Source organism: Globicephala melas, chromosome 1 (genome assembly GCF_963455315.2).
Source record: "Globicephala melas chromosome 1, mGloMel1.2, whole genome shotgun sequence".
Classification (NCBI taxonomy): Eukaryota; Metazoa; Chordata; class Mammalia; order Artiodactyla; family Delphinidae; genus Globicephala; species Globicephala melas.
This window is the reverse complement of record NC_083314.1, coordinates 17867591-17976012: the sequence shown is the minus strand read 5'-3', so window position 1 is coordinate 17976012 and position 108422 is coordinate 17867591. Positions and strand designations below refer to the sequence as shown.

The 108422-nt window shown below is 39.8% G+C and overlaps 1 protein-coding gene and 1 long non-coding RNA gene across 5 annotated transcripts; one reads left to right on the top strand and one right to left on the bottom strand.

The window, feature by feature from the left end:
• Positions 1-8292: 8292 nt before the first annotated feature.
• Positions 8293-44953, top strand: SLC30A10 (solute carrier family 30 member 10). Of its 2 annotated transcripts, none has more exons than XM_060298319.1 (4): positions 8293-8743; positions 29091-29168; positions 35209-35448; positions 43154-44953. In XM_060298319.1, the coding sequence occupies exons 1-4, from the start codon at positions 8293-8295 to the stop codon at positions 43651-43653; spliced, it is 1269 nt and encodes a 422-aa protein (XP_060154302.1). In that variant the 3' UTR covers positions 43654-44953. The 2 variants fall into 2 exon arrangements, with proteins under 2 accessions (XP_060154302.1, XP_030724461.1); XM_030868601.2 differs by lacking the exon at positions 8293-8743 and adding an exon at positions 27651-28412.
• On the bottom strand, positions 34028-90110 carry LOC132597256 (uncharacterized). Of its 3 annotated transcripts, XR_009563770.1 has the most exons (6): positions 89954-90110; positions 74046-74183; positions 52710-52840; positions 49101-49418; positions 34864-35110; positions 34028-34157 (listed from the first exon to the last, which is right to left on the bottom strand). It is a non-coding gene; the product is annotated as an uncharacterized lncRNA (long non-coding RNA). The 3 variants fall into 3 exon arrangements; XR_009563768.1 differs by lacking the exons at positions 34864-35110; positions 49101-49418 and adding an exon at positions 52148-52247 and having other exon boundaries at positions 34032-34157; XR_009563766.1 differs by lacking the exons at positions 34028-34157; positions 34864-35110; positions 49101-49418 and adding an exon at positions 52109-52247.
• Positions 90111-108422: the final 18312 nt, after the last annotated feature.

The window sequence follows — 108422 nt, the reverse complement described above, 5'->3', positions numbered from 1 at the left end:
CATTTCCACAGGCTTTTTTTTTTTTTCTGGTGTACAGTTTATTAAGATGTTTTTCTTCCCCTTAAAATCCCTTCGTGACTCACCATCAATCACTAACAGGATAAAATGTAAACGCTTTAGCCTATTCTGGTTCAGCCTGCCTTTCCAGTCTCCTTTTCAACCAATCCAGCAGAGTCCTTTGCAACCTAACCATTTGGGGTTTCCTAAAAACAACGTGCTATTTCTCACCTCTGGCCCTTTGCCTGAAATGCCTTTTATCCCTCATTTCTAGTCTACTTGGTATAGCTCCTTATTTCAGTGCCCTGCTCCAATATGCGTTCCCACTTGGTAGTGATAAATATACCAATAAAGGGCAAAGCTTCAAAAAGAGGACTTGAAATTCGCGCTGTGTTTTGAAGGGTGAGTAGAATTTTAATAAATAGAAGAGGAAGAACATTCCAGGCAGAAGGAACAACATATGCAAAGCCTTTCAAAGTATCTGCTGTGTATGAGAACACAGCAGAACTGTCCTTCAGTTGATGAGAAATTGTCAAATGAAAGATTAAGTACAGCATGATTTCAAGATCAGTGTTTTGAGCATGTATATTCATACGCCTAGCTTAAATATCTGGGCCACACTTTTGTCCTCAGAATCAGTATTTCTTATTGATCTATGGCAGTTCAGGATGCTTTATCTTGTTTTTCTGCCCTTAGTAGCTGTGTAACCTCCCTATTCAGTTGTAAAATGAAGACGAAGTCTAATATCTATTTCATAGTTACTCTACCTTATAAATTACTCAGAACAATACCTAGCACGTTATAATAGCTAGTGTTAGTTATGGCAGTGATGCAGGGTCACCTGGAAGTTGCTCCTTGTATATAGCTCTAGTTAACCGTTACTACCTTAGTGCCTGGCGGGGGTGGGGGGGGTGGTTTTTGTTTTTCTGCGAACTAACAAATGCTTTAAAGGACAAGGGTTTTTTTAGCCAGTCCCTGACAAAAGCCTGAAAAGTAGATCAAGACTCATAACCACATTTTGTTCTGTAGCCCCTGGCCATTATGGAGGTGGCCATCTCTGACGCAAAGATAAATCCCCAGGCTATTTTTTGAAGCTTCAGATAAGTAGAGCTGATCACAGAAAAGCTTGACCTTTGCTCCTTTAAGGGAATCCACTATTTAAAGGAACTCTACAGTAAGTGGTTATGCTAAGGAAGGAGTCCTTCACCCCAAATCTACATGTGATAAATTGTCTATTTTCTTAAATTGAGGTTCAGCTAAAATATCAGAACTCTTTGAGACACCTTAAGTGTGGTGGTGCTTTTCAAGAGGGTGTATAAACCTGACTCCAAACAATATCCTTTAAGAAATAATCACCATTTTTACTTGCAGACCACAACCACTAACTAGATACCAGACTGACAGCCACAAAATTAATTGTGTGCCTAGCGTTTGTGGTTTGCAAAAAGAAAACAGACAAGTCAAGGTGTATTTACTACTGGCTCTGCTCACGGGGATTTCTGGTATAGATCACATGTTAGCAATCTCTAGTTTATCCATGACAGTGTGTTTAAAATAGTTCCCTGGTGGTGCAGTGGTTAAGAATACGCCTGCCAATGCAGGGGACACGGGTTTGATCCCTGGTCCGGGAAGATTCCACATGCTGCGGAGCTACGGAGCCCACACGCTGCAACTACTGAAGCCCTCTAGCTCTAGGGCCCATGTGCCGCAACTACTGAGCCCACGAGCCACAACTACTGAGCCCACGTGCTGCAATTACTGAAGCCCGCGTGCCTAGAGCCCGTGCCCCACAACAAGAGAAGCCACCGCAATGAGTAGCCCGTGCACCGCAACAAAGAGTAGCTCCCGCTCCCCACGACTAGAGAAAGCCCGCGCGCAGCAACGAAGACCCAACACAGAGCAAAAAAAAAAAAAGTTCCTAATTATGCCAGTAAGTCACATGAAGCCTTTATGAGAATTGGACACTAACAGCAACTCATTTGGCTGCTACTGGAGAGGCTTTGTGTCTTCAGATCAACAGCAGTGGAACCCTCCGTAAGACAAGCAGAAACAAGACATTTGACTAGAAAGTGTGGATATATCACCCTACTTATATTTGATTTTAGTTATAAATATTGATATTAGTCATTTATCATATAACTATGGTGTTCAGTGGCTGTCTGGATCATCAAAAGTTTGGGGAGGCAACTACCCCTACCCTGTTATTTGCAAACATATCTTTGGCCCTTTGTCATTTTTACTACGTCTAGAAAATGCTAGCCATTTATTTCTTTAATAAATTGAGTGCTCACTCTGTACAACGTGCCAGAGCAGACAGTAGTGAGTTAAACCAAACATGCTTTTTCCCTTTCTTGGCTTTATCTCCTCAAAGTTGTTCTATTTTAGATGGAAAATCAGGCAATCAAGTGGACAGGGAGATGGAGCAATGGTAGGAGGCCGTTGCCTAGTGACACTGACACGTCATGAGGTGATCCTTGCCAATAGTAGCACACTGAGAACTACACTACACTTGAGATGTTAACAGCTGGAAAATTAAACTACCCTATTCTGCCACACCATCAGACTTATAACAAATACAAACACATTTCTATGGCTCAGTAGGTGATGTTAAGCCAGTAGCTTTGTTCAACTTCACTGGAAGATTTAAGAGCTTGGAACATCAATAGTACTGAAATGATGTAAACAGATCCTATTAAATAAGTCTCATGTAATAGGAGTATTTCAAATATATTTTAAGTATGTCACCAAAACCACATTTTGTGATTGAGAAATACCTGCTGAATGAGTGAGGAGCTTGGGGTTTAACAGGCTGTTGACAATGTTCACATCGGGGTTACTTTATATGTGCTAAACAGGTAATCGGATAATATTTCCCTCATTCATTCATTTTCTCCACTCTCCTGGACAATTATTTCATAACTTCTTTCTCCTGGGATTTTCCATACTTGCCTCTTCTGACTTTTGGTTGATCATCTTGATTTCTATTTCACTAAGAGAGAGAAAATATCAACAGAACCCCCAGAACCCTCCACCACATCTACCCCACTCATATGTCCATATATCCTCCTTCTCTGCTGTTTCAGACGAACCGTCTTCTTTTTTTAAAATTTATTTTATTGAAGTATATGATTTACAATGTTGTGTTAATTTCTGCTGTACAGCAAAGTGACTCAGTTATACTCTTTTTCTTTTCCATAATGGTTTATCCCAGGATATTGAATATAGTTCACTGTGCTGTACAGTAGGACCTTGTTGTTTATCCATCCTATATATAATAGTTTGCTAATCCCAAACTCCCAATACTTCCCTTCCCCCTCCCCCTTGGCAACCACAAGTCTGTTCTCTATGTCTGTGAGTCTGTTTCATAGATATGTTCATTTGTGTCTTATTTTAGATTCCACATATAAGTGATATCATATGGTATTTATCTTTCTCTTTCTGACTTAGTATGGTAATCTCTAGGTCCATCCATGTTGCTGCAAATGGCATTATTTCATTCTTTTTTAAGGTTGAGTAATATTCCATTGTATATATGTACCACATCTTCTTTATCCATTCATCTGTTGATGGACATGTAGGTTGTTTCCATGTCTTGGCTATTGTGGATAGTGCTGCTATGAACATAGAGGTACATGAATCTTTTTGAATTATGTTTTTGTCCCTCTGTAAGCCCAGGAGTGAGATTGCTGGATCATATGGTAGTTCTATTTTTAGTTTTTTAAGGACCCTCCACACTGTTCCCCATAGGGCTGCACCAACTTACAATCCCACCAACAGTGTAGGAGCGTTCCCTTTTCTCCACACCCACTCGAGCATTCGTTATTTGTAGATTTTTTAATGATGGCCATTCTGACCGGTGTGAGGTGATATCACATTGTAGGGTTTTGTTTGTTTGTTTCTTGTGGTACGCGGGCCTCTCACTGTTGTGGCCTCTCCCGTTGCGGAGCACAGGCTCCGGACGCGCAGGCTCAGTGGCCATGGCTCACGGGCCCAGCCGCTCCGCGGCATGCGGGATCTTCCTGGACCGGGGCACGAACCCGTGTCCCCTGCATCAGCAGGCGGACTCTCAACCACTGCGCCACCAGGGAAGCCCCTCACATTGTAGTTTTGATTTGCATTTCTCTAATGATTAGTGATGTTGAGCATTCTTTCATGTGTTTGTTGGCAATCGGTATATCTTCTTTGGAGAAATGTCTATTTAGGTCTTCTGCCCATTTTTGGATTGGGTTGTTTGTTTTTTTGATATTGAGCTGCCTGAGCTGCTTGTAAATTTTGGAGATTAATCCTTCCTCCTCCTCTTTGCAACACATTCTTTCTTGGCCTTCAGAATACTGTACTCTCCTATTTTCCCTTTCATCCCTCTGGTCCTTCCCTCTTATCTATTTGTATCTTCTTTTTCTATTTTCTCTCATTTCTTTGGTTATCTCAGGCAGTCTTATGGCTTTTAAATCTGTATATTGTCAACTCTCAAGATCATGTATTCCCAGCCTATCTATCTCCTCTGAACTCCAGACTCCCTTGTTTAACTCCCTACTTAGTGCTTCAACTTGGATGTCTAATAGATACACCAAACAACGTCATTTTCACCTCTTGCTCCAACTCTGTTCCTACAGCTGTCACCTTTGTTTTACCTTCATCTCAGTTGCAATGGCATTCTTCTAGGCCAAAACCCTTAGTGTCACCTTGACTGTTCTCTTCGTCTCATACCTCACATCCAATTGCTCAGCCAATGCTGTTGACTCTAACTTCAGATACATCCTGGGTATATTCAGGGCCCTGGGATTGCTTTAATGCTCTGCTGTTGCTGTGTTGAAACTTTGAATAAGGAAAAAAATTTAATTTTGATAAAATAACATGAAGTTTATCATCTTAATCATTTTTAAGCGTACACTTCAGTGTTGAGTATGTTTACACTGTTGGGCAACCCATCACCAGATCTTTTTCATCTTGTAAAACAAACTCAAAACCCTTTAAGGAACAACTCCCTCACGCCCTTCTCCACTCAGCCCCTGGCTACCATCATTCTACTTTCTGTTTCTATGAATCTGACTATGTTAAATAGCCCATATAATTGGTATCACACAACATGTCTTTTTGTGACTGCCTTATTTCACAGGGCATCATAATGTCCTCAGGGTTCTTCTACGTTGTAACGTGTGTCCAAGTTTCCTTCCTTTTTAAGATGGAATAATATTCCATTGTATGTATAGATCACATTTTGTTTATCCTTTCTTCTGTCAATGGATACTTGGGTTTATTCCGTCTCTTGGCTGTTGAGAATAGTGCTGCTGTGAACATGGGTGTACAAATATCCCTTTGAGACTCTGCTTTCAATTCTTTGGAATATATGCCCAGAAGTAGGATTACTGGATCATATGACACTTCTATTTTCAATTTTTTGAGGAATTGCCGTACCATCCATAGTGGCTGCGCCATTTAAAAACTCAGTCATTTTTGAACAAGGGATCCTGCACTGCCATTGTACTAGAACCATGAGTTATATAGCCGGTTCTGCCCGAATGTTCCCACTTCCTACCCGGTCTAAGTCACCCATATTTCCTTTAGATTATTGCCAACAGCCCCCTAACTGGTATCTCTGCCCCATGTAATCTCAACATGGGATCCAATTATTCTTTTAAAACATAAATTAGATCTTGTCATTCTTCTCCATAATCTCCCGTCTCAGGACCCCACATGATCTGCCCCCTCCCTCCATCACCTCCCTGACTTCATATTCTATTTCTCTCCCTCAGTCACTCCTCCTCAACCGTGCTGAACTCTTTGGGTGGTCCTTTAATTTCCTATGCCCATTGCTTCCTCTGCCTAGAAAGATCTCCTTCAGATGTCTTCATGGCCCAGTTTCTTACCTCCTTTACTCAAAGAACATCTCAGTAAATTCTTCCCTGACCACTTTATTTAAAATTACAACCTCACCCCTTTGCCAACACTCTATCCCTCTTCTGTGCTTCATTTGTCTCCATCATTTTTTATTACCAGCTGACATTCAATATGTTTTATGATCTATTTTGTTCATTATCTGTGTCTTCCCCCATTAGAATGTAAGCTTCATGACGTCAGGGATTTTTCTCTGTTTTGGTCACTGCTGTCTCCCCAGAGACTAGAACTGTGTCTGACATGTAGGAACTCAGTATTTGTTGCATGAATGGATGAACGAGATAGTCTTAGTGCAATAATTTTTACAACCTGGTTGTATTAGAAGTCTCACTGTTAGAATATCAACTGAATTGGAGATTATTTATGAAATGCTAAAGAAATTATTAAGGCTGCATCTAAAGTATCAGGTTTTAGTCTAAGTCAGTGTGTTAGTCTAAGTTCTCCAGATAAATAGAACCAATTGGATGTGTATATAAATATAGACTTATTAAAAGGAATTGGCTCACATGATTATGAAGGCTGAGAAGGTCCCAAGATCTACATGGTGAGCAGGAGACTCAGGAGAACCAATGGTGTAGTTCTAGCCCACAGGCTTGAGACATAGGAAGAGCTGATCTTTTGGTTTGAGCCTGAAGGTAAGAAAAAGCCAATGTCCCAGCTTGAAGGAGGACTCCTCCCTTACTTGCAGGAGGGTCAGCTAGTTTGTTTTGTTCAAGCCTTCAACTGATTGGAGGAGGCCCACTGACATTAAGGATGACAATCTGTTTTACTCAGTCTACTGACTCAAATGTTAATCTCATCCAAAAACACCCTCACAGACACACTCACAATAATGTTTGACCAGGTGTCTGGGCACCTGGAAGCTCAGTGAATTTAACATATAAAATTAACCGTCAGGGATTTTTCTGTAAACCTACATTGTTGGAAATGCCTCATAGGTTATCTGTGTGGTTTCCTTTACTCGTAGAACTACCTGTTAGATCTGTGGGAAAGAACTACAGGACAGAGCTGCCAAGTAAACTATGAAAAACCTAACAGTCAAACTTTTTATCTTAGGTATTGGCATATCCCAATGATCTGTACTGTTCTAGAGTGTGATGGCTTAGGAGTGAAGATGATTTGAACCTAATACATTTTTAGAGGGTGTCAAATTCAGAACCATGCAGATCCATCTTCTGACCCTAAACATGGTCCTAAAGTAAATCGCTTGAGGAAATTGGATCCCAAAGATTACAGGTGGGGAATTTTGAAGTGTGTCCATATTTCACTGGAGATCAAAGAAGCCTAACTAAAAGAATTGTGGGCTGACTTACATGATAACTTCTTTTTGAAAGGACTATTTTATCTTGAAGATTATGAGTTTGGAGGAACTAAGGTGATTGGCAGTGGAAAGAATCAGAACATGTGAAATTCCTTAAAAATTTGTTGACTTAAATAATTTTGTCTGTGTTACACATAATTAGAAAAACCTTTAAAAAATTAACCATCATAATCAGACTTCAAATTCAGAAAATATTGGGTATAGTAATTTCACTGTATTTCTTTAAAGGATTGACTGTAGGCAGTCTACTCAAAACAATAGAGGCTGCTACTGTTTTAGATATTCGGGAACTGGTAAACCTTTAAGGGTTACAAGTGACAGATGATAAGATTAAAAACAAAAAAATTTCCTTGCATCAGTTAAATCAAGTAATTAGAATTTGGCCTTCTTCCTGAAACTAACTGTGGTTATGTCTTTAGCTCCTCCAGTTTAAAGGTATTATAACTTTCCTGAACATGAGGAATGTTTTTCTTGTCTTATTTATAGAGAACGTTTGGAAGTAGGGTGCTTGTTTATTCCAGATCAGTGGGCAAGGCAGTAGAAAAAAAATCACCCTAGCTTCTCCTTTGTCTTTCACTTACTGTAGCTCTAATGTCTGGATTAGTGACCCTAGAATATTCCCTGTTCCATGCAGTAAACAGAATTCGAAACCATTTACACACCAGGTCAACAAGATACGATTGTTTATCTCAGATACCGGAGCACTTATTGCAAACATGGAGCGTGGGATCTGAGAAGGCCACAGCTACGTGTGAGTTTCTGCGTGATTCAGACACAGAGGGTCTTAACTTCTGTAACGATACACAAAAACAAACAAAAGAAAGCCCTCAAGTTCATATCTGGAAGTCAGTGTCATCGTTTCAGTATGTCCCCGCTCACGTGACATCTCTTGCTTAATTGCCCTTTAAACTGTTTTATGGCTTTATAGCAGCTCGTAAAAGATGATTTTCAAATATGACAGGCGCTGAAAGGCTGAAGGGGAGAGTTATCCAGGAACTGTAATCACTACATCTGTAGCTGCTCCCCTAAGAGCTAAGCCTTCCCAGGAAAGGGAGAGGGACAGTCCAGAGCAGAGCGCCATGGGGCGATACTCAGGGAGAAGCTTCCGTTTAATCCTCATGTGCGTTGTGAGCACCCTCCTTTTCGTGATGGAGCTGGTGACCTCCCACATAGGCAACTCCCTCTCGTTGGCCTCCGATGCTTTTGCCGTCCTTTCCCACTTGGTCTCCATGATCATTGGTCTTTTGGGCATAAGGGCCAGCAGTATAAAACAGCACCGGAAGAGCACGTTTGGCTTTCTTCGGGCAGATGTCGTGGGAGCATTTGGCAACTCCATTTTTGCTGTGGCCCTGATGTTCAGCATCCTGGTTGAAGCTGTCAAAAGGTATATTGATCCCCAGAAGACAGAGGCTCCACTGCTGGTTCTCAGTGCTGGAGTCATAGGGCTGCTGTTCAATGTTCTTAACTATGTCATCTTCTTGGACTGCTGTTACTGCGTGGCACCAGGGCCCCAGGGAGACGCTGAAACAGGTAAACGGCTCCTCAGATGTTGCAGTTTGGTCAGAGTCCTGGCAGGTGCTATCTTAGGGGGCCCCTGGGGGTGCTATGGAGAGAGGCCCCATTCATTTGATCGCCCTCTCGTCCCCCGGACTTTACTAAAGGTCTTTCTCCAAAGAGTCGCTTTCAGTCCAAAGTTCTTTATGAGCTGGGTGGCAGCTGGCCACATGGGGGTCTCTTTTAGTCACAGGGAGTGAGAAAATAGGCAGACAGGCAGACAGGGGGAAAGGCACTAAACTGCAGCCATAGAGGGAGCACTTTGAAAGCGGAGGTGCCGTTGAAAGCAGTCTGCTTTAATTAGTGACTCATTTTCGTTTACCCAGACATGACACGACTATGTTTGAATTTAAAAATAATATTTCAATGTCCCCTAAAAATATGTTCAAAAAATACTGGGGTACATAACCAGCTCACATGGAGCAAAGGAGCAAACAATTGGTTAGGCAGATCAACTCTTGGGAATATATTCAAGGAATGTGATGTAAAAGGGAGAGAAAAAAATAAAGAAGATTATCTAGTAAACTTAGCTCTTTTTTCTGAATGGAAATATTTGTATTTATTTATTGTAGACATCTGTCCTGTTTGAGAAAAAGGAAAGCTTATTTACATGTGAATCGTTAGGAGGGACTTAAGAGTGGGTACAAAACGGATTGGGTCATCCATTCAAAAGATTGAGTTAAATCTTGGAAGAGAACAATAAATCGAAAAAATATAAATCCAAAAGATAAAGTATCAGATGGAACCATGTTTCTTCAGTGCCACAAAAGGAATTTTAAAAATATATGTTAAAAGCTTCTTGCAGTGGGCTTCCCTGGTGGCACAGTGGTTGAGAGTCCGCCTGCCGATGCAGGGGACACGGGTTCGTGCCCCGGTCCGGGAGGATCCCACATGCCGCAGAGCAGCTGGGCCCGTGAGCCATGGCCGCTGAGCCTGCGCGTCCGGAGCCTGTGCCCCGCAGCGGGAGAGGCCACAACAGTGAGAGGCCCGTGTACCGCAAAAAAAAAAAAAAAAAAGCTTCTTGCAGAAGAGCAATTCCCAGTGCTTTTTAAGGAGTCGTATAGCATGAACAGACCAGGTCCAAATCATGGTTCTCCTACAGGGCAGCTGTCAAATTACTTCACCTGGCTGTTTACCCACCTGTAATGTGGACTCAGTAAGGACTCAATGGGAATCTAAGTGTTTAGCACTTAATAGGCACTTGGTATAGACTAGTTATTGTTTTTTTTAAAGAAACCACAATGCAAGGCTTTGAATTATGTGATCACCCAGTATCACTGAATTCTAATTGCTCATCTGGATTTTAAGAAATTTAAAGATTTTTCTTATTTGATGCTGAAAAGTTTTCTCTTACTAGTCAGGGCATCATATAACTCAGCCCAGGGACCTCAGAGTAAGAGTTTGCATCTTTTATTGTATTCCTGCTGTCTTTCCTGCCATTGTAAACTTTCTCAGCTGGGAGCAGTCCTTTATTCTATCTTGGTCTAAGTTTTCCTATTGGTAGAATGTATGTTATGAGAATCCCTACAGTATGTGTTAAGTATAAAAGGGGACAGACAAGAAACTAGAGTCTGTATCTTTATTTGATTTAATGAATCAGTTAGGACCTCATCTTTTGTAAAAGGCAATAATTAGTTAACTTGAGATTTTATGCCTTGTTTACATTAGTCATCATGCAAAAATTTCTCCTTGAGGTTCCAGATCATAAAATTCACATATTTGATACAAGAAAAAAATATTTACTGCTAAGTATAAGTTTAAGGCAAGGAAGCTGATCAAACCCATGGTTAGTATTGGCAATGGTAGTGTCGCCATTTCTAAACTTGTGTTTTTAGTTCTAATTTTGTCTTTACCCTAGACATATGATATTTACCTGCATATAGCAAAAGCAATTTAGGCAAAGAGTTTGACTCTTTGACCAATGCAAAAATTGGTAGACAGCCATAGTTCTTTTTTATATAAATTGAATTATTATCAGGTAGATCTTAGTTCAGCCCTTGTTTGGGAAGCAGTGCTTTCCAATGTTTCTGTCCATGCTCAGATAACAAGAGTCTTAAAGACAAATATTTCACTCTGACCACGTGGGTTTCTACTGTCTTAATTCCAGATTATCTATCTTCTCTTGAAGTGTTTGATGCTGTATAGTGTTCTACTTTAAATAATTGTAATGATAGGTACTATATACACATATAGATAATGCTTTAAGATTTATGTTCTATGTTTAAATTATTATTTTAGGTACTATACACACATATCGCTAATGCTTTAAGGTCCATGTTCTTATGTTAAAATCATTATTTTGGTAGCTTTTGTATTGCTGAATTCTTCTATTAGAAATTTTAGAGTATTTAAACCCTCCAAGTGATTTTAGGATAGCTGCTTAGCTTCCTAGCATTTATGTCTCGAGTTATGTATTTATCGCTTTCACTAAAATATACATTTTGATATCCTTCCCATCACCTAAATAAGCTTAAAGAGTAAATATTTGGCTTAGATACATCTCACTTATTGACATTAACCCAACTATCTCCTAGTGTAAGAAAAAATGTGATTAATCCATACATATTGCTTTAAACCAGAAGGTGTAAAATATGAAGAAAAAAAATGATTCTTGATTTCAAAAGATTCAACCCAAATTTAGGATAAAGATTTTCTATATATCTAAATTTTAGCTCAAAGCATTTTGAAGTACCTAAAAACTAAAGAACTGTGGTACCTCCTGATTTAGTGATCAGAATCAAGTAATCCATCACTTTTTTTGGTGGGATCTGTGGCCAAAGAGAATGTTTTACTTAGCAAGCCTTTAGTCTCTCCCGGTTCTATGGGTCTTTTACATGTTTTGCTTTGTCTGGTGTAGGAATTGACACGAGTTATATTTTATGTCTGAGATCACAGAAGAGTAGGAAATAAGACCACTAATTTATTTTAAATATTAGCAAAACAGACTGTATGTACTGTAAAGACTTTAAACCTCTGTAGGACTCATGGAGTGAGATACTTTGAAGAATCAGACAGAGGGAGGCAGAAATTTAAAAAATCACCTGGGAGAAAAGAATGTATGGAAGATTTAGTTGAGACAGGGAGTCTGGAAGCCTTAGATCAGTAGCTAGCCAGTGGGTGTCCATCTCCGACAGGAAAAGGCGATGGTGGAGCAGATTTGGCTAAAGTAAAAAGCAAAATGAAAAAAGTAAAAATTGCAAGCACAAAAGAAAAAAGAAACAAAATAGGTTTAAAGTCCAAAATTTGGATGGCTGTATGTGTGAGTGTATTCGGGGGAAGAGGAAGAGAGGTGAAAACAACATGTCGATTCAGATCCTAGGAAATACGGGGCACCCACTACCTTCTTTCTCTAGATTGAGGGGCGAAACTTGCTTTGTTTGCATTTTTCCTACTCCTTGTTTACTTTATTAAATTTACCTTGACTTTCACATTATCTTTTCTGTTTGCATTTTCTTTTTGATTATTTTTCAGGCTTGAGTTCTCTTTAAAATTTAATGGAAAGAACTCTCTTTGCCCTTGACTTGCATTTGAACAAATACTGTGCTGTACGTTGGCTTTTATTTTAAACCAAAGGTAATTTCGTGCAGCTCTGTCCTGGATAGGCTTGCCGTGTACAACAATTTAGATCTAAAATATCTGTTTGTATTTAAAAATTTTTTTTAACAAAATACCTTTCCTGTGTATTTATTTATGTTAATTTTGTTTGGTTTCCAAAATGTTTTCTTTCCCTCTCCCTCCCTGTCTTTCTCTTTCTCTCTCTCTTACCACCTTTGTGGCATTACATTTCCCCAGCCAACCTGCTAGAGGCAGTGCCAGCCCAGTAATCAGCAAAGTTTGTTGCTGGGGTGGCTTTTAACAGGCTTCTGATTAGCTGCTCTCACAAGCTTCTCGTTGACTCAGTGCTATAGCCTAATGGGAATATTTTACACGGACAGTCCTGTAGATACTGAAAGTAACTCGTTTTCCTTTTAGAGCAGATTTTATCTAGAGACAAGCAAAGTAGGAAGGGATCCGAGGGTTTAGGAGAGGCAAGGTTGGGGGTGGTGGTGGGGGAATTGGCTGCCTCTCTCCTGGCAGCAAGTCGCGGAGTAAGTCAGAGATCAGAAACTTCACAAGTGAAGGCGGCTTTTCAAACCAGAAAGGGGAAGAAGGCTTTCTAGATATTGGTTCCCTGAGTACTCTTTCTACTTCAGAGGCAGGATTGCAATGATTGGGCGTTTGCAATAATTATTAAACAGTTTTATGAAGCATGATGCTTAATTCCCAGAAGCTGTTACTTTCTCGTTCGTCCATATCTGACACTCACTGTTGTTTTCCAAGCGTTTTGAACAGTTCAGTTCCACAGGGGCACTCAGTGGTAAGTATACACACACACACCACAGATCACAGCATCTATTGCAGAGCAGGTGCTCTTATGTCTCTTTCTGTACGTTCATGCCAGCTTGCGTACCGCCTCACGTCTCTTGCTGCCCAGGGACCGGGTTCTGGGTCAGTTATAGGGAACGAGTAAGAAAGATTCAAGGAAGACTGAAAAATATGTGCCGTTTCATGGTTTTTTAAAAAAATAATAAGTAATTTTTTTTTTTTTTCTGGCTGCTTTGGGTCTTCATTGCTGCGTGCAGGATTTCTCTAGTTGCAGTGAGTGGGGGTTACTCTTTGTTGCGGTGCGCGGGCTTCTCACTGCGGTGGCTTTTCTTGTTGCAGAGCACGGGCTCTAGGCGCGTGGGCTTCAGTAGCTGTGGCTTGCGGGCTCTAGGCGCAGGGGCTTCAGTAGTTGTGGCACGCGGGCCCTAGAGCGCAGGCTCAGTAGTTGTGGCTCGTGGGCTCTAGGCACACGGGCTTCAGTAGTTGTGGCACGCGGGCTCTAGAGCGCAGGCTCAGTAGTTGTGGCTCACGGGCTTAGTTGCTCCACGGCATGTGGGATTTTCCTGGACCAGGGATCGAACCTGTGTCCCCTGCATTGGCAGGCGGATTCTTAACCACTGCACCACCAGGGAAGTCCCTGTTTCATGTTTGTGAAATAAATTCAACCGAAATTTAAAAAGGAAGATAAAGAAACCAGTTCCCTGTTCTCAGACATATTTTTCTAATATGCAGAGGCCACTCTGTCTGACACCTGAGTTAAATCTTAATGAAAACCAAGTCTTTCTTGACATCTGTGAGTTGTCAAGTGCTGTGAAAGTCTAGGGAGAATAATCACAGCAGCATATCACATACGTTTGGAGCATTATATGTTTTCTGAAATGATTAGCGAGAAAGAATACTTGCTATTTCTACATTTTCAGATAAGAAAACAGAAACAGAGTCAGGACCACAATCATGCAGCGAGTTAATGGTAGAGGACAAAGACTTAGAAGGTTTAATTATAAAACCTACTCTGCTTGACCAAAGAAAGAAAAAAAAAATCATGGACAGTGAAAACTTATTTGGAAATAATCACAAGATTGCATGTCAAAAAGTGCAAATTAATACATCACAAATTGATCCTAATTCCACTAGCTAAATGACCTCCAGAAAGTTACTTCAACTTATTAAACCTCAGTTTCTTGATCTGTAAAGTGGGGAATTATCTATCTCCTAAGGATGTTGTGAGGATGAAAGGATATAGCGTGTATAAACTGCTCAACATGACACTTGGTGGTGGTGGTTGGTAGTGAGTGTCCAAGGGCTGAAGGGACAAGGAAAAAGGAAATGTTAGTAAGATCCCTCTATGGACAGGTCCTTGCCTACTTCATATCCACGGACTGGCAGCTGACCTCATCCCGGGCCAACACACACAACGGTTTGCTGTTAGTCATACGTATGGTCCATACAGATCCATCGCCATTCCTGGAACACCTCACAAAACACATGTCTTCCTGATGACAGGTTAGTAGGATCTTTAGTGGGGTGAACCAGCTGGAGCAGGGACTGTAACTGGAAAATACAGGTTCTGGAACTTCTTCCCTCTTTCCCTGGGTCTGACCCTGCAGAAGACACTTAATCATTATGAGCCTCATCTCAGGTATCATTACACCTATTTTAAAGAATCTCCATGCTTTTCTTTTGATAAATAATAATACCTTCATGATGCATTATTTTTCTAAGGGCTCTCGTAAATGTTACATTCCTCATCTTCAGTGCTCAAGATAGCACTTTGTAGAAGGGCGTTACTTGTATTTTTCAACTGTTAAAGATTAGATATTTTAAACGGTTGTAATGGTATTAACATGTCAACATATCACTCATTAAAATAATGCAGATGTAGCTCGTATTTCCAAGTCACATATTTACCAGTTACGAATGGAGAAACCGAGACATGAAGTGTTTTATAGTTAACCCCAAACTGATGTTAGAACCGAGACTTTGCATTTCCACGCCTCTTTTCTGCCATAAGATGGTTTGCCTTTTAAACGTTCTCCTGCAGTTCTGCCTAGTTAGATATTCCTATTTTCCTTACTGAGAGGCTTAATTTTCCAGGAAAGTGGGGTAGAAGTAAGCTTATTATTTTTTTTTCTTTTGGTCAGATGCTTACAAGATATAAAGAATGTATTTGTTATTTTTTGCCTCCTCCTTGCTCTTTTGTGGAGACAGTAGTCATTGAGATTTATATAAAACATTTTGTATAACTCCCTCTGATGATTATGACATAGACTAGTTTTGTCATCATTTTTTATAAGAGGCGATGATATCTAGAGACTCCTCTTTCTTAGAAGAATGTCTTCCAACATCTGTGTCCTGCTATTTGTTGTCTACATCTGAGAAGGTGTCTTGAGAGAATTTTGAGGGAAGTGATTTTCGATGAACTGTATCTGTGGTCTTGTTCTTTATCTGCCTTGACAACACTAGAAATGTATCAGCCCAATAGACATTGGAGAAAAAAAAAAGATCCTTGACTCAGGCCAATGAGAACTAGAGGTTGGATCCTTATAGGAGAGCAGCCAGGAAGTCAGGTTGAAGGAGGAACTGCCTGGACAGACCACCTGTTTTCTGTCGAATTATTAACCTGAAGAAACCACCATGAGATTTTGCAGGAGAGAAAATAGGGGAGCTGGTAACCAGCTCTACAGCTCCTGACCAGAGTTGATTGATGACATTGTTGGGACTTTATGAGGCCAATAAGTAATGTCTATTCATGAGTCTAGAACTAACTGAGAACTAAGGGATCAAAGATAGTCAGATGGCGATAAAAATTGTAGCTCTGTTTTTGAAAAAGCTGAATTGGAGGATAGACCTTGGAAGTCCCACAATGCTTCCTAATATTATACTTATCTCAGCAGTAAACATACCCATCTTCTTTGGGCCCGAGCTCAACAACGGGGGGCACAGAGTTGGACCCAGGAGCAGAGAGAATGGACACTCCGAGGACAGGTAGTTCAAAGTGTAAAGCACGGGAGGGCTGAACCAAACTTCTATTCCTTTCACTAAGCCCACCAATGAGAGAAGACCTTCCCACCCCAGGAGTGACTTCTCACATGGAGGTTGGAGAGGGAATGCTAAGCCCACTAATGAGAGAAGACCTTCCCACCCCAGGAGTGACTTCTCACAAGGAGGTTGGAGAAAGAATGAGGGGGTCAGTAAGAGCCTACGTGGTGCTCCCCTCATGGAAACACAAGACCAGAGGAACGATCTCCTCCCAATACTCTCCAGCTTTATGTGTTCTTCCTTGTGACCAGTGTTAAGCAATTTTGATACCCATCCCCTCAACGGCTAAAATGGGTTAGAACAGAAAATATGTAAGTTAAATGAACTCTGAAGCCCCCAAAATGTTCATTATTGCTCATTAGAGATTACACAGTGACATGAAATGATAGCATCAAGATAGTCTAATAATTCAATGTCAGTAACATAAAAATGCCCCAAATTTAAATAACATGAATCCCCTGTTAATATCAAATTATAAGGGAAAAATTAAAATTCAAAATTAAATATATTTGACCTTATGACTATCTGAAGAAATCAAAGCCCCTGATTATTAACTTAAAGTCCAGATCAAAGGTAAATCAAAACAAAATCACAAAACACCAAATCTTCCTCAGTTTGGGAACTTCCTCTGAGTTCATTCTCAGGCCTGGGAGAGTCATGATCCCTTCAGTTGTGTTAATCTGGATTGTTTTCCACTGGAATAGATGTCATTCCTTCAGGACATCCAAGGTTGGATAAGTTCACCGCCTTTTAAAGATCTTCTCTTTGCCTTTGGTGTTCTTCAGTTTTGCTACAATATTTCCAAATGTGAATTTCTTTTTATTTATCCCCCCTGAGAATTGTCACGTTTCGCAAATCTAAGTATTTATAGCTTTTATAAATTCTGGAAGATTTTCAGATATGATCTTTTCTAGTTTTGCCTCTGCCCCATTTCTCCTTCTGCAACAGTAGTTAGATAATTTTAGATCTTCTTACTCTGTCCTCCATGTCTTGTAAACTGTTTTTCATATTTTCTACTTTTTGTTGTTCTGTGTTGCATTCTAGGTAGTTTAGGTAGTTCTTTAGACGTACCTGCACTTATTCAGAAATTGACATTGGTGCAATGTGTGTATATAGTTCTATGACATTTTACCACATGTGTAGATTTGTGTAACCACTCCCAAAATCAAGATGCAGAATGATTACATCACCACAAAGTTATCCCCCATGCTACCCTTTTATAATCATACCCATAATTCCATATCCTCACTCCCCATCTCTATGCCCTTGAAACCACTCTTTCCATCTTTATAATCTTCTAATATCAGGAATACTATATAAATGGAATCATACATATGTGACCTTTGAAATTGGCTTTTTCCTTTCAGTATAATGCCCTTAAGGTCCATCCCAGTTGTTCTGTGTATCAGTAGTTGGTTTCTTTTTACTGGTGACTATTCCAAGCTATGAAGGTAGTTGGGTGTATTTTTTTAGTCTCTCTGCCAATCTTATGCCTTTTAATTGGTATATTTAGACCATTTACATTTAAGGGGTGTGGAGCTCCCAAGCCCTCTCTGAGTACACCACCATCCCGGCATCCTGATGTGTTCAACGACCTGGAAGCTCCTATTCATTTTCCCACCTATTTTCTCTCTGTTGCTCAGATAGGGAACTTTCTGTTATTCTATCTTCAAGTTCACTGATTTTTTTCTCTATCTTCTCCATTCTGCTGTTGAGCCAATTCATGGAGGTTTCTTCGGTCATGCTGCGCAGCATGTGGGATTTTAGCTTCCTGACCAGGGATTGAACCCAGACCCTCGACAGTGAGAGCATGGAGTCCTAACCACTGGACTGCCAGGGACTTCCTCATTGAAATTTAAAATTTCAGTTATTGTATTTTTCAGTCTTAAAATTTCCATTTGATTCTTCTTTACATCTTCTATTTCTTTGCTGAGACTTTCTACTTTTTGATTTCTTTCAATTGTGTTTGCAATTGCTTGTGGAAGTATTTTTATAATGGCTACTTTAAAGTCCTCATCAGATAATTCTAACATCTGTGTCATCTCAGCACTGGTGACCTTTCTCACTTAAGTTGAGATTTCCCTGGTTTTCGGTATGATGAAAGATTTTCAAACGAATCCTGGACGTTTGGGGTATTACGAGACTGTGGATCTTATTTAAATTTTCTGTTTGAGCAGGCCTTCTCTGACATGGTGCTGGTGGGAGGAGGGGGGTGCTGCTTTGTTATTGTAAGATGGAAGTGGAAATTCAGGTTTCCCACTTGGAATTTGTTGACCCCCTGAGGAAGAGGGGTACTTCATCACTGCTGGGCAGGACTGGGAGTTCAGGCTCCCCACCAGGCCTTCACTGATAACACCCTGGCTAGGAGGAGTAGGTATGCCTTGTATTGAGTTTTCAGTTTCAACTAATATATTTTTCATTTATAGTGCCTTGATCTTTATTTATATTTTCTTTACCTTCCTTTATTCCTGTATATTAAATATACTCAGTTTATATTCTGTAGCTGATATTCTCAACATCTGCAACTTTTGAATGTCTGATTCTGCTGTTTATTATTTTCCCTGCCTCTCTCAAAGTGGTTTGCTTCTTCATGTTTTGTGTGTTTCATAATTTTGTATTGTAAACTCGTGATCAGTGGAACTTTCTTTGAGGGGATTCTTTGAGGAATAGATTGTAAGTATATTTTTCCACGGAAGATTTGCATTTCTTTTCATCGGGTCCCTGAAGCCATTACCAACTTGTGAGCACTTTAAGAATTCTTTGCTTGAGGACTATTATTATTATTATTATTGTGAGAATTTAGACTTCATTCCCACATGAAGGCCACAGTACCTTTCCAACTTCCCATAGGGGATGTTTTTCTCTCCACCCAAAACCAAGGCTGAAACATGCAAGTTTTCATGCTGTCTTCTTTGAGGTAGTGGGTTTTTGTTTATTTTATCATTTGCTTTGTTTTGATTCAAACTTTCACCAAAGGATTTACCTTTATGAGGGGAATCTCTGATCTCATCTTGCATGGATCTAACTTTTGTCTCTTATGCCATACCTGGTCACGTGGCTATTAAAATCCAAGGCTGGAGCTTTTGTCTTTATTGGACAGATATCCTTAAGTTGGATTCCGGCTTCAACTCACCTTTCTGGATTTGGGCTTTCACTTCATTTCTGGCCTCTGAGTATTTTCTTAATTTCCTGCCACACTTTTTGAAGCGTCCAAAAAGTTTGACAGAACCACATAATATTATCCCAGAGCTAAAGCAGTTAATAGAGGTAAATTTATGTTCCCAGAACTCAGCACTTAGTATGAGCCAGGCCCTCATTACTACTTACAGGGATCATAGCAGAGGCTCAGGGATGTCAGAGGAAAGGGTGAATGAGGGTGAAAGGGTGAAAGAAGATGGAGTCTTCTTGGTTTCTGCCTCTCTAAGATGTGGGTTGGTATGTGTCAGCAGACTTGGCTCTGCTGGCACAGACCTCACAACAGGAGGTTAATAATGATACCAAGATTTTTGTATCTGGTAAACCCACTGCATCCTTTTTCAGGGAGCGACATTTAAAATATTCCCTGTCTACTTGCAGAGTTTAGAAATTTGCAGCAATGACATCGTGGGCTCCAGATTTTACTTGTAGCACTTTTCCTTCCTAGTCAGTGTGTGTGTGTGTGTGTGTGTGTGTGTGTGTGTGTGTGTGTATGAGAGAGAGATAGAAGGAAGGAAGGAAGGAAGGAAGGGAGGGAAGGAGGAAGGGAGGAAGGGAGGGAGGAAGGGAGGGGGAAGGAGGGAGAGAGGGAGGGAGGAGGTGGGGGAGGGAGGGGGGATCGAGGGAGGGAAGGGAGGGAGGAAGAAAGGGAGGAAGGAAGGAGGGAGAGAGGGAGGGAGGAAGGAAGGGAGGAAGGAAGGAATGCAAGTAAGCCAACTCCTGAATTCCATTTCCATCTTGAGTGCCTACTTCCGCTCCGTCTACACTCACTCTCCTGTGAGTGGGCTCTTATTAATCCTGGGCCTCAGAGATTTGCTGCTGCCGTCTCCAGCTGCAGAGCTGCTCAGGCCTGTGACTCCTGCCTCCTGAGGAAGCCTCTCGCTCACTCGCATGTTTGTTTCAGCCTGAGGGTCAGTCTCCATGGATTTCTGAGCTGAAGCTGTTTTGAAATATTGGAAGCTCATCCTGTTGTTCGTGCTGCTGCTTTCCGACCTTCCAGAGATTGTCTGCCCACAGCCTTTGATTGCCTCAGGCTTTGCAGAGTGGATCTTCCTGCTGAATCTTCTGAAGCGTAGGAGGGGCTTCTCGTGCTTTTGTTCCTCTTGTGCTTTTCTCTCAGGAAGGCTAAGTTGAGTTGTTCATGGTTTCGTGGCTTAATAAGTTCTTAAAGTTGTTCTCTTTCCTTCTCTACCCCACATGAGGCTAGTGTTTTTGTTGGACATTTTTCCTTTTACTTGGTCCTTGTTTTCTGGGCCAGACATTTATTTTTCCAACATAGATTTTTTTCTTATCACAGTGAGGGAAATGAATTCAGTATTTATGGATTTGCCAAAAGCAACTGTTAACTGTTGTCCAAACAGATCTTGTCAACTCTCACCTCTCTGAGTTGGATCATCTCACTTGAAAAGCATTTTCCAGATAAACCGAAAGTCTAAGCCAGGCCTGGACTCACACTTCTATGTTCTTGCCTGATCCCCTGCAGTACGTCTCATCCTCCTTCTCCCTGACCTTGGTGTCCTAGCTCTGTCTGTTTTTGACCTGTCCAACAGAACACAGGCAAACCGCCACATCCACGATAACTGTTTTGCTTTGAAGGACATCTAATGACACCTTAAATATTCTATGCTAATCTTCCTGGCTTCTCCTCTCAGATAGCTCCAAATTGTGTAGCAGCTTTGGTATAGCTCTGTCGGTCTTTACATGGTGGTTCCCTGTTCTGGTTACTGTATAACAAACCACCACAAATAGTGGCATAAAAGAGTAAAACAACAATCGTCTGATGATACTCACGATTTTCTGGGCCAGAATTGGGAAGGGACATAGTGGGAACAGCTTGTCTGCTTCACGATGTCTGAGGCTTCGGCTGGGGAGATTCAAAGGCTGGGGGTAGCGAGGTGATGGTGAGAGGCTGCGTCATCATATGTCTGGCTCCTGGGCTGGGAGGTCTCAACGTCTAGGACTGCTGACTGGACCCCTACACATGCCCTTGCTGTGGGGCTTGGTTTCCTCACACAGTGTGGCCTCAGGACATCGTCCACGGTGGGTCAGGTTTCAAACATGAGTGTTCCATCAAACAAGGTAAACACCTCAATGCCTTTTCTGGCCCGACCTCAGATTGTATGGGTTACAGGCAAGTGACAAGACGGAAGGAGAATCAAGCCCTCAGACACGCTTCTGGATAGAAGCATCAAGGTCTCCCTGTGGAATAGGAGATATGGTTGTGGGCATCTTTGGAAAAAACAATCTGCACAGTCTGCCCTCCAGCTATAGTTCACGTCATTTCCACATACAAAATCATTCGCTGCTCCCCAAACCCCTACCGTCTCATCTCATAGGGCATCAGCTTCACGTTCAGGATCTTGTCATCTTATTCAGGGCCCAGGGCAAATGAGGCTTCTCAGGTGCAGCTCCTTAAGGCTTCTCCCCTCCATCCCCACCCTGAAGATCTATGAAATAAAGAAACAGAGAAAGGGCCTTTTTGTTTTTTTTTTTCCAATTTGTATTGTGTGTTTTATTCCCACAGGCAGCAGGGGGTGGGGTTGCCAAGCCGTGAGCCGGGCTGAGGAACCTTCCTCTGGCAGGGGTGCACGCCGGGTTCTTGGGTCTGCCCCACCAGGGGCTGGTTTTCAGGCAGACCATCATGGACACCGGGTGGAAGGCTCTGAGGGGCACAGGTGGCAGGCTCGGGTCGGGGGAGCACACTTGTGGAGCTGGAGGTAGCACGGCAGGTCCTTCTCTATCACCAGGGTCTCTTCCATGGGGCCGTATCGCTTCACCACACAGCCGTTCTTGTCAATGAGGAACTTGGTGAAGTTCCATTTGATGGCATTTCCCAGCATGCCCCTCCCCTTGGGCTGGACTTTCATCCACTTCCACAGTGGGTGGGCATCATCCCCATTCACACAGATCCCCAGCATATGACAATGGGGCAGATGTGGGACAATTGCTGTATTCCCCAGTTGCTTTTATTTCAGATGGTATCATAGCTTTAAGAGGATGCCTTTTTTGTTAAGACTATTGACTCTTTCTTTAAATTTTTTTAAAATTTATTTTATTGAAGTATAGTTGATTTACAGTATTGTGTTAGTTGCTACTGCAGCAAAGTGATTCAGTTATACATATATTTACATTCTTTTTCGTATTCTTTTCCATTATGGTTTATCGCAGGATATTGAATATAGTTCCCTGTGATATACAGTGGGACCTTGTTTATCCATCCTATATATAATAGTTTGCATCTGCTAATCCCCAACTCCCAGTCCATCCCTCCCCTCCACCCCTTGGCAACCCTAAGTCTGTTCTAAGAGGATGACTTTTAATAGGTCCCTGCATCTGGTTCCCTCTGGGAGTGGTGAGGTGCATTCCTAGATGCCAATCAGCCGTCTGAAATCTTGCTTCCTGTCTCTGAAAGATATCTTTGGTTCCAAGTTCCCAGTCTGATCTAATCTAATCCCCTCTTTAAGTAGATTTAGATAGATGTGCATCTCCTTTTCTTTTCTGCATTTGTCTAGCCTGAAGAAAACTCTCTTCCTGTGGTGCGATGTCCTTGTTTTTGAGAGCAAACTACTCTCTCTCTCACTTTCTTTGTACAGTAAGACTGAAGCACACAGTAAGAAAACAGTCTTCAAAACTCATGCTCTCAAAGGCCTATTAAAACATCTATAACAACAACCATTCTTCTGTAGGCAGGAAGCTGCTTTCATTTGCCAAGGTCAAAATCCTGCCTGGCTCACACTTACTGGAGACCTGAAACTTAACAGCGCCTGCCCTGGCCTCACCAGAAGCCTCAATCTCCATGTGTTAGTTTGGCCTCTAGATTCTCACCTTTATCCTTCTCAAGGCTCCTGCCGACTCACCAGTATGTTAGGGCTTTAGGTACTAATTAAGAATACCCCTTTCTTACTCTCCTAGGTTTGGAAGCAATTGATAGCTAAGAGACAGATGATAGTTGAACATAACACCAACTTTATTATAGATATGACATATTACAGGATATGGCTTAGATGTGTAGCAGCAAAGAGGTTTTTTGTTTGTTTTTTTTGGTTTCTTTTGCGGTACGCGGGCCTCTCACTGTTGTGGCCTCTCCCATTGTGGAGCACAGGCTCCGCACGCGCAGGCTCAGCGGCCATGGCTCACGGGCCCAGCCGCTCCGCGGCACGTGGGATCTTCCTGGACCGGCGCACGAACCCGCGTCCCCTGCATTGGCAGGCGGACTCTCAACCACTGCGCTACCAGGGAAGCCCAAGTTACTTAAAATCTTTGGGCTTTAGGTTCCTCACCTATAAAGTAGTACAGGCATGCCTCATTTTTTTTTTTTTTTTTGTGCTTTGGTTAATTGTGCTTGGTAGACAGATATTGTGTGTTTTACAAATCGATGGTTTGTGGCAACCCTGCATCGAGTAAGTCTATTGGGGCCATTTTTCCAATAGCATTTTCTCACTTCGTGTCTCTGTGTCACATTTTGAAAGTTCTCACAATATTTCCAATTTTTTCATTATTATTATATTTGTTTTGGTGATCTGTGATCAGTGATCTTTATGTTACTGCTATGACTCACTGAAGGCTCAGGTGATGGTTAGCATTTTTAGCAAGAAAGTATTTTTAATCAAGTTATGTACATTGCATTTTTAGACATAATGCTATTATTGTACACTTAATAGACCACAGTATAGTGTAAACATAGCTTTTAAATACACTGGGAAACCATAAATTCTGTGTGACTCACTTTATTGTGATATTCGCTTCATTGGCCGTCATTGGGGTCATCTGGAACCGAACCCACAGTATCTCTGAAGTCTTCCTGTACTTATTTTATGGGGCTGTTGTGAGGATGAAATGAGATAATGACTATAAAGTACTCAGCACAAGGGCTAGGCAAAGAGTCAGAGCTCAATAACCAAAAGCTCCCACTCCTAAGCAGATATCTGGAGAAAACCATAATTCAAAAAGATACATGCACCCCAATGTTCATTACAGCACTATTTACAATAGCCAAGACATGGAAGCAACCTAAATGTCCATCAACAGAGGAATGGATAAAGAAGATGTGGTACATATATACCATGGAATATTACTCAGCCATAAAGAAGAACGAAATAATGCCATTTGCAGCAACATGGATGGACCTAGAGATTGGCATACTGAGTGAAGTAAGTCAGACAGAGAAAGACAAATATCATATGATATTGCTTATATGTGGAATTTTAAAAAATGGTACAAATGAACTTTACAAAACAGAAATAGAGTTACAGATGTAGAAAACAAACATAGTTATCAGGGGGTTGAGGGGGAGGGAAAAACTGGGAGATTGGAATTGACATATACACACTACTATATATAAAATAGATAACTAATAAGGACCTACTGTATAGCAGAGGGAACTCTATTTAATACTCTTTAATGGCCTATATGGGAAAAGAATCTAAAGAAAAAAGAGTGGATATATGTATATATATAACTGATTCACTGGCTATATGCCTGAAACTAACACAACATTGTAAATCAACTATACTCCAATAAAAATTAAAAAAAAAAAAGCTACTGAAACCTCATAATTCACAGTAACTATAAGACGAAGTCTAAATTTTTGGCAATTAATTTAGATTATATATGTATAACCTATATATATGTAGATGTGTATGTATACATACACACACACAAACTATATATATGTATATTTACACACAACTATATATATATGTACACACAGCAACATGTATGTATATACATATACACACAACTATATATATCAGAACATTTTCCTTAAGTGCTTTTGGTTGACACTCTTAGTCTTTAGACTTCCTTGAAGTCAGGAACTAGGCCCTGGGCAGGGCACTACGCTTCCTCAGTCGCTGGCTTTCTAGTTCCACTGACTGCCCTCCCGGGGCAATGACATAATTCTTCTTATATGCCTTTGGTTAGGAGAATGACTGGGCAACAGACACAAGTGATATATTTCTGCCGTTCTCAGGTTTTTCTTGCAGTTGTGAATGACAGAGAAATGCAATCAGCGGGCACTGTGTTAACGCTGTCAAGTGATCTCCGAAAGGCCTTTCTCTCTTATTTTGACTGCTTGGCTTTCTGTCATAGGTTACACGTCTCAGGGGTTTCATAGTCTGCAGTACTTGGGCATAGCTTCTTCTTGTATTAGAGTGTGTCATCTGTGGCTCAATAGCAATTTTGTTACACGTGCTGTATTACTAATATTAATACTAATATTAATACTATCATGTGGCCCTTTGGACCACTTCGTTCTTCCCTTCTCTTGCCCACTCTCTTCTTCATCCCACACCTTCTTTTTCTTCCTGTCTGCTGCTTCTTTTTTTTTTTTAAATAAGCAGTTAACATTTATTGAGTGCTTACTATTATAATCTGTTACAATAGCACTGTTCTAATCACTTTACACCTATTAACCCCTTCAATCCTCACAACCTTATGAGAGGGCACTATGATTACCCTCATTTTACAGTAGTGACAACAGGCCCAGACAATTAAGGAACCTTGTGCAAGACCATTCAGCCTCAAAACTTTCATCAGCCTATATATCTTTACTGCTTTTTAGTTTTTGATCATTTTAATACTAATTTTTGAAGAAGACTTTAGTTATTGATTTATTTTTGAAATAACGGTGGTGTTTTTTTTTTTTATTTTTTAACTTTATTTTTGGCCGCGCCATGGGGCATGCGGAATCTTAGATCCCTGACCAGTGATCGAACCCGTGTCCCCTGCATTGGTAGCACGGAGTCTTAACCACTGGACCTCCAGGGAAGTCCCTAGAGAAGACTTTAAATGATCAATTTCCTCAAGTTCTCAGTGTAGGGGTATTTTCCTGGAGGTGGGAAGGGAATGCCTCACAGGGTCCCAGAATTTCGAGGCTCATCTTGTATAAGGTGGAACCCTCCGATCCAAGAAGTTTTTGCATCTTGTTAAGGACCCTTGGGGACCATTAAAAGACAAGATCATGCTTTACAAGGCTAAGGCAATGAATGGGACTAGAATTAGAATGTTCCCTGAATGGATTCTGTGGCTGTTTTGGAGTGAGACATTTTTATTCATCTCCAAGCCAAAAGCAGATGTGTTTTTTTAGGAATGGTTAAAGTTCAGGGGTTGGGAATGGGGGAGGGAGAAGAGAGATCATCAGACTTCACCCTCAGATCTTTTTCGGAATGAGACAAGAGTATAAAACCAAAACAAACCAATAAAGAAACCTGCAAGGTTCCTCCACCCCGCTCCCTGAACTGACCAAGAGCAAACACCCATCTTCAAGGACCACGATCCTTGGTTTTTCCCCGAGTCCTGGAGACAGTCCTTTTCTGGGTGACGTTTACTTGGAACACAGCCTGTTGTCAACAGAAAGGCTCTATTTGGAATAAGCCTTCACGTAGGTCAGTCACTGAACTCTATCAGGTCATGCTGGGAGGGACCCATGGGGGTGAGGAGAATATTCTCTCCAATGGAGAACGGAGACAAGTACACAGAGGAGGCCAGCCTTGTTTTTTTTGGTGGCCAAGGGACCTGCACCTATGACAGAGAAACTGCATTTCTGAGAGCTGGGAGGGAGTGCCAGGCTCACAGAAGTGTGATCTGAGCTCTCCCCCAGGGCTGCCTGCAGTTCACCTCTGGAAGGTGACCTTGTGAGCCAAGTTCCTAAAGGCGGACAGGGGTGATGCTGGGCCATGAGGGGGTGACAGAAGCGATAGTGTGCCCTTTATGAAGGCTGTGAGCAAGAAGAGAGGATAAAATAGCTACACCATGTGTGGTGTTGGAGTGGGAGTGCCAAGTGAGCAATCAGCTCCAACTTCGCAAAATGCAAGGCAGGAAGCACCCAGAAGGGCAGGGTGGGACGGGTCGGTGCTCCCAGCTTATTAGGGAATCTGTAATGAATCGGTGTCTGGGCACGTACGCGAAGGTGTTCACGTCCACCACTGCGAACACACCCCGCAGCAGTCAAGGTCCTTATCACTAAAAGCCAACAGTCACGGCACAGATGATTGGAGGGACTGGAGAAAAGGGGTCGTCGGGTGAATACCACTTGTGTTTAGGGGGTGTCTGTGACGGGTGCCATCCAGGCACGCCCCCTCTTTTCGGCAGCTTTCCTCTCTGCCCACTTCCGTCCTTAGAAGGACAGACACTGGCCCGTGGCCACGTATCAAGGGAGGCCGAGCCGCGAGGGAGGGGCAGGGGTCGGGGAGGCGGCGAAAGGTCCCTTAGATACGGCCGCCCGGCCCTTCCTTTAGACTCTGGTCGTGCGGGGACCGGGGCCGATCTGCCTCCGCCTCCGCCTTATAAGAAGCCCGGGTGCCGGCGGGCAGGGCGGCCCGGGAGGCGGGGACCAGGCCACGGCGGAGTCCAGGGCACCGCGCCCCCACCTGTGGCGGCGGGACGATCGGCCGGGCGGGGATGGGCCGCTACTCGGGCAAAACGTGCAGGCTGCTCTTCATGCTCGTGCTCACCATCGCCTTCTTCGTGGCCGAGCTGGTGTCGGGCTACCTGGGCAACTCCATCGCGCTGCTGTCCGACTCCTTCAACATGCTGTCGGACCTGATCTCGCTGTGCGTGGGGCTGAGCGCCGGCTACATCGCCCGGCGCCCCCGCGGGAGCCTGAGCGCCACCTACGGCTACGCCCGCGCCGAGGTGGTGGGCGCGCTCGGCAACGCCGTCTTCCTTACCGCGCTCTGCTTCACCATCTTCGTGGAGGCCGTGCTGCGCCTGGCCCGGCCCGAGCGCATCGATGACCCCGAGCTGGTGCTCATCGTGGGCGCCCTGGGGCTGGCCGTCAACGTGGTAGGGCTGCTCATCTTCCGGGACTGCGCCGCCTGGTTCGCCTGCTGCGGCCGCCGCCGCCGCCGCCGCCAACAGAAGCGGCAACAGCAACCGGCGGCCGGGGGCGGCCCTCGCGGCGTCTTCCCGGGTCCCCAAGGCGCTGAGGGCCGCTGGCACGCCGCCACCCTGCCAGCCCCCGGCCGCGACTCGGCCGTGACCCTCCGTGTGGCCTCGGTGGACAGGAAGGACGAGAAGGGGGCGACCGTGTTCTCCAACGTAGCAGGTGCCTTTCGGTTGCATCTTCTGGACAGCGTTGCCCTTCCCTCCCCCGCGCGCCCGGTCCCTTCTTCCTCGCCCCACGCCCTCTTTTTACCTGTCTGCTTTAAAAACAAAAAAACACAAAAACACAAAAACCACAACTATTTCCTCTGCCGGCCGGCTTTAAGTCTGTGCCGCTAACTGAACGTATTCCCCCGATTTCTTTTCTTTTTCCTCCTGGGTCCTCGGGCCCCCTTTGCTTCTTTTTCCCCTTCCCCTATTTTCTTTGTATAGGAGTATTGATTCTCTCGGAAATCAGTTATTATTATTGGGCAGCAGATAGCACTCCCCACCTCTCCCTCCTCCATTGGATACTATCTGCACTTTGTTTTTCTCCTTCCCCCTTTGCCCATCCGTCCATCCCCCTGGGAGTTATGGGTTTGGGGTTGGGGGTGGATTCCCACTGCCTCTTTTTTTGTTTGTTTGTTTGTTTGAACTTGAATGAAAGTGTGAAGGAAGTCCAAAGGTGAATCACAAGGCTGATTTAAAGGCCAAAATGTGCCACTCTGGGCTGTGTGTTTGGAGAGGTGGGGGGGCTGATGAGGTAGTGGGCTTTGAAAATAATGAAACGTTTTTCTGAGTCCATTGGTTCTTTTTGTTTGTAGAACTTATACACAACACAAGGTTTCTTCTTTGAATGCAGGTGATTCCCTGACTACACAGAATGAACCAGAAGAGACTATGAAAAAGGAGAAGAAGTCCGAAGCCCTGAATATCAGAGGTAGGATTGACCTGGGGTCAAGCTGAAATCCTTTTCAGTGTTACGCATGGACTGGGCTGGACTCTTCCTTTCTGTTTGCCTTTTCATAGGTGTGTTAGAAAGTAGGCAGGTTACATGCAGAGACTATTACCTAGATCTCTTGCCTAATCACGGCATCGATTCTGGGGGAGTCAGAGTTGCTAATGATTTATCCTTGCTCCACTTAGGCCCATGCTCACGCTGCCTGCTCCAGAGTCTCACAGATCCCTGGCATGCTACTGCTTGATTTTGCCCGCCCGTGGATATTGCTAACATAAAATGCAGCCTGTTTGAATTGGATATCATTTTGATAAAGGTTGGAAGAGAGTAGGTGGGACCTATCCAAGGTTACGCCCCAAGTGACCTTGCTGACTGACCCTCATTGCCTCACTTATTTTGGTCAGAAAACTGCTCCTGAGATGGTCTGTTGGTTCAGTTGAGTTTCCACCTCAAGGTCTAAAGAAGGGGTTCTGGGGAGACAGAGGAAGGCACATCACTTGCATCCCTCCTACCATGCGCTCAAGGTCACAAACCCAGGGCAAAGTTGAGCCCTGGGAGTTCAAAAGTGGGTTTCTCACCAGACACCAACATGGTACAGTACATCTCCCCTTTCCAACTTCTTGGGCACAGATTTTGCTTCAGAGCGATTCAAGAAAGCCCAATTCCCAACCTGATGGAGAATCTCAACAAAAGTTATGCAGCCCTTTACCTTTAGATGGTTTGAGGAAGCCTGAAGTGGGGCTTAGAGGTAAATAATACAAAGAAAAAAAATAATGCAGGAAATGCCTTCATTTCTGAGAATCTCACATCTGTTTTACAAAGTGATACCCAGAATGAATCTGGAGGGAAAATCAGAAAAGAACGACAGCAGCACATGAGCTCCTAAAAATTTCTAAATGAATTAGTTAAAAAAATTTAACTGCAACAGGGGAATTCCTAAAAAACATGGTGGTGAATCTTTTTGGAAAGAGGATCTGTGATGAAAACTCATAATCCTTTAGTTTATCCTTTTTTTTAGGTTCAGTTTAAATATAAATATATAGAATATATATGTTATTAATATATATTACATATATAATATATATTAATAACATATATATTCTATATATATATTTAATGGGTTTTTAAGATGGAGTTCACCATCATAGCACTTCACCTTTTCAAAGCACATTCTGTTTTTTTATTCTTTCTTTAATTGAGATAGTATTGGCATATAACACTAATTTCAGGTGTACAACATAATGATTCGATCTTTGTATGTATTGTGAAATGATCACCACAGTATAACTATAAATACATGAATAACAGTGTCTGGTTAACACCCATCATTATGCACAGTAACAATTTTTTTTTCTCATAATGAGAACTTTTAAGATCTACTCTCTTGGCAACTTTCAAATATATGGTACAGGATTTTTTTTTCTTATTTTATTTATTATTATTTTTAATACACATTTATTGGAGTATAATTGCTTCACAACACTGTGTTAGTTTCTGCTTTATAACAAAGTGAATCAGCTATACATACACATATATCCCCATATCTCCTCCCTTTTGCGTCTCCCTCCCACCCTCCCTATCCCACCCCTCTAGGTGGTCACAAAGCACCGAGCTGATCTCCCTGTGCTATGCGGCTGCTTCCCACCAGCTATCTGTTTTACATTTGGTAGTGTATATATGTCCATGCCACTCTCTCACTTCGTCCCAGCTTCCCCCTCCACACCCGGTGTCCTCAAGTCAATGCTCTATGTCTATGTCTTTATTCCTGCCCTGCCACTAGGTTCATCATTATAGTCACCCTGATGTCCATGGCATCTCCATGACTTATTTATCTTATAACTGGAAGTTTGTACCTTTTGACTCCATTCACCCATTTTGCCCACCCCTCCACCACCTCTGTCTACCACCAATCTGTTCTCTGTATCTGTGAGCCTTTTTTTTTAAAGATGCCTCATACAAATGAGCTTGTTGATTTTGCTGCTCAAGGAGACGTTTGTCCAGGTGCAAGTACTGCAGCAAAGGGTCCCAGGTCCCAGCCTGTCTCACCACCATTTAAGACATACATATAGTGGGGTGAGGAGGGCTTAGGCAGGCGGATCTGGTTTGAGTTCTGTCTCTGCCTTCCACTAGCTATGTGACCTTGGGCAAGTAACGTTCCCTCTTGGACCTTCAGTTTCCTTATCTACATAAGGGAGATAATAGCAGTGCTGACATCTCTGTGTTGTTGTGAGAGATACATGACTGATGGGAACAGCACAGAGGATTCACGTAATGAATTGCCTTCCCATTAGTTCTATGCACTTACTTCTCAGTGGGTTTTCAGACGTTGTTTCACGTCCTCTATTTTTTTTAAATTTCTACATTTTATTTTTATTATAAATTATATATGCCTAGTAAGTGACTCAAATTTCAGCTAGACATAGAAATAACAAATAAAACATCTTTTGACTAGCATGATAATAAGACATTATCCCTGAAAGCCTTTGAGATGGCAACATGCAACACAAATGTATTCAAGATAGTTGAGTCACTAACAAGTTTCAGAGCTCCAGATTAGGTCATATTAATTTCCAAGCGTTCTACTGACTCTGTTATTCTATGATCCTGACAGTTAATAGCAAAAAGCAAATCACGGCAGTATTTCAACAGTTTATCCTAACACACACACACACACACACACACACACACACACACACACACACCGGCTATGTTTTCGTTAGATGTTTATACACATTTTTTTCTAGTATCACGTCCTCTTCAGAACTGGCCTCTTCGAGAAGTGAGGCAGATGCTATTCTTATTCCCATTTCACCAGTGAGAATCTTGCCGCTCAGAGAGGTTGACTTTCACAAGATCCATGACTCACAGAGACTGTCAGGTCTGTGACTCTAAATGTAGTGCACCCGTCTCCCATGTTGCCTGACAAGCACATCCTCTTCTGCAGCCTCCTTTGAGTTCTCTGCTTGGAACACCTTTTCTCTGAGTTTCTCTGCCTGGGACTATTGCCTTTTGAAGCCTGTCTCCTCTTCAGAGTCTTGCCCATGTCTCGAGAAGCCTTTCTTGAGATTTCTCGTCACAGGGAATAATCCTCCCTCTGGAAGTTACTGACGCACTTATCCAGAGCCCTGCCAGTGGACTGAGGTCCCCAGAAGATCATGACCATCTTTGCACGGAAGGCCAGAAAACACACCGCAATATCTCAGGAATTTAGTGAAATGAAGCTGTAAGCAGTTTTTCAGACTGAAGGTCACGATAGTTTGGGTTGTAAAATCAATTTAGTAAAGTATGATCAGCATTTTGAAAACTAACTAGAATTGAATGAAATAGAATAGAAAATAGTAATAAGTCCCATGTCAGGATAGGTTTTGTTTTTTCGAGAAACATTTGTTTCAGTGTGTGTTTGTGCCTGGGCTAGGATGCAAAATAAGATTCTTACTGTGGATTATGTGAAAAATAAGTTTGAACACTCTTTTATATAATTCTTAGGGTCCGGTAGTGAGATTTCTCAGAAGGAGAACTTGAAACTGGAATGTAGGACTTTGATGGGGCAGGATGCCCAGTGGTTCTCTAGTCATACTATAGAGATTTATATCCCCACACGAACACTTTGTAGCTGTGTGCTCTTGGATAAGTTACTAAGCTACTCTGTGCCTCAGCTTCCTCATTTGTAGAGTGGAGAGAGTAACCACTTTAGAGAGTCCTTAAGAGGACTTAATGTGTAAATACATGCAACATACAACAATGTCTGGTGCATAGATGTTAGCTAGCATTACAGTTATTATAATTAAGTAAAAGGCAGAAGGCACTCTATGTCGTGGGAGTTATGACTGACCAACCAGAAAACTGTTTTTTTTCGAGTGCCTAGATTGTATGCCTCCAGTGCTAAAATACAAACAAAGGAAATGCAGGGGTGCGACCCTCACCTTCTTGTTACTTATAGTCTAATGGAGGAAACGCGGCTGACATCCATGAAAAAGAGCATAACAGATGGTCTCAGGCTGTGAAAATGATGTCGAGGGCATATAGGAAATGTTTGGTCTTCATATTTTTATGGTAGTATTTTGTACCGTCCTGGAGAAGGTTAGAGCTTTGATCTTCAGTTCCTCCTGGAGAAACAAGCTGTAGAGACCAACTCTTGGGAACATGTTGAGTTTCTCTTTTTGGCTGAGGACAAGAACTGGGGAGTAAGAAGCCCCCCTAGGGGGTGGGGTGGGAAGAAAGGGGGCACAGAATTTAAAAATGGGACTACTTAATGTATTTATTGAATCGGGACCCTATTACCATAAGTAAACACTCAGCCAGAAGGAGATGTGGGGATTCTTTTTATTCTTGTATTTTTTTGGTGGTGGGGGGAGGTTGCCACAAACTACATTTAGTGTGTTTACAAAATGCCATTCGACCTATGATGCTACTCAGAATCTTAGAAGTGCTGCCAGGAGGAAGTAGCCTCTTCTAAGTGAAACTATTCAGTTGCAGCCATGAGTGAGTTGTTAGTATTTTGGATGATTATTAATTCTACTGAGTGAATCTGGGATACATGGAGGGTTAATCCGTATACTTTCTTCTAGAGCAGCGCCTTGAAAACTTTTATGTGCATTTCAGTCACCTGGGGATCTTATTAAAATGCAGAATCGGGGCTTCCCTGGTGGTGCAGTGGTAGAGAGTCCGCCTGCCGATGCAGGGCACACGGGTTCGTGCCCCGGTCCAGGAAGATCCCACATGCCGCGGAGAGGCTGGGCCCGTGAGCCATGGCCGCTGAGCCTGCGCGTCCGGAGCCTGTGCTCTGCAGCGGGAGAGCCCACAACAGTGAGAGGCCCCCGTACGGCAAAAAAAAAAAAAAAAAAAAGCAGAATCGATTCAATAGATTGGAGGTGGAGCGTGAGATTCTGCCTTTCTCAGAAGCTTCTAGGTGATGTTGGTGCTTCTGGTCTGCAAACCATACTTTGGAAAGAAAGATTCTGATGTTGCTTTCTGTAAAGAAAAAACTTTGTGTTTATACTTTATAATCCTAACAAATCTCTGCTCCATTCACTAACTCCCAGTTCAGTCTGTGTCCAACAAACACCTGGACACTTAGACCTTCTTTAGAATTACATGCTTTCTGTATCATGACCGAAAACTTCCGAAGTGGAAGTTTTCGGTCATGATACAGAAAGGCATCCACAATTTTTGTTATTATCTGTAGAATTTAAATGTTATTTTATTGTTACAAAGGGCTCTTTATTTAGTGGGAATGTTTCTGGACACTGTGGAGGACCTCTTAAACCAAAGGCAGTTTAAGTGACCACAGGCTAAGTGAGACGTAGGTAAATGCATTTAGGGAAGGGGAAAATGGATCAAGGTAGAGGGAAGACAATAAATAAATATAAATATTATATTTATCTGTAACAAACCATAATGGAAAAGAATATGACAAAGAATATGTATACCTGAATCACTTTGCTGTACACCAGAAACTAACACAACGTTGTAAATCAACTATACTTCAATTAGGAAAAAAAAGTTTGGGAATTCCCTGGCGGTCCAGTGGATAAGACCCTGTGGTTTTACTGCCGTGGGCCTGGGTTCGATCCCTGGTTGGGGAACTAAGATCCCACAAACCACGTGACATGGCACCCAACCCCACCCCACCCCCGCAAAAATAAAGAAATGTTTGAAACAATTAAATCACAGACACCTGTCTGAAAGAAAAAGAAACCATTTGCATAGCGTCTGTTTCCAGCGTTGTGCCCTCTGATGGGTGGTAGGTGGCAGCAATGTGGCACCTTGAACTGGCACAGTCCCTCTTCCCGCAGGTGTCTGCAGCTCAGAATCTTCCTAGGCTGTTCCAGGTTCTCTGGGTCCTGGGACGGTGGCCTGAGGTTTTGTTTTCTGTGCAGCAGTGGCCGTTGTTTTTTGCTTTCAAATCCAGCCTGCTGTTCTAACTGAACAGAGAACAAATAGCAACAGGTATTCATAGACTTGGGAAGCCAAGTCAGTGAGTGTCACGTGGGCTTTATTGGTCTTTCTTTCTTCCCCGCAGGGGTACTTTTACATGTGATGGGAGATGCCCTGGGGTCGGTGGTTGTGGTGATTACGGCCATCATATTCTACGTGCTTCCCCTGAAGCATGAGGACCCATGTAACTGGCAGTGCTACATTGACCCCAGCCTGACTGTCATCATGGTCATCATTATTTTGTCATCTGCCTTCCCACTCATCAAGGAGACTGCTGCCATTCTGCTGCAGATGGTCCCCAAAGGCGTCAACATGGAAGAGCTGAGTAAGTCATGCAATTCTTATCTTGAACCACTGCCCAGTGACTGTTCTTCAGGCCAAAGGGCCAGCATTATTTCAGAGCAGGGTTTGATTTCTGTATCCTGAAATACTTTAATCACAACGCAATAGAGACATCCTCACATGTTTTGTAGATGACTGCTGCTACTAAGATGACTCACAGCTCCGAGAACCAAAGGTCCTTTTTAGCCCATCATTCTCTGACTCTACTGCAGATTTTTAAGAATGTGTTGCTTGGGCAATACCTATTCCTGGGCTATTTATTTACCTTCATGTCAGAGATTTATTCTAACTCAGATAAGGCCACTCTGTCCAGGACTTGATTTTTATTCCCCCTATTCTGAAAACATGAGTCATTCCTTCCTATTCTAGATCCTGCTTTTTAGTTAACTGATTCTTGTGGGCACACGAGTCACCGTGTGTCCTATAACACAGTAAAATGGACCATATTTAAATTCACTCATTCAGTAGTGGAATCTGTTTCTTTGCTTTGCTCAAATAGAAGGTCAAACTCTCACTTGAGTTTATGTGCATCTGAGGATAGAACATTTTTATAGACTTTATAGGATGTCTGAATGGGAACTCTCCAGATGTTGGTGAGAAACTGAATGTGCAACTTTAGTTCTAGTGTTTCTAAATGGAGATGAAGTTTTTATAGGAAAAAAAATTTTTCATGAATATTTGCTATTATTCTATCTATGATTACTTCATCAGTGAGCCAGTAAACATGAACTATAGCCCAGGCCCTCTATGCAGCTGAAAGTTGGAAGACCTTATTTCATGACAAATAGCTGAAATTAGATTTGATAGGTCTTAATATATTAAAAAGCCACGGATAGCCTTTCCCCCTACAGGCATGATTTACAGTGTGACTGTCCTGCATGCCTACTCTTTGCCCAGTGCTGCAGGCAGAGGACGACGGAGGTAAAAGAGGCTCCGAGGAGCAGATATACCGCATCATTTTCCTTCCAGGGGCTTGTTTGCCAATGGAAAAAACAAAAGAAGCATATACAAAGCAACTTGTGATATATATTGGCTTATATTGCCTTTTAACAAAATAATATAGATATATTGAAAAGCAGATATTAAAAAAATTAGAGTGTAATAACGATAGGAACACTCTTATGATACTTATTACATGCTAGGTAATATTGTCCAAATGCTCTACTTACATTAACTCATTTTAATCCTTAAAATAAACTTATGAGGTACTGTCATTATCATTCCTAATTTACAGATAGGGAAACCGAGGCACAGAGGGACTGGGTAAATTTTACAAGGTCATGCAGGTAGTAAATGATTAGCTGGGATTCAAACTCTAGCTGGCTACAGGTTGTTCATCATCGCTGTTCAATACCATCTTTCTAAATACATACTAATTTTAGAAAGTATGGAAAATATAGAAGAGCCTAAATAAGAAAACAGAAATCTCTCATAATCCTACCACCCAGAAATTACCACTCTTAATATTTTATGTCAGTCATTCAATAAAACAAGACTTAATCTATCTAAAAAAATCATTTTTGTGTGTGTATATATACAATGATGTTTCATTTTTTTAAAAAAAGAAAGATAAGCAAAATAAGAAGACAGAGAAACACGTAGCAGATGAAGGAGCAAAGTAAAAACCCACCAGGCCAAACAAATGAAGAGGAAATAGGCAGTCTACCTGAAAAAGAATTCAGAGTAAAGATAGTAAAGATATCCAAAATCTTGGAAATAGAATGAAAAAAATACAAGAAACATTTAACAAGAACCTAGAAGAACTAAAGAGAAAATAAACAATGGTGAGCAACACAATAAATAAAATTAAAAATTCTCTAAAAGGAATCAATAGCAGAATAACTGAGGCAGAAGAACGGATAAGTGACCTGGAAGATAAAATAGTGGAAATAACGACCACAGAGCAGAATAAAGAAAAAAGAATGAAAAGAATGAGGACAGTCTCAGAGACCTCTGGGACAACATTAAATGCACCAACATTTGAATTATAGGGGCCCCAGAAGAAGAAGAGAAAAAGAAAGGGACTGAGAAAATATTTGAAGAGATTATAGTTGAAAAATTCCCTAATATGGGAAAGGAAATATTCAGTCAAGTCCAGGAAGCGCAGAGAGTTCCATGAAGGAAAAATCCAAGGAGAAACACACCAAGACACATATCAAACTATCAAAAATTAAATACAAAGAAAAAATATTAAAAGCAGCAAGGGAGAAGCAACAAATAACACACAAGAGAATCCCCATAAGGTTAACAGCTGATCTTTCAGCAGAAACTCTGCAAGCCAGAAGGGAGTGGCAGAACATATTTAAAGTGATGGAAGGGAAAAACCTACAACTAAGATTACTCTACCCAGCAAGGATCTCATTCAAATTCAACAGAGAAATTAAAACCTTTACAGACAAGCAAAAGCTAAGAGAATTCAACACTACCAAACCAGCTTTACAACAAATTCTAAAGGAACTTCTCTAGACAGGAAACACAGGAGAAGGAAAACACCTACAATAACAAACCCCAAACAATTAAGAAAATGGTAATAAGGGGCTTCCCTGGTGGTGCAGTGGCTGATAGTCCACCTGCCGATGCAGGGGACACGGGTTCGTGCCCTGGCCCGGGAAGATACCACATGCCACGGAGTGGCTGGGCCCATGAGCCATGGCCGCTGGGCCTGCACGTCTGAAGCCTGTGCTCCGCAATGGGAGAGGCCACAGCAGTGAGAGGCCTGCATACCGCAAAAAAAGAAAGAAAGAAAGAAAGAAAATGGTAATAGGAACACACATATCGATAACTACCTTAAATGTAAATGGATTAAGTGCTCCAACCAAAAGACATACACTGACTGAATGGATACAAAAACAAGACCCATATATATACTGTCTACAAGAGACTCACTTCAGACCAAGGGACACACACAGACTGAAAGTGTGTGGATGGAAAAAGATATTCCATGCAAATGGAAATCAAAAGAAAGCTGGAGTAGCAGTTCTCATATCAGACAAAATAGACTTTAAAATAAATACTATTACAAGAGAAAAAGAAGGACACTACATAATGATCAAGGGATCAATCCAAGAAGAAGATATAACAATTGTGAATATTTATGCACCCAACATAGGAGTACTTCAATACATAAGGCAAATGCTAACAGCCATAAAAGGGGAAATTGACAGTAACACAATCATACTAGGCGACTTTAACACCCCATTTTCACCAATGGACAGATCATCCAAAATGAAAATAAATAAGGAAACACAAGCTTTAAATGACACATTATACAAGATGAACTTAATTGATATTTATAAGACACTCCATCCAAAAACAACAGAATACACTTTCTTCTCAAGTGCTCATGGAACATTCTCCAGGATAGATCATATCTTGGGTTACAAATGAAACCTTGGTAAACTTAAAAAAATGGAAATCGATCAAGTATCTTTTCCGACCACAACGCTATGAGACTAGATATCAATAACAGGAAAAAAACTGTAAAAAAAAACAAACACATGGAGGCTAAACAATACACTACTAAATAACAAAGAGATCACTGAAGAAATCAAAGAGGAAATCAACAAATGCCTAGAAACAAATGAGAATGAAAACATGACGACCCAAAACCTATAGGATGCAGCAAAAGCAGTTCTAACAGGGAAGTTTATAGCAATACAATCCTACCTCAAGAAAAAAGAAAAATCTCAAATAAACAATCTAACCTTACACCTAAAGCAATTAGAGAAAGAAGAACAAAAAAACTCCAAAGTTAGCAGAAGGAAAGAAATCATAAATATCAGATCAGAAATAAAGGAAAAACAAATGAAGGAAACAATAGCAAAGATCAATGAAACAAAATAAAAACTAAATAATAAAACCTTTTCCAGGTTCTTTGAGAAGATAAAGAAAACTGATAAACCATTACCCAGACTCAACAAGAAAAAAAGGGAGAAGACTCAAATCAACAGAATTAGAAATGAAAAAGGAGAAGTAACAACTGATGCTGCAGAAATACAAAGGATCATGAGAGATTACTAAAAGAAACTCTGTGCCAATAGAATGGACAACCTGGAAGAAATGGACAAATTCTTAGAAAAGCACAAACTTCCAAGACTGAACCAGGAAGAAATAGAAAATATAAACAGACCAGTCACAAGCACTGAACTTGAAACTGTTCTCAGTGATGAAAAAATGAAACTATTTCCACTAAGATCAGGAACAAGGCAAGGCTGCCCACCCTCACCACTATTATTCAACATAGTTTTGGAAGTTTTAGCCACAGCAATCAGAGAAGAAAAAGAAATAAAAGGAATCCAAATCAGAAGAGAAGAAGTAAAACTGTCACTGTTTGCAGGTGACATGATGCTATATAGAGAGAATCCTAAAGATGCTACCAAAAAACTACTAGAGCTAATCAATGAATTTGGTAAAGTAGCAGGATACAAAATTAATGCACAAAAGTAGTGTAGCATTCCTATACACTAATGATGAAAAATCTGAAAGAGAAATTAAGGACATACTCCCATTTACCATTGCAACAAAAAGAATATAATACCTAGATATAAACCTACCTAAGGAGACAAAAGACCTGTATGCAGAAAACTATAAGACACTGATGAAAGAAATTAAAGATGATACAAACAGATGGAGAGATATACTATGTTCTTGGATTGGAAGAATCAACATTGTGAAAATGGCTCTACTACCCAAAGCAATCTACAGAATCAATGCAATCTCTATCAAACTACCAATGGCATTTTTCACAGAACTAGAACAAAAAATTGCACAATTTCTATGGAAACACAAAAGACCCCGAACAGTCAAAGCAATCTTGAGAAAGACAAACAGAGCTGGAGGAATCAGGCTCCCTGACTTCAGACTATGCTACAAAGCTACAGTAAACAAGACAGTATGGTACTGGCACAAAAACAGAAATATAGATCAATGGAACAGGGTAGAAAGACCAGAGATAAGCCCATGTGCATATGGTCTCCTTATCTTTGGTAAAGGAGGCAAGAATATACAATGGAGAAAAGACAGTCTCTTCAATAAGTGGTGTTGGAAAAACTGGACAGCTACATGTTAAAGAATGAAATTAGAACACTCCCTAACACCATACACAAAAATAAATTCAAAATGGATTAAAGACCTTAATGTAAGACCAGACACCCTCAAACTCTTAGAGGAAAACATAGGCAGAACACTCTATGGCATAAATCACAGGAAGATCCTTTTTGACCCACCTCCTAGAGAAGTGGAAATAGAAACAAAAATAAACAAATGGGACCTAATGAAACTTAAAAGCTTTTGCACATCAAAGGAAACCATAAACGAGAGGAAAAGACAACCCTCAGATGGGAGAAAATCTTTGCAAATGGAGCAACTGACAAAGGACTAATCTCAAAAATATATAAGCAGCTCATGCAGCTCAATATCAAAAAAAAAACAAACCAATCCAACAATAGGCTGAAGACCTAAATAGACAATTCTCCAAAGAAGATATTCACGTTGCTAACAAACACATGAAAACATGCTCAACATCATTAATCATTAGAGAAATGCCTGGTGGCGCAGTGGTTGAGAGTCCGCCTGCCAATGCAGGGGACATGGGTTCGTGCCCCGGTCCAGGAAGATCCCACATGCCGCGGAGTGGCTAGGCCCATGAGCCATGGCTGCTGAGCCTGCGCGTATGGAGCCTATGCTCCACAACGGGAGAGGCCACAACAGTGAGAGGCCCGCGTACCGCAGGAAAAAAAAAAAAAAAAAGAAACTACAATGAGGTATCACCTCACACCAGTCAGAATGGCCATCATCAAAAAATCTGCAAACAATAAATGCTGGAGAGGGTGTGGAGAAAAGGGAACCCTCTTGCACTGTTGGTGGGAATGTAAATTGATACAGCCACTATGGAGAACAGTTTGGAGGTTCCTCAAAAAACTAAAAACCATATGACCCAGCAATCCCACTAGTGGGCATATACCCTGAGAAAACCATAATTCAAAAAGAGTCATGTTGGCTTCCCTGGTGGTGCAGTGGTTGAGAGCCCGCCTGCCGATGCAGGGGACACAGGTTTGTGCCCCGGTCCGGGAAGATCCCACATGCCACGGAGCAGCTAGGCCCATGAGCCATGGCCGCTGAGCCTGGGCGTCTGGAGCCTGTGCTCCGCAACGGGAGAGGCCACAACAGTGAGAGGCCCGCATACCACAAAAAAAAAAAAAAAAAAAGAGTCAGGTACCACAATGTTCATCGCAGCACTATTTACAATAGCCAGGACATGGAAGCAACCTAAGTGTCCATCGACAGATGAATGGATAAAGAAGATGTGGCACATATGTACAATGGAATATTACTCAGCCATAAAAAGAAACTAAATTGAGTTATTTGTAATGAGGTGGATGGACCTAGACTCTGTCATACAGAGTGAAGTAAGTCAGAAAGAATGAAACAAATACTATATGCTAACACGTATATATGGAATCTAAAAAAAAAAAAAATTTCTCAAGAACCTAGGGGCAGGACAGGAGTAAAGATGTAGATGTAGAGAATGGAGTTGAGGACACGGGGAGGGGGAAGGGTAAGCTGGGATGAAGTGAGAGAGTGGCATGGACACATATACGCTACCAAATGTAAAATAGATAGCTAGTGGGAAGCAGCCGCATAGCACAGGGAGATCAGCTCTATGCTTTGTGACTACCTAGAGGGGTGGGATAGGGAGAGTGGGAGGGAGGCTCAAGAGGGAGGGGATATGGGGATATATATACGTATAGCTGATTCCCTTTGTTATACAGCAGAAACTAACACAGCACTGTAAAGCAATTATACTCCAGTAAAGATGTTAAAAAAAAAAGAGGAAAGAATATCATACCACATATGCATTCTAGCTATTTGCTTTTTCACTTAAAAATACATTATATACACTTTCTTATATCCTTAAATATGCAACTTACTTTTTCACAGCTGTATCATATTCTATCACATAATTGATTTAACGATTTCCATTTTTTTTCATTAACACAAAAAGCATTGTCCAAACCAGTTTTGTACATAAATATTTGGTCATTTGTTTCAGTTAAATTCCTAGTGTTAGAATTGCTGGTTAAGGTTTTTGATCCACATTGCCAAATCCCCTTTAAAAAAGGCATCCTTCTTTATATTCCCACGCCAGTCCATCAGAGCGTCGAATGCCTTGTAAACTCAACCACCCTGGGCATTTTGTGGGGAGGATTGTTATGAAATTTATTTTCTTGAATTGCTTTTTTTTTTTTTTTTTTTTGTGGTACGCGGGCCTCTCACTGTTGTGGCCTCTTCTGTTGCGGAGCACAGGCTCCGGACACGCAGGCTCAGCGGCCATGGCTCACGGGCCAAGCCGCTCCGTGGCATGTGGGATCTTCCTGGACCGGGGCACAAACCCGTGTCCCCTGCATCAGCAGGCGGACTCTCAACCACTGCGCCACCAGGGAAGCCCCTTGAATTGCCTTTTATGGGCTAACAGTGTATGGTAGAGGAATTCAGAGAGGAAGAAGAAGATTATGGGAAAATGTATGGGAAGATGTAGCCATATACGGTACAGCTATTTTGCTTCCTGTTGTTCTTAGTAACTACATCATTCTGGTGAGAATGCTTAAGGGGACCCTATCCTCCCGTGGTGGTTCCATGTTTCAAATGGAACCTTCACCTTGGCTATTGTTTTCTCTCCCCTATTCTAGTGAGTAAACTCTCTGCTGTGCCCGGAATTAGCAGTGTCCATGAAGTTCACATCTGGGAACTTATAAGTGGGAAGATCATTGCCACTCTGCACATCAAGTATCAGCAGGATGGGGGAGATCAGGATGCCAGTATAAAAATTCGAGAAATCTTCCACAACACGGGAATCCACAATGTGACCATCCAGTTTGAGAAGGTGGACCTGAAGGGGCCCCTGGGGCAGAAGGACTTGCAGCTGCTCTGCAGCTCACCCTGCATCTCCAAGGGCTGCACCAAGCAGCTGTGCTGTCCCCCCGGGGCACTGCCTCTGGCCCATGTCAATGGCTGTGCCGAGCACAATGGCTGTCCCCCACTGGACTTGTCCCGGAGTGATGGCCTTGGGAGACGGCAAACAGCAGAAGTGGCTCTTGAAGTATCTTTGGAAGGTTGTCTGAGTGACCATGGACAAGCTCTTAGCAAATCTCAGGAGGACTCACGTTACGTCAACAGCACACATTTTTAGTTTGGTGCCCACATCAGTAAGCTGTATAGGCGAGGCACTTTGGAACCACTGGCTGGGCTTGTGGGAAGAGATTTGTGGGTCATAGGCTCTGATCACACTCACAGTGTGCACACACTCTGTGTTCAATGAGGGTTTTGGCTGTTTGGGATGTTAGTTGAACTTGTCTGTTAATTTTTGTGTGACCGAGAACCCTTTTACATTATCCTGGGTGTTTCATGCTGCTCTTCAACAGTTTTGTGTGAACATTTATTTTCCGAAGCAAATGCACTAGTATACATATCAGGGACATTGAAGGCTGGAACTCAATAATTGTGGACACAGGATTCAAAGTAGTTTTTGTTTGGAATTGCTTAGAACGGCTAGCTGACTCTCAGGTGAGCTCATAGCCAAGCACATCAAACAAAAACTTAAGAACCATAATAGCTATATTCTTTTCTATTCCACTGGGAGATCATAAAAGAGGAAAGTTAAGTAGTCCTATAACTGCAGAAATTTTTTTCTTTGACTAATTTTTGAATAAACGTAAAACGAATACCTAGTAAGGTAGAAAATATTCTCCGAACATTAGAGGATGTCAGGTTTATTGGGGGTGGGGAAAGGCAGGAAGAAAATGCATTTTGATGATTTCTTCATTTTGAGAGGTAGAGAGAAAAAGACTTTCTGCTGTGAACTGAACTACAGCTATAGGATGCTTCAAATGTTCAAATACATAAGATGCTTTTTTTTTCACTTGGAAGTGTGGGAATATTTCTACTCCTTTAAGTATGACACAGTACCTATATACTGTCTTTTAGAGTCAGTCTAGTTAGAACTGTTTTCATTTATTGCTTATTAATGATTTACTTATTTGCCCAAATTTCCCTTCAGTCTTCTTTTATATGATCACATTGATCTACGTAGCATTTACCAGGAGAAAATGAGTATTCTCGGGATAGGAGAATATATGGCATTGAGTATGCATTCTTGCCCAAAAGATAAGCTAGATTGACTTTCCTTTAATTAGACATATTTTAAGGTATTTACTATAGTTGCCAACTAGTAATTTGATGGAAAAGTGTATGTCCAAGGGAGAAATGAGAATTAATTAAACTGCTGCCTTTAATGTGTTTCAAGGAGCTTACCTTTTTCTTTTATGTCTCTTGACCCATATTATCAAGTTCATACATCTATTAGAATCTGATTTTCGTTCCATGTACTGGAGAAACATCTGACATGAAATTAACAAACTGTTTAGGCAGCAATATTTTCACCAGAACAGTCTCAAAATAAGTATAAGGAAACAGGAGGTGCCTCGCTAAAGAACTAGAATTTTTTTTTTTTTTTTTTTTTTTTTTTTTTTTTTTGCGGTACCCGGGCCTCTCACTGTTGTGGCCTCTTCCGTTGCGGAGCACAGGCTCAGTGGCCATGGCTCACGGGCCCAGCTGCTCCGCGGCATGTGGGATCTTCCCGGACTGGGGCACGAACCCGTGTCCCCTGCATCGGCAGGCGGACTCTCAACCACTGCTGCCACCAGGGAAGCCCTAGAATCTTTTTTGATGGGTTGCAAAATTGACTGAAAAAGATCATCCCTCAGGCTGTAAGCATTGAGTCTGTGCAGTTTAGAATCTTCACAGTTCTCATCAGAAATGCTGGATTGGGAACAGAAAAAGCACCCACATTTTTCAACACAAACACCATTTAAAAAACTGTGTCTTATTTTTAAATTCTAAGGCTGAAATAAAGAAGCAACTGTGATCAGTAGAATAGGAAAATTTTTATTCCTTGAAAATTTATTATCCGAGTTTAAATTGGCCATGAATCAGGTAAATAGAAAAATGCCTAAATATGTTTTTATCCCTAGGAGTTTATTAAGCATATATACTTAATAGTATTATATAGTATGTACTATAGCTATTATATAGTATGTACTTAATAGCTAAATAGTATTATATAGTATGTACTTAATAGCTAAAATGGGGGTAGATATAAGGCAACAGTTTTACTTTTAATATTAAAAGCATGGCATGTACTCACACAAAACAGAGGATTCTCTGTGAAACTCACCACAGTAAAATGTGGACCAAATTCTCTTGTATAAATGTTGGTTGAGATACACTGATTGGAGCCAAAGAAGAAATGTCTCTCACTTCCAGATTTGAAGGTCTAATTTGATTTCATATCATTCTGCTTTTATTAAAAGGGTAAAATTATAATTTTATAGTTTTTGTGCAGCTGGGTAAAGGAATGCATACTAGTTTACATCCAAATAATGTTCTTTAATTAATCTCTAAAGTATTTTTCTGGAAAGGAAAAGGCTCTTAATTCCAACATAATTAAATCTAACCTCAGAAAATTATCTCGATGGACTTTTATGAACATACCAAATTATGGAGTGCAGTCAATGTGAAATAGTACCTTTTGAAGACAGTTGGGCTTGGTGTGTTTAAGAATGTCCAAACAAGCTAATTAAGTGCAATATTTTTCTATCGGGTTAGGTGCTTGCATTTGCCACTCAGGCACTGTGATGCCTGCTGTATGGTGTTTTTACTTGGGTTTTGCTCTCCCTTTAGTTGTCCTGCATTTTAATTCTCCCAAGGAAACACAAAAATTTTCTTTTTTCCTTTGAATGGGCCCTGCAAAGTGGCAGTGGTGCCTAAACAACACTGTTTTTTTTCCTGAGATTACAAAAATACTGCTACTCAGTTTTGCGTTCCTGTGTGCATAGGTTAGTTCCAGAAAATTCTCTCTTTTTTTTTTAGGAACTGAAAATAAGTTTTTAAGAGTCTAGGGAATCCTCTGGGTGTCAGATCCGGACCAGCCATCAGGTGTTCTAACCTGGGGATGAGGGATAGCCTCCTATTTCTATGGAAAGAGTCCTTTCCGCATTATTTCAGCACCAGCTATAGGAAAAACTAAGTCTACTTTTATTTTCCAACTTTCAACTCTGTTTGTGAAAATAGAGGTTACGTTTTTTATCATGATGTTTGTCCATTATGAATACCCGTGGGGCTACCAGGTTCCATTGTTGACAGAAAAAAATATTATCCTTTTAATTTTTTGATCAATAAAATAGGGAGACATTGAGGAAGAACTTAGAATACTCTCCATGTTTAGTTACTTTTTTTCCTTCTTTCTTTTTTTTTTTGCCACCAGCTGGCCAAACTCTAGTGGAGGTAAATCAGGAACTTCAAAGTTCAGTAGGAATGGGTGCTTTGAATGTCAAAGAAATCACTGGGGTAGATTTTGGATTGTGATAAACTACCTTTTGAGGTAGCAAGAGCTTTTGCTATGCTTCTTCAATCTCCTTGTCCTTGACATTTGAACTGGATAACTCCTTGTTGTGTGGGGCTGTCTTGGCCTTGTAGGATTTTTAGCAGCTTCTCTTAGCTTCTACCCCCTAGATGCCAGTAGCATCCCCTCAAGTTGTGACAACAAACAATGTCCCCAGACATTGCCACAGGTCCCCTGGGGAGCAGAATAGCCCCTAGTTCTGAGCCACTGACTTAACCTACGGATCCTTGAGGGATATTGTTGATGAAAACCCTTCCAGGGCCCAATAATCCTTTTAATATAATCACTCTGCAGAATTTGCTCTTTAAAAAAATATTTTTAAAGGCTAGATAAAACTATTTATAAAAATACAGTCGTCTTTAGAAGGGGTTACATCAGCACAATTGATTCTTGGAGTTAAGGTGTTTAATTTCCTACCAATTTTAAACTTGACGATATTCTTTTGTTACTGGTTTCTGACAAACAGCGCATCTTAGTGCTATGACAAATTCGGATGTTAAAAACATTTTTTTATTGTTCATGACTCACTTAATCCTTTGCCAAATCATATCCATTTTTTTCCAAGAGTACAAAATACATTTCCTGTTTTTAAATTACCCCGCGTGTAATGTATCTTCACACTCTTGCAATTAAAGATCTCAAAAAAGACTGGTTTAAAAAAAACGACGAAACGCAACCTAATTTGGGTTTCTAATTTAGGCTGAGTAAGCATGCCTATTGTATAGCCCTTGTCGTTCACTTGATAAATTGTCACTTATTTGTGCTTCTGAGTGTATTCACATGTGATTAGCCACAGGAATAAAACAGGAATGAAGCTGTTGAATCGGGGAAGTAGCTGCTCAAATGGAACTTGCATCAGACCCTCATCCTCACTGTGATCTCAATGTCCTTATGAATTTGGAGTTTAGCTAATGAAAATGTGCATCTTTTTCTGGAACTTTTCAGGTGTTTCATTCGGGACTTTTTTGTTTACGTGGAACTTTCTTGCTTATTGCTAGATGGATCAGTGGGCTCCTCTTGGTACAAAGCCAGGCCAGAGACACTGAACCTCCTCTGGATTCTGATGGGAATAATCTGGAAAGGATGATGATTTTCAAGGGAGAATAACCCCTTCCTGGAGGTCTGAAATTATGTTACAGTATTGTGGAGTTTTGTTGCTTCAAGTCTTCCTTCTGTCCTCACAGGTGATTTTGCCAAAGTATAATTGTCACATTTGGGGGAATTATTAAAACTCTAAGACACAGAGTTTCAATAACTCATCGCTAATTGCATGTGAAGTCCCCCAGTGATGTATGCACAGACGCATACCTTTAAAAGTGAAGATGTTCAATGGTGCTATCAATAAAAAGTTTTTAAAATAAATATATGACTGAGAGATGTTTGTGAAAATTAAACCGATAACGCCAAGTAGCTGAACGCATTTTGTCTTTGTCACTTACTCTATAGTCAGTTTCCACTCAGTAACTCCGTGGATTGATTTTAATAATTCAGGACTAATTCTGTCTCCATTTCACACCCCTCTGCCACTCTCCACTCTTGGCAGAAATGTCACCAATTGACCCAGCTACCTTACTTACTGTAACCTGGACTGATCTGGTTTTCTAGTGGGGGCTACCCAATGGGTTTGTGTATGAGGGGAGCTCCTGGGATTTAGGGAATGGTGAGAGGTTAGGTTTTTTTGGGGAGAGACCGTATAGATCTGAAAATCTCTCCAATGAATTGACTGGCATCTTTATGACTATTGAATAAGGGGAACAGTCTTCCATTTCTTTCAATTGCTTTTATGCTACCCATCAGTCAACTGATTAATAGGCTTATACTTATTGTAAACCATGTACAAGTGCTTCTTGCCTCTAAGGAGTTTATAATCTATATGTGCAAAAGGCAGTCCACCTTTGTGGGAGTTTAAAGAGAGCTACCTGTAGCCTGGATGGCTGGGGAGTGGGGGGATCTTGTGCTGGACGGGTTCTGGTGCTCAAATGTGCACATTCTAAGCCCTGGGCAGCATCTGCAAAAGGAGAGGGTTACATAATATTTCATGACCATTAGCTTCCTTCAGCAGTAAGAGTCTGGAGTATGGAGCAGAGGTGAAAGTACTCAGTACTCTAGGGCTTAGGCTTCAGAATCTCTGACTACTCCATTTAAGAGAGAACCCAGCCTCTCTCTGTGTCTCTTACCTTCCTTAATGTTTCTTCGTAGCACTGTCGCTTGGTAACATTATATTATGCATTTGTTTATTTCCTGTCTCTCCAAGTAGAATAAGGCTTTGTATAATCCACCACTGTGTTCTTCAGCCTCTATCCCAGTGCTTGGAACAGTGCCACAGTACCTGGCACATGAACGAATGAATGAATGAATAGGTTCAGCACTTGGTGTTCCTGGTTGGAGGCTTTGGACAAATCATTTAACTTCACTGTGCTTCAGTTTTCTTATCTATAAATGAGGTTAATGATGAAAGCCTGTGTTATCTTCCTTACAGGGTTATTGTAGGAATCCTAGGAGATCAAATAGGTGAGAGCAGAGTTAAGTGTCAATGGATTTTATTATCTTATGCTTTCCATCTGACGTTCGCATCCTTCCTGCTCTTATCCCACCTCCTCTCATCTCTGTAATCCCATTTTGTCAGTTAAATACCCCTTAAAGCTAAATGGCACTAAACAGTGGTGCTGTCAACACGGGTAAAAGTGAAGAGGAGAGAATGAAGAGTCAAGCACAGCGCAAAAGATTTCCATTTGAAACTAGCCTTGGGGTAGTTCAGTGGGTGAAGAAACAGGGAGAGGACAACCCATCTGGAGAGCTGAGACTTCATTCTCTAAGGCAGCAGGCGCTAAGCTTTTGTAGGAGGGATGTTGGAGGGTGCAGATTGGGGAAATACCAGGAACAAAGTTTTTTGGTGAAACGATTTTATGCAGACATCTTCCCCACCACGATCTATGCTGCTCTGTGTTCAGCAGACCTACCACCTCATCTCCTGCCTCACGCAGGATCTTGAGCCCCAGGAGCTGTTGCTAAGGACTCCCTGGGGATGTCCCACGGGAGTCTACAGACATCCCACATTCACTGGGAGTTTACCCCAATTCTTTTTTTCTCTAATGAAGTATGGTTGATTTACAATGTTGTGTTAATTTCTGCTGTACAGCAAGGTGATTCAGTTATTCATGTATATATACATTCTTTTTTAAAATATTCTTTTCCATTATGGTTTATCATAGGATACTGAACGCAGTTCCTTGTGCTGTACAATAGGACCTTGTTGTTTATGCATTGTATATATAATCGCTTACATCTGCTAATCCCAACCTCCCACTCGATCCCTCCCCCAACCCCCTCCCTCCTGGCAACCACAAGTCTGTTCTCTATGTCTGTGAGTCTGTTTCTGTTTCCTAGATAGGTTCAGTTGTGCCATATTTTAGATTCCCCCATATACGTGATATCATATGGTATTTGTCTTTCTCTTTCTGACTTATTTCACTTAGAATGATCATCTCTAGTTGCATCCACGTTGCTGCAAATGGCATTATTTCGTTCTTTTGTTATGGCTGAGTGGTATCCATTGTATATATGCACCACATCTTCTTTATCCATGAGTTTAGCCCAATTCTAAAATCACCATTCCGTGATGCTCTTCTGTTGGTTTTAGTGGGAGCATTCCGCCCACAATCCCTCCTCCATGCTCCTTTCCCCAGACCAGCTGGAACCTTGCTGCCACATTTAATACCACCTTCCCTCTCATCCTGTGTCTAACTAATCTTTACGCTCAATTAATGTTCCCTTCAAAGGACTCTTGACATCAGCCCCTCCTTTTCTATTCCTGTCCCATTTCTTGGGCGCAGCGTTAACACCTCACACCTGTGCTGGTGCAGAAAGCTGACCAGCCTTGAACTTCCTGTCGACCCTCTTGTTTCCCTCTGCTCCAGGAAGAGGACAAACTCCTCAGCCTGTCACCAAAGCCCCCTTTGCCCCGCTGGGCCCCAGCAAGCTTTATCTTCTTCAGCAGACAATAAGAGCACCAAGATAACCTAAGGAAGTTAGAACGTGAGGGGGTGTAATGGTGGTTCCTTGTGGACTGGTAAATGGAGTTTTGTATGAGTTGGGGAGTGAATATCGCACAGTAGCCTGTTCTGTTTACCCTAAAAAGGCATTTTCACTTTTTTGAGTTTTGAATGAGATTAGCCAAGTGATTTCCTTTCTGCTTTCTCTCTCTCTCTCTCTCTTTTTTTTTTTCTGATTCCTTCCTTTTCTATGTTAGCATGTCACTTTGCCCCAAAGGGTGATTTTCTGTGGATGACAAACTGCCGCTCTTCCAGCCCTAGTGTCCTGATTCAGGAGCACGCTCTGAAATGAATACATTCCATGCAGGGAAATAGAGCCACGATCTCACTCATTTTTGTAAGGTAGAAGGATGGTGGACTTTCCTTTGTCTCATACTTGAACCGTATGTTCACAGAGGTGGCTGTACCATTATAATAAGCTCCCATATAGAGTCACAATATTTGGTACATCACACTGGTTCTTTTAGGCTTGGAGATGCAGATGTAATTTTCATGGAATTTTTAACCACAGGGCTGGGTGGGTTTTTTGCCTGCATTTTCTCAGGGGAGGGAGGGGAAGGAGGAGGTATAAATTCTTAGAGTGGCTGGTGTCGATATGTGCTTGCAGCGGTGATGATAAAAACCAGGTCTTCTATCTGCCTCAGAAACCTGGGACCTGTGCTGGGCTGTGAGTGTGTGGCTGTAATCTGGTGTTCAAAAGTATTTAGAAAAAACGAATATGACACTTTTAGAAGGAGTGATGCCTGAAGCTTTGCTTTATAGCTTTTGCTTTCTATTGTCAAAACTTGCACAGCAGAGGGCTTCCTAAATGGGGATACGGGATCTGGCCCATGGCCTGACCAAATCTAGGTTATAGAAAAGGGCTTTCCATGAGGGTGAGAGGAATTGGGAGATTGGGATGGGCACATATACACTATTGATACTATGTATAAAATAGATAACTAATGAGAACCTACTGTATAGCTCAGGGAACTCTACTCAGTGCTCTGTGGTTACCTAAATGGGAAGGAAATCTAAAAAAAGAGGGGATATATGTATACATATAGCTGATTCATTTTGCTGTACACTAGAAACTAACACACCATTGTAAAGCAACTATACTCCAATAAAAATTAATTAACGAAAAAAGAAAAGGGGTTTCCGGAGAGATTTTATTATAAGAATTAACATACGCTATGAAGTATAGCTTGGAGTTTGAGCGTTCTGGCTCTGGGGTCTGCCTGCTGTCAACTCCCAGCTCCACCAGCTGCTTGACCTCAGGAAGTCCACTATCTGTGAATAAAAAAAGTTTCCTGAGCCTCATTTTTACCATCTGTAAAAGTGGAGAAAGTCTTAATTCCTGCCTCATGAGATTTTGGGGAGGATTAACAGCGATGGTCCCCGTGGAGTACCCAGCACAGAGCCCGGATCTATAAATGCTCTTAGGAATGCTAGGCCTTCTTTAAACTACCAACTTTAATAAGTAAGATTTCAAGAGTTAGTCTTCTTTTTGACTCACCACTCACAGTGGAAATGCCAAAATGTATAGCATAGACCAGCCTTGAGTGTCGGCACCCAATTAGATTTTAAACGTCTTGAGGGCAGAGGCCATATTCCACTATTTCACCAAAGAACAATATAGACTTGATCACATGACCGAAAAATCCCAAGGCACCTTGTTCCTAGGAAAGCGAAATTGACCCAACACTGAAGGGCTTCAGTGGATTACCAGGGCCCTATTCTGCAGGACCTCACCTCCCAACCAAGTTGGTGTCTCCAACAAGAGCTTTATGGAGGGTTCCTGGGTCCAGGTTCCAGTCGGAAGCAGTGAGGGCTTCAGCTCCACGGCTGTCACTGCCTTTCAGCCACAGACCACCGGGACACACCTGTGGATAAATAATAAAACAAATGGGTTTTAATGTTCAATGTAGGGAGGGGACTGTCCACCATGGGGAACCATGAAGCATCTTAGCAAGAGCGTGTTCACAAGGATTTTTTACAGCATCTGGGCTGTGTTGGCTGATCTGGGGGAGGATTCAAGGAAGGGGGGCTTTGCCCTGGATTAGATGCTGCCGGTAAGTGGGATAATTCTATGACTGGGTGTCTTAATAAATTCTGTCTATAAGGTGAGGGGAATGAAGCGAGGCTTCAGTTTGAATTGGTAAAGAAGAGCAGTCATTCATATTATCCTGGGTAGGGGGATGTCCAGTATTTCTCTGGCTGGCAGAGCGCTCTTATTTTTATCTGAGCTTAAGATCAGAGGGCAGAGTGGCTTCTTGTCTGGTGCTCATGTCCTGAGACACTGTGTTCAACAGAACACTCTGACTTAGCCGTGAGTGCCAGGCCAATCCTAGCAACATCAAGGCCGAGCTGTGTCAATTCCAGATGTCAGGGGACCTGCTTGTCTCTTTTTCATATTTTCAGTACGTCACATATTTGTTGATGCATTTTAATGAAGCAGGCTATGAGCGTTTAAATCCTGTTTTGAAGGTCACTTAGAAGCTGTGTGACACTGGGCAAGTTACTTCACCTCTTGGAGTGTCAGTATCCTCCAAACTTTTCGATGTGAGGTATGATACCTACTCCCAGGAGTGCTGTGAAAATAAAATGAGATCATGCATGTTCCTGGCAAAGACTCAGTGACTTTAAAATGTTAGCTGTTTTTATTGAGCCCCTCTATGTATATATCTGCCTCCATGACTGTCTCATTTTTAGGACATGAATCAAATGCACTTTCTCCTTTTGCCTCATTTTATTTCCTTGCATCATGGGACTATTAAAAAATCCTTTAAGAAAAGGGAACCCTCCTACACTATTGGTGGGAATGTAAATTAGTGCAGCCACTATGGAGAACAGTGGGGAGGTTCCTTAAAAAACTAAAACTAGAGCTACCATATGATCCAGCAATCCCACTACTGGGCATATATCTGGAGGAAAACATGGGTTTCAGAGGATACATGTACCCCAATGTTCATTGCAGTGCTGTTTACAATAGCCAAGACATGGGAGTCACCTAAATGTCCATCGACAGATGAATGAATAAAGAAGATGTGGTGCATATATGTAATGGAATATTACTCAGCCATTAAAAAGAACGAAATAATGCCATTTGCAGCAACATGGATGGACCTAGAGATTGTCATACTAAGTGAAGTAAACCAGAAAAAGACAAATATCACATGATATCACTTATATGAGGAATCTAAAAAAATGATACAAATGAACTTGTCTACAAAACAGAGACAGACTCACAGAGTTAGAGAATGAACTTATGGTTACCAGGGGGGAAGGGTGGTGGGGAGGGATAAATTGGGAGTTTGGGATTGACATGTACACACTGCTATATTTAAAATAGATAACCAAAAAGGACCTAATGTAAAACACTGTTGTCTTTTTAATGAATATGTGCAAATCAACATCCAATTTCTCTTATTACAGGTAGATTTCTTGTAGCTGTTTATGTTATTATGAAGAGGGAAAATATATTGGCCTAGTTTTCTGATTTTCCTCTTAAAGCAGAAAGCCACTTTTTTTGCTTTAGTTATAAAGAAGAGGGGGAATACATGATAAAGTAACTGGCTTGATTTCTCTTTCATTTTACACAGCTTCTGAACATCTAATTGTTTTTAGTTGTCTAAATAAAATGCCTCTAAAACAAACAAAAACCAAACAAAATCCTTTAAATATCATGCTTAGAAGACTTGCTAGATGCCTAAGGTGATTTCTTCTTTTGTGGTCACTCCTAGGAAATACTCTTCATGTCACTGCCGCCATCACTACTGCTGTAACCAATAAGATGGTGTCAAATAATCAGGGCTAGAGAGAGTCTGGCTAACGTGTGTGTCCTAGCATGGGCTGTCACACAGCTTCTCAGTGGCCAGACTGTTACCCAAATACTCAGGTAACTATCTGTCAAACATCAATACATGAATGAATGAAGGGAGGTAAATGGTGAAGTGTGGTTCACCTCTCACCCCACAGTCTGTTAAGTAGGTATTTTCTTTCTCTTTTGACACCAACGTTCAAATGAAGCTCTGATATACAGTTTATAAGTCACTTCAGTGCTCAACACTTCACCGCAAAGAATGCCCTGGGTGAGATATCTGTGGTTTCCAACAATGTTGGCCTCCTATCTCCTCTTTACAGTGTCCTGGACTTGGACTTCCACGCCCACATATGTTTCAGGCCATCACATTTGAAACAGATGTTTTGAGCCCCATTGCTCATATGCTAAGATAGTGTCTTTTGTTATTTGGGAGTTCTCTTTTTAAAAATTTTTATTGGAGTATAGTTGATTTACAATGTTGTGTTAGTTTCTGCTGTACAGCAAAGTGAATCAGTTATACACATACATATATCCACTCTTTTAGATTCTTTTCCCATATAGGCCATTACAGAGTATTGAGTAGTTCCCTGTGCTCTACAGTAGGTCCTTATTAGTTATCTATTTTATATATAGTAGTGTGTATATGTCTATCCCAATCTCCCAATTTATCCCCCCCCCACTTTCCCCCTGGTAACCATAAGATTGTTTTCCACATCTGTGACTCTATTTCTGTTTTGTAAATAAGTTCATTTGTACCATTTTTTTGGATTCCACATATAAGCAATATCATATGATATCTGTCTTTCTCTGTGTGACTTCCTTCACTCAGTATGATAATTTCTATGTCCATCCATGTTACTGCAAATGGCATTACTTCATTCTTTTTTATGGCTGAGTAATATTCCATTGCATATATGTACCACATCTTCTTCATTCATTCCTCTGTTGACGGACATTTAGGTTGCTTCCATGTTATCTGGGGGTTCTTGATTTCTTTTTGCCTTTCTTAGAACTATTTTTTAAATTACTAAACTGTCATAAAACAAAATTGTGCAGACATGTATAAAGTGTTTGAGATAATTCCAAACCTCAGGGGAAAGCATGCTTAATAAAATAACCATTTCCAACTATATATTTTGTTCTTCAACTTGCTTTTTATTCATATTAAAAAACGGAAGTATATTGATTTAAAACAGTGTGTTAGTTTCAGGTGTACGGCAAACTGATTCAGTTATACACACACACATATGTATATATCTATACTCTATTTTGATTCTTTTACATTATCATTTATTACAAGATATTGAATACAGTTCCCTGTGTTTATCCTTGTTGTTTATCTATTTTATATATGGTAGTGTGCATCTGTTAATCCCATACTCCCAATTTATCTTCAACTTGCTTTTTATTTTAATTTAAAAAAAATTTTTGGCCATGCTGTGTGGCTTTCAGGATCTTAGTTCCCTGACCAGAGACTGAACCCCGGCCCTTGGCAGTGAGTGTGGAGTCCTAACCACTGGACCACCAGGGAATTCCCTTGAACTTGCTTGTTAAAGTGAACAATATATTCTGGCTACTTTCCAAGTCAGGACATAAAGATTCACTCTATTTCTATTAATAGCTACATAGTATTCCATTGCATGTCTATATCAATAAATATCTAATCTCCTACTGATGAATTTTACTTCTAGAAAACCATATGGACTTAAATCTACATACAATTTTATGGGTATTATGTGTGAGTATGTTTGGACTCCATGCCATTAAAAGTGTTTCTTCTTTATACTTTTTGCCCCACCCCATTTTCTATAATGAGTATAAGATACTTATATAATATCAGAAAAAAATTATTTAAAAATAGTATTCATTTCACAAATGTTCAATTCAACAATGTCTCATATCTTCAAATAAAGCTGTTCCTTGACAACATACACTGCATCTTCATATGATGGTAACATTGACTCAGCACTCCTATGTGCCAGGTACTTGACATGTATATATGATCTCATTTAATCATCACACATGTCTGCAAAGTCAGTTTACTCTTTTACTTACGAGGAAAATGAAGCCCAGAGAGTGTTTTTCACTTTTTAAATATATTAATTTTTTTGGCTGTGTTGGGTTTTCGTTGCTATGCACGGGCTTTCTCTAGTTGTGGCAAGCCGGCGCTAGTCTTTGTTGCGGTGCATGGGCTTCTCATTGTGGTGGCTTCTCTTGTTGCAGAGCATGGGCTCTAGGTGCACGGGCTTCAGTAGTTGTGGCATGCAGGCTCAGTAGTTGTGGTGCACAGGCTCAGTAGTTGTGGCGTATGGGATTAGTTGTTCCACAGCACGTGGGATCTTCCTGGACCAGGGATTGAACCTGTGTCCCCTGCATTGGCAGGAGGTTTCTTTCTTTCTTTTTTTTTTTTTACTTCTTTATTGGAGTATAATTGCTTTACAATGTTGTGTTAGTTTCTGCTGTATAACAAAGTAAATCATCTATATGTATACATATATCCCCATATCTCCTCCCTCTTGCGTCTCCCTCTCACCCACCCTATCCCACCCCTCTAGGTGGTCACAAAGCACTGAGCTGATCTCCCTGTGCTATGCAGCTGCTTCCCACTAGCTATCTATTTTACATTTGGTAGTGTATATATGTCCATGCCACTCTCTCACTTCGTCCCAGCGTACCCTTCGCCTTCCCCGTGCCCTTAAGTACACTCTCTACATCTGCGTCTTTATTCCTGTTCTGCCCCTAGGTTCTTCAGAACCTTTTTTTTAGATTACATATATATGTGTTAGCATATAGTATTTGTTTTATTCCTTCTGACTTACTTCACTCTGTATGACAGACTCTAGGTTCATCCACCTCATTACAAATAACTCAATTTTGTTTCTTTATATGGCTGAGTAATATTCCATTGTATATATGTGCCACATCTTCTTTATCCATTCATTTGTCGATGGACACTTAGGTTGCTTCCATGTCCTGGCTATTGTAAATAGAGCTGCAATGAACATTGTGGTACATGACTCTTTTTGAATTATGGTTTTCTCAGGGTATCTGCCCAGTAGTGGGATTGCTGGGTCATATGGTAGTTCTATTTTTAGTTTTTTAAGGAACCTCCATACTCTTCTCCGTAGTGGCTGTATCAATTTACATTCCCACCACCAGTGCAAGAGGGTTCCCTTTTCTCCACACCCTTTCCAGCATTTATTGCTTCTAGATATTTTGATAATGGCCATTCTGACTGGTGTGAAGTGATACCTCATTGTAGTTTTGATTTGCATTTCTCTAATAATTAGCAATGTTGAGCATCTTTTCATATGCCTCTTGCCATCTGTATGTCTTCCTTGGTGAAATTTCTATTTAGGTATTCTGCCCATTTTTTAATTGGATTATTTTTTTTTTTGATATTGAGCTCCATGAGCTGTTTGTATATTTTGGAGATTAATCCTTTGTCTGTAGTTTCATTTGCAAATAGTTTCTCCCATTCTGATGGTTGTCTTTTCATCTTGTTTAGGGTTTCCTTTGCTGTACAAAAGCATTTGTTTCATTAGGTCCCATTTGTTTATTTTTGTTTTTATTTTCATTACTCTAGGAGGTGGGTCAAAAAACATCTGTTGTTTATGTCAGAGTGTTTTTCCTATGCTTTCCTCTAAGAGTTTTATAGTGTCTGGTCTTACATTTAGGTCTTTAATCCATTTTGAGTTTATTTTTGTGTATGGTGTTAGGAAGTATTCTAATTTCATTCTTTTACATGTAGTTGTCTAGTTTTCCCAGCGCCACTTATTGAAGAGGCGGTCCTTTCTCCACTGTACATTCCTGCCTCCTTTATCAAAGATAAGGTGACCATATGTGCGTGGGTTTATCTCTGGGCTTTCTATCCTGTTCCATTGATCTATCTTTCTGGTTTTGTGCCAGTACCATACTGTCTTGATTACTGTTGCTTTGTAGTATAGTCTGAAGTCAGGGAGCCTGATTCCTCCAGCTGTTTCTCGTTCTCAAGACTGCTGTGGCTATTCGGGGTCTTTTGTGTTTCCATACAAATTTTGAAAAAAAATTTTTTTTGGCGGTATGCGGGCCTCTCACTGCTGTGGCCTCTCCCATTGCAGAGCACAGGCTCCAGATACGCAGGCTCAGTGGCCATGGCTCACAGGCCCAGCCGCTCCGCGGCCTGTGGGATCTTCCTGGACCAGGGCACAAACCCGTGTCCCCTGCATTGGCAGGCAGACTCACAACCACCGCACCACCAGGGAAGCCCCAAATTTTGAAATTTTTTGTTCTAGTTCTGTGAAAAATGCCATTGGTAGTTTGATAGGGATTGCATTGAATCTGTAGATTGCTTTGGGTAGTAGAGTCATTTTCACAATGTGGATTCTTCCAATCCAAGAACATGGTATATCGCTCCATCTATTTGTATCATCTTTAATTTCTTTCATCAGTGTCTTATAATTTTCTGCATACAGGTCTTTTGTCTCCTTAGATAGGTTTATTCCTAGATATTTTATTCTTTTTGTTGCAATGGTAAATGGGAGTGTTTTCTTGATTTCACTTTCAGAGTTTTCATCATTAGTGTATAGGAATGCCAGAGATTTCTGTGCATGAATTTTGTATCCTGCAACTTTACCAAATTCATTGATTAGCTCTAGTAGTTTTCTGGTAGCATCTTTAGGATTCTCTATGTATAGTATCATGTCATCTGCAAACAGTGACAGCTTTACTTCTTCTTTTCCGATTTGGATTCCTTTTATTTCCTTTTCTTCTCTGATTGCTGTGGCTAAAACTTCCAAAACTATGTTGAATAAGAGTGGTGAGAGTGGGCAACTTGTCTTGTTCCTGATCTTAGTGGAAATGCTTTAAGTTTTTCACCATTGAGGATGATGTTGGCTGTGGGTTTGTCATATATGGCCTTTATTATGTTGAGGTAAGTTCCCTCTATGCCTACTTTCTGCAGGGTTTTTACCATAAATGGGTGTTGAATTTTGTTGAAAGCTTTCTCTGCATCGATTGAGATGATCATATGGTTTTTCTCCTTCACTTTGTTAATATGGTTGATCACATTGACTCTTCTGCATATATTGAAGAATCCTTGCATTCCTGGAATAAACCCCACTTAATCATGGTGTATGATCCTTCTAATGTGCTGTTGGATTCTGTTTGCTAGTATTTTGTTGAGGATTTTTGCATCTATGTTCATCAGTGATATTGGCCTGTAGTTTTCTTTCTTTGTGACATCCTTGTCTGGTTTTGGTATCAAGGTGATGGTGGCCTCATAGAATGAGTTTGGGAGTGTTCCTCCCTCTGCTATATTTTGGAAGAGTTTGAGAAGGAGAGGTGTTAGCTCTTCACTAAATGTTCGATAGAATTCGCCTGTGAAGCCATCTGGTCCTGGGCTTTTGTTCGTTGGAAGATTTTTAATCACAGTTTCAATTTCAGTGCTTGTGATTGGTCTGTTCATATTTTCTATTTCTTCCTGATTCAGTCTTGGCAGGTTGTGCATTTCTAAGAATTTGTCCATATCTTCCTGGTTGTCCATTTTATTGGCATGGAGTTGCTTGTAGTAATCTCTCATGATCTTTTGTATTTCTGCAGTTTCAGTTGTTACTTCTCCTTTTGCATTTCGAATTCTATTGATTTGAGTCTTCTCCCTTTTCTTCTTGATGAGTCTGGCTAATGGTTTATCTATTTTGTTTATCTTCTCAAAGAACCAGCTTTTAGTTTTATTGATCTTTGCTCTTGTTTCCTTCATTTCTTTTTCATTTATTTCTGATCTGATTTTTATGATTTCTTTCCGTCTGCTAACTTTGGGGGGTTTTGTTCTTCTTTCTATAATTGATTTAGGTGCAAGATTAGGTTGTTTATTCGAGATGTTTCCTGTTTCTTAAGGTAGGATTGTATCGCTATAAAATTCCCTCATAGAACTGCTTTGCTGCATCCCATAGATTTTGGGTCGTCGTGTCTCCATTGTCATTTGTTTCTAGGTATTTGTTTATTTCCTCTTTGATTTCTTCAGTGATCACTTCGTTATTAAGTAGTGTATTGTTTAGCCTCCATGTGTTTGTATTTTTTACAGATCTTTTCCTGTAATTGATATCTAGTCTCATAGCGTTGTGGTTGGAAAAGATATTTGAAACAATTTCAATTTTCTTAAATTTACCAAGGCTTGACTTGTGACCCAAGATATGATCTATCTTGGAGAATGTTCCATGAGCACTTGAGAAAAATGTATATTCTGTTGTTTTTGGATGGAATATCCTATAAATATCAAGTCCATCTTGTTTAATGTACCATTTAAAGCTTGTGTTTCCTTATTTATTTTCATTTTGGATGATATGTCCATTGGTGAAAGTGGGGTGTTAAAGTCCCCTATGATGATTGTGTTAGTCGATTTCCTGTTTTATGGCTGTTAGTATTTGCCTTATGTATTGAGGTGCTCCTATGTTGGGTGCATAAATATTTACAATTGTTATGTCTTCTTCTTGGATCAATCCCTTGATCATTATGTAGTGTCCTTCTTTGTCTCTTCTAATAGTCTTTATTTTAAAGTCTATTTTGTCTGATATGAGAATTGCTACTCCAGTTTTCTTTTGGTTTCCATTTGCATGAAATATCTTTTTCCATCCCCTTACTTTCAGTCTGTATGTGTCTCTAGGTCTGAAGTGGGTCTCTTGTAGACAGCAAATATATGGGTCTTGTTTTTGTAACCTTCATCCAGTCTGTGTCTTTTGGTGGGAGCATTTATTCCATTTACATTTAAGGTAATTATCGATATGTATGTTCCTATTTCCATTTTCTTAATTGTTTTGGGTTCGTTATTGTAGGTCTTTTCCTTCTCTTGTGTTTCTTGCCTAGAGAGGTTCCTTTAGCATTTGTTGTAAAGCTGGTTTGGTGGTGCTGAACTCTCTCAGCTTTTGCTTGTCTGTAAAGGTTTTAATTTCTCCATCAGATCTGAATGAGATCCTTGCTGGGTAGAGTAATCTTGGTTGCAGGTTTTTCTCCTTCATCACTTTAAATATGTCCTGTCACTGCCTTCTGGCTTGCAGAGTTTCTGCTGAAAGATCAGCTGTTAACCTTATGGGGATTCCCCTGTGTGTTATTTGTTTTTTTTCCCTTGCTGCTTTTAATATGCTTTCTTTGTATTTAATTTTTGACAGTTTGATTAATAAGTGTCTTGGCATATTTCTCTTGGATTTATCCTGTATGGGACTCTCTGTGCTTCCTGGACTTGATTAATTATTTCCTTTCCAATATTAAGGAAGTTTTCAACTATAATCTCTTCAAATATTTTCTCAGTCCCTTTCTTTTTCTCTTCTTCTTCTGGAACCCCTATCATTTGAATGTTGGTGCGTTTAATGTTGTCCCAGAGGTCTCTGAGACTGTCCTCAGTTCTTTTCATTCTTTTTTCTTTATTCTGCTCTGCAGTAGTTATTTCCACTATTTTATCTTTCAAGTCACTTATCCGTTCTTCTGCCTCACTTATTCTGCTATTGATCCCATCTAAAGTATTTTTAATTTCATTTATTGTGTTGTTCATCATTGTTTGTTTCATCTTTAGTTCTTCTAGGTCCTTGTTAAATGTTTCTTGCATTTTGTCCATTCTATTTCCAAGATTTTGGATCATCTTTACTATCATTATTCTGAATTCTTTTTCAGGTAGACTGCCTATTTACTCTTCATTTGTTAGGTCTGGTGGGTTGTTATCTTGCTACTTCATCTGCTGTGTGTTTTTCTGTCTTCTCATTTTGCTTATCTTACTGTGTTTGGGGTCTCCTTTTTGCAGGCTGCGGGTTCGTAGTTCCCGTTGTTTTTGGTGTCTGTCCCCAGTGGCTAAGGTTGGTTCAGGGTGTTGTGTAGGCTTCCTGGTGGAGGGGACTTGTGCCTGTGTTCTGCTGGACGAGGCTGGATCTTGTCTTTCTGATGGGCAGGTCCACGTCTGGTGGTGTGTTTTGGGGTGTCTTTGGACTTATTATGATTTTAGGCAGCCTCTCTGCTAATGGGTGGGGTTGCATTCCTGTCTTGCTAGTTGTTTGGCATAGGATGTCCAGCACTGTAGCTTGCTGGTCGTTGAGTGAAGCTGGGTGCTGGTGTTGAGATGGAGATCTCTGGGAGATTTTCACCGTTTGATATTATGTGGAGCTGGGAGGTCTCTTGTCGATCAGTGTCCTGAAGTTGGCTCTCCCACCTCAGAGGCACAGCACTGACTCCTGACTGCAGCACCAAAAGCCTTTCATCCACACGGCTCAGAATAAAAGGGAGAAAAAGTAGAAAGAATTAGTAGAAGAAGAAAGAAAGAAAGAAAAGAAGAAAGGAAGAAAGAAAGAAGGGAGGGAGGGAGGGAGGAAGGAAGGAGGGAAGGAAGGAAAGAAAGAAAGAAAGAAAGAAGATAAAATAAAATAAAGTAAGATAAAATATAATAAAGTTATTAAAATAAAAAATTAATTATTAAGAAAAAAAAAACGGATGGATAGAACCCTAGGACAAATGGTGGAAGCAAAGCTATACAGACAAAATCTCACACAGAAGCATACATATACACACTCACAAAAAGAGGAAAAGGGGAAAAAAATCATAAATCTTGCTTTCAAAGTTCACCTCCTCAGTTTGGGATGATTAGTTGTCTATTCATGTATTCCACAGATGCAGGGTACATCAAGTTGATTGTGGAGTTTTAATCCGCTGCTTCTGAGGCTGCTGGGAGAGATTTCCCTTTCTCTGCTTTGTTCTCACAGCTCCCAGGGGCTCAGATTTGGATTTGGCCCCGCCTCTGAGTGTAGGTCGCTGGAGGGCATCTGTTCTTCGCTCAGACAGGACGGGGTTAAAGGAGCCGCTGATTCGCGGGCTCTGGCTGACTCAGGGAGGCGGGGGGAGGGAGGGGCACGTAGTGCGGGGCGGGCTTGCGGCGGCAGAGGCCAGCGTGACGTTGCACCAGCTTCCTAGCAGTGGCGGGCTGCACAGGTTCCCGGAAGGGAGGTGTGGAGAGTGACCTGTGCTCGCACACAGGCCTCTTGGTGGCGGCAGCAGCAGCCTTAGCGTCTCATGCCCGTCTCTGGGGTCCGCGCTGTTAGCCGCGGCTCGCGCCCGTCTCTGGAGCTCCTTTAAGCAGCGCTCTTAATCCCCACTCCTCGCACACCAGGAAACAAAGAGGAAAGAAAATGTCTCTTGCCTCTTCGGCAGCTCCAGAGTTTTCCCCGGACTCTCTCCCAGCTAGCCGTGGCACACTAACCCCCTGCAGGCAGTGTTCACGCCAACAACTCCAGTCCTCTTCCGGGGCTCCGACCGAAGCCCGAGCCTCAGCTCCCAGCCCCGCCCGCCCCGGCCGGTGAGCAGACAAGCCTCTCGGGCTGGTGAGTGCCTGTATGCCCTGATCCTCTGTGCGGGAATCTCCCCGCTTTGCCCTCCACACCCCTGTTGCTGTGCTCTCCTCCGCGGCTTTGAAGCTCACCCCTCCGCCTCCCGCCGTCTCTGCCCGCGAAGGGGCTTCCTAGTGTGTGGAAACTTTTCCTCCTTCACAGCTCCTTCCCACTGGTGCAGGTGCCGTCCCTATTCTTTTGTCTCTGTTTATTCTTTTGGCCTACCCAGGTACATGGGGGGTTTCTTGCCTTTTGGGAGGTCTGAGGTCTTCTGCCAGCGTTCAGTAGGTGTTCTGTAGGAGTTGTTCCACGTGTAGATGTATTTCTGGTGTATCTGTGGGGAGGAAGGTGATCTCCACGTCTTACTCTTAAGCCATCTTCCCGGAAGCCCCCTCTTTCACTCTATACCTTAATTTGTTAATATGGTGTATCACATTGATTGATTTGCATATATTGAAGAATCCTTGCATCCCTGGGATAAATTCCACTTGACCATGGTGTATGATCCTTTTAATATGCTGTTGGATTCTGCTTGCTAGTATTTTGTTGAGGATTTTTGCGTATATGTTCATTAGTGATATTGGTGTATAATTTTCTTTTTTTGTGATATCTTTTTCTGGTTTTGTAATCAGGGTGACGGTGGCTTTGTAGAATGAATTTGGGAGTGTTCTTCCCTCTGCAATTTTCTGGAAGAATTTGAGAAGGATAGGTGTTAGCTCTTCACTAAATGTTTGATAGAATTTGCCTGTGAAGCCATCAGGTCCTGGACTTTTGTTTGTTGGAAAATTTTAAATTACAGTTTCAATTTCATTACTTGTGACTGGTCTGTTTATATTTTCTATTTCTTCCTGGTTCAGTCTTGGAAAATTGTACCTTTCCAAGAATCTGTCCATTTCTTTGTGGTTGTCCATTTTATTGGCATATACTTGTTTGTAGTAGTCTCTTATAATCCTTTGTATTTCTGCAGTGTCAGTTGTTATTTCTCCTTTTCATTTCTAATTTTATTGATTTGCGTCCTCTGCCTTTTTTTCTTGATGGGTCTGGCTAAAGGTTTATCAATTTTGTTTATCTTTTCAAAGAACCAGCTTTTGGTTTTATTGATCTTTGTTTTTGTTTTCTTCATTTATATTTCATTTATTTCTGATCTGATCTTTATGATTTCTTTCCTTCTGCTAACTTTTTTTTTTCCTGTTGTTCTTTCTCTAGCTGCTTTAGGTGTAGGGTTAGATTGCTTATTTGAGATTTTTCTTCTTTCTTGAGCTGAGATTGCATTGCTATAAACTTCCCTCTTAGAACTGCTTTTGCTGCATCCCATAGGTTTTGGGTCGTCATGTTTCATTGTCATTTTTTTCTAGGTATTTTTTGATTTCCTCTTTGATTTCTTCAGTGATCTCTTGGCTATTTAGTAGTGTATTGTTTAGCCTCGATGGGTTTGTATTATTTACAGTTTTTTTTTCCTGTAATTGCGTTGTTGTAGGAAAAGATACTTGAAACAATTTCAATTTTCTTAAATCTACCAAGGCTCATTTTGTGACCCAACATATGATCTATCCTGGAGAATGTACCTTGAGCACTTGAGAAGAAAGTGTATTCTGTTGTTTTTGGTGGAATGTCCTATAAATATCAATTAAGTCCATCTTGTTTAATGTATCATTTAAAGCTTGTGTTTCCTTATTTATTTTCATTTTGGATGATCTGTCCATTGGTTGAAGTGGGGTGTTAAAGTCCCCTTGTATTACAGTGTTACTGTCGATTTCCCCTTTTATGGTTGTTAGCATTTGCCTTATGTATTGAGGCGCTCCTATGTTTGGTGCATAAATATTTACAATTGTTATATCTTCTTCTTGGATTGAGCCCTTGGTCATTATGTTGTGTCCTTCCTTATCTCTTGTAACAATCTTTATTTTAAAGTCTATTTTATCTGATATGAGTATTGCTACTCCAGCTTTCTTTTGATTTCCTTTTGCATGGAGTATCTTTTTCCATCCCTTCACTTTCAGTTTGTATGTGTCCCTTGGTCTGGAGTGGGTCTCTATAGACAGCATATATATGGGTCTTCTTTTTGTATCCACTCAGTCTGTGTCTTTTGGTTGGAGCATTTAATCCATTTACATTCAAGGTTATTATCGATATATATGTTCCCATTACCATTTTCTTAATTGTTTTGGGTTTGTTTTTGTGGGTCTTTTTCTTCTCTTGTGTTTCCCACCTAGAGAAATTTCTTTAGCATTTGTTGTAAAGTCAGTTTGGTGGTGCTGAATTCTCTTAGCTTTTGCTTCTCTGTAAAGGTTTTAATTTCTCCATCAAATCTGAATGAGATCCTTGCTGGGTAGAGTAATCTTGGTTGCAGGTTTTTCTGTTTCATCACTTTAAGTATATCCTGCCACTCCCTTCTGGCCTTCAGAGTTTCTGCCAAAAAATCAGCTGATGATCTTATGGGGATTACTTTGTATGCACTTTTTTTGTTTTTCCCTGCTGCTTTTAATATTTTTTCTTTGAATTTAATTTTTGATAGCTTGATTAATATGTGTCTTGGTGTGTTTCTCTTTGGATTTATCCTGTATGGAACTCTCTGCACTTCCTGGACTTGATTGACTATTTCCTTTCCCATGTTAGGGGAGTTTTCCACTATAATCTCTTCAAATATTTTCTCAGACCGTTTCTTTTTCTATTCTTTTCCTGGGACCCCTATAATTAGAATGTTGGTGCATATAGTGTTGTCCCAGAGGTTTCTGAGATGTGTTCAATTATTTTCATTCTTTCTTCTTTATTCTGCTCCTCAGCAGTTATTTCCACCATTTTGTTTTCCACCTCACTTATTCGTTCTTCTGTCTCAGTTATTCTGTTATTGCTTCCTTCTAGTGTATTTTCATTTCAATTATTGTGTTGTTTATTTCTGTTTGTTTGTTCTTTATTCTTCTAGATCTTTGGTAAACATTTCTTGTATTTTCTCAATCCATGCTTGCATTCTGTTTCCGAGATTCTGGATCATCTATACTATCATTACTCTGAATTCTTTTTCAGGTAGCTTGCCTATTTCCTCTTCCATTTATGTGGTCTTGTAGGTTTTTACCTTGCTCCTTCATCTGTAACATATTTTTTTGCCATCTTGTTATTATTATTTTTTTTTGATAAGTGGCATTGTGTTCCTATCTTACTGGTTGTTTGGCTGAGGTTTCCCACACTGGAGTGTGTAGGCTATTGGGTAGAGCTGGGTCTTGGTGCTGAGATGAAGACCTCTGGGCGACCTCACTCCAATGAATATTCCCTGGGGTCTGAGGGTCTCTGTTAATCCAGTGGTTCTGACTCAGAGCTCCCACTGCAGGAGCTTCAGCCCGAACCCCCGGCTTGTGAAACAAGATCCTGCAAGCTGTGTGGGGTGGCAAAAAAAAAACAAGAAAAAAGGAGAACAATAACAAAGTAAAAAATAAAATTAGACTAGGAAACTAACAGATATGTTAGAAAGAATATAAAAATACAGATGAAACAACAACTGGAAGGTAAAAGAGAACCACAGTAGTAAAAAAGAGGAGGAGAAAAGAAAAAAAAAGGTGGAAAAGGCCTTGGCTGTGGAGGGAGGGCCTTAAGTAGGGGTGGGGTTTGGGCGGTGGTGGGGGGCCTATGCTCAGGACCCACAGGGATGGAAAAGGCCCTGCCGGTGTGGGAGGTGGGGCTTAGGCTCAACGGAACAGAAGGGGCCAAGGGTGCCTGTGCCTCTGGTCTCAGAGGGCAGGGGATCCCACCTGGGAGCCCGGCAGGCTTCCTGGGCTCAAGTGGGTGGGGCAAATGCCCTTCTCTCCTGCTTCTCCAGGTCCGAGGGCCCCTCCCACCTGCCTCTCCTGTTCTCCCGGCCTCCGTCCTACGCCCCCAGGACCAACGTGGCCCAGAGGGGTCCTCTGAGGCCATAGGACCTGGCCAGAGAACCAGGCAGACTTCCCAGGCCGACTGGGCAGGGGAAACGCTGGGCGTGCTCCCCGCTGATCTGAGCCCCCGTGGGTCCCTCCAGGGCTGAGAACCCCTCCACCTTCTCAGCCACCCCTCAGGGGTGCTGGTCTTGTCTGGCCTCCACCTTTCCTCCCCCCCCAATCCCCCCACGTCCTACTGGTTCACTTGGGGGTTCCGAGGTTCCCCCACTAGTGGCCGGCAGGCGCCCTAGTTGTGGGGGGACACAAACTCTGCGTCTTCCCACACTGCCATCTTGACTCCGCCCCCTTAATTCTACCTTTTATCCTTTATATAGCCTGTTTTCAATTGAGAACAGGCTCAATTGTAGATTGAGCTTATTGTAAATAAGGCTTATTGTAAATTCCATGTTGGAGATTCAAAAAGTTAAAAAGAACATTAAATGATTGTCTCTTTAAGAGTCATGTCTTATATTTTTCTTCCCCATTTAAGTGAATTCTCTTTTATCCTCTAATTAAAGAATGGGTGTCTATTTTGCTGTCACATTTTGGACGTTGGATATGAACTTGGATTTGAACTGTGCTGTGCTTCAGTATCTTGGATAAGTCTTTTCCCCCTGGACCTTCTTTTCTCCCTCTGTGACATGAAGTTGTTGGGTGAATGATCTCCAGGTTCCCTTCAGTGCATCTATCCTAGGGTCTCATGGTTCATGTTTGAGTTTCTTCTTTTATTCTTGAGCATCTTGAGTAATTCTTGCTACTTTGCTTTGGTGTCCTTCGCTGCTTGTACATCTGTGGCACATGACGAGTGTTTCAGTTCTGTTCTTGGCTAACTTTATTTCCCTTCAGCTCTGCCCTGTTTTCTTTGCCTAAAGGCTTTTTATCTTACATCCTTTTCCCTTATGTTCTTGCAATGAATTCTTCTGGGCTCCTGTCCCCCTTGTAGCTCCCTCACACAGGACCTCTTTGTAACTCAAGCGTCAGAAGATTGGCCTAAGGTCTGTTCTGAAGGCCACTTGTGTTCTTTCAGGATGTCCTCCCCACAGGAGACAGCTGGATCCATGGAAATCGAAGTCTTGCAAAAACTGTGTTTTCTTTCCTTTGCTAGAGGGTTTTGGCATCTGGTCTGTTACATTCCACTTCTATCTTTTTATTTTATTTTTTATCTTATTTCCCCTACATCTAGGAAGCTTAAAACTTTCTCTAAGATTACCTTTAAGCTTTAAAAACTCAACTTCCTCTATTCTCTTTATGGATAGCAGACAGCCTGGTATGGAACTGTATTCCCAAAGCAGGATATGGGAAATATTTTAGGTGATACATGAACAAACACATTTTAAAAAAAATATTGTGTATTGATTTGAGTGTTTGTTGAAATATAACTATCACATAAAACTTATAGGTTCACAGCTGTGTTATAAAAGCTCTCCTTTTTAATATATTTCCTTAACTAGCAAAAGCCTGATTTAAAGAAAATTCTGAAATAATGCAAGTTAACTTTGACCACTTAGTATAGTGTTTTAACATGTTAATTCATTTAATCCTCAAAACAAGTCAATGAAGTAGGTGCTATTATTCACCCCCATTTAATTTATTTATTTATTATTATTTTTATAAGGGGAAATTTTAATTTGATATTTGTGTTTTGTTTTGGTTACACCATTTTAAAAGATATTGCTTATTGTTTTTTCAAGGATTCACAAGAGAAATTTTTCATTAAATTAACAGCTACAAATTTTTTTTCCTCAACATAAGGATATAGGTATGCACCAATTTTGCATTAAACATTGATTAAATACATATTTTAATTAGAAAAAGGAAATTTAACTATTCAATACTTTTTCTTTATTCCTAGATACAAGGAATTCACCCCCATTTTAAACACGAGGAAAGAGGCATAAGCCAGGTCCACTGCCCAAAGTCACAAAGCTAGTAGGAGGCAGCACCAGGATCGCAACTTAGGTAGGTTGATTTCAGGACTGTGTTCTAACCACTAAACAATACTGGCTCTAAGAAAGTAATAGAGTACATGGCATAAGATTTTAGCAAAAGTCATGAAGGTGGTTTTGAATGACTGAAGCTTGGAAAGCTTCCAGGTAATGGAAAACACATGGGCTTTGGCCTTGGACATACCTCAAATGCTGGATTGGTTATTGATCAATTGTTTGTTTCTAGACACATCACTTAACCTCTTTTAAAATGCTGGAGAAAGTATAAGGGGCTCATTGTGTCATAAGTTTTAACACATATTAATTCCCTTTCCTCCCTGTGACTCTCATTTTTTTATCCATAAGATACCAAGATCAGTGAATATTGAGAGGATTAGATCAAGTAGCAGTTATCAATGCATGGTAAGTGTTTGTAAAGACACATTGATGTCTTTCACTTTGTTGATCTCTCATAGTGGGCACCTTGACATTTATGATCCCCAAGTGCTTTAAGGAAAGGACCCTCTTACCTTCTCCCTACCAGCAACCAACACAGGGTCAGCCTGGTGAATTTCACTGATGCCAGGCTCTCCACTGGAAAGGGCAGAGAGTGTAGGGTAGCCACAGCCAGGAAGAGAATACATTCTTGATTGGAGCTGGGCTGATGGGAGAGGGGTTGTGTCTCCATCAGAAGAGGAGGGAGTGGGAGATGGAGGTGACCTCTGTGGGGTCCATTCCAGGTCTGTGAGGCCATGTGTGGGTAGCTTCAGAATTGGTTTGTTCACTAAATGTATCATTATAAAATGAAGTTCTTGACCTGCAAGATATAACTGTGGGCAGGGACATCTGAGGTTCAAAATGGGAAATGCCTATAGCAGCATTCTTGTGGTAAAATATTTCCAGATTTTACAACTTTGAACCCATTACCCTGTAAGGAATAAAACAAATGGCTTCAGACTATTTACCCAAGTGATTACAATGGCATTTGGTAAAGCTAGGGCCATTTTATTCTTCACAAATGATTAAACCTCTATGACTAATACAAGGGCAGCTGCATTTTAAAGGAGAAGATCAATTTGCTAAGCATTTTGAAAAATAGCCGTATGCCCTGGATATCATAACTGAAAATGAAATTTCATGCATTTTGGTTGAAAGGGCTTTTTATAAGCCCTCCACCTCCCCTCATCAATGTGTGTGCCTTTAAAAAAAAAATAATACTTCATTCTCCTTGACTTCTTCTGTAATGCAGGGAAAAGCAGAATTTGGGTCCAAAGCTCTAATTCAGGTCTCCGCATTTATATTTAAGACGACTGCATGACCTTGGGTAATTCATGAAACCATTCTGCACCTGAGTTCCTTATCAATAAAGTAGGGGTAATGCTACCTGCCCTGCCTGCCTTTTAGATTTAAGGCGAGGGTTATCACATAAGATAATACATGTGAAAGTGTTTTGAAAACAGTGAAGTGCCGTAAAATGCAAGTTCTTATTATTTTCCACGTCTTCTACTCAGACACCAGGTCATTTTCATCTTCCAAATTTCAAGTGCCTTTCCTATCTCCTCCCTAAAGCTTAACTCCATAATGGTTCAGGAGTTGGAGAACGTGAGATTCTGCTGTCCAATTTAATCCTTGGTGACTACCGAAGAATTGTACTTTTGTTTGGATTTTTTTTTTTTTTTTTTTTTTTTTTTTGCGGTACGCGGGCCTCTCACTGTTGTCGGCTCTCCCGTTGCAGAGCACAGGCTCCGGACGCGCAGGCTCAGCTGCCATGGCTCACAGGCCAGCCTCTCCGCGGCATGTGGGATCTTCCCGGACCGGGGCATGAACCCGTGTCCCCTGCATCGGCCGGCAGACTCTCAACCACTGCGCCACCAGGGAATCCCCTTTTTTTTTTTTTTTTTGTAAACACAAAATGAAATCTCATTATCTTGGGGGAAAGTGATTGAAAATTATAGGAAGAAAGGAGCAATTCAAAATACTAACACGATTTTATTATGTTTTTCCATAATAGTAAGAGTTTTACGTGCCTACCATGTGTGCTCACCAATATTAGAGGAGATGCAAAAGAAACTTCTGATGGAGCTTTAGTTCAGTGTGTGTGTGTGGTTTAGCCTTAGATCTTCCACGAACACAATGTGGATTTGGTTTCCTACTTCCTTCAGTTGTTGAAAATACTTTATCTCATCTTTGCCTTGTCCAATTGGCAAATGATCTGAATCTACTGAGTCTGCAGGTTCTGCAGTGGAATGTCTTGTCAAACGCGTGATACAAATGGTATTATTTTAGACGCAGAGGGGATAGCTTGGAGCTATGAAAACTTTGTGGAGGGATAACTTCAGCCAATTGTTGAATATAGATCAACAGGGACACAAAACTACAGTAAGTAGGGTAATTTCATTTTCTAGAGTTGGTTATTATTATTATTTTTAACTATGTGTCAAGTGGACCCTCCAACGCTAATGCAAATGTGGCCAGTAGCTCAGCTCAAGTCAAATGATTACACATTTTTAATTGGTATTGATTCATCAATGACAGTTTTTTCCTTCCTCTTAAGACATTAGCATAATGAAATTAGTCCCATTTAGAGAATTATACATGCAAGAGGCTGAACCATCATAGAATTATCTTAAGACAACTTTGTGGGACTACCATAAGTGATAATAGTAAATCTGAGTAGAACTTTATAGTTTGCAAAGTACTCTTGGATAAAGTTTAAAATATTGGCATATGGTATCATGCGTGCAACAAGGCAAAGCATGATCTACATTACAGTGTCAGAAGTTATTATTTACCTTTTGTGTATGGGAAAAAAGTTACAGAGAAATTCAGTGGGCTGCCTCCAGTTTACTGATGAGCTAAACTCTTTCCTCGGCTTCCATGATGCTGCTCCAATCTTTCTGGTGACTTGTCCTCTGTCTCCTTCACTGGCATCTCTTTTTCTACTGCTTCCCTATCCTCTGCCTTCTTTCCTTCTTTTAATTCATGTTTTCAGTTGATTGTGTCATGGTTTCCACCCCATGAATGGCTCCAAATCTTATCTCCACACTTCATTATTTTCCTTAGCACTAGAGCTCTGTACTTAATTGTCTGTTGAACATTTCCTAGCTAGAGGTCTTATCAGCCTCAAACTCAACGTGTTAAAAACAAACTTCATTATCCATATGCCAAATCATCTCTTCTTCTTGACCTCCTTAACTTTGTCAGTAACATCACCAACCTCCAAGCCACCAAGGCACTCCTATAATACAAGCTATCACGTAATGAGACCTTGTGTGCTGTATTTATGTTGTTTCCATAATCTCAGCAGAACCAGCAGAGTAGGGGTCTTTATTTCACTGCTCCTTGTTTCCCATATCCCTGGCTGGGGATTGGTACCAGAAAGACCTAACTCCCTATAAGAGCTTCTCAACAGATTGGTTGTGGTGACCTTGAGTATGTGACTTCAGCTCAGTTTTCCTAGAATGTAAAATGGGAATAAGAGTATCCATTTGTTTAGGAGGAAAAACATCTTGAGGTAGAAAAGAGAAGAAGATAAAAAGTCAGGTGAATTGGTAGCTGAGGGACAGTAAGTTGAGGGACTCCCTCTATGGTGGTCTCTATTTCATTCAGAAGTCAGGGTTCTTCTATTGAGAAAATATAGCCATGAGGCCAGGCTGAAGGAGAGTTGTGAAAATTTGCACAGCTGCTCTGAAGTAGAGAAGAGCTAGGGAGGACCAGAAGGGATGGCTTAATTTACATTAAAAAGCAAGATCAGGGTGAATAGGGAACAAGAAATAAATATCTAAGAGTGGGCAGTTGAAGTTTCAGATTGCAGGGGTGGAATGGTTCCTGGTGAAAAGGGTGGATTGTAAGAGTGAGTGGCTGCTATAAAATGCAGGTGAAGGTTATTTGGAATCAAGGAATTGGAGCATGGGCTACAGGATGGGTAATCCACTTGCATGGTGGAATTTGCTAGGATGATGGCAAGATTAGAAGATGGTGAACAGGTGTCAAATTAAAAAAAAAATAATGGCAAGGGGAGAGACCAAGGGTTGGGTATTCAGTAGGCAAGGAGACAATTAAAAGGTGGCATGAGGACACTCTACTCTCTGTCATACCTCTGTTCTCACAGATGTTCATGTCTTCTTTTTGTTCATCCTGCCCAAAGTTTCCAGAATTATCTTTACAAAGAACAGAGTTGATCATGCCATTTCCGGCCTCAGAATCCTTCAAATTGTTCCCGTCCTAAAAAGAATCTGGAAAAGAATGGAGATATATATGTATATGTATAACTGAATTATTTTGCTGTACACTTGAAACTAACACAACATTGTAAATCAGCTATCCTCCAATATAAAATAAAAATTAAAAAAAGAAAAAAGTTGTTCTCATCGTCTACAGGAAAAGCCTCAACTTCTAATTTAAAGTTCAGGTGAACTCTCTTCATCTCTTCTTTTCAGCCCTTTTTTTTTTTTTTTTTTTATCACAGCCCTTTTATCACCTCTTTTGTCAGTCAAACTGAATTATCTGCTTTTCCCTTATCCTCAACTTCTCTTTCTTACCTCTGTGCACTTATCTGCTCACGTTGTCTCTGTGACTAGAATGACTGGGCTTCCTTTCACCCAGAAGCTGCACAAAGCTGATACCGATTCCCCCTGGCTTGAAGTGTTGTTTCTCTCTGAACTCCTGTAGTGCTTTACCTGAATCTCATTTCTGGCGTTTATGACATGGGCCTTATTTTACAATTTCAATGTTGCACAGTTCTTGAGAGGAAGGATGTTGTGTTGGCATCTAGCACATAAACTATAAGTGTGTTTATACACATATATACAGATATATAAGTGCATGTGCTTATATATTACACATATATACTTATATATAGATATGTAAGTGCATGTACTTATATATTACATATAAGCATATTTTAAAAATAATATTTTTAATAAAGTGGTAATATATGTAATACAAAAAGATTGAAACCACAGAAAGGCACCCCCCCATACATACACATAAAAAGAAAATAAAAATCCTAGGAATTCTAGCAGTTAGAAGTAAGATTGCTAACATATTAGTATATAACCTTCCAACTGAAGGCCTAAATTATAATACATGGTCATAGCCCCACAGTCCTTGGCTACACAATCCTCCAATCCTTGGAGTTACTTGGGGAGATTTTGTGCCTGGGCCTCACCCTTAAAGATGCTGATTTAATTGGTCTTAGATATGGCCTGGGTATCAGTCTTTGAATTTGTGTAATAATAATATCTAACATTAATCATTACTGTTTCAAGCACTTTATAAGACTAGTTCTGAGTCACTGAATTCTCCAAATAATCACTTGAAATTAATATTCTTGTTACCTATTCCTTTATTTCCTACTTTTAGTTGCGAAAACTAAAAAACAGAGAGGTAAGTAATTTGCCCCAACCAAGTGTTAAGTTGCAGAGCCAGGAAGTGAACCCAGGCATTCAGACACCCTAGCCTACCAATGAGTATACAACCTGATTGACTGTTACATAACATATATTCACAAATTATATGTATTTAAAGATCAAAAGGATGCCATTCTTAAAATTGATGCAATTTCTATTTGCTTTCCAAGTATTTAGTTTGCCTTAATTTCTCCTTCCTTGTCATTTTAAATATTGCAAGTTGATATTTAGCATGGCATAAGTAAGCAAAATGATGTGTTTTTAAAATATATTTTATTAGATGTTTGAACTTGTCTTGAACTTTGGTTTTATAATCTCATGAAAGGAAGCTTTGTATTTGTTTCTGAGAAAAATTTCCATGAATTTTATGTTTGGGGTTAAGGGTTTTGCTTTGACTACCCAGAGACAGTATTCCTGTGAACTCCTAACATTATCTCTCATATATTTGGTTTTATTATAGTACCAGAAGGCTCTCAGGACATCCAATATGCAGGTCCATTTCCATGCTCTTGAGATAAACACCCAAAGATGAAACACACCAGTTCAAGAAATCTAATCTGACTGCTGAAGCAGATTATAATCTAAGCATCAATTTTCTTCTTTTAGGAGCATGCCCCAAACTAGAAATCAGTATCTGTCAGACTCAGTACGTTTGCAACAACTGGTTTATAATCTGCATCAATGATACAACAATTATCAGTTGTGAAAAATATGTTTTCCCAAGATTGTTTATAATGCCCTTGCATCTGATAAAGGAACATAGAGAAAATTGAGAATGTGAAAAAGAACTTAAACTTTTCAGAGCCTTAGGAAATTCATGTCAATTACCCAGACTTTATCACTGTTAAATTCACTGGAAGGAATCTTTCTAATCAAGAACATAGCAGAGTATCCATTCTCCTTCTTCTCCTCATTAATAGGACCCTGAATATTAGCTGGGCACGTAGATACTCAGAATAAAGACTACATTCCCAGTGTTCCTTGAAGATCAATGTGGCCTTGTGATAAGTTTTGAAAAATGGAATATATGGAGAAGTCGTGTGTGCAAATTTGTCCCCCTTCTTTCTGGCTGGCTAGAATGCGAGTGTAATGGCTGGGACACAAGGAGGGGGCAACAGATGTGACCATTTTAGAGTCAACAACTATGGTCATTCTAATTGTGTGTGTTAAAAGTATCTTTTCCCACTTGGTGCTTACCTTTTCACTTTCTTAATAGTTCATGTCCTTTGATAAACAGGAATTCTTCATTTTAATGCCATTCAGTTTATCAGGTTTTTACCCTTTTACACAGTCGGTGTTTACTGTGTGCTGTTCAAGTAGCTTTTCTACCTTAAGAGCACAAAGACTCTCCTATGGTATTTTCAAAAAACTTTGTTTGACAATTCACATTTAGATACACAGTTCTCCTGGAATTTATATACACATAGAGTGTGAGGCTGGGGCTAAGTTTTATCTTTTTCTATATGCCTAATTAATTGACCCCGTACCATCTATTGAAAAGATACTTTACTGCTCTGCAGTGTCACCTTTGTCACAAATCCAGCGTCCATATATGCATAGTTCTGTTTCATGACTGTTCTATTACATTGGTCATTTGTGTATCCTTGGATAGATACCACACTGTTTTAATTGCTATAGCCTCATAATGAGTCTTTATAGCAGGTGTAAAATTCTTGGTCAGCAGTCATGTTCTTTTAGAAGGTAAATATAGTATCCTTTTGTCTTCTGTTATTTTTATAGAAATATCAGCTGGTTGTCCAACCTTTTTGAAGACAATCTTTTCTTTTTTGTCTTTCCCTTCCTTTTCCTTTCATTCTCAAAACTTCCTCAGTGACCTATTCTCATTGCCTTTGGTTTTCATCAGCTTTATTATAATGTACTTAGTGTGGCTTTCTTTTTATTTTTTTCTGCTTGGAGTTCATTTCATTTGCAGTTTTTCATCAGCCATTGTCTCATCAAATATTGCTTCTGTTCCTTCTTCCTCTCCTTTTCTTCTCCGAGTAATCATATGTTAAACTTTCTCACTGCATCCGATATACCTCTTATCCAATTATGTATTTTCCATCTTTTTATCTTTCTGTGCTTTATTCTGAATATTTTCTTCTGACTTATGTGCTAGTCTACTGCTTCTTTTTTTCAGATATATTTAAACAGCAGTTATACCCATCCATTTCAATTATTTTACTTTCTAGCTCTTGAATATACATTTTTTAATTTATGTGCATACACATTTTTCTTAGTTTTCTGCTGAATTTTTCATGCCTTTTATTTCTTTAAATGTCTTTAACATATTCATTTTAAAGTCTGTGTCTGGAAACCTAATAATTGGAGTCCCTGTTGATCTATTTATATTGTCTGATTTTTTTCCTGCTGTTTTTTTGTTCATGTCATATTGTCTTCTTTTTTGTCTGCTTATTTTTGATTGTGTGCTGCATATTGCATAGTAAAATTCTTTGTATAAATAATTTGAGGCTAGGCTAATCTTATCTTCCTACAGAGAAGATATCATTTTGCCTCTTCTAAGCATCTAGGGGGCACTAGCAATGCTGGATCATTTCAATCCAATTTATGGACTGAGAGGATTTGAAGTTGAATTTCTATCCTGTAAGAATCTATTTACTTCTGGTTAATCATCATTGGTGTCCTAGAAGGAGAAGAGAGGGAGAAAGGGGTAGAAAGCTTATTTAGAGAAAAAATGTCTGAGAATGTCCTAAATCTGGGGAGAGATTTGGACATCCAAATTCATGAAGCTAATAGGTCACTCCAAAATTTCAATCCAAAATCATCTTCTCCAAGACACATAATTATAAAACTGTCTTGAATCAAAAACAGAGAGAATTTTAAAAGCAGCAAGAGAAAAAAAAATTTTCTCATACAAAGGAATCCTCATAAGGTTATCAGTGGATTTCTCAATAGAGACCTTGCAAGCCAGGAGAGAATGGGATGATAAATTCAACGTACTGAAAAAAAAAAAAAAAAAGACACAATGCCTACCAAGAATACTTTACCCAGCAAAGTTGTCCTTTAAAAGTGAAGGTGAGATAAAGACTTTGCTAATAAACAAAAGCTGAGGGGATTCTTCAACATTAAACCTGCCTTACCAAAAAATGCTGGAAGAAAATTCTTCAAGCTGAAATGAAAAGATAGTAAAAGTAACATGAAAACATAAAAACATATATGTACAACACACTAGTAAAGGTCAGCATAATGTCAGATTCAGAATACCCTTTTACTGTAAAATGGTGATGTGTTAACTACTTAACTCTAGCATAAAGATTAAAGGACAAAAGTATTAAAAATTGCCATAGCTACAATAATTTGTTAGTGGATACACAGTATAAAAAGATGTAAATGGTGACATTAAAAACATAAAAGTGGGGAGAGTGAAAGGGTAGATTTTTGTAACTGATCAAAGTTAAATGGTTATCACCATAAAATAGACTGTTACATTCCTAAGATGTTTTATGTAAGGCTCATGGTAACCAAAGCAATCCTGAAAAAGAAGGACAAAACTGGAGGCAGCACACGTCCTAATTTCAAAATATTCTACTAAGCTACAGTAATCAAAACAGTTGGTTCTGGAAAAAAAATAGACACCTAAACCAATGGAACAGAATCAAGAGTCCAGAAACAAAGCCTCACATATATGGTTGACTGATATTTACAAGGGAGCTAAGAATATTCAATGGAGAAATGATAGGCTCTTCAATAAATGGTGTTGGAAGAACGGGATAATCACATGCAGAAAAATGAAATTGGACTCCTATCTTACACCACTTATAAAAATTAACTTGAAATGGATTAAAGACTTAAACATAAGTTTCAAAGCCATAAAACTCCTGGAAGAGAATGTAAAGAAAAAGTTCCTTGATGTTGGTCTTGGCAATGATTTTTTGGATATGATCTCCAAAACACAAGCAACAAAAGCAAAAATAAATAGGTGGGAATGTGTGAATCTTAAAAACTTTCACACAGCAAAAGAAACAATCAACAAAATGAAATCGTAACTTATGAAATGAGAGAAAATATTTTCAAATCATCTATCTGATAAGGGGTTGATATCCAAAATATATAAAGAACTCATACAACTTGATAACAAAAAATCCTAAACAATCCAATGAAAAAGAAATGGGCAGAGGATCTGAACAGATATTTTTCCAAAGAAGATACACAAATGGCCAACAGGTACGTGAAAAAGTGCTCAGCATCACTAATCATCAGGAGAATGAAAATCAAAACCACAATGAGATATCATTTCACACCTGTTAAAATGGTTGTCACCAAAATGACAGGAGATGATAAGTCTTGGAGATGATGTGGAGAAAAGGGAACTCTTGTGGGCTGTTGGTGCGAATGTAAATTGTTGCAGCGACTATGGAAAAAAGTATGGAAGTTCCTCAAAAGATTAAAAATAGAACTACCATATGATCCAGCAATTCCACTTCTTGGTATATATCCAAAGGAAACAAAACCACTATCTTGAAGAGATTTCTGCACAGCCATGTTCATTGCAGTATTATTTATAATAGCCAAGGCATAGAAATGACCTAAGCGTCCATTGATACAGGAATAAAGAAAATGTGGTATCACACACACATACAATGAAATATTATTCAGCCATAAAAAGAAGGAAATTCTGCCATTTGTGACAACATGGATGGACGTTGAAGGCATTGTGCTAAGTGAAATAAGTCAGATGGAGAAAGACAAACACTGTATGAAAGCACTTGTATGTGGACTCTAAAAACACCAAACTCAAAGAAACAGAACAGATTGGTGACTGCCTGAGGTTGGGGGGTGGCAGGGAAGGGGCAAGGGGAAATGGGGAGATGTTTGTCAAAGGATACAAACTTCCAGTTATAAGATATACAAGTTCTGGTGATCTATTTTACAACGTGGTAATTATAGCTACTATATACTTGAAAGTTGCTAAGAGAGTAGATCTTAAATTTCTCACCACAAAAAGCAATGATAACTATGTGATGTGTGGAGGTGTTAGCTATGTTTTAATCATTTTGCAATATATAAGTGGATCAAATCATAACATTGTACACCCTAAACTTATACAATGTTACATGTCAATTGTATCTTAATAAAGATGGAAAAACATATATATATATATATATATATATATATATAATATTAAGTGATACTTATATGTGGATGGTAAAAATTTGGTAGAAAGGAGAAAATGATGATGCAGGTGACCTCAGCTGAGAAGCAGTTTTACTCCTAGGGTTTGCATGTTGGGGAAATTACAGTCCCAGTCCCAGGAGCCAATGAGCAGGACCTGGTGGTAGGTGTGTCTTTGTCCGTTTTCCAAGAGAGCAGCTTGTTTCCAGTGGTAACTGTAACCTTCAGTTTTCTGTGTACAAAGCTGGCCCCAACTTTATGCAAAAAGCCTCGTTTGAATTCAGTTCCTGTTTTCCTGAGGAAGTAGAAATTCCGTTCCTCATAGTCTGGTGTGTCTGTTGGACTGAGGCTTGAGTTCTTGCAGGCTTACTATGTGGAGCTTGAGTTAATGAAAGATAATAATATGAATTGAGTGTTTACTATACACGAGGCACTTTGCATTTATCAACTCTAGTAAGCCTCACCACAGCCCTATGAAACTGAAAGACTGAGATGTTAAGCAACTTGCCAGTGGTCCCGCATTCAGAACTCAGGAAGTGGCAGCCCTGGGATTTGAACCTAGGGAGCCTGACTGCAGAACTCTAGGGTTTGATAACAGTTTATCTAGAGGGTAGATGGGCGTGTGGATTCATTACACAGCACATAGTAATTTGGGGATGCTGATCTTAAAAAATATTCTCCACCATAACATCAGAACTATATTCACATAGGCAGTGGATTTATTTGTAGCAAAACATGATTTATCACATTAAATGAATGCCAGAGATTTGGGGTTTTGTTGGCACTAAAATTTTAGATGTGTTTGTTTCTAAAGCTGTATATAAGCTAAAATATATAACCTAATTTTGTATTTATGCTTATTTAAATAATACTGTAATAAATATTATTTTAACCAGCAATGGAAATCCTCAAAATTTTTTGTCCCAAGAGTTTGACAATTACTCAGGTATAAAATACATTGGTGAAGTTTTTTTAAATCTCTTTTTTTTCTGGAATAAAGAGGGTCTTTGTTTCTCTTCTCAGTCTCTAGAACATTAACCAGACCTCTGCTTGTATAGAGGAATTAATAGTATGACTCAAAAGAACTGTTTTCATGCTGGCTAAGAAGACTGCTTTTGAGGGACTCATCAGACTTGGCTGCAAAAGCTTCAGTTGCCTGGGTAACTGAGCAATGTAGAAGCAGAATCCTGGTATTCAATTTCTTCCCAAGGCAGGCTTTATTTAGTTCAGGAAGACAGGGAATGCCCTGTGATTCTTAAAGAAACTTGGTGGAATTTTGCATTGCAATTACAGATTTGTAAGACATCCCTTTTCCCTGTGTATTTCCTTGCGGGGCAGGGGGGAAGGAGTAGACTGCAATGATCTATTCTGTTTCACTGAAATAGCAGAAGACATTAAAAACATGAGCAGTTATATGGTAAATATATACAATGGACTATTACTCAGCCATAAAAAAGAATAATTTCTGTCATTTGCAACAACATGGATGGACCTAGAGGGTATTATGCTTAGTGAAATAAGTCAGACAGAGAAAGACAAATACTCTATGTTATCACATTATGTGGAATCTAAAAAATAACATAAACGAATATACATAATGAAACAGAAACAGAACCACAGCTATAGAGAACAAACTAGTGGTTACTAGTGGGGAGAGAAAAGGGGGGAGGGGCAAATTAGTGGTATGGGATTAAGAGATATAAACTATTAATACTATGTATAAAATAAATGACAAGGATATATTGTAGAGCACAGGGAAATATAGCCATTATTTTGTGGTAACTTAAAGTGGAGTATAATTTATAAAAATAATGAATCACTATGCTGTACACTTGAAATTAATATAATGATATAAATCAACTATACTTCAATTACCTACAGTCTGTCATACAGAGTGAAGTAAGTCAGAAAGAGAAAAACAAATACCATATGCTAACACATATATATGAAATCTAAAAAAAAAAAAAGTTATGAAGAACCTAGGGGCAGGACAGGAATAAAGATGCAGATGTAGAGAATGGACTTGAGGACAAGGGGAGGGGGAAGGGTAAGCTGGGACGAAGTGAGAGAGTGGAATGGGCTTACATACACTACCAAACGTAAAACAGATAGCTAGTGGGAAGCAGCTGCATAGCACAGGGAGATCAGCTCAGTGCTTTGTGACCACCTAGAGGGGTGGGATAGGGAGGGTGGGAGGGAGACGCAAGAGGGAGGAGAAATGGGGATATATGTACATGTATAGCTGATTCACTTTGTTATAAAGCAGAAACTAACACACCATTGTAAAGCGATTATACTCCAATAAAGATGTTAAAAAACAAAACAAAAGACAACATGAGCAGCTAGATGATTCAGACTGTGAAGTTGACCAGGGACCTCTTACTGAACCCTATGTATCCATTCCTATTCTTGACTTCCGTAGCAAGATTGTAAGGCTGATGGTTTTTTTTGGCTGCGTTGGGTCTTTGTTGCTGTGCGCAGGCTTTCTCCAGTTGCGGCGAGCCAGGGCTACTCTTCATTGCGGTGCACAGGCTTCTCATTGTGGTGGCTTTCCTTGTTGTGGAGCACAGGCTCTAGGTGCATGGGCTTCAGTAGTTGCAGCACACGGGCTCATTAGTTGTGGCTCGTGGGCTCTAGAGTGCAAGCCTAGTAGTTGTGGCACATGGGCTTAGTTGCTCCGCGGCATATGAGATCTTCCCGGAACAGGGCTTGAACCTCTGTCCCCTGTATTGGCAGGCATGATTCTTAACCACTGCACCACCAGGGAAGTCCGAGACTGACTATTTGGTGCAGGGAGCCATAGGTGTTTTTATAGCCCTGTGACAACTTTATAAGGGTTGAAAACAAATAGAACATTATTTTCATAGACTTGAAGATTGACTCCTTGGTGAGAAAGAAAAGGTTTAATTTGGATTCACGAAATTGTTCCTAAATACTGTAATAAATTTTCACCACTCCTATAGAAACTGCTTTGAATTCTAGTTTATTCTAGCAAATAATAGATAACCAATAATATTTCTTGAGTGAATTAATGAATTAACCTTTTATTCCCATGTGATACTTTTCAAATAAATATTATTTTGGCATATTATTTGACAAGGGACTATACTTTTCCATTTTGACCATTTACTGGCAGATATCTCATGCCTTGAAAAACTCTAATCCTAAACTGGAATTTTTCATAAAATGTGAATAAGATAACATAAAAATTTACATTCCTTAACAATAACCACATTTGTTAATGAGATGTTAGGATCAGGCATCTTTATTTTTTATCACAAATTGATAGTCATCTTATCTCCAATCCAGCTGATAGACATGTAAAGGCAAAAACAGAAGTGAATGTTTTCTCCCATTCTGAGGGTTGTCTTTTGGATGGTTTCCTTTGCTGTGCAAAAGCTTTTAAGTTTCATTAGGTCCCATTTGTTTATTTTTGTTTTTATTTCCATTTCTCTAGGAGGTGGGTCAAAAAGGATCTTGCTGTGATTTATGTCATAGAGTGTTCTGCCTATGTTTTCCTCTAAGAGTTTTATAGAGTCTGGCCTTACATTTAGGTCTTTAATCCATTTTGAGTTTATTTTTGTGTATGGTGTTAGGAAGTGTTCTAATTTCACTCTTTTACATGTCGCTGTGCAGTTTTCCCAGCACCACTTATTGAAGAGGCTGTCTTTTCTCCATTGTATACTCTTGCCTCCTTTATCAAAGGTAAGGTGACCATATGTGCATGGGTTTATTCTGGGATTTCTATCCTGTTCCATTGATCTATCTTTCTGTTTTTGTGCCAGTACCATATTGTCTTGATTACTGTAGCTTTGTGGTAGAGTCTGAAGTCCGGAAGCCTGATTCTTCCAGCTCCATTTTTCTTTCTCAAGATAGCTTTGACTAGTCAGGGTCTTTTGTGTTTCCATACAAATTGTGCAATTTTTTATTCTAGCTCTGTGAAAAATGCCATTGGTAGTTTGATAGGGATTGCATTGAATCTGTAGATTGCTTTGGGTAGTATAATCATTTTCACAATGTTGATTCTTCCAATCCAAGGACATGGTATATCTCTCCCCATCTGTTTGTATCATCTTTAATTTCTTTCAGCAGTGTCTTATAGTTTTCTGCATACAGGTATTTTGTCTCCTCAAGCAGCTCATTCAGCTCAATATCAAAGAAACAAACAACCCAATCCAAACATGGGCAGAAGACCTAAATAGACATTTCTCCAAAGAAGATATACAGATTGCCAACAAACACGTGAAAGAATGCTCAACATCACTAATCATTAGAGAAATGCAAATCAAAACTACAATGAGGTATCAACTCACACCAGTCAGAATGGCCATCATCAAAAAATCTACAAACAATAAATGCTGGAGAGGGTGTGGAGAAAAGGAAACCCTCTTGCTCTCGTGGTGGGAATGTAAATTGATGCAGCCACTATGGAGAACAGTATGGAGGCTCCTTAAAAAACTAAAAATAGAGCTACCATATGACCCAACAATTGCATATACCCTGAGAAAACCATAATTCAAAACGAGTCATGTACCACAATGTTCATTGCAGCACTATTTACAATAGCCAGGACATGGAAGCAACCTAAGTGTCCATCAACAAATGCATGGAGAAAGAAGATGTGACACATATATATGATGGAATATTACTCAGCCATAAAAAGAAACGAAATTGAGTTATTTGTAGTGAGGTGGATGGACCTAGAGTCTGTCATACAAAGTGAAGAAGGTCAGAAAGAGAAAAACAAATACTGTATCCTAACACATATATATGGAATCTAAAAAAAAAAAAAAAGATTCTGATTAAACTAGGGGTAGGACAGGAATAAAGACAGAAATGTAGAGAATGGACTTGAGGACATGGGGAGGGGGAAGGGTAAGCTGGGACGAAGTGAGAGAGTGGCATGGACATATATACACTACCAAATGTAAAATAGATAGCTAGTGGGAAACAGCTGCATGGCACAGGGAGATCAGCTCCGTGCTTTGCGACCACCTACAGGGGTGGGATAAGGAGGGTGGGAGGGAGACGCAAGAAGGAGGGAATATGGGGATATACGTATGCATATAGCTGATTCACTTTGTTATACAGCAGAAACTAACACAACATTGTAAAGGAATTATACTCCAATAAAGATGTTTAAAAAGAAAGCACAAGTGAATTACTACTTACTAATGTTTTTCACAGTAAGACTTATTAAACAGATGAATTCGTTGCAAAGGAAAAAGATCTGAAATAAAAGTCGGAGTTCCCAGTTACTGTCGTCGGCCACGATAAGGTATTAAAGATAAACGGTAACAAAGGTAGAGCTTGATAGCTGGTCTTTGCAAAATTGGGAAAATAAAACTACCACTCTGATGTGAATACACACAAGTTCCCGAAAAGCATGTAATCATTTAAAATGCAAGTCACTGCCTGTCTTAAGCTGTTCACAGCTTAAACTCATTTGTTCCCTCAATGATTCAACAAAGCAGGTATAATTATTATCATTCATTCCCCTGTCATTCATTCCTCACATAAGGACAACTGAGCTATAGAAAAATGAAGTGATTTCTCTAAATTCATCCAGCTAGTAAGTGCTAAAGCCAGGGTCTAGACCCAGGGAGTCTGGCTCCAGAGCCCTTACTCTTGACGTTCCCTCTCAAAAGTCGGCAGCGAATATAAATCAAATATTGTTTATCTTCAAATATCAAGTGAAGACCCAGCTCTCACAAGTTACGCTTTCGAAAAAAAAAAGAACACTAGTATCATTGCTGAAAGAGTCTTCTTTATCATCTATATTCCCAAGGGGGTAGACAGGATTCAGGAGATAATGCTAGTAAAATACTTTCAGCTTTCTACAACTTAAAGGCAGAGAGAATTATTATCTATTCATGTGAGCAGTTTTATATACTATAAATACACACAGAAAGGTGCATATAATAAGTCAGATAAAAAACCGGTGTTAGATACAGAGAAAACCAATCCCCTCTCTCCCCAAGAAACATACAAAGGGTACAAATTTCATAAGCATAACCTTTTGCTGCATTATTGATTAGGCTGTATTTTTTGATTAATGGTTTTTTATTTTTATTTTTCTAATTCTGTCAAACATTAGCGAGAGCAGTGGCTGTAAATAATTTTCAGATGCGAAGGGACTAATTTTATTAGTTTTATTCCAAAAAGACTACAGAAATTCTTCAAGTGATAGACTGAAATCCTGGGTACTAAGATCTCGTAATGCTTTAGAATATAAACAGTTTCCATTCAGCATTAACTAGTTCCTGGACAAATTTAATGTTGTTTGTGTTGCATAATTTAATTCACTCAATTAACAGGGTAAAGATACAGATGTTATTTAAAAAATTACCCCCAGCTGACAAATATTATAAATAAGACAGGCATTTTATTATATTAGAGAAAATGAATTCACAGTATACGGTTATTGGTTACAAAATAAGAGAACTGATATAAATGTAATGCTATTTAGATATTTACTTTTGATTTGCAAGGTGAACCATTAATCAAACATTTTGATTCAGTGGCTAAGGGAAAATTAATCATTGATACTATTAACGGCTTGTAGGAGTGTTATATTAGGCAAGTGAGTTTGTTACTTCCGAATTTCCTGCTGACAATAGTCTCATTATATTTCTTAAAACCTGTAGCTTATCCAAGGTAGGCAGGAATTAAGTATTATAAGAAGGCAATTTTCAATATGTAGTTATAAATATGACACGCATAAGTTTCACATTTGAAATATTTTCAAAATGAAACATTTACTCGATTGCTAAACTTTCAATGTACTTATTCAGTGATTTAATTTTCTTTTGTAGAACCAATAACACACTTGGTTGTAATAACAATGTTACAGAGTATCATATAACTTGTGCACATGTATTCATTTTCTTAATATCAATTTTTATATCCTGCACCACGTTAACTTTACATCAGACCAGCATGAAGATGACATGAAATTTATGAATTCAACAGTTTTTCCCATACATATGTAATGGATTAGAAACAAATTAAAGAATCTGAAATTCTATATTTTCTTCCTAAATATCTTGCTTATTTTCTTAAGAATCTAGTATTTCCTATTAGAAATCTGATGTCATCTGAATAGTTTAGCATGATATTACAAGCTAAAAATATTTAATCCATAAAATCAGTTCTCCATTAATTCAGAAATGGTCAGTTATAATAGGCTTGGTGAGATAAAGGTATCAATATCTTTCCATTTCCTTTTTGATGTAATTGTCTATGTAGCTTTTATTTATTCCTGAAATACATTTATATTTAACTTTTATTTATATACTCTACAAAACTGATGGAGCTATTTAAAAATTTTGAACACATTCTGCATTTTCTCATTTAATGTTTTTGAGTTGAGTAACAAGACTGTATTTAGTTTTGTTTTGAAAATGTCCTAGTTGAAGGAAAATGACTTTACAATTAATTATGATTGAACAGGTCAACATTTCGAACTGTGAACAACTCGTCAGCTTACCTCACTGGTTATAGTGCAATTTGCATTTATATTTCCTCAATATTTCTCCCCTTTGATTTCTTTGAAAAAAGAATCTGAAAAGTTACTTGACAATTTTATAAATAAATAAAATAATCTTCTGGTATGATTATCGTTTTGTTTGTAACAATTATGAGGACATATTTATAACCTGATACATTAGTGTATAAATTTACCCACTCACAAGGAGTTAATATTTTTCAAACTGTAAAGAAAAAAGAAGACTAATGCTAATTTTTCAAACTCCAGCATTCAGTAAATAGAATTTTTGTTTGTTTGTTTTATAATGGTACTAGAACCTTGTATGTTCTCAAGATGTAGAGAAAAATTTCTGGCAAAGATTGATATAGAAGATAATTTTAAAGAACCTACTCTTTAATTAACTTGCCCACATAGGGACTGCAGAAATCTAAAACTCGGTCTGGGATTAAGTCCTGTGTAAGGTGAGGTCCAACTTTCTATTTTACAGGTTTGTTAAGGGATTTATCCAAGCAAAATCAGGATTTCCAAGGTTGACTCTCAAAGGAATAGGCTGTGTTTTATGCATCTAAATAGAGCTTGAATTTGTCCAAAAATTCATTCATGTTTATCAATACATAGTGTAAAAACAAAGAAAAAAACCTTTTGATAAGTAACTGATTAGCAATTAGTTTAGTAATTTTGTGATTTGGATAAGTTTAGTAGGTAGCAATATGAAACCAGCTAAGTTTCTACAATAAGAAAGCAGAAGAGGAGATTTAATAATCAACATTAAAAATTGTCCAAGGCTTTCTCAAATTTTAAATTTAATGGTGTTTCTCCTGCCCCCATTTAACTGTTTTCTAAGAAATTATTTTTCTGGGGGTTTGATCACCTATACTTTAAAAGTTTACTTCTTAGTGTATTACATTTATTAACATTTTCTTAAATACCTTATTTTCATTTTCATCAACTTGAAATGTCTTCTGCATTTTACACAATGTACTTTACAAGAAAATTGTATATTATGCACACATTTTGCCTCTAGTTCCTTAAGCCAACTAAAGATAAAGCATAGACGTGTAAGTTAATTTCTCTCACTACAGAAGAAACTGATCATTCCTTCCTTTTTCCCTCTGAACTTGTACCCATATTTTGCTCTATATTATTCTGCAACTTTCTAATATGAAGCCTTATGCCCTGCAAAAATTATGCTGTGTCTAAAAGTTTAGTTTTGTAAGATTATAAGTTACAGGCTAAGTTCCCTACTATCTTGATTTACTGCCACTGATTGCATTCCTATTGGGATGACCTGATTTCATCCATTTTACTTACTTTGGGGACAGTCTATGAATTTTCCAGGGTTGATTTAACCACTTTGATCTCTTCTAGGAAAATGGCTTTTTTCCTTCCATTTCAGCATCAAAGCTTAAAATTAACCTTTAGTTTTAGAATATTTATATTTTATATATTCTTTGTACATTTGTATTATTTTTGTAAGATCAGGAAAAATGAAAACAGAAAAGTTTGAGAAATGAACATGTTCTTTCATCTGTAGACACTTTGAAAAGAAGAAAAGTCCCCACAAATGCAATGAAGAGATTACCTGATATTTTAACATATAAACTTGGTTTACTGGATTTAGTCAGAAACAAATAAAATAAACTCTCACTTTTGTTTGGAGGAGAGAGAATATATATCTAGAGGTAGAGGGGGAATCCCACTGAAGCTGTTTTGACTAAATTCTTATTCGTTGCATGTTTTTTGACATTGGTGGCCCAAGATACTGTCTACCATTGCTTAAGAAAGTATACTGAATGTGTAACTAAAAATAAGTATCTTTAAAATTTTAAGGGTGTTCAGGTTTATATAAAATATGGTAACTAATCTTAAAAATTATCTTGATTGCAAAAGATGGCTATGATGGAGAAAACTGATAGGTTTATTATTATTGTTATTATTAAATATTTTTATTCTAGCTTTGCATATTACTCACCCTGTGGCCCAAAGAAAGTTTCTGCAGGTCCTCTTGAATTGGATGAGGTTTTTTTACAAATCCTCTGTAGTTAGATAAATTCACAGCAGCTTCAAAATCTATAAATGCCGAATGTGTCTGCTGAGAAAAGTTCTTTTCTTTTCTCTTCAGGGCTATAGCAGATCCTAGTGAGTTTTGGAAGTTAAAAGCAGAAATTAACTCTGAGCCTTCATCTATGGCCTGGCAGCGCCTCCTTATGTCCAGGATCTAGAATATACAACAAATGATGTCTAAATCTTGAAGTGAAAAACCAAAACTGTTGGCTTTGGTCTTGGACTGTCAGAAACAGAATTGGCTTTAACTCGCCATTTACTGTCTGTTGAAGACCCAGCACCAGTAATTTCTTGTTTTCTTTCCAGCCCTCCAGTCTGGTTTTTGGGAGGTGTTCAGTAGACTAATGAACATTAGGATATATTTGCTGGGATTTAATATGCTGCTCCCTCAGGAAGATCTGCATGTTAATTGCAGACAATGCTTTAAAAAGAGGGGCTCCTGAAGTGTGGAATTTCTGGGGTCACTGAGTCAGTACAGAAAAGCCAGGACTAGGATGAGGTGAGTGAAGCTGAACCATGCAAGTGCAAGGTGCAATTCTGTATTTAAATTTTTGACAGTTTGCTCATCCTGGATTTTCTGCATTAATTTTTTTATTTTTATTTTTCAAATTTATTTTATTGAAGTATAGTTGATTTGCAATTTCTACTGCACAGCAAAGTAATTCAGTTATACATATACATAAATCTACTCTTTTTCATATTCTTTTCCATTATGGTTTATCATGGGATATTGAATATAGTTCCCTGTGCTATACAATCGGACCTTGCTGTTTATCCATTCTGCATATAATGGTTTGCATCTACTAATTCCAAACTCCAAATCCATCCCAGCAAAAAATTTTGTTTTTAAAAAGATTGCATCAAAATATTATTTATCAGGACTTCCCTGGTGGTCCAGTGGTTAAGAATCCGCCTTCCAATTGCAGGGTATGTGGGTTCGAGCCCTGGTCGGGGAACTAAGATTCCACATGCTGCGGGGAAGTAAGCCTGTGCGCGGCAACTACTGAGCCTGCACGCCAAAACTAGAGAGAAGCCCGTGTGCCGCAACGAAAGATCCCGCCTGCCACAGCTAAGACCCAATGCAGCCAAAAAAAAAATTACTCATCCTAATTTCTTTTTTTTCTTTCTTTTTTTTTTTTTTGCAGTACGCGGGCCTCTCACTGTTGTGGCCTCTCCCGTTGCGGAGCACAGGCTCCGGACGTGCAGGCTCAGCGGCCATGGCTCACGGGCCCAGCCGCTCCACGGCATGTGGGTTCTTCCCGGACCGGGGCACGAACCCGTGTCCCCTGCATCAGCAGGCGGACCCTCAACCACTGTGCCACCAGGGAAGCCCACTCATCCTAATTTCTATGTTTTTTGATTCCCCTTTAAGTTCTGCAGCTCACCTGCCCCCACCCCCAATACCAGACGAGTGCCTTTCTTTCCTCACGCTATTCCTGACCCGGTCAATAGGGAGTGGTTTTTTTGATGTCTGCCATTCCTAGAACTCTAGATATTACACTACTAAGTTGCCACCCAGTTCACCTTGCCAATGAACTCAATGACCACCAGTGAATAAGCAGTTTCACTTCGTCTATCAGAAATACACAGGGGAAAAATACTGAAAGAAAACTTGCCACCAATCCAGTGATGTTGGAAGGGTTTAATGGGTTTAATGGGTTCATGTAGCAAGGGAGGACGAGGTCTTTGGGTTCAAAGGATTGTAAAATAATAAAGTTATATAACATTGGCACTACTCTAATAAAAAAATACAGAATCTGCCGTATTGCAAAGTTATTTAAGGGCTTGGATGATCTTTCCCTTTGTGTGTGGCTGTGTTTTCAATAGTCATTATTCACATTTCAAACTGTTGCCTTTTTCTGGTAGGATGAAATAGATGTAACCAGATTAGAGAATGCATCTCCTAAGAGCATAGGGTTTAATATTAACTTCCTAGAGAGCAGAAACTAAAGCTTCCAGTGGGCGCTGAGGACTCAGCACTGCCATGCCTGGAATGGGACCAGATTTCAGCCTTCAGATATCAGCATCTGGGCCTTCTGAGATGTGGTACTGTGAACCCTTTTGAGGTTTAGGGCAGGGAAGAATAATTCCATGTTCGGCAGCCCTTCAGATTCGTACCGGTGCTTTTTTGAGTTGAGCCTGTAATGTGTTTTGGTGGCTTTTGTTTTTCTTTCATGATCAAAGTTTCCTGGTTTTAACAAAAATCAGAAAGCTTTTAACTTCAGCTGGGCAAGAAGATAGGGCTAGAGAGAGGACGATCTTGAAAAAAACCAAGAGCTTAAATTCACTTACGTCTTTGCTTTAACTCATGAAAATAGGTCTCCACCTAACTTAGGATTTTTATTTCATTTTAGTATGACTGGGACATTTTCTTCACTGTGTTTATCAGGAATTAAAATCTCTGGGGGTGGGGAGGGATAAATTAGGAGTATGGGATTAACAGGTATATACCACTATATATAAATAGATAAACAACAAGGATTTACTGTATAGCATAGGGAACTATATTCAATATTTTGTAATAACCTATAATGGAAAAGAACTGGAAAAATATATGTATAACTGAATTACTTTGCTGTATACCTGAAACTAACACAATATTGTAAATCAATTATAGTTCAATTAAAAACCATCTCGAGGGTCAGGGTCTAGCACGTTCATCAAAGAACTGCCTATAACTCATTGTGGAAGAAATCTGGCTATAAGTAATAAACCAGTTTAACCAGTTTCATATTTGACACATGCTTGATTAGTAATAGTGATGGCAGCCTTCCATGTTCCTTATTTTCAATTTCCACAGAAGTCAGAGAAAAAAAAATTTAACAGTATATTAGGAAATAACTTCCTGTCATCTTTATAAAAAGCATAATTATATACTAGATACAGTAGATGCTTTTTTTGATATCCTTTTCATGGGAAGTTTTGTTTCTATGTTTTAAAGGGTTTTCCTCTGATACACATGGTTTAAATATGGTTTCATTAATTTTGACTTTCTGAGCTTGAATAATTTATATATACTGTAATTGGATATGAATTCAGCTAAAAATCCTTGTCCTTAATTTAACAAGACTTTAAAATTAGTGTTTCAAAATTAAGAGAAAAATTTGGTTTAAAGAATATTAGCTGCCATACAACCAATGTCATAAATAAGAATAACTGGGCTTCCCTGGTGGCGCAGTGGTTGAGAGTCCGCCTGCCGATGCAGGGGACACGGGTTCGTGCCCCGGTCCGGGAAGATCCCACATGCCGCGGAGCGGCTGGGCCCGTGAGCCATGGCCCACGTACCGCAAAAAAAAAAAAAAAAAAAAAAAAAAAAAAAAAAAAAAAAAAAAGATAAATAAGAATAACTTCCATGATCAATGTACCATTTAGTTGTATCAATTAAGCCTCTCTATTAGGTAACACCTCTAAGAAAAGCAAAGTCAAAACTCTTAGGGTTAACATGCATAATACAGACTTTTCGTGAACTTTGGAATCTCTTGCATGTGTCCAAAATGTCACAAAAGTATTTTCAGAAGAGCCCCCATTTGTCTTCTTATTTTTCTATCATTAGAAATTTCAACAGCTAATCAACAAGGACCTACTGTATAGCACAGGGAACTCTACTCAATATTCTGTAATAACCTAAATGGGAAAAGAATCTGAAAAAGATATATATGTATAACTAATCACTTTACTGTACACCTGAAACTAACACAACATTGTAAATCAACTATACGCCAATATAAAATAAAAAGTAAAAAAAAATAAAGGCACAGAATCCACAGTACATATGAAGATTATGTGGATCACAAAAAAGCAGTGTTCAGCTTAAAACTGATGTTAAATATTTTTAAAAAGTTGCTTGTAATTTAAAAGAAAAGAAATTTCGTTATTCAACACTTACACTTAAGATGAATAGACAATATTTACAAACTGAATTTGTTTCCCTCAATATATTTAAGTGCTAGCATCATTATAACAGTGCTTTATTCTTTTTATTGCATATATACTTTTTAAAAATTTTGGTTTATGTTCAGTTAAGCAGATTCTTGTGATCTAGCTTAGGAAACTGACCACAGTTTTAAATACCACTACTATGCGAAAATGAAGCAAACTTTTGGAACATAGTATTTGCACTAGGGAATGCCTCTGTTTGTTATAGAGAATCATGAATCCCATCATAGCTGGCTTTTCTTACTGAGGCATCAAAATGAGTTCCGTTTAGGACCATTTAACACAGGAGATGGTCCCATGGCTGAACTTAGATGACATCGTTTGAGATTCTGTGTTATTAACTATCAAGACGGAGCAGAGCAACTGATACAGAAAACAATCTTTAAATTCTTCTGAGAAAAGGGGGAGTAGGGCAGTAATCAGAATTTTAAAACATTACCAGTAAGATTAACTTCAATCACATGAGGCTGGATGACCAATTAATTTACAAAATACAGTGGCTCACTTAAGGTATTAACTTAATATGTCAAATGGATGAAGTTGGTCTGAGGACTTGTGGGTCATAAAGGAAACTTTGTTTTGAATATGTTTAGTTTCATAAAAGTCACTTATCTTCACGTGTAATTAGACGCAACAATAGGAGTCTCACCCCTCCTCTCCTTGTGTATGACAAATTTCTGATCTGGTTTTATCAACTAGAAAATGATATTGGATGACTTTGGAAGGATAATAAATAATATAGAATTCTTGCCTTGGAGAAACATTTGAGTTCTTCAACAAAATAATTTATCTGTCTCTGCATACACTTAATGCAAATACTTTATTTTGTTTCAAGTAATTGAAAAGGTTAACCAGGAATATCTATGTTAATTAACCATTATTAATGCTGCTTATCTCATACCTATATTGGGCATTTGATATACTTGAGTCATGATGAATTATAGTGTAAACCCAAAAATGAGAGTAGAGAAACCATATTTTTATTTCTTAATGACACAGATAATTTGGTTTTGGTCTTCATGATGTGTCAGTGACATACATGTAATAGAAAGCAGTAAATTGAGAGGCTATAGTTTGGAATTTTCTTGAAGGAACACAAATACTACTACCCCCAGGAGTATTTCCTTCAAGACAATTTCTTGGACTGTAAAAACCCCAGGCTTGACTTTGGTTCTCAACCAGTATAGCTGGGAATTCAGAAACTTGCTATGTTTCTATCTTTTGTTATGGAATCAAAACAGGTACTTAACAAATGGTTAGAAATTTTTTTTTTTAAAAAAAATTTTACTTATTTAGCTAAACAAGTCATTCATATTTGTAAGAAAAAAGAACACACAGATAAAAAATAAAAGAGAAAGTTATTTTTACATCTGCTACTTGATCCCAGTGGTATAATATTATTTATAGACTGTGGTAAGTTAAAAATGCACATTACAATTCTAAAGCAACTCCTAACAACATAACACAGAGGTACAACTAATAAGCCAATAATGGAGGTAAAATGAAATACTTAAAAAAATAAATCAGTTAATCTGAAAGAAGGCAGAATAAGAGGGGAGAAAAAGAAGAACAACATATGGGACAAATAAATATCTAGTGGTAAGAAAGTAGAGTTAAAGGTAATCATATTGATAACCACATTAAGTATAAATGGTCTAAATAGTCCAATTAAAAGGCAAAAATTAGAGACTGTCAGACTAGAAAAGAGAGCAAGACCCAATTATATGCTATCTATAAGAAATAGACTTTAAATATAAAGACACGGGTAGGGTAAAAATAAAAGATGGAAGAAGTATACCCTGTAAACATTAATAAGAAAACTAGAGTGGCTATATTAGTATCAGACAAACTTTAAAATAAAGAATATGACCAGGAATAAAAGGAGACATTTTATAATAATAAAAGGAGCAATTCATCAAGAAGACATTGTGATTCTGAATGTGTATGCACCCAATAATAGAACTTCAAAATACATGAAGAAATAACTGACAGAACTGAAAGGGGAAAAAAACAAATCCACAGTTATAGTTGGAGACTTCAACAATTCTCTCTCAGTAACCGATAGAACAAGTTGACAGAAAATCAGTAAGTTTATAGAAGAGCTGAATGACACTGTCAACCAACTTGACCTAATTGACATTTATAAAACATTCCACATAAAAGCAGAATTTGCATTATTTTCAAGCTCACATAAATTTCATCAAGATAAGTCATACACTGGGCAAGAGACCAAGTCTTTTTAAAAAGTTGTTTGATATCATACAGAGTATTTTTCTGACCACGATAAAATTAAATGAGGCATCAGTCATAGAATGTTATCTGAAAATCTCCATGTATTTGGGAATTAAGCAACATATTTCTAAACAACTAATGTATCAAAAAAGAAATCACAAGGGAAAAAAAACCACTTTGTTTTGTAACCCACTGTATTTACTTAACAGTATGTTCTAGTATGTTAATATCATCATATTTAATGACTCTGTTGCATGGAGGTAGCATAATTTATTTAGTCAGTTTACTGATGTTGGCCATGTAGATTGTTTCTAAGTTTTCACTTTTGTAAACAATGCCTCTGCAAACACTGTTGTATGAATACATTCCCTCTTTGCTTATTTCCTTAGGAGTCGGTTTCTCATGTAAATGTCCTTGATACACATTGCCAAATTTTCCAGTGGAAATTGTACAGTTTACTCTCTCCCCAGCAGTTTATGAGAATTCTTATTCCTCTATATCCTGGATAACACTAAACATTTTGTTTTTAGATGTAAGATGTGAGGTAGTAATCTAACTAGTTAGCCAGTTGACTGACTTTTAAGAAGAAAATACCTTGTATTTGAAAGGATGATTAGCAGACAAACTTCAGTTACTCAGACTTGGGTATTTGTCAGGCATTTCCTTGAAAATGAAAAAAATAAGTCTGTCAGTTCAAGGAAAGTAACTGACGGTATTTGTTGATAATGATAAAATTTAGTCTTTCAATTAAAAATTAGAAGTTTGGAAAACTTGTTTCTCCCATCTTGATCTCGAAAGCCTCCCAGTTCAACATTTTTCTGATAAGAGTGGTAGTGATATTAATAATTTTAGTTTTTTGGTATTGTATAATGAAATGTGTCAATATTCAAAATATCTGCGTAATTCAAAGGGTCAATATTTTTCAAATGATCAATGATATTACAAATTCATGCACTAGTGAAAGATTCATTTGAAGTGCAAGATTTTTAATGTTACAGAGTAAAAATATCTCATTGATATGGTTTCAGGTTTTGCACTGCAACTAACTTTAAAGAAATTACCATCTGCTCTGTTTTTGTATAGTATAAAAGAAGAATATCCACAATTATTTGAAAAATCTATCAAAATACCCCTCTCTTTTCCAACTACATTTATGTGTAAGGTCAAATTTTCTTCATGAACTTTAGACTTCAACCAAAACAACATATTGAATGTAGAGACAGATAGGAGAATCCAGCTGTTTTCTCTCAAGACAGATATTCTCAAAGCTATAAAACAATGCCAATGCCACTCTTTTCACAAATTGATTTTTGGTTTGGAAAATATGGTTGTTAATAAAAATACACCTTTTATGTTATCATGTATTGGTTTTATTATCTGTCAAGGAATTCATAAATGTTTTAAAGATATCTTAAATTTTAATTCCTAATATGGTAGCCATTGGAAGATATAACCCACATAAACTCTTTGGCATCTTCAATCATTTTTCTTCCTTTTTTTTTTTTTTTTTTTGCGGCACGCGGGACTCTCACTGTTGTGGCCTCTCCTGTTGCGGAGCACAGGCTGCGGATGCGCAGGCTCAGTGGCCATGGCTCATGGGCCCAGCCGCTCCGCGGCATGTGGGATCTTCCTGGACCGGGGCACGTACCCGTATCCCCTGCATCGGCAGGCGGACTCTCAACCACTGCGCCACCAGGGAAGACCCTTCAATCATTTTTAAGAATGTAAAGAGGACCCTGAGCTCAAAAAAAGTTTGAGAACCTCTGTACTAAAGCGCCTAGTATAGTTGCCGCTTCCTGCAGATCCAAACAGCATAATTTTATTTATGTACTGGAGCAGGGTGAAGTTCTGTGAAATATCAGCATGATCAGGATCCCTGTGGATCATATTATGACGAAGAGTAGAATTAACGTCGCCCTGAGGCTAGACAGTACTGTTGGTCTTTCTGTGTAACAGTGAATGTCTTTTGACCCTTGCTACAGATGACGGTTGTTAAGAAAGCTTTCACCAAATTCCTAGGCACTGGTAATGCTAAGTGACAGAGTATGTGTTGTATTGTTCCTGTAAAGATACAACATTAACATAGCAGCTGTGATTTGGGATGTTCTCTAGTTAAGTGTATGGTAGTCCACCGTTATCTGCCACCATCCATCTCATTTTTATAGAGGTCGGACAGGTGAATTGGATCTTGATAGGATGAGGCTCAGTGTTCTTGCATCTTCAGATTTTTGATGGTAGTGATAAACTCTGATGCCCTGAAGAATTCAATATTGTTACTGATGCATTATCTTTCAGTTTCAGAGGCTTTCACTTTGTTCTTCCTACCGTAATAGCCCTTACTCTATAGGTGGGGGAACCAGTGTGAAGGTTCTGCCAGTTGCAAAGTCAATAGTCCCACAGCCCCCAGAGATAGACTTGGGCCATTTAATGTCTACATTATAACCATTTAGTGGTTTGTAAGGTGCATCTCCTTTCGCTCTGAAGATCTTTGAATGAAAAGACACGTTATCTACTCCCATCACCCTGCACCCTCCCCCTTCAAATACAGTGGCAAAATAGGGATAGGATAATTATAATAAATACTCCTGTTCAAAAAGGGGAGGCACATGGCAGCCACTGGTTGATGACAGTTCTGAAATACTCCTGGGAAAATGCTTACAGATCCTTTTGGAGTGAGGATTGTTCCTTGATTAGGCCCTGCTTCTACTCTTTGGAGTTACTCCACAGGGAACACTGGTCCTTGGCTTTGTCCTCTGAGACATACTTCCTTTTCTTTCACTTTTGGTCAGTTCTAAAGAGGGCAGTGGAAAATATGCTCTTTAAGCATTTTTTTCAACCTGCCTTAAGAACACTGGGCCCCCGAGATCTTTTTCTCTTTGAGGAACCTCAATCACTTTTAGTTCAAGTTAGTGGCACTTGATCCAATGCAACTCCCTTAAAAACATTTTAGGCTTCTTATGATTTTGATTTAAGGTCACTTCATTACATAAAAACTCCATTCGTGATTATTTTTGAGATGTGCCCCTGAATACTTATTTGTTGCTTCTTAGGGATTAAGCATCTATGGGACAATGTCTTTAAGGTTCTTGTCAGAGGGTCTACTAGGTACTGTCCTAATTCTTTCAGTGGTTTTAACAAAAGGTCTTAGAGCCACATCCTTGATTTTATCTTTGTTCTCAGGCCTTATTTTACTTTGAGAATCTTTATCACCTGGGGAGGCTACAGATGAGAAGCTGTTTTATTTTTCAACTCAGCAAATTCTAGCATCTTCATACTCCCTTTAAATTATACTTGCAATCCTATCAGTTTTTCTTTAGCTCATCTCTTTCTTGCAATACTTTATCATATGCACCTAGAAGCAGTCAGCTGACACTGAGCACTTTTGCCCTGGAAATCATCTTGCTCAAGTCCAGAGGTTTTTCCAGACTTCCAAACTGCCATGAGTGAGAGTTTTACCAGTTGTTTTGCCACTACACGGCATGGATTTCATTTTCCCAGTCTGTTATAGCAGTTTCCTTGCTGATTTTTCTAGTTTCTTCCTGTTCTCCAGTCTCCAAAGCCAATGTCACATATTTTAGGTTTTTGTTATGGCCGCGCTGAACTTCGGGTACCAATTTCTGAATCATTTATCTATTGTCACAAGAGTGCTGCATGAAGAACCATAAAACCCCAGTGATATACATCAGTGAATATTTGCTTTTGTTTCCAGCTCTGTGGGTCTGCTCGTTCTGTTGCTCAGAGCTGAGCTCAGCAGGGCTCATGCATCTCAGGTCAACTCTGAGTCAGCCAGGTGACTTTGCTGATTTTGGCTGGGCCCTCTCCTACATCTGGGGCTTCAGCTGAGACAACTACTTGACTTGGCTATGCTCCACATGTTTTCTCCAGAAGGCCAGCCTGGGCTTGTTCCCATGGTGAAGCAGAGGGGCAAGAGGGAGAAGAGAAATACTTAAGGCTTTTTGAGACACAGCCTTGTAAATGGCACACATCACTCCCATTGTATTCTTTTTTTTTTTTTTTTTTTTCAGTATGCGGGCCTCTCACTGTTGTGGCCTCTCCCATTGCAGAGCACAGGCTCCGGATGCACAGGCTCAGCGGCCATGGCTCATGGGCCCAGCCGCTCCGCGGCATGTGGGATCTTCCCGGACCGGGGCATGAACCCGTGTCCCCTGCATCGGCGGGCAGACTCTCAACCACTGCGCCACCAGGGAAGCCCACTCCCATTGTATTCTATTGAGCAAAGTAAGTCATTGGACCAGCTGAGATTTAAGACCTGTAGAAAGAGACCCACTCTTTATGACTCTTTTTTTCTGAAACATCCAACTCTTTATGGGTGCTTTAGAAAAGCCCACCAGAAGCAGAAAGGAAGAGCAACGTAATGCTGTTTTTCCCCTGTCTCCTCCCCCATTGATCAGAGTGCAGTCATTCTGTGCTGTATCATCTGGCCCCTTTGGTACACTGCTGGGAAAACCATATCCCGAGTCCTGTGATGTGGCATTTCGAGTAAGTCCAGAAGTGCTGAGAGGAGCCCAAGCCTCTGTAGTTTTGGAGGGCTTTACCAGGGGTTCTGGGGCTTCTACTGAGGCCGGTGCAATGGAGATCCTGCCAGAGTCTGGCACTTAGGTTTGGGGAGGCCAGTTTAGCCAATGGAGTGAGCTGTTTGAAGATGTGGTAGTGGCAGCAGCCAGGACTCATCATGAGTGAACAGCTGAGGGACCCAAACCGAGATGAGACTAAGCAGATCCAAGGGGGGTATAAATGGCGTCCAACAAAGTCACATGCCTGGCAGTGCCAGGATTCAAACCCAGGCCGTCTTGCTCCTGAAAACTATACATTACTGTCTCATATTTAATGCATGTGGTTAGTAATTTATCATTTACTCAAAGTCTCCACTCGTTTGCATAGTCATTTTGTAACCAAATAGATGCCTGGTTTTTGAGTTGATCTTTAGATTTTCTAGAGAGACAATCATGTTGTAGGAAACACCATGGATTACACACGCAACAGCTATTCATGCATCTTCTTTATTATTTTTTAAATACAATCCCAGTTTTTCCTTAGGGATTCCCCACACTCCATCTGCTTCAGGGGAGGCAAACCCCATCCACATCACAGGAGGGTCAGTTATGATTGGTCTGGGTCAGAGTAAGTCAGGATGGTCCTATTCGCCTTTCCGATGGGTGATTTAGAATCACGGGCATCTGATACAATTCTGACCAAGGAGGATTGAGAGAAGCTGTGCTAAGGGCTTCTGGGAAATGTTTTCTTCGTTAAGAAATAGGGACTCGGAGGAGATATTTTCTTCTCCTGGTGGGTGTTGTCATCAAAGTTTCACAGCCTTTTTGCAACCACAAAGGGCTGCGTATAGCTCAAAAGACTACACCTGTGTGCTGAAGGAGACAGACCAGACAGATGGAAAGAACATGGTACTCAGTGGCACCACTGGACCTTTCCTAGCTTGGAATTTTTATGAGATAGTAAATATTCCTCATGTCTTAAACCATATTAGCTGTTTCCTTTAACGAAAGCATTCTACCTAGTACACGTAGCTCCTGTAAATAATGATAATTTTGCTTCCTCTTTTAAAATAGTTACTTATCTAAGCATATTTGCTAACACTTTAAGAACACTATTAAATGATAGTTGTGACAATGGACATTCTTTACTCATTCCTGATTTTAATGGGAGTGACTCTAATTTTTCAACATTATGTTGAAAACTAGCCTTTGGTTTGAGGTAGATTTTTTAAAAACCTGTCAAGAAAGTTTTCTTTTCTTCTTAGTTTATTAGTAATTAAAAAAATCAGAAGTGGATGTTAAATGATTTTAAATAAATTACCACACCTTAGGGGATGTCAGCTCACTGGAAGGTGGATAGAGTGGAGGGAAAACATTGGGCTTTTTCTTCTATCCATTTAATAGATGTATAGAGAAACTGAGGGATTTGTCCTGTCTTGTATTTAGACTTCTCTAATTCCTCTGCTAGAAGTAATCTCTCTCTGAGAACACTTCATTTGTACTTCTCTGTAACGTCATCCATCACCTTGTCACCCTCATCATCCATCACCCTCATCATCATCGTCCCCATGTTTCTCCTCTGCCATTTGTAGACTGACTGCTCTGTGCCACACACTGTGATGGTTGCTAATTGAGTATTCAAAATCATTTTATGAGATACTTATCATTTCTCCATTTTACAGATGATGAAACAGATCCAGGGAGATAAGTTAACTTACTCAAAACCATGTAGGAATTTGAAGCCCATCGAGTTGGATGACATGATTCATGACTTTCCATTCTACTCTGTTGCCATCCAGTGTAGTTTACCTTGTATCCTGCTATACATCTTTCACCTCTTCTACTATATTGAAAGATTTTTGAGGGCAAGTGTGATATTTTGAATCATAATAAGAGATAGATATTTGATCTTTGTCTCCATCTCTGGCACAGAGCTCCTAAAACCCTTGGAATTTCTTAAGTGATGGAATACAGGTTGTTTTTTGTTATGTTAATGAGGTGACTTTTGGACCTCCCTTAAGGATGGAGACTGGTTGCCAGGGGAACCGACCATGTGATTAGAGGGTTGGAACTTGCAGTCCCATCCCCCTGACCTCCAGCGGAGGTGGGGAGGGACTGGAGATTGAGTTCAATCACCAATGCGCCATGTTTTATTCAATCATGCCAATGTAATAAAGCCTCCTTAAAACCCCAAAGGACCAGTTTTGGAGAGCTTATGGGCTGGTGAACACATAGAGGGTGACGCGCTTCGAGACGGCATGGAAGCTCCGTACCGTTTCCCCATACCTTGCCCTGTGTATCTCTCCCTTCTGGCTGTTCCTGAATTATATCCTTTGATAGTAAATGGTAATCTAAGAAGTAAAACGTTTCTCTGAGTTCTGTGAGTCACTCTAGCAAATTAATCCAACCCAAGGAGGGGGTTGTTGGAATCTCCAGTCTGCAGTTCGTCTGTCAGAAGCACAGGTGACAACCTGGACTTGTAACTGGAGTGTGAGGTATGCGGGGGCAGTCTTGTAGGATTGAACCCTTAACCTGTGGGACCTGATGCGATCTTTAGGTACATAGTGTCAGAGTTGAGTTAAATTGTAGGAAACAAGGCAATGGTGAAAAATTGTTTGGTGGTGGTGGAAACCCTGCACCCCACTCCATCCCAAACACACATTGCACTTGGTGACCAGAATCTTATCAAGAAACATCCCTTATTCGTCTCTATATATACCCCATCCTCTAACACTGTATCTATACACAAAATGGGAGTGTATCTTGGAATATATTTATGTACTTTTCTCCTTTGCTGTTCAAAATTCTTGACCTCTCTGATTGGCCAGAGGTTTCTTTCTGTCTGGGGGAGAAGGGATATTCAACTTTTGACATCATAATGAGATTTCTAATTTTTTCATATCCTTCTTTAACTTCTTAAGGGCTAGGCTCCTAGAGTTACTGTGTAGTAGGAAGAAGAGACACTATCCACCCTTGGTCACTGGTCTTGCTTATGCTGATTGGAGGACATTAAAGGTCTGGGGATTATGGAGAGAGGGGAGGGGAGAGGGAAAGGAGAGTGGTTAGACCTGTGGGTTTTAATTTGTCTTTTCTGGGTTTTGCCCTGGAAAGGAGAGGTGTGTTAGATAAGTTGAAGAGAATACTTGTGAGCCTGAGGATTCTTTTCTCACTCTCTGAAAGAAGAGATCTCATAGGCAGCTCCTGCATCCAACTTTGAAGGAACACACAGCTTAGTAGTACTGTATAGAGAGGCAGAGGAGCATCCTCAGTCTTGGCTTTACCGAGGTCCCCATGGTTTCTATATGGCGTGAACAGGACCCAGATGGAGCTGAGAGATGTTGGGGACTTGGCTGGAGAGAGTTGGTGCAGCCTGTGCAAGGTGACTCAATAGCGTTCACCACAGGGCAGATGGTCCAGGCTGGAACTGAGTGGAAGTCAGCAGCTAGATCTCAATGGGGTCTGTAGTGGTAGAGAGCATGGTGGTGAGATATAATCATGGAGGTGGGATATAATCACGAAGGGTTGGTGGTCCTGGCTTCCTGGAAGCAAGGCTCGACTTTCTAAACCAAGAGAATGACCATAAGTTCATCAGTTGCAAACTTCAGCATTGTGCCCAGCAGGGCTTCCAGTACCTCGGCAGAAGACAAATCTCTTTGGAGACCAGAGGACACCATGCATTAGAGTCCTTCCCCTTGGTCACAAGGCTCTGTGAGCCACACCCCTTCATGGCTGCCTTGGAGAAGAAAAGTGGCAATGATGTGGAAGACTAAGAAATCTGAGTGTCTGGCCAGTTTTTCCTGGAGAGATCAGCATTTACTTTAAGGAGATGCTTTTAAACCATTATTCCCATTAACCAGTGGAAGGGGAATTAGAAGGAAAGCAGTGTTGATACAAATATAACAAAGATGCTAATATTTATTGAACACTTACTATGCATGAGGCATGTGCTAAATGTAATAATCACAATAATGCTAGGAAGTAGTTGCTCTTGATGTCCCTATTTTACTTATTAGGAGATTAAGGCACAGAGAAGTTAAGAAATTTCCCCAAGGTTACACAGTTCTGGTAGAACCAGAATTCAAAACTAGAAAGTTTGAAACCAGAACGTATTTCAAAATATTTCCTTTGCACATTCAAACTGGAGAATGAGATAACTCTGCAATTCCAGTTCATATATGATAAGTATTTTGGGGATAAATAAATGTTATGGTAAATCAGATTAATAGAGATTGCACTTGTCTAATTGACATGTGGGCTTGATTTGAATCCCATTGCTTTGAGAATTGCTAAAGAAGCAGCTCTTGTTAGACTGTAAAGTTTAAATAGGGGGACTGCTAGCCAGAAAGATAAGCAACATACTCATCTCTGTTTCCTGAACGATGTTGAATTGAGAGAACATTTTGATGGACTCTGGTGAAGACTCAGAAGTGTTACATTAGTGATTTTGAGATCACTTCAACCCATGACAGGCGACAGACCAAGTCTCTGGGAATAAAGAGACAATAAAGAAAAGTATGAAGAGAATTTGGTTACACAACCAGGGATGCCATAGGATGAAGGGAAGGGGAGTAGTTGAAAGCAAGAGGTCTAGTAGTGGGTAGAGGAAGGTTCTGGAATGGCAAAGTCTACAGGGCTTCAGGCATGCCCAGAACAGTAAGCATGGCCACAGCAGATGGAGAACTCTAGAAGGCTGACTTACTGATAAGCCAGGATGCAAAGAACACAGTGAGTTTAACGCTTGGAGAAATGTATGTGTCGTGATCTCAGCAGATTTGTCTCCTAGGTGCTGGCTGTACTGCTGGCAGGAAGGTAAAGGAGCATATTGCAAGATGACCAATATTGGAGGTTAGAGAGGTGTCTTCAAATTCCAAGGCTGGATTGAAGAGAATAGTAAAAAACTAACTTTTTTTTTTTGTCAAGATTAAATGTATTCCTGTTAAGCACATTTTTAAAGCAAATATGCCTTTATATTTTGCCCTCTCACTATATCCCTCCCACGACCTTTCCACCGTTAATCTTTCCAAAGACTCACTACTCAGGCAATGTGTCAGATGCTTTCCCGTATGTGCTCATTTAATCCCACAACATCTCTGTAAATTAGGCATTATTACTACCCATTTTACAATGTGGAAACTGAGACTCAGCAAGATTAACCTCCCCAAACCACCTGCTGGTACAGCTGGAGTTGGAATTGAACCCTAGGTTGGTTTGATGCAAAGTCAATGCGCCATCTGCCCTCCGTCTACCTTGAGTTCCTCCCCGTTCACCTCACTCAGCGGTACTTTCTGAGGCTTAATCCTCGTAGTCACAGACTTGCTGATGCTACCATGACTCAACCACACCTCCCTGTCTACAACCACGGATACAGATGATAAAAACGCTTAGCGCAGCGTTGCGCGTAATATGCATCAGCCCACCCTAGAACAAGATTTACCCTGGAGTTTTATCTGTTTGTTAAACAAATATGATGAAAATATAAAATGAGTTCTTTATTTTCATTATAAACAGAGGCTCATTTATTCAATCTTTCATTGCATAGCGATTGGGTACCTGCTACCTGAAAACGCTGTGCTGCGTCCTGGATGGTGGTGGGATGTGTGGGCGATACATCCCAGCCCGAGGTCCAGCCTCCTAGGATATGACAGTAGTTACGATCTTTAACTGTGAAGAGTGAATTCAGCTTTGCTTGATTAAATAAATAACTTACAGTTTGATTATATGTAGCTAAATGGACCTCACAACCAAGGTTTGCCAAAGCAAATACTGGGGGTAATAACGGACAGACTCGGTGACCTTAGGTATGAGATTCCAGCGTGATAACAGCCCCATAAAAAGCTGCTGAATTGGAATTACCCAGGAGATAGAGTCTGGAAGTCAGTTCACTCAGCTTAAGGTGTTCCCTGAAAGCAATTTTCAGGGAAGGAGGAGTAAGCCTGGGATACTCAGATGGAAGGGACAGATAAATGAGACATAATTCTAGTGTTTTTCGTTTTGTTTGATGTCTCTCAAATATTTTCAAAGAGCCATCTGTAAACATGCAGTGTCCTAAAGAAATCTGTGTTGACAGTTGAGTCTATTTGAAGAGGGTCATTTTCAGGGCCCAAGCTTCCTCTTAGATTTGTTGAGAATTGGAGGAATGCAGTCTGTAAACCCAGCCTTTGTGCTTGAGACCACTCCTTTCTGTGGCTCATCCCTTGAGGCCCAGCCAGTGGAGGGGAGCCGGCGATTGCCTGGATGCCTCCTTGTGGCCTGGGTAGACCAGCAGAACGGAATGCATGGATATAGGATGCAGGACCAGCAGAAACGATGGAAGGTAGAAGGCATCCTGTGCTTATGGAGGGCGGCTTCCGAGATTGCTTGGACACAAGGGGAAGAAGAGTCTGATTAATTTTTGCTGAATGCTGGGATAAAAATATGGGCTGCTTTGGTAGCTTTAATTATAGTAGCATGTCCAGGTTCATTTCTTGGTTGAATTGTGAAAATTCCAAACAAATGAACAAACAAATACATCCCTCTTTTTCTGACAAAAGAGAAAGAAATGTGAAAAATTTTTTTCTACTTTAAAATTTTATTTTATTGAACTACAGTTGGTCTACAATGTTGTGATAATTTCTGGTATACAAAAAAATGATTCAGTTATACATATATATATTCTTTTCATTATGGTTGATTATAGGATATTGAATATAGTTCCCTGTGCTATACAGTAGGACCTTGTTGCTTATCCATTCTATATATAATAGTTTGCATCAGCTAATCCCAAACTCCCAATCCATCCCTCCCCCTTGGCAACTGCAAGTTTGTTCTTTGTATCTGGGAACCTGTGTCTGTTTCATAGATAAGTTCAAAGAAATGGGTTTATATTTTACTTTTTAGAGACACTTACATGAGTGTTGAGTGTCACATTGTTGATTTATGGGGGAAAATTGTAGCCAGATGTCAGAGAGCACAGCACTTATGTTTGGTGACGTTAAAGGTGGAAGTTTGGACCACTTCTCCAGATCACATACTTTGAGCTATTTATCTTGATTTCCTCCACCTTCCTCACTATCCTGGAAAGAAGATGGAATTTTCTGACTCCTCCATACTCTCAGTCCTCACATTCCACCCATCTTGGGATGTCTGTTACTGCACTTACAGAAAGAGCACCCACCTGTCCTACATTTTGGACTGTTTTGCATAGATTAAAACTCATCTCTAGCATTTAAAAATAGATGAAAAATAGAAAATGTAGGTTCTCTTTTCTACAAAAATTGCCTGCACAGGAAAAAATGTATGCTGCTTAAGATTCGTCCTAAATCCAACTTGTTTAAAGGACTAAATTCTGCAGTGATTAAAAAGTTATATTACATATCTTTACAAAGGATCTCAAACATCTGAGTCAAATTGTATTCCCTGAGTACCTAGTAAATCATAATTTTTTTTTATCCTTGTTACATGGAAAACCTAATATAGGTGATATTTTTTCTATTTTAGTATTGCACTTCTTTTTAAGAAATTTACCAGCCATTTCTATGTTTACCGTCATTATTACTTTAGCAAGGTTTTTATTTCTAATGATTCAGAATTTAAAAACCAAGATTTATATATATTTGTTTGCCTTTGATTCTCACAGAAACCTAAACTACCTAACTTTCAAACACTTGGAGTCCCAGGAGAGCGGAATGTCATGCAGTGATTGGCGCGTCTTCTCAA

Coding starts and splice junctions, on each gene's coding strand:
- SLC30A10 (XM_030868601.2), top strand. CDS start 27,767: ATGGGCCGCTACTCGGGCAAAACGTGCAGGCTGCTCTTCATGCTCGTG. Junction 28,413..29,090: donor CGTGTTCTCCAACGTAGCAG/GTGCCTTTCGGT, acceptor CTTTGAATGCAG/GTGATTCCCTGACTACACAG. Junction 35,449..43,153: donor CGTCAACATGGAAGAGCTGA/GTAAGTCATGCA, acceptor CCCCTATTCTAG/TGAGTAAACTCTCTGCTGTG.